Source organism: Colias eurytheme, chromosome 14, assembly GCF_061535395.1.
Source record: "Colias eurytheme isolate Ceu_HAF_F1 chromosome 14, ilColEury1 Martin Lab GWU primary, whole genome shotgun sequence".
Lineage (NCBI taxonomy): Eukaryota > Metazoa > Arthropoda > Insecta > Lepidoptera > Pieridae > Colias > Colias eurytheme.
Genome location: NC_142993.1, coordinates 11,085,601 through 11,229,779, shown reverse-complemented (window position 1 = coordinate 11,229,779; position 144,179 = coordinate 11,085,601). Strand labels below are relative to the sequence as shown.

At 33.7% G+C, this 144,179-nt stretch overlaps 7 protein-coding genes across 10 annotated transcripts; 2 read left to right on the top strand and 5 right to left on the bottom strand.

Annotated features, from left to right (window-relative positions):
- The first annotated feature begins 55,548 nt into the window (after positions 1 to 55,548).
- Positions 55,549 to 88,230, top strand: LOC149903132 (calmodulin). 2 transcript variants are annotated; one of them, XM_090109571.1, is made up of 4 exons: positions 55,549 to 55,742; positions 64,351 to 64,525; positions 84,727 to 84,969; positions 87,059 to 88,230. In XM_090109571.1, exons 1-4 carry the CDS (start codon positions 55,740 to 55,742, stop codon positions 87,085 to 87,087), a joined length of 450 nt encoding a protein of 149 aa, XP_089965697.1. In that variant the 5' UTR covers positions 55,549 to 55,739; the 3' UTR covers positions 87,088 to 88,230. The 2 variants fall into 2 exon arrangements, with proteins under 2 accessions (XP_089965697.1, XP_089965696.1); XM_090109570.1 differs by lacking the exon at positions 55,549 to 55,742 and adding an exon at positions 63,360 to 63,389.
- A 94-nt stretch (positions 88,231 to 88,324) lies between these two features.
- Positions 88,325 to 100,428, bottom strand: LOC149903131 (crystallomitin S-Lap7-like). Its single transcript, XM_090109288.1, has 13 exons — positions 99,817 to 100,428; positions 99,433 to 99,542; positions 98,653 to 98,788; positions 97,854 to 97,981; positions 97,174 to 97,348; positions 96,521 to 96,720; positions 95,858 to 95,963; positions 95,339 to 95,446; positions 94,940 to 95,045; positions 94,258 to 94,407; positions 94,021 to 94,094; positions 89,163 to 89,262; positions 88,325 to 88,455 (listed from the first exon to the last, which is right to left on the bottom strand). Exons 1-13 carry the CDS (start codon positions 99,985 to 99,987, stop codon positions 88,388 to 88,390), a joined length of 1,632 nt encoding a protein of 543 aa, XP_089965414.1. The 5' UTR covers positions 99,988 to 100,428; the 3' UTR covers positions 88,325 to 88,387.
- A 40-nt stretch (positions 100,429 to 100,468) lies between these two features.
- LOC149903130 (putative RNA/DNA demethylase ALKBH6) lies at positions 100,469 to 101,399 on the bottom strand. The gene is made up of 2 exons (XM_090109596.1): positions 101,193 to 101,399; positions 100,469 to 101,104 (listed from the first exon to the last, which is right to left on the bottom strand). Exons 1-2 carry the CDS (start codon positions 101,235 to 101,237, stop codon positions 100,469 to 100,471), a joined length of 681 nt encoding a protein of 226 aa, XP_089965722.1. The 5' UTR covers positions 101,238 to 101,399.
- A 971-nt stretch (positions 101,400 to 102,370) lies between these two features.
- On the top strand, positions 102,371 to 107,768 carry LOC149903129 (ubiquitin domain-containing protein 2). Its single transcript, XM_090109540.1, has 5 exons — positions 102,371 to 102,554; positions 102,619 to 102,899; positions 104,608 to 104,805; positions 105,860 to 106,010; positions 106,790 to 107,768. The coding sequence occupies exons 1-4, from the start codon at positions 102,473 to 102,475 to the stop codon at positions 106,001 to 106,003; spliced, it is 705 nt and encodes a 234-aa protein (XP_089965666.1). The 5' UTR covers positions 102,371 to 102,472; the 3' UTR covers positions 106,004 to 106,010; positions 106,790 to 107,768.
- Positions 107,769 to 112,673: 4,905 nt separating this feature from the next.
- LOC149903128 (heme A synthase COX15) lies at positions 112,674 to 120,169 on the bottom strand. Of its 2 annotated transcripts, none has more exons than XM_090109634.1 (8): positions 120,117 to 120,169; positions 119,740 to 119,893; positions 119,068 to 119,200; positions 117,673 to 117,805; positions 116,710 to 116,896; positions 114,870 to 115,131; positions 113,975 to 114,243; positions 112,674 to 113,330 (listed from the first exon to the last, which is right to left on the bottom strand). In XM_090109634.1, the coding sequence occupies exons 2-8, from the start codon at positions 119,887 to 119,889 to the stop codon at positions 113,190 to 113,192; spliced, it is 1,275 nt and encodes a 424-aa protein (XP_089965760.1). In that variant the 5' UTR covers positions 119,890 to 119,893; positions 120,117 to 120,169; the 3' UTR covers positions 112,674 to 113,189. The 2 variants fall into 2 exon arrangements, with proteins under 2 accessions (XP_089965760.1, XP_089965759.1); XM_090109633.1 differs by having other exon boundaries at positions 120,019 to 120,168.
- A 238-nt stretch (positions 120,170 to 120,407) lies between these two features.
- LOC149903127 (tubulin alpha chain-like) lies at positions 120,408 to 122,520 on the bottom strand. Its single transcript, XM_090109250.1, has 5 exons — positions 122,433 to 122,520; positions 122,109 to 122,319; positions 121,303 to 121,775; positions 120,860 to 121,216; positions 120,408 to 120,762 (listed from the first exon to the last, which is right to left on the bottom strand). Exons 1-5 carry the CDS (start codon positions 122,439 to 122,441, stop codon positions 120,505 to 120,507), a joined length of 1,308 nt encoding a protein of 435 aa, XP_089965376.1. The 5' UTR covers positions 122,442 to 122,520; the 3' UTR covers positions 120,408 to 120,504.
- A 4,419-nt stretch (positions 122,521 to 126,939) lies between these two features.
- LOC149903126 (circadian clock-controlled protein daywake-like) lies at positions 126,940 to 136,002 on the bottom strand. 2 transcript variants are annotated; one of them, XM_090109403.1, is made up of 5 exons: positions 135,842 to 136,002; positions 129,821 to 130,049; positions 129,321 to 129,451; positions 128,817 to 128,954; positions 126,940 to 127,246 (listed from the first exon to the last, which is right to left on the bottom strand). In XM_090109403.1, exons 1-5 carry the CDS (start codon positions 135,909 to 135,911, stop codon positions 127,095 to 127,097), a joined length of 720 nt encoding a protein of 239 aa, XP_089965529.1. In that variant the 5' UTR covers positions 135,912 to 136,002; the 3' UTR covers positions 126,940 to 127,094. The 2 variants fall into 2 exon arrangements, with proteins under 2 accessions (XP_089965529.1, XP_089965530.1); XM_090109404.1 differs by lacking the exon at positions 126,940 to 127,246 and adding an exon at positions 127,595 to 127,761.
- Between the last annotated feature and the right edge of the window lie 8,177 nt (positions 136,003 to 144,179).

Genomic DNA, 144,179 nt, shown 5'->3' with positions numbered 1-144,179 from the left:
CTCATCGGCCCCAACCCCAGTACTAGGTGATGCTGCGCACATACCATCACCTAGGAGTATTATTTAGCAGCCCTCCGGCCAGTTGTCACTCGGTTGGCACCACCCGGGGGGCACGTGTAGGGCAAGCCTATTATAATTAGGTGGTTAAAACCTACGGACGCGAGTGACGCCGCCAAACCCCAAAATAGTTTTATTATAATTAGTTACTGTTATCTATGAATTGTTTCATTTAAAGATATAGACGGCCCGTTCCCACCCCGACTTAACAATAAGATTCATAAAAATCATTCAAGCTTTGTTATATTTCTTCCAAATATATCTCTTATATTGTATAATATATATCTGTTATGTAATGTGATACTTACAATTGAACATCACGTACAGAGAGGCACATTGGAAAAAGACCGAGTATTTTTAACGTGACAGGGTTTGTTTAGGATGTGATGTAAAAAAGGTTGGATAAAAGGGTTTTGTGAATCACAAACATCTCGTCTAGATCGACGTAGGTAGTAATAATTTTTTCACCCGATTTAGACATGGCTTTACTAATGTAATATGTAAAGTTCGAGAACTTTCCTTCCTTCTATCTTATTCATCGCCGATAAACGTGATCAATAGTTAATTTTTCTTCAAATGTCTTGTTTAGTTAAATTCTTAACCCATTGTCCCTATTGTTAACTCAAACTAACTAATGAAGGCATATATAAAGTAATTATTTTATAGCAAAAAGATACATTCTGTGAACTATTAAATAGATAACGGCAGTCAAATATAAAAAGAGCAAAATAAAAAACCAAATTCTCATGCAAATAACCGATTACTTTGCTCTTTCCAAACCAGCTTTAACCGGTTTAAATAAATTGCATTAATTCCCCGAAAGCCGAAACTCCAGTTTAAAATATAGCAAAGTCCATCAAACGAATTGAGCGGCGGAATATTGAAGTGGCTCAATGAAATTAAACGGTTTCTGAGAGCTGGAAAAATGTTTATTTCTACTCGCCCGTTTCCGCCGCAGAGATAAAATTGTTACAGACCAATTTCCGCTTCGCTTTTCTAGACGTTCATGCTGCTTGACATGCATAACGTCATGCATATTGTTCAAGCGGCGAATGGGTTTAGTTTAAATCTGTCAAGGCTTAGTAACAGTTTCATCTGAAAGTTTATAAGCTGTTGGTTAGAATTTTACAAAAAATGCATGTCATTAACAAGATTTATATAATTAACAAGATTATAAAATAAAAGTAACTAGGTAGTAGTTAGGTACAGCATACTATGACCAAAGTCCAATACCAATATTAGGTGAAGAAAAGACAGTACGTGTATTATCTACCGTTAATTAATATTTAATTTATAATTTTAAACTCAAAATCTTTACCAATTATTTTTACTAGCTGCTCCGCGCGGTTTCACCCCCGTGGCTCCACCCCTGTTGGTCGTAGCGTGATTATATATAGCCTATAACCTTCCTCGATAAATGGGCTATCTAACACCGAAAGAATTTTTCAAATCGGACCAGTAGTTCCCGAGATTAGCGCGTTCAAACAAACAAACAAACAAACTCTTCAGCTTTATAATAATACTAGCGACCCGCCCCGGCTTCGCACGGGTGCAATGCTGATACTAAATACACTACCTACAGAAAAATTGTGAACGTTGTATAGGTATAAAAATATAGCGGCCCGCTCCGGCCTCCGGCATCGCACGGGTATAAAATACATAGCCGGGCGGCCGCAAACGCTACGTCCTGCAATTTTTAAATCTGTAATATCTTCGAAAATATTCACTTAAATCATACGGTGTAAAGGGCCATATAGATCTATATTAAATGAACAATGTATCCATGGTATTTAATTGGTTAAGGATTAATGCTGTATTGGTTAAAATCGCTTCGAAAATTAGCCATTATTTGTCGTAAAAAGTAAATGACAAAAAAAAGTTATTGTGGGTTATCCATAAGAGATAGACATATACCATCGCGGACTTTTCTGTAGACCTTTTCAATGTGTATAATACTTAGTACATTATTTTGATAAAACTCGTAGGGTTCAGCCTGCGTTTGCAATGTAAGCGGAATAAATGTAATTTTTTACGACATCACATTAGAAACCTCAAAAATAACAGTACTTCTCCACTACTTAATGGATCTTATTATACATATAAACCTTCCTCTTGAATCACTCTATCTATTAAAAAAAACCGCATCAAAATCCGTTGCGTAGTTTCAAAGATTTAAGCGTACAAAGGGACATAGGGACATAGGGACATAGGGACAGGGAAAGCGACTTTGTTTTATACTATGTAGTGATTAGTATATTAGTATATTAGTATTAGTATAGATTTTCTTCAAGAGAAAATGTGGACAAAAAGTACCTAATAATACAGGTGGATAAATTAAAGGTGCAGGAAATAAATAGGCATTTTATTTCCTCTACCTACTACTTGCAAATGGAGCAAAAAATGTCATTTAACAGAAAGCAGAGGCAAGGGGATTAAAAAATCATCAATCTCACTGTTAGAACGTGATTAGACAGATAATTACTAAAGCAGATTAATCCCAATAGACTTAGTGCTAACAATGTTGTACAGAGATATATGTGGTGCTTTTCTTTTATGGATTCTGTGAGCGAAAACTGTTATTATAATGGGCAAATTTAGTTTCTGCAATGGAGGTTATTATATTCTTAGGGAAGAAGGCATAACTAGTTTTGTTGCATATTCTTTTATGATAATATCTTTAACTTGTTTGAATTACCATATTTTTATTTTATACTATTTCTGGGATATAGTTTTACTCTGAACATACGTTCGTAGATATTATAGTAAGCTTGTAAAGTAGTGATATTAGATTCAGCTATTGTTACTTTTGTGAAAAAGAAAAGTTTCCGAAAAGGTTTGACCGACTTTTATGAAGTTTTTGTGAATATTCTGTAGGATTGCGACATGGTCGTAAACTATTTTTCATACCCCTAATTGAATACGACAGAATGCGTCTCTAATAATCAGCTAGTCATTCGTCAATCATATTCAACTAACGAATTAGGTAACCAATAAATTACTATCAAATTATCAATCAATAAATGCAGGTAAGCGCATACAAGAAACACGCAGCAGCCAAAGTCAATAACGTGAGCAGAGCGCATCCATAGAGCCTGCGTGGGGCGAGGCAGTGGGATGAATGACGCAGGTCAATGTCGGGCCGCGCCCCCCCTCCCCCCACCTCGTTACCTCGCACCCCCCCGCACGGGAAATTGGTTTACGAGTCGAATTGCAGTTATGTTCAAGATCAATAAGGTAAATTTTTTGTAGTATAATAAAAAGAAAATAGAAATGATTGTACCAATTTGTTCTATTGTGATAATTAATATTAAGATAGGTTTACGTTAAATGTACCTATAACAATACAATTAATTGAAGGTTCTCTTTATTAAAAACCGCTATTAATATGCTTTATCTCATATTCCAATAATCACATTTCATTCATTCATTTATTCATTCATTCAACATTGCAAAATTTTACATTTTATTGTAAAAATGTGTTACCTACTTATTTTATTATGTACTAGCTTTCCGCCTGCGGCTTCGCCCGCGTTTTCAAAGAAAAACCCGCATAGTTCCCGTTCCCGTGGGATTTCCGGGATAAAACCTAGCCTATGTTACTCGTGGATAATGTAGCTTTCGAATGGTGAAAGAATTTTTAAAATCGGTCCAGTAGTTTATGAGCCTATTCATTACAATCAAACAAACAAACAAACAAACAAAGTTTTCCTCTTTATAATATTAGTGTAGACTGGCATAAAATCAAGCCATTTTTAGAGTAATAAACTGATAATCAAATTACGGATGGCAATTACGATCAAAGAGCTAATTAGAATGTTTTGATGTCTTGATGGAAGCTCTCGTCCGGAAGTACACAAAGAGATTGGGTTCGATAAGTTCATTGAATTATCTAAGCTTTCGATGATAATATCTTTTAGATAAACTTTACTTTATGACGTTATAATAATATTGAACGCAGATATTTGTTACTATATAGACGTTACTGGTTAAATAAGTTAAATATAAATATTTAAAATTTAAATATATCAGGGCAATTTTCAGACACGGCACGATCTGATCCTATACTAAGCTTTCGCTTGTGTTATAGAAACCAGAACGACAAAATATTATTTAAGACGGTCCAGTAGTTTCTGAGATTAGCGCGTTTGAGCAAACAAACTCTTATTATTTTTTTATTCTTATCTTTATCGGTTACTAGTAGATTTGCTACATGTACCTTTCATCTTAGGTACATTATGGAATTCAACAACCCAATGTGAGTATGACTCACAGAATACCCACCAATATTGATGTTCAGAAACTTCAAAGTCGCGAAGTCGCAAAGTCATAAACATCTTCACGACGACAAACTAATTCCGATACATTAGTGAATCAATGTGAATCAAGCATGTGACGGGATCGAACCAACCCCGTTGCTATGGCAACCGTAGCCGTGCAACAGTCCTTTTAATGATTTTGTATTGAAATTAAACCGTCACGCAATTATTTTTGAAATAAAATACGCAGATTTTCAATACAGTTGAGTTGATTCGCGTGATTAAAGTTTTATTATCTGGTTTATTGATAAAAAAAAGTTATTAATTGATTCACTTATTTGAAGTACATAAGTACTTTATTAAAATATTTAGCAATTAATTCCGTAATAATATAAAATTTAAACTTATTTATCTTAACATATTTAAATAAATTACATTTGTTGACTTATTTTCTATCCTCTCCCCAACATCTCCTAAATTTACTATCACTGCGTTTTTTTTATAAATAGATTGATTCAGGAGGAAGGTTTTTTACACTAATATTATAAAGAGGAAAACTTTGATTGTTTGATAGTAATGAATAGGCTCATAAACTACTGGACCGATTTTAAAAATTCTTTCACCATTCGAAAGCTACATTATCCACGAGTAATATAGGATAGGTTTTATCCCGGAAATTCCACGGGAACGGGAACTATGCGAGTTTTTCTTTGAAACCGCGGGCGGAGCCGCCGGCGGAAAGCTAGTAGTACCTACTTATATAATTTATTAGGTTTTAAAGAACGCGGGCGGAAAGCTAGTATAAACTAAATTAATATTAAACGAATAAGTGCATCTGCTTATTTATCCAAACTCAATTAAAATATACTTACTTGTTCACTATGACTAATATCAGTAAAATACGGGTAACTGAAAGGCGTAGTCACAGCCAGGTGAGTCGAGATGAGTATCGAGCGGCGCGCTGGCCTTGGCCCGATGCAGCAACCGAATTATTAAGCTTTCGGCAACCCTGTTCCCATATTCCTTTGTTCCACGCTGCGACATTTTAATGTACAATGACCAGCTTTGTTCAGTGGTTGTGAAGCGATACAACATAGAACGATTAAGCCGCGTTGTAAGTGCAGTTTTGTTTTGCGACATTTTTTAAGAAGAGGAATAGTTCACCTTTCATAATTATTGTTGTGGTTTCAAAATATATTAATTGTAATTAGAGATAGAGATGGTTGATAAATGCTTAACCAAATTAGTTACACATTTACACATTTTTAACTCAACTCAATATTGTAATTATAATTTTGACTTTGGTGGTTTCAAAATTGAGGTTTTTACAGTTTGACTTATATCTATGTATATTTGCACGTATATTTCATCATACGCATCACTGCTTCTATTCTTGTACACGATTAGTTGCTCTATATTTCATCATTTTTATCAGCAATAAATATATGATTAAATATTTCATGAAAATGTAACTTTAATATACCTACTTTTTACGAAAATAGTTAACACATTTCTTCACATTTTGGAATTACAATACCAATGCATTTTTACTATCTATACTAATCTATACTAATCTATACTAATATTATAAAGAGGAAAAGTTTGTAAGTATGTATGTATGTATGTATGTATGTATGTATGGTTTTCACGCAAAAACTACTGGACCGATTTCAAAAATTCTTTCACCATTAGAAAGCTGCATCTTTACTGAGCAACATAGGCTATATTGCATTTTCAAAAAAATTAGAGATCCTTACCAAAAATGCAATAATGTAACCCAAGGTGTAAAAAAATCCTCAATAAAAAATCTGTCATCGCGTGCGCTGCGGAATCTTTTGAAGATAGAACAAAAAAATGTTCTACGGTATTATAGAATGGATCAATATCTACAAGAAAGTCCGCGATACCATATGTCCATCTTCAGTAGTTATGTTACTACAACAACTTTTTTACGTTTTCAAAGTAAATAGAAGTGCCGACAGTAATCAAACCATGTTATCGATACACATATATTAATCCTTATCCCATTAAATGATGTTTTATTATAGACTGTTTCAATACCAGCAAAATACTTTTTAAATGAAAAGAATTGGATATTCCATTCAAAAGATATAACGAATTTTTAAAAGTGTAAATCTACAGAAAATAGTAGGTATACTGTTCGAGCAGGCCGTAGTGCGGGGGTCACGGAGGAATTCTACCAATATGCGTCTTGACGGAACACAGTGGGGTTTTGGTCGGTAGGAATCCGACATAACCCACGGTCCCTCCCCCGGAGGCCGTGGGTATCTATGAAAGATTTCCCTACTAAAACAAAAAAAAAAAAGGCCGTAGTGCGGGACGGGGTAAAAGTGGTTATCATGTGATTAAAAATTAAACCTATAGTCCGACATATAGTAGACTTTTCACTGTAACGATATCGCTATCTATGCGGATGAAACCGCAGGGCATTGCTAGTAGTTTATAAAATTACTCCAAATGTATCATGCCACGCCCACCCAGAGTGCGATGTAGCTAAAAACCAGCATAGTATTATGTTATCTGTGCTAAAGGTTAGACCAATAACCCTCTCGTCTTATCTACAAGATCTATTCCGATCCTGTTTGATGTTAACATATTGCAACTTTATTTACTCAAATATATTATGTTAGATCATGTAGGGACTATGTAAATGGAATATATAGGTACAGTTAAGTTCTATGAACATTTAGTAGGTACATTATTTCGTATTTTACTAGTATAATAATAATTATTTTAGTCAAGTTATGTATACAAATCCAATGTTAATTTATTGATATTTTCATGAATTCCTTTATTTTCCTTTTTCCTTTTATTAAAGTGAAACAAAGGCTCCATTAACTACACGTATCTATTTCAAAAATAGAAATCACTATAATCATTCATCAATGTTCAAACTTAGTATCAAAGCTACAAATTGAATTGTTTGTTGAATGAAATACGTATTGTTTTAACCGAGTTAGCGTTCACATGATTGATTAGTATGGAAACACTAACAAATCACCACTTTGTGTGATAAATGAATATGGAAGGCTAGTTTAATGGCCTCTGTGATTTTACTTTTAAGTTTTAAGTTGGTTTAAATTTTTTTACCTACATAATATATTGTCTTCCCCACTACTTGCTTCATTTCTATGCGCTTTCCTTTCCTTACGCTTTCCTTTGTTCTAAATTATTGATATTCATTCAGTTATATATTTCATTTAACAATCAACCAATTTTGTACCTAATCACAGTTTTTTTTTTTGAGTTTCAAGATATGATTACAAAAATATCATAAACTGTTAATAATTTTACATATTAAGTATATAAAGAATCCACGCCCATTGATGTATTATTACTACGTAGTAACTCAAACGAAAATTACAACTGAATAAGTAAAAAAAGAACATCCAAAATCCAAATAAAACTTCCCTGAATATTTTACAATATGAAATATCCAATTACGAATTATCCAACGAAAGAACAAAAACAAAGGAGCAATAAAATGAAAAGGAAAAGTAATGACAAAAAGTGTAAGTAGGTGTAGGTGTTGGCGACTCACGGGCCTGTTTAATATTCACGCGAGTAATTAGTTAGTAAAGTGACCATAGATTGTAGATACGATAGATAAATTATTAAATTTTATAAATAAGATTTTAATTTGGTTATTAATTGCAATGTTAAAAAAATCTGTGCATGTACTAGTGTACACGTAAGAAGTGAAACTTCTTTATGACCTTATTTTTCAAAAAATAATTTACTATATAATGCAACTTTACAGAAATACGTCGAATCACGCGTGGTTGGGATAAGAAAAAAATGGCGCATAACGGAAAAATGTCAAGCGTAACGAAAAAATGTTTTTCCAACCCCGATAAAGAAGTTTCACTTCAATAAGAAATGTCACGTAGAATCAACAAAGTCAAGAAATAATTTAGACATTGAAATGTTCAAAGATTTTATTTTCCTAAAACTTATACATTCATATTTAAAAACGTGTTACAACATCTTAGCATTAATATATATATTTATTTATTCACATTGCCTAGTTAAATAACAATTATTATTAGAACAGAAAGTATTTATCATAATAATAAAATATACAAGTGTATTAAAATATAATATATTTTAACGTCGTTTTTTCCCGTAAATGTCTTCTTTGTCGTATCACTCTTGTCAGAGGTCTTGTCTGTCAGATAATCATGAGGTATTGAGGGCAGATATAACCCTCTTCACTATGTTCCGCCATCTCTCCCTATTTCCTATACATAATAAATCAAAATATAAAATAAGTATATTTCAAATGTACTGAAGTGTTCAAACATCTTAAACTAGCTGCGTTTTGCGGTTTCACCCGCGTGGCTCCGTTCCTGTTGGTCTTAGCGTAATGATGTATAGGCTATACATATATATACAGTTATATAGTTGTAAAAAACCCGTTAGCTACCGTTATTTAACTAAATTTTTGGTTAGCTACCCATAAAGTGCGGTAAATAACGGTTAGTTATCCGACTGCGGCCTATAAAAATGGTACTGTGTTTTGTTTTTTTGTAAGTCACTTAACGTAAACTAAACACAATTTAAGTATCTAAAATATTCATACTACAAACCTATACTTATAATAAATAACATAACATAAACGACTGATACCTACCTACTATACATATTGATTAAAATAGATTCTTTAATCATTGCAACATAATAATTATGAAATGAATAGCCTAAAAACGATAACCTTTCATCATCTCATGATGATACTGAGCGCTTACATTATTTTAAAATGATGACGTTAAGAGATCGCCGTAAATTACACGACCTGGTATTTCTTTTTAACTGTGTAAATGGTTTAACTACCTGTGAGGATATTGTTTCTGGGATCTCTTTTCGAATCCCGTATAGTTTACCCCGAAAACCGATTAGTAATCTCTTTGATCTACCAGTGAGTCGAACTAATTTAGTACGTCAAGCACCATTGCCTCGAATGTGCGCAGCATATAATCAAATTGTCACATCTATACCGGACCTTGATATATTCTTTGGATCTCTTGCACAATACAAACATAAAATTATTAATTGCTTGATTAATAATAATTGTAAAAATACTTAATTATAGATAACATTAATTAAAATAAAATTCATAAATAATTCTATATAATTTCGAGAACTATCTATTATTGTAAATGCTGTGTACACCTTTCATTGATAAGTACATAATATTAATTAATTAATAATGTTAATTTTATCATTGTCAAATGTATTTATTGTTGGTGTGCCAAATTAAAATAAATAAATAAATCTCATGCTGCCGGCGCGCAGCCTCCCCCCGCCCCCGGTTATTAACGGTTAATTAACCGTTAATAACGAAAAATGCATTTTTAACCGCACGGTTAAAATCGTTAATAACCGGCTTTACATCTATGTGTATAGCCAGTAAGACCAGTAGTTCCTGAGATTAGCGCGCTCAAACAAACAAACAAACAAACTCTTCAGCTGTATAATATTAGTATAGACTAGCTACTAGTTATTATTCTGTGGTATAGATTATATATTAATATAGATAATTTATCCCAATAAGCCAAAAATAATGGTCACTACCCCGATGTTTCTAATTAGGTGTATTCAGTTTTGGGCGAGGCCGGAATACGCGGAGCATCGGCGTAATTTAATTATCTGTGCTAATTTACCGCCATCGTAATTTATAGTCTGTGGAATGCTTGCCCATTGCTCATTGTGTATTCTATTTATATGTAGTGTGTAGTCGTGAATCTTTGTTAGTTTGATAATGTTGATTTACATAAAAAATATTTCTTTAGCTGCATATAATTTGGTTGTAAAAATCAGTAGACGAAAATATTTTAAGTACTTAATAAGTTTTACTAAAGAATAAGAATTTATAATATTCACTTGTTACAATTTCTATTTTAACTCAATTTCAATCTATCTAATCTATACTAATATTATAAAGAGGAAAGGTTTGTATGTATGTATGTATGTATGGTTTTCACGCATAAACTACTGGACCGATTTTGATGAAATTTGGCACAGATAATCTTTAGACCCTGAGAAAGAACATAGGCTACCTTTTATTGCGAAATATGTACCACGGGCGAAGCCGGGGCGGACCGCTAGTTTAATATAATTGTCTTTTATCAAATATAATGTGGAGTTTTATTTCATAATTTCCCTGGTCTTTGCTATACTGTTATTTCACCTCTTTATGTTTTAATAAAATAAAAAGTAGAGCAACCATATAACTAATTCAATAAGAATTACTTTTTTTGGTAAATGTACAAAGATACAACGTGGATACAACTCAAGCAAATCAGACAATTATGTGGGTAATAAAACACGGTCCTATTTTTATTTCAGTGCTACGCTCGACTACGGCTACGGACACTGGCTACGGTCGTGCTACGCGGGCGATACAATACCATCTACTGTTTTTTTTATGAGATTTTTTGAGTCTTCAAAATAAAACGATGTTGACTAACGTGATATAATATTATAATGTTATTATTCTATTATTTTCTTTTATTTTATCTACCTCTTAAACACTAAATTAACGAAACACACAGCATATTACAAGCTGATGTAGGAAACATTGAAATATAGGATGAACAAAATTTCCTTGAAAAACTTCACAATTTAGATATATTTAGATAACATTTGATTATTTGATATTAGACACTCACTCAGTTGACTGTAACGCAATCAACTTGTAAGCTTTGTTCAATGACATTTTACGATCGTCTGAGACCTTGTCTGAGACTCACATAACACAAACATAATATATGACACTAGCTTCCGCCCACGACTTTGTACGTGCATCCCCGTTTTTCCCCGTTACTGTAAGAATTTCGGGAAATCCTTTCTTAGCGGATGCCTACGTCCTAACATCTACCTGCATGCCAAATTCCAGCCCGATACGTCCAGACTCCAGTGGTTTGGGCTGTGCGTTGATAGATCACTATATCAGTCACCTTTGAGTTTTATATATATATATAGACTAGCGGTCCGCCCCGGCTTCGCCCGTGGTACATATGAAAAATAGATGTTGGCCGATTCTCAGACTTACCCGATATGCACAGAAAATTTCATGAGAATCGGTCCACCCGTTTCGGAGGAGTATGCAGACCATTGTGACACGAGAATTTTATATATAAGATTTGTCTTATATCTTAATACTTATACATATATAACATTATTAACCTATTTTATCTTCAGCAAAAGCAAGCAGTTATTCTTAAGACTAGGTACCATCCTCTACTGGCTGTTGGATCATATAAAAAAATTCTACACAAATAAATAATTAGAATAAATAATATACTGATTAGAAAAACTATTACTTGTAACTATTTAGTAATATTATATGCTGTTACTTCGATTAATTACATAACTAAACAGGTGTTCCAATGCGACATTTCTATACAAACAATTTTATCATTCCTCTCTCTAAATGAAAACTAAACAATTAAAGAGTTTGACAAAACGCTTTCCCGGTTGTCCAGGATGCCGGTCGCCTCTCGTTAATTATTCACTTGCTAACTCAGGCTTCGGTTGTATGAACAAGCATGAATTTGTAATTATTCTCAACGACATATTGTATGAGATAACTGTTTTCGTCAGATTATTTTCTGGTGAAGTTTTGTCGCGAGATGTGCTAAGAACAAAGAAATGTTATGGCCAATTTCGGACGATCGTTATTCTTTTAAGATGTTGAATTTATGGTCGATTAAAATAAAATAAAGTTTCACAGTTTTAGTGCTTTAATATGTTTTAAGAATATGAAGAATGTATGAAGTTCTTAAGTTACTTTATTTATTTTTCAAATATACATAATTGGTCATTTTCATTACATTAATGAACAGACGTTGAATAATATTTTAGTTATATTAAATTATAATACAGACAAAGCACTAATCATTAAAATGAAAACATAGATGGAAGTATGTCACAAATTGTTTCAAAACAGTATTAAAAATATGAAAATTGCGTACTAACCGCAGAGTGCAAAGTTACAAGATGACACCCATGGGCTCGCAAATGTACGGACCTTCACTCCACACTACATAACATGACCAGCTAATTATAACCTCTATAATATATTCAGAAGTCGCTAAAGTTTGAGCATTGTCGTCAGTATACTCATTAGCTGGGAGAAGAGCCTCCATCCTCCAACTAGTCTAATTACCCCCCACCAGGGGAGGGGGGGGGCACTCCGATATTCATGAAATATTTTTAGTTTTGTTTGACAATGTTCTTTGAGTTAATGAGTTTTTAACAAATAAGCCGGCGTGTTTGGGATTGTGATTTCAGAAAGTAGGTCACCGAGACAATGTGGATGGTTGGGCTTTCATAATGTAGGAGTAGCTCTTGAGATCAAAGAGTTGTGTGACGATATTACTTGCTTCAGTTCGAGCAAATCAGTCGCCATTGGGATCAACTTGTGATTATTATGTTAGCAACTTCGCCGTAGTTCTTATGATGTCGACTGCTGATAGTACTTTTTACTTACTTGGTGTGTTATTTGTATCTATATCCAATATGTTACATACAAGTTTATACTGATACAATAAGCATAGTTTTTATTGTGTTCTAACACTACATTCTACTTTTACAGATAAAAAGAACTTTAGTGGAATTTTACTGCACGTGAATATTCGTTAATTCAAATATAGCTCAAATTACCTATTTAACATTTGAAAACCTCAACAATATTTTATGAATTCATACGCTATTTAAAGCAGTTATAAATAACGATTATACATACATAATATGAACAAGATCCCATTTTGAAATGTAAATTTTCGTGAGCTCAAGACTGCAGGTCATGCAAGTTGACCTAATTTCGTATGCTTTGCCTCTGTGACGTCATTTGTTATTTAAAAACGCTACGAAACAGCAAGTAGAAAGCTTATGGGATATAAAAACTGCTGCGCTAAATGGTCTGTATTTAAGAGGAGCTTAACTTGTTATTTTAATACTATAAAGGTTGTAGATATTCAGCCTATTTTTAATGGCAATTCATGCATGACGATAGGTAAATATAATAGGTAATAATAATATATTATTATATATATAATAGGTCACAGATAAAAGAAAGCTAACATTTTAACTACCTACATCAAATAAAAATTATCATCTACCCATTACACCTCAATAACATAAAAAATAACTCAATATTTATGCAAACATCACATATACTATTATAATACGAATAGACGTTTTTTTCATGAAACTAAAACGACTTGTTCGCACTAAGGTGGAGCGTTTAGCGTAACAATAAGTGGAATTGAAACAATGGCTCCGAGTTTATGTAAATTGCGACACAAAGCAAGCAAAGTGGCTGTTTGTAGCTACAGTACGACCCGAGATGTGCGAACAATGAACAACTAATATCGTGTTTTGATAAATATTACAATGTATTTTAGTTCGTGTTTATGAATACTATGTGAAGACGTTTTTTCGAGCTTATTTAAAAAAATACTTAAACCTATATAATTTAAGTATTTACAAAATATTGTGTATTATTCATTTCATTTCATATTAAGTTATTTAAAAGGACTATCTATTTTCTATCTTTGACTCTATCAAGACTTCCTCAATCTATATCTGACATACTTATCTAAAGTATGTTTCTAATATTTTTTTAACTTTACCAGGCTTTGGTTATCACATTGTAAAAAGAAAAACGATATTAAGGTATAATGTCGTGCAATTTCTTTTCCAAGATTTGTGGTATAAGCTCATCGAATCACATATTTTATTATAGGATTTTCATATTGAGGATTGCATTTACAATCTTATGTATGTATAAGTATTCGCATTTTTATGGGGAAGGAAATATTGCCAAGCCATCCTGTGTAGCGAGGAAGTTATAATGTATGGGTAAAATAGACGAGTAAGTATCACTATTTTTTGCAGTGAATATTATACATTTTTGCTGAAAAATTAAGCTGCATAGCAGACGTAATCTCCACTTCATAATATGGATTTATAAGTTATGCTTTGCTATCTACTTCTTGATGGAATAATTACAATTTCATCCAAATCGATTCAGTGGTGTAGTTGTGAAGAAGGGATACATAGAGCGACAGTGAGTAATCTTCGAATTTATATATTATAGAAGGGGTTCGAAAATGTTTCTATTGTAATAAGTCGTGACTTATTTCAACATGTAATGAATTTTTATTTAACACTCCTGAAGTTACTACATATTTCAACCATTTATACATAATAATATATTATAGTACCCACATAATATTTTCATGTATCTAACCTCATGATATACCTATGAAAGCTCCATAGATGCTTATCCTGAAAATAAAATGTTGACCTTTTGCTGCGTGGGCAGTGTGACCTAGACGATCAAAACTGTATACATATTTATCAACTAAACTAAAAATAATGTAGATTATTTGGATTTCAGTGTTGTTCTAGTTTTTTCTAAATAAATGAGAAATTAAGATGTAGATAACTATGTAACGAACTTTGTGTCATGTTAAAATCAATGATAATAGGTATGTTAAAGAATATCTTTGATATGTTGTAAGTCAATCATCTAGTTTTCGTAGTACAAGATTTGTTCGATTGAGTTGTCAGGGTTATTTAAACACTTTTTGTCTATTATAACTATAGTCATGATGTAAGTTTTAATCCCTTGTCCTTTATTTAAATAAAAGCAACAAAATAAATGCATTCTCCTCACAAATACACGAGAAACAGCACTATCATCCTAGTTATCTATCTGTATACATTTGTGGAAGCGTCAGGCGACTGTGGCAGCAAGCCGCAGCCCACAGGGTATTAACCCAAACTAAGGTGTCAGCAATTTGTAGCCACAATACAGCATTATACGTTGAATAGCTGTTCCGCACGGTTTCACCCGAACTTGCGTGCAAAATCAAGTAAAGCGTAGGTATCCTTACACGTAATCATTGGACATCTTATGTTTTAATCTATGTTACCCTTTAAGTGTGCAAAATTTCATTAAAATCGATCCGAAATACATTATAAAAATTAATAAAATATCAATAATTATACATTTGATTACGATAAAACTCTAAATATTTCCTTAACTTTCTCATTTAAAAGTTAAGTGAAGCAGGCGGTATTAAAAGTTTGTTAACATTATTGTTTCTTCCTCAGGGATGGAGTTTATAATTTGGAAGCGTAGAATAAAATGTAGAACTAGTGAGCCTGATTTAGCTGTTTCTTTTTTGTTAGAAAATCAAAAAAATTAAGAAATACTTTTATTGGATGATGTTTTCTTGCCTTTCAATCTCAGTCTGAGATTATGAACTCGTTTGCTTATAGAAAGTACATGTAACATAGGTATTTTTAATAACTTAAAGGTCGGTCTATTTTATAACTTAAAGGATTATCTAGGTACTTTACTCTCACACTATTTTTTAAACCTTCAAGATTTTCTTATCCCGATAATCGTGATTTATCCTGAAGAAAATTCACGCATATCAAGCCACGTTAACCAGCCAGTTAATAACTACACAATAAATACGTAATATCTTGCTACATTATCCGTTACAGGTACGTATATCAAGGTACCTACACAGTGCAGTGTATGAAACCCCACCCACGGCCCGCATTGAAATGTATTCCTTTTTATTTCTCAGTTGCTTTGCTGCATACTTAAGCAGCTATTTACATTTTAAAAGCTATCTAAGAATATTTGTTTTAATGTAGGTTATTTAAATAATTCAGTGCAGATATGAAGTACCTTGGCATAATGCGGAGGGTTGCAAGCGAATGAAATAAAAGATTTCATTGCTGTATACACTTTGCATATAAAATGAGTCAAATAATGATGTTCTTATACGTTCAAGTATTCTACATTATATAAATAGACTCTTTTAAGTGAAATATCTAGTTATACAGGGTGTCCCACTATTGGTATACTAAGCGCGAAGGAACTTGTAGTTTTGCATACACTGATCACGTAAAAAATACATAAACAACAAAATTACGTTAAAAATTTTTTGATATTTTTTTCCTGAAAATCCATGTTTTCTTCTCTAGGTTCGCGCAGCCGGCATATACCGCTTCTCTAATGTGAACATTTTGTCTATGAAAACATTATCTTAAACGATAGCTCACGTGCTAGTGGCAAAAATGGGCGGGTTGCTTGCTATGGGTGTACACATAGAGTTTTAAGATTTCATCTATTTGAAAAAAAAATGCGTCTGGAATTTTTTAAGTATTTTTTACGTACTCAGCGTATGCAAAACTATAACCTCCTTTGAGCTTAGTATACCAACAGTGGGACACCCTGTATAAAGAGATTTTATTGCGGAAATGGCTAACAACTTATAATTATTTTGCATTATATGAAATAAAATATCACTTTGTAAAAAATATTTTATTCAAACATATTACTTACGTGTAAATAATAACATTTTCTTAAAGCTAAATTTAGATAACTAAATTTAGATTTACAATAATAACACATAAAAAAGGAACATTCTGATAATACTTAATATCTTTAACATAAGAACGATTGGCATACCGTGTTGCAAATGAAATAAAATTCTTCCAAGATACATGGGATCGATAGTAATCGGGTTGAGATTGGGCGCTCAGCTTGGATTAGCTGACTGACGTGATGAAAATATGTGGGATATTCGAAAGGTAAGATATGGGCGTTTTATCTGATTAAAGAGATTCAAAAAACCCTTTGAAGGACACTGCTTGAACTTTTGAATTGCGAGGTTTTTAAAGAATTATGTAGGATTGAAAAAAGGAAAGCTAAAGTATGTGTTTCTGATTTAATTGTACAATTACTTGCATAATATATTAATTACTATAAAGTATAAACGATAAAATCTAAATCGCACTTATGCTATATGAAGCGGCAGTGTATCTAATTTTAGATACATCGTATTTAATTATTTTAAAATGTAAAAATAGGTTTTGAAATCGTTACACTAGTTTTTGACTTAAATCGTACCTACCTAACTAATAAGTAGAAATGTGATGGCGTCGCCCCGGAAAGGCAGGAAGACGTGGGTTCGAATCCCGCCTCGTGCCATTCTTTAAAAACTTCCCAAAAATAAATCATCTTTATAATACCTACTAGCGTAAAATTACCAAACTGCTATTTTATCTACATCTTGTAAATACCATTTATATAAAAGTGTAAGTACAAGTAGAGCCAGGCTACGAACTAGTGTCAGACGTTAGAGGAGGGCTCACAAACGGCCCGTTGACCCTCTTGCCTTCATCTCAAGCACTCTCTTGATAGCTCTGCTCCAGCCGACACTTTATTGATTAATTGCATCATTATTGGTTAGATTATGGACGGTAATTTTGTGATTAAAGGGCTTTTTTGTATTGAATGAAAATGTTTCAAAATAAATATGTATGTGAACAGATTGAAATAAAATTGATTATGAGTTAACATGTTGTTTTAATCTATCCTTATTATCCTTCCTTCCTTACCTACTAATGTGAATATAAATGCTAATGTGTGTTTGTTTGTCTTTCGTTAAGTTCGCAACGGAGTGATTTTATCATATGATGTTAGTATAGGAGATAGTTTGAACAGAAAAAGACGCTTCCACCTGTTGTCATCCAGAATACAATTGATAAGGCCTTTGTTATCACGAATTTCTTTGTCTCAATTTATTATTAATCAAAAGCAACCAAACAGTAACCAGAGGACATTAAAAAACAACAATAAAGTTTTTCCAATTTTTTTTCCTATTTCACCATCAGGCTACAATTTCACCGCATCACAGATACCATAAAACGGCTGTGAAAAGGCAATGGTTTAAAGTTAAATCGAGTTTGTAGCTCCCCGGACACACGGCTTTATTGGCTGCTGACATAAACTAAACATTTCGCTCTCCCTTTCCCATGTACTGGTTAAAATTATAATAATTATATGTTGAAAAAAAAACACAATCGAACACACACACGTGTCTTATGTTTTCTTGTTAGTTTGGTTGCTCTTTGGTTGATTTTGTTCGTGATAATATAAAAATATATTCTGAATCCAGTTATCTTTTATTGTGCGATGTTGTGTGTTATTATAGATGTAGTTCCATCCAAACAATTTTTGATTAAAGATATTTGTTTCGTTGCGTTTTTTGAAGTGACACTTCTTTAGGCGCGTTGAGAGTAAAATTTCAAGGTCGCGTCATGGCAATACCATCACGTCATAGAGTAAGGCGACGATTTTGGTATCTTTGAATCTTGCCAAAAAAGTTACACTTCTGACGTCTAATAATCTTTAAACAATTTTAGTACATTGTTCGTAGCTAATGTAAATCGATTTTAAAACGTACACATAAGCAGAAAGGGCTCGAAAGAGTGCGGTCACTTTATAGTTCTGACATAAAGTGCATTAACTGAGAACCGGCCGTAAACCGCCGTCAACTCTTTAACGAGGGGCCGTAAACCACGGTTAGTTTTATGGTTGAGCCTCCATGTGGATATTACTTTTTCATTTATTACATTACGCTGAAAGGGTAGATCGTGGTTAGTGTCACGTCGTAAGTATGAGAAGTGTTATTTAGTAATGCAAGGTTATTTTAAGCAAAAAATAAGTTACTAAAGACAATAATAACTACTCAAAAGTTTTATTGAAGTGAAACTTCTTTATCGGGGTAGGAAAAAAATTTTGTGGAACATTTTTTCGTTACGCGTGACATTTTTCCGTTACACGCCATCTTTTTCTTATCCCTACCACGCGTGATTCGACGTATTTTTGTAAAGTTGCATATAGTAAATTATTTTTTTAAAAATAAGGTCATAAAGAAGTTTCACTTCTTACGTGTGTACACTAGTACACGCACACATTTTTTGTGAGTGTCTACTACACAGATAGTATAATACTATAGCTTAGAATTAATTATAGCCGTCTAAACGTAATCTAGAACACTCGTACACATAATATCCACTTATAGGTAGTAATATATACTTTATTTTAAACCCCTCCGGTTTAAAATAAAGTATATATTTTACAAAACCTCACTGGAATAAGAGCAAAGACACGTGATCAAATCCGCGAAAAGATAGCTAGCATTCAATAAAAACGCAATCCAAACAGAGAAAAGCGATGCCACCCGGTTCAAGTATGTAATGTGTCATGTAAAAGCGTTGGAAAAACAAAACAATCTTGAGGAAAATCTTTCTTTTATCCCAAATCTCGGAGGAACGTAATATTTGTCCGTCGAGCCCTCCGAAACCTTCTAATATTGTTGCTATGGGCCCTTCTGAAATAACCGAATTGCTTCAGATAGCTAATTCACAAGAAATTCGCTTGTTTATATTATTTCAAAAGAATTTGGAAGTTTTGCAATGTTTTAACTTTTAGCTGATGTTCTCAAAACGTGTTTTATTTATTTTGCTTGTTTCGTTAAATCACTGAATGACTTATAAAGTAAGAAAAAATAAATTCGTTAGAGTAATAAAATGTATTTTTTATCTTTTATGTTATAGAAATTATGTGAACATAATACTATGAAAAAAAAATGAAAAAAGTAGAGATCATAACTATGCCGGTGGATCGATTTAAATTCTAACCCTAACTCGTAATAGATATTAAAATATAAATAAGATTTTTACGTAAAATCGTAAGGGTCGCTGAATGGCATAAGTTACTTTTTATGCCGGAAAATGAACCGTTCCTTTGGGAGAAATTTGAGGATAACTTGCTGAGAAAACTGCTTTATTATTTCTTTTCTTTTTTATAAAGATAAACATAGTTAATATAAGTTATCTCTTCAACACATGAACATAGCGACTTTTTTTAATAAGTGCTTATTCTAATATGAAAAAATTATTGTTTGAACCGCTTCTATTCGTGTGCTGGGATTATTTCGTTCAAAAAATTAAAAAATAAAATACTATTCCATCCTTTTGGATCGTATATATTAGAATTTATGTTTAGATATTTATTAAGATAGAGTTCATTCATTCCTATAAGATTTTACTATTATCAACACTTAAATTAAAATATTTAGAGGCTCATTCCATCCATTCAAACATTCTAGTAAAACAAACGAATTCAACTTCATACAACTGTATTAATTTTTTTATGAAGCAAGCTTGGACCAGGCTTGCATCGGGGAAGGTACCACACCTTCACAGAAGATGCACGCATGTGAATTCTGCTATGTAAACTCTTAAAAGAGTATATGGGCCCTTCTTTTGCAATATTTCAGAGCTGGTGATCGTTTACCATCAGGCGAATCACCATCTCGATTATAATATAAATAAATAATAATAGTTAAAAAAAACTATAAAACACGCTTTTTATAGAAAACCGAACTAAAAAATAGAAAATTTTATCAAATTAGTGTATTGTCATCGGTCCTCAATAAATCTACAAAGTTTGAACGAAATCTGGCCGTTTAAAGTGGGTCAAAATCGCGCCCAAAGAAGTCGGTTACAAACAAACAAACATACAGGTGAAGCTAATATAAAGCGTGTAAAAAGACACTGTAAAGGTCCTCAAATGATTACCAATGACGTAGCAAACCGGGTCAGTAAACTAGTAAGGCATACTAATACGCTTACTATATTGGATTTAGTGCCGCAGTACGACGCGCTCCTGCGAATGCCATTTGGCTTCCTATGACAATGCGTATCATGTTAGTTTTTCCCCCGGCTTTGCGTTCAATAATTATGGGATTATCGAAATTTATACGTGACCGTTTTTTGTAAAAATTGAAGTCAAGTATCTAATCTACTTTCGTTTATCTATAGATGCTAATCAGTGGATGAAGGGAATAGATGCATGAAATAAATATTCGTTTTTTTTTGGGAATAAGGCTCAGTCGTCGTTAAGTTACGCAAACGACATAATATTTCGTGTTGGGAATATTCCTTTCTAATAAAAATTGCTCGAACGGTGAAGGAAAACATCGTGAGGAAACCGACATGTCGAAGAATCAAAAGTTCGACGACATGTGTCATCCGCCAACCCGCACTTGGCCAGCGTGGTGGATTATGGCCTGTACCCTCATAGGAGGCCCGTGTCCCAGCAGTGGGAACGTGTATGGGCTGATGATGATGATGATGATGATGATTATAAATTAATCAACTTGAATAATCAATTATAAAATTAATACACATTTTCAAAAGACATCAAAATAAGTGTCGTAACGCTTCGCCAAGTCTTGAAAACTAAAAGAAACACGTCAGGTAGAAACATAAAAAATTTAAATACAACTAATTAAGAATTATTTTTATCATTATTATCTATTCACTACAGATATAAGTATATTCAAATCCAAAGTCATCATCATTAACATTTTAGTGTATTTATACAAGTTATTTTAGATTCCATTTAATGATTATGTAACTGCTGAACTGATGTAACTTACAAGGCTACGGTGCTACGGATTCGCGTGCTACGTCAAATGCTACATTATCTACGATTGCCTCTGTGCCGTCTATTACGTATTTTAGATACAAATTGAAAATTAAATCTTATTAAAACTGAAGTTTATAGAGAAGATTATTACAGATAAAGCTATTAATGTATGCATGAAGCTTGGTATATTAAAACGAAAATAAGTATTAGCAATTAATTTATTGACATATTTGTTTATTTCCCAGTGTAATAAATTAGATTCAATAGACAGCATCACTCATATAAATTATCTGCTTCTTAGACTTTCAAATTAAAACAAACTTTAATTTAATCGCTATTAGACTAAATAAAAAACAATATCAAACAAACCGGAATTACATTTCACACTAGCTAGATTAATCTTCATAAATATTGCAACGGTCATTTCATTACTCACGTGTCCTAGACAGTTGTCTTTCTGCAACATTAAAAACACTTTTACAGTCTTTCTAAACACATAAACAATAACAAGCAATTTCTAATCATACCTTCCACATCAAGGTATTTGTAAAGCGACCACTTAGCATAATGACTACCTTTTATAGCCCTAGCCACGTAGATTGGCTATTTGTCGTACCATTACCATGACATTGCCTAACAAAGAATATAAGCTTATCGATTTGTTTGTGCTTGTCTTCATGGTGATAAATTAATAAAAGTCTTCATAATGTAGAGTCTGGGTAAATGTGTAACATAATTGATATGTTTCGTAAGAGTCTATTATATTTTATTATTTTTAAAATAATCATATCAACGAAAAACTTCAAACCGACAGATATAATTGTTTTACTAATTTCGTTCATTAAAATAATTCATTTCAAACTACATAATAATATGTACTTTCCCACACGAATCATAATGATAAAAACATTATTTTAAGTACAATGCTATTAAACGAAGCACAAAGTAATTTACATAAAGCGCTATATAATTTTAAAAGCCAGCTCGAAGTAACAAAGACGACGAATAAACACGCCCTTTGTGAGTAAAATTTTATGAAAACCTCTAAAGAATTTTCTTTTCTGTTCAAGAAAATCAAATTAAACCTTTCATAACAACTTTATCGACATCAATAAACTTCGTTTATAGAAGAGGGAAAATTAGATGCAGCATTTGAATACAACGTTACAGAGAGGACGTTCGCTTTGATGTCTCGATGCGTATTGCGTCGTAACGGACCTTGGCAGTTCATTCTCTTTTATTTTACGAGAGCTGCGAGACCAATAAAGCAATTATTGCATTCAATCGAGACGTTTCTACCAATGCCATACATTGCTGTTTTTGTTTCGCTATGAACTGGAATTGACCGAAGAAAGAGGAGATGTATTGCTTGCCGTTTGATAGGATTTTTAAGGTAGCTGCGGTGAACGGTGAGGCCGACGGGCGCCTCACGTGGCCGTCTCCCGATCGATAGTACATGCACGACAACTGTTGCGCCATACTACATCCCTGTCACACGGAATAATCGCCAACGCGACAGACAGGGACGGAAGAAAGGATTCGCGTATTGCATGGCGCAACGTTCACGCACTCGGCCGTTTCATTCCATCTTACGTGAGCAGCGTGGGTGGGACAAGGACGCGCGATGCGGCACTGAACGCTCCCAAAATGCCACAAAAGAGGTCGCTTGATGAATAACAATGCGGACTGCGGGTAAGATGTCCTTATCGAGCTCGAACTTTCATAGTAAATTTATTATTTTACTATGAACCCCATGTACGCTCGTAGCGGATCAGCTCGTAGCGGCTCATCTCGTAGCGTGCTCCGGAATCTAGACCATTGACCGGCGAAGCGAGGTTCACAGATTCGGCTCGTATTCAATTTTAAATGGATCTTTAAATCCTCATTCCCTTGCAGAGAGTTTAGCTTTGTGCTTGTGCTGTTTGTGTTAGATATTTGTATCTGATTTGCTCTACGTTGCAGTATTATTTTATGTAAATGATTAAACTGAAGTAGCTACGATAGTATACAAGAGTCTACGTCAAAGATATCATATAAATGCGTTTCACTTGGCTGCATTATTTTCTTTTGTTCATTGGATACTACAGTTAATAAATATTTTTCAAATTTGATCTTTGTTTTCAGTAAGCAATCATTTATCAACTGTAAGTAAATTTGTACATAATTTTTACATGTACACGTTTTGTGTAACAAGCGAGTAATAGACGCTGTATGTTAAGAGTTATTCATAATTCAAGCGAGTGAAATGTGAATATTAATGAATAAATTATGAGGCGACGAAGCTCGTCGAAAGATTATTATTACGATGGCAAAATGCTGAATTGAAATTACTCGTCGTGTGTAAATATTAACTTGAAACATGCTTAAATTTATACAATTACTGAGTGCCTGTTTTACATGACATCCTCTGTTTCATGATCTGATTTTAACTATATTTCCCTTTGTAATTTAAGGCTACGGTTCAAGTATTTGAAATACTTAATATAGGAATTAAGTATTTCATAATATAGTTATATATCATACTAGCGACCCGCCCCGGCTTCGCACGGGTGCAATGCTGATACTAAATACACTACAGAAAAACTGTGAACGTTGTATATAAAAACAGCGGCTCGCTCCGGCTTCGCACTGGTATAAAATAGATAGCCGGGCGGCCGGCCGGTACGCTACGTCCCGCAATTTTTTAATCTGTAATATCTTCGAAAATATTCACTTAAATCATACGGTGTAAAGGGCCATATAGATCTATATTAAATGAACAATTTATTCAAGGTATTTAATTGGTTAAGGATTAATGCTGTATTGGTTAAAATCGCATCGAAAATTAGCCATTATTTGTCGTAAAAAGTAAATGACAAAAAAAGTTATTGTGGGTTATCCATAAGAGATAGACATATACCATCGCGGACTTTTCTGAAGACCTTTTCAATGTGTCTAATACTTAGTACATTATTTTGATAAAACTCGTAGGGTTCAGCCTGCGTTTGCAATGTAAGCGGAAAACATGTAATTTTTTACGACATCACATTAGAAACCTCAAAAATAACAGTACTTCTCCACTATTTAGTGGATGTTATTATACATATAAACCTTCCTCTTGAATCGTTCTTTCTATTTAAAAAAACCGCATCAAAATCCGTTGCGTAGTTTCAAAGATTTAGGCGTACAAAGGGACATAGGGAAATAGGGACATAGGGACATAGGGACAGGGAAAGCGACTTTGTTTTATACTATGTAGTGATATAGTATATTTAAGTATTTTAATAATATAGGAAAGGTAAAGACTGTTTTAAAAACTTTAGAATTACAGTTTTCTTAGAATTTTCGCTGCTAAATTTAAAACTTAATAATTTTCTTTTTGTATTGTTTATATTTTTCATTTTAAATACGTTGTAGTTATTAGGTACACTTATGTTTTCTCGCAAACTCAACAGTAGAAATTGGTTATCGTGTCCACAATTCAGTCATGAGTCGTTATTATGATGTCAAAATCATTATTCATACTTGCCTAACTACTAACCTATAATATACAAACATTATATTTTATGCGTACAGCGTAGGCACGTTATATTATGCTCGTATAACGTAATGATCCCTTTTTCCAACATTTTTCCTTCATTTCTTAACCTTCAGGTCTTTTTATCTATCGAATAAATAACAGACGAAAAAATACACATAATATTTAACTCAAATAGAGTATTTGAATGAGAATAAAGATCGTTGTGATGTTTAACCACTTGGAAATTCTTTTACCTTTCACTTTGAATGATAAATCGATGCCTGTAAATTCCTCAGACTATTCAAAGGTATCACAATAAGACCTAACAAGAACTTAATATTAGAGAACATTATTTTTTGAAGTTTCGTAATATTGTAGTAATGAAGCTCGCTGCTACATGAAAATAACTAACTTAAGGTTTATTAGATAGCATTTTATCAGAAAATATTAGTTTTTTAATATTATGAATACAGACTAGATTTTTCCCTGCTTATACATATTGTTTATTACTCTAGTAAAATAATTCTGCCTGTATAATATTATTATATTTTATAGCAGCCTTTTAAAACCTTGAAAGTACTTACCCCACCTCACTGGGTCATGTTCTTCATTTGTAAGATTCAACAGACACAATTGAAATAATAAGATAATATAATAAAAATAAAATTTTATTCTTTTAGAATATTTCATAACGGACTTAAAGAGCAGCCTTTGAGGCTCGAGGGATCTTTTTTGTAATAATTTATGAGAAAGAATCGTCAAAGATTTTCACACGACTTATAAATTGACAGACTGCGTTAATAATAAAAACCTCTACTTAGTTAATGTAGTCTCCTGACTCCATTCAGCTTAAACCGGGACAAATAAGTACTAAATTATGTATCTTCTACGAGACAATTTAGAAAATCATTTTAAGAATTTTTTAAGTTTATTTCTTAAAAAGAAAGTAAGAAAAAATTAAATCTGCCTAATTTAGAATATTCGAATTAGAAAATACAGTGTAAGTCGCAGTGTGTTTCATATTATATATTTTTTAATAGGTATTAGATCATCACCAAAATAAAGTAGAGATTGATAATGTAAAGTCTGAAAGTGAGTTAAAACTACATAATATTTTAAGAGCTAGTATACAAACACTAGCTACGCTCCGCGGTTTCACCCGCGTGGCTCCGCTTCTGTTGGTCTTAGCGTGATGATATATTATGTTAAAAGCGCTAAATGGGCTATCTAACACCGAAATAATTTTTCAAATCGGACCAGTAGTTATTGAGATTAGCGCGTTCAAACAAACAAACAAACTCTTCAGCTTTATAATATTAGTATAGAATAAGCATTATGCATATAAAGTATTAAGTACCTATAGATAAATAAAAACCCCACGTTAATAAACCCATCAACACTAACATTAAAAGATATTGACGGTAAATGAGCCCATCGATTTGTAACATAATGCTTCTATTAGTCTCAACGGGATCAACGCTCGGTTTGGGATCAGGTGCAAACGGTTTATTTGTCGAGGTTTTGTTACCAGTCTTGGTATTAATTGGGTATTAATATGTAATGTATAACGTTATTTAATGGGTTCTATCTCTATGAGTTAAAATATATAACTGTACGTAACACCACAGATAAAACATTATTATATCATTGTACCAGGTTACAACATTGTTAAATCAATAATAATGCATTGCTTTAAATTTTAAATATCAAAATTTAAATTTTAAGCAAAATATTGATGATATATACAGGGTGTCCCAAAAAGTAGTGATGAACGGAAGCTGGGAGGTAGAGGACCTAGAGGGCTATCCGAATCACCCCCATGTATGTGATGCGATTTTTCGTATTTTCGGAGTTATGACGCTTTTTTCAATTTTTCACCTATCGCCGAGTACGATGATATTCACTCATGGTGACGTCAATTGTTGCGCTAGATGCTTGATTTTTTTTTTTGTTTGCTAAGCTGAAAGATAGGCCAATTCAGTATGGTCACATTTTCTATCGTTTGATCTTCGAATGGAATAAAAAAAAGAATTAAATGCCAAGAAAGATAAAATTACCCAGTATGTTCACCATTCAAGGGCCCGTAAAAAAATAAAATCACATAAAAAAAAACGTGCCCGGGTGACGTATCTATACTAAAAAAAAATCATTGATATTTCATAGCGTTACATCTGTGCTTATGGCCTTTCACGATACTTCTGAATGAATTCATATAGACTACAAGCCCGCATATGAAAAAATATGGGTCAAATGAACCACCACGGGACATATCTAGTACGAAAGAAGAGCAAAAAATAATAAGATTCATCACTATGCCGTCACTTGTAAGCTGTCCAACTGAGTGCAGATGAGAATTGAAAAGTACAGGTAGACTCGGTAAATTTTGGTCATATATTTTTGTACGGCATTCTTAACCATCGATAGATCCATTAAAAATAATAAGAAACCGCTCAGTGCCGTACAAAAGTGTTGGTCCACCAAGTCGGAATTTTTATTTAATTTCCGAGAGTTACCGGGGGATTCACAGAGATTTTAACACAGAGATTTTCACACAGACATTTTCACACAGAGAATTTCACACGAATATTTTCACACGGAGATTTAAACAGAGATTTTCACACCGAGATTTAAACAGAGATTTTCACACCGAGATTTAAACAGAGATTTTCACACCGAGATTTAAACAGAGATTTTCACACAGACATTTTCACAAAGAGATTTTCACACAGATTTTACTATTACTACTATTTTAATACGTCATAACTCCGAAAATACGAAAAATCGCATAACATACATGGGGGTGATTCGGATAGCCCTCTAGGTCCTCTACCTCCCAGCTTCCGTTCATCACTACTTTTTGGGACACCCTGTAATATATTGGCGCTACAATAATAATGAGTAAAAATTACTTTTTGAGGTGTTTTGTTTTTCGACTTGCATAATTTATTATTTTCTTTTATGTTGGATATTGCGTTTCTTTAACACGGAGAGGCAGATGTATTGACTCCGGTTGTCAAATAAACTTTATATTTACATCCAGTCACAGATGTGGTTCGCAAAATATGTTGCTGCTAAAGTATAACCATTCCCTTAACCCAGAAGCGACTTAATTTAATCAAGAACTTGGAAAGAGTTTAAAAAATACATAAAAGATGAGCGAAGAATGCTTAATCCTGTGCGGAGTTGCGCGAAATATTTAACTTATATTAAAATATGCGCGATTATAGATTTTTTTTAAGGTTTATAATTACAGTCAATTAGTGTTATTGCTATTTATATTTTAGTAGTGTTTGAAACTGAATAAATGCGCCTACAAGGGTTTTTATTGGTAATTTTATATGGATGAAGTCGCAAATATCAACATGTAACGTTCTCATATTATGATTTATACCTTTGTATCCCTTTTTACGACAATTGCACGGACGGAGTAGGTAGTATGAAAAGTAATTTATGTAGAGAAGGTAGAGATGGCAAATGCATTAGCGAATAAAGCAGTAAGAATACATTCTATAAAAATACACACACAACACATATATACAAAATTTTTTTGCCATAATGTTCATTTAATAGTCGAATGGTCGCAACCAAGGGGCGACCAATCGTCTATTCTATAGGCCTTCATATAGTTTGTAGTGTTAGTGACATTTTACAGAAACTATGTTGGTAGCCTCAATCGGTACAATAACTTCAACTTCCGCCTCTCAGACGTTTTTTTCCTATTCTTCCACACACAAATGTCATAAAAAAGTTACCATAATCCACAATCGTTTCACGCGTACAAATCCCCGCGACAAGGCATATAAATATTATCCATTACAACCGAGTGTAAGATTTGTAGCGGTTTTTGGCCGTTCTATCACTTCGCTTGTTTTATTTACATTATATATTTGTTGGAGCCTGAAGCGAAGAAAATTTTTTGTTGAAATTGCTCGTCGGCGGAGCGTGTGTGCTGTTTCTCTTGTATTTTATCTGCGAAGAATGTACGGTAAATATGTATGTTATATTGTGTGTACGTTTGTGTATATGCATATAACTTTATGATGTATAGCTTATAAGTATCACATTTTAACCACATAGGTCGAATTTATCTACTTAACAAATAAACAAGCAGATACACCCGCAAACTTTTCCTTTTATAGTATTAGTAGGCCGTACCTTAACGTATTCATTTTCAATACGGCTGCAAGAGTAGAAACAAATAAAATTAATAACTTAGTACAAGTACTAGTACAGTTATATATTATCTGTGGTACAAAATAAACCGTAACCATGCCCTTCAGCATTATTATAAGTATTCTCCTAAAAAGTTATTGTAAATTAAATTGTGTTTTGCGTAAGGCGTTCAGTATTCCTTATCATATTTCCTACAGCCTCCAGCGACCACGTAACTTGCTGTCCTCCAGGGACGTCCCTTCGGAAATAGATGAATATTTTCTTCTATATTTCGTACCTAAAGTATAGAATTTTATTTTTATAGCGTAAGAGTCAAATATTATGATCAATAGTTCTGAATTGATTAATTGAAGACTGTGAAAAGAATTAAAGTCATCAATGCGTTATTTATTACTACCAATTATAAAAGTACCATTATGTACGTAAAAAGAAACAAATAACAATTATTTTTATTTCTTTTATCAAATAATCTTCTAAACTTCTCGACGTTTGAAATTGTTTTTACTAGTATGTAGCTCCAATATTCCTTAGTAACATCGACTCTACATTTTATTATTTTTACCCTGTGTCGAGTCATGCAGAATCAAACTAACAGGTAGTTTAGTATACAACTATTATTGTGGCGTTATAAACAGTTTCATAACTTATTTTATGGAATAGATAATCAAAATTCCCCTAATAAAGAGTGTTACGTGCCTAAAGAGATCGATGATTCAGAATTAATACATTTACGTTGATAACCTCGATACATCCGCTTTCACAACGCCCTCTCGAAGGCTCTGTAATTTCATATTCATCAATTATTCACGACCCTCGATGTGAGTCGATGATATAGTGCGATGAAAGCTCGCTTCAGTCACAAAGTTATAAATTCCTTCAATATTAGAACAGAGAATTTTTGCTATAAAATTATAGAGAAATTTTAGAAAGAATTCGTCCTGTTTCTGAAATAGATGTAGCTTGTGTTACTCCTTATAATGTTGCCGATCTATGTGTCAGTAGAAATTTTATAACATCACAGTCCAGCAGATTAGAAGATGAACTGAAACAAACCGTTAGATAGATAAACATTCTAGGATTTATTTTTATGTAACTAAGTTCCTTACTAAGTTCTGTGGTTCTATGTACTAAGTTCTTGTGAATTTAATAAAGAGTGATCGTATTTATCTAAGTTTGTTTTATACTCAGATTGTAATGTCAAGAACATTCAGACCAGATTTTTTCATTTGCTCATACACACTCCGACACAAAAGTTTTCTTTCTAACAAAAATGACTCCAAGTTAATACGTGTAGAGTATATTGTTCCATATTCTTTCTAAACAGTATGTTTCTGAAACACATTAGAATCTGAGCCGCCACGAAGGCTGTGTTTAAGGTTGTCGCTTGCCAAATAGATGTAATTGCAACCCTTTGTCTAGATATTTACTTGGCAGAAACTGTGCGGCATAGCAATTTTATTACCAGTGTCTCCGCTAGGCCCGGCCTTATATTTTATTTGTGAAAATATAGCGAATGCGCCAAATTTCTGGCGAAGATTACGTCATCGTGGGATTAGTTTGATACATGTTTTAGGCTTATGGTTCTCTAATGAAGGTTTGGGAGCTTGTTAAAATTCAAATCAAATCAAATCAAATCATTTATTTATTTCTCCTCACAATTCCCAATCACATAAATTAATCTACATGCATACAAAATTATCAAACAATAAGTTGGAGTTGGAGGAGCTGGTGTCTGAAATGGGTTTTAACCGGTATCACAGATCACCAGGTCCCCGCCCTCGGAACCAAAAAACAATTACAAAAATATGTTACACATAATTCATAAGTTTGTGGTTAGGTAGTGAGAACGACATAAGTTTATTGTTATTTAAAATTTACAAAAATAAAAATTAAAAAATATACCTACATATGTGTTTGTGTGTGTGTGTTGTGTGTGTGTGTTGTGTGTGTATGTTTGTGTGTTGTGAGTGTGTGTGTGTGTGCGCGCGTTTATGTTTGTGTGTCATACATATTTTAAAATTCATCCATTTGTTTATTTATATTTTAAATAAAAATAAAAATAATTTACACTGAAAGCAATTTTATCATTTTACCTACTGTAATAAATAATTTATTATTAGATATACTATTAATATTAATTTCATATTTACTAACATCACAAATTTCACAATTTAAAGCAAGTTTTCTGTAGCAGCATAATCCAATTTTTGAATCCATTCCTTTACCACACGTTTACACTTGTCAGTTGTTAGTGAAAAAATTGAGAGAATTTCGTTTAATTTATTGTAGATATTAGGGCCCTGGTAACAAAAACAGCGATGTGAAAATTTTGTACTAAACTTATTTGTTTCACAAATTTTGCCCCTTCTGCGTGACGCGTTAGCCCGCTCAAGGCTGAAGGTAGTAAGAGAATGTTGGCGTACAGCTGTGTGAAGAATAAATAATTGTCGTACAGTTAGTACCCTGGTCATCACATAAACGTCCTTTGTAGGGTGAAAGAAAGGCAGAAATTTTATAACTTTTAAGACAGCTCGTTGTGCTCTTTCTATCTTAATAAAATAAGTTTTAGGAGCACCACCCCAAGATGTTATGCAATAGGTCAACAGTGACTGGCATAGGGCTTTATATACTGTTATAATGAGTTGTTCATCAGCAACATGTCTTAAGTTTTTGAAAATTGAGATAAGCTTACGGGTGCGAGTGGCTATTAAGTTAATGTGTGATTGAAAATTCAATTTATCGTCTATAATAACGCCCAGGTATTTTATTGATTCAGTACTATTTATTCTAGGACATGTGCAGTTTGGATCATTTTTGTTACAAGAGTGTGTAATTAAACTATGCATATCAGTTTTATCAGTATTTTTCATAGAGAAAGTTATATACTTTGTCTTATCGATGTTTAATGTTAGGGAATTTTCATGTAACCACTCATACAAAATTGATGTAATGGAGTGATGTTCTGAGATATTTTTCTCCTGTCTTTTATGTTATTTTATTTTAAGTGTTTGTGTATCTCTCCCGTTTTTGAATTTTATTAAAAGCTAGTTTAGAGGTCATTTGTGTAATGTGGATCAGATAAAGAAATTTAATGAAAGCGGCAAATAACGCTGTGGTTTTGCAAATAGGTAAAAGTTTTAGATTAGATGGTATACAAGTCCGTGGTCAATTATTTTCTAATGTGCTCCTGAATATTATACCACTGTGCAGAATGAAATATGTATTTTAAAAGAAGAATCTTTTATGTTTAATAATTTATATAAAATTAAGTGTCTAGGTTTATATCTAGCAGTGGCCGTCCTACGGCTGACATGACGACGACGATAAAGTTACACAAACACAGAAACACATATAAAGTTATATCAATTTAATATTTCTCATATAACCTTACCAAATCTTCAATTATGTACTCGATCCAGTACAACACTAGGTACATAATATATCCTTCGACCCAGTACATCACTAGTAACATGTTATATCGAAAACTTTTCTTAATGCAATGCCCTTAATAATCCCACACTAAAAGGTCTCTAGTTAACATCAAAGTCGTTATGTATGCTGTATATTTTAATGAGTAACATGGCCTTGCCCTAAAGGGAATAAATAGCGAGATACCGCATATAATGTTACATATTATGTGGTTTATTTGAGCTCCTTATAAAATGTATCAAACGAGATCGTGTGGTTTTCATATTGGGTCCGAGTATATTTTGTTCTTTTACCATTTTAGCGTATGTGGATTAAATTCTTATTTCAATTAATTTGGGGTACACAATTAAAAACAATAATATTGTGTACTCCACTAAAACGTAAAAATATATCACAACATACCTAGTATAAAACAATGTCGCTTTCTCTGGCTCTATGTCCTTTTGTTTGCTTAAATCTTTAAAACTACGTAACGGATTTTGATGCAATTTTTTTAAATAGATAAAGTTATTCAAGAGGCAGGTTGCACTTTATAATTTATTACGTTTTAGACAAAGCGGGCGAAGCCGCGGGCGGTAATCTAGTAATATATAAAGTAGAAAACAAAATTTGGATATACCTACTGCGTTGAGAAATAAACAGAATCGCAAATTAGCAAGTAATTAAACGCAATAAAAGAAACAAGAATAAAACATCTTTCATAAATTGCATTTGTTTTATTTTTTATCGCATTCATATTTTATACGCAGTAAATTTTGAATAAAATTGTAAACGCAAAAACACTTGGGATTAATATTCAGTAAAAAGATAATTTAATTACTGAAATGTACAGTCGGGAGTTATAATTCTGTAGAACGAAGGAGTACAGACAGAAGAATTTTTATTACTATTGAATTTGGACAAATAATATAAAGTTTATTTAATACGAGCTTAACATAGAATAAATGTTTTTAATTTATAAACCTGAAACAATTTTGATGAAACTTCCATTACACAAAAAGATTATGAAATTCACTGTAGGTACACAATTTGCAGTACTCAGAGTAATTAGAACATTCCTACTTACTTAGCTTGTACCTGTAAATATCTACATAATTACGTATTGTGTAAGTATATAACCTACTTACTCACTTTCATAACATAATATCAGCTTGATTTTCCGAGCAAAATAACTAGCGGTTACTACAGCAAGTCATGGGCGTAAATCTAATAACAAAACTCTTTTCTGAATTGAAACAAATTTGTGAGTGGGAGGGAACTTTCCGGACGAAATAAATAAAGCAATTTCTGCTGCTGACCGTACTTAATAGAATAAAAGTGACATAACTAAATTAAACGTTAATTACTCGGAATGAAAAATGCGATGAGTGTTTATGAATCGGCTGGACGACGCGCATGCGCTGATAGGACATACCAAAAAATAATGTTATTTTGTTTTATACGAACTTCAGCCCCCGTCTTCACTCGCGTGATAACTGAAAAGATACAAAGCCACGTGTTGATCCAGACTATAGTATAATATGTGTTTTAGCCAGTTGAGAAAAGCCGATTTTTCTAAAAAAGAAAAAGTAACATACCTATATCGAATAGGAGCATTCAGTATTTAAAACTTTTAATAATAAGGTACTTTAACGTTTCATAGTCTCGATAAAAAATCATATAAAGTAAAATATAGTATATTATAGAAGAAAATACATGATTCTGCTAAGCTACGATTTTTCGTCTGCAACAGTTTGAAGTCTAGAGCTGTCAAAACATATCCTGTGCGAGTTTTACTTGCGTTCGGAATAACCGAAAGTTAGATGACAGCAAATTGAATACAACCCGCGCCCCGGGAGTATTGTGCGTTCTGTCCATTCACTGGGGCAGAAGGCAGGCACTGTAGCGGTTACACTTAACCTTATTTAAACATAGAGTTCAAATTTTTAACACATTTTTAACTGACTTACGTTAATACGCATTAAATATTTTGTTAGATTTTAGCGTTGCTAGATTAATAATTGAGACTGAGCAAATTAAATATTAAAAAATAGCGGATTTTTGTCACTACATGATGAATATGTTTTTTTTACGTATAACTAGATTGTTAATAATATAACATAACTGTTTCAAAAACATCCGCTTTTTAATGCGCTATGAATAGATTTGTTGAAAAGAAACATATACTAAAAATGATAAGTTTGTAATGCATACACAGTTCATACAGTTCACTTGCTTAAAAAGTACTTCATAATTTTAAAAGATATTATTTTCTAATCATTTTCTTTGCAATTATTTACATTCTATCAAGATAGTTTCATCAACATTCGACTGTGCCTTGTCCCAAACATTGCTCTACTATCCAAAGCCTTCGGTCCATCCAAATACACTCGGTTTCGTAGCTGGGTTCTCCAAACTTTACACATTTAACTTACAATATGGAAATAAGACGTACCCAGCATTATTAAATACCAAAGTTCTGGATGACAAAGGTTCTGTTAAGAGCTAACGTTATAGATAATTAATAATTATGGGTGTTGTACCTCAACGAAACTTTTATAGAAAAAATAACGTTGTGTGGTTTTATGAAACCACGGTAAAAGTGAAACTGTTCGAACGGTTCCGAACACTGCTTTGTGTAGCGCATGTCGCGTGTCGGTCGGCTGCCGAGAAGGTATACCTACTCGGCAGCCGCGATACACGCGACATGCGCTACACAGACCAAAAAGTTTGAGACGATGTAATAAAAGTTTCACTTTAATATTTAAAATTAAACCTATTACGGGTTTTGCTCCGCGGTTTTACCCGCAGTGCTCCGCTCCTGTTGGTCTTATAATAGCAAGATAGCCTATAGCCTTCTTCGTTGAATGGGCTATCTTATACCGAAATAATTTTTCAAATCGGACCCGTAGTACCGAGATTAGCGCGTCCAAACAAACAAACTCTTCAACTTTATAATATTAGTATAGATATTATATTAATCACTGATACGTATCATCTAGTACTTTACTATACCTGATAGTATAACAAAACAATTAATTTGGTAGTTTGTAATTATGTTGATTGAAGAAATATTTCTTATCTTGAATTATCAATTCACATTACTTAACGTTAATTACTAGTACCATAATCATATTTTCACGTTCAAAAACATAAAGTTTATTCACTATCCACAAATATTATTGTTGTCCAAATAAAAAAGAGTTAACTTGGTGAGTAATTTACGTATTTATCTTATTGAAGTGAAACTTCTTTATCGGGGTTGGAAAAAAATTTAGTGTAACATTTTTTCGTTACGCGTGACATTTTTCCGTTACGCGCCATCTTTTTCTTATCCCTACCACGCGTGATTCGACGTATTTCTGTCGTGTTGCATATAGTAAATTATTTTTTTTAAATAAGGTCATTAAGAAGTTTCACTTCTTACGTGTGTATCTACACTAGTACACGCACACATTTTTTTTAACTCTTTTACATAATTGACACTGACAGTACTTTATTCAAATAGCTCTGAGAGCAATCTTAATCTTTTTGATGATAAAAAGAAAAAGAAAGATACGTTAGTATGGCCGATCTTATCGACCCTTGTATCTCGGCAGAGATCTAGGGAGCATACTTAGACGTAACTTTAGAGTTAAGACAAAGTAGGTATTTATGATGCAGCTTCGAAACCTGAGTACGTGCTTAAAACTTAAGACTATATCTTTAAGTTATGAAGCGTTAAGCTTTGAATGCTTTTGACTGCCTGTTTGAGGACAGAGGAAAAGAGTTTTACGTTCAAATTGAGATTAAATGTATACTTGTATGTATATTTAAATAGTTTAATGGGCTTGACTTATATGTATAGTACCTAGCTGTTATAAAAAGGAGAGATCCTTTGCTCTATTTCTTACGTGTAGAATCTATACATATAATAAAATCGTAGGAAAGTCAAAACTGTACATTGAATATTTTTTTAAAAGAATACTTGATCCATGATCTATAATCGATATAGAAGCCTCTATACATATAATAAAATCGTAGGAAAGTCAAAACTGTACATTGAATATTTTTTTAAAAGAATACTTGATCCATGATCTATAATCGATATAGAAGCCAAAAATATAGTTTTTAGAATTTTTGTCTGTTTGTCGGTTTGTCTGTTTGTCTGTTTGTCTGTATGTATTTCCAGGCTAATCTCAGAAAGTACTGCATAGATTTACTTCAAATTTTGCATGAATATTCCTAAGAGGTCGGGTGAGGATAGTTTAAACATATTATCAGGATATCACCTTCGGGGGAGGAGCTGTGAACCTTTATTTTTCTTACATATTCCGTGTACTACGACAGCGTACAATCTAAAGACTCATGTTTAAATGTTGGTTTCGAGTAAGCCATGCTATTATCTAGCTTTACAAAATAAAAACTATGTCATTTACGTAATTTGGGCAGAGAAACAGTTTAATGAATTTAGTAGTATAAAGACAAATTTGAAACAGCGCCATCTATGAGATTTCGTAAAAATCAAATCAATTTACATGTTATCACTACTGAACAACTGTTGAAAATTAATAATTTAAATATAATCATGTTATTTATTTAACTCTTTAACCCATATCTTCCCTTCCCTATAAGGTGCGCTTATATTTCGTGTGAATATACTACATTTTTAAAAGTGAGGGTAGATGTTTATTATTTTAAGTCAAACTAGACACCATTACAATCAATCTAATATTGATTGTGTTCATTGGTTACATTTTTAATCTTCGTGTTTTATAAATTTATAAAGAATAGAAAAAATTCGATCACGAGGCGGGACTCGAACCCACATAATTTCGTGATCGAATGTTTCTATTCTTTATAAATTTATTATTTATAAATTTATATTTATAAAGCATTTGATTAAATAAATAAATAAATAAATAAAATTAAAATAAATGTCATAAAACCAAAAATATCAAATTCAATCTTCGTGTTTTGTGAATTTTCACCATGCGTTCCCACAAAAGGTAAGTTGTTACTTTTATAGGTATTTATTTTTATAATGATAGCAATTCATGTTTTTTATTGGTTTTATAATGGTTTTATATTACACTTTTAGAATGAAATAATAAAATGATGAATTCTTTTTGACTTTTACAAGATTTTGAGGTGCGTTGGGAACAGTAGTTTGTTGATAAAATTTTATTTGTAAGTAGCTTTTTTTATTGATTTACAATTATTAACGTTTGATTTTTTATTTACAGATTCAATGTTCATAAAATTATATCGCCTTTGGAAGACTATTTCTGCTGACAATTTTACAACACCACTTGAAAATTGATGATTTGATGATGAAGATAGTGGCAGCAAGGATTAAGTGGAAATTAGTAATCATCCGCTTCGTCAATTTTTGACTGAAGTTAATGTCCAACGTATGGTTCAATCATTGGAAGTATCTCGGGTAATTTTGGAGGATATTTTTCAGGAAGGAGAGGAGGGGCAGCCAACCACATATCAAACTACTACGTTTTAGTACCGAAAAAAATGTTATTGCCAAATGAAACATAAATTTTGCACTCACAACTGTACAAGTTATGATTTTTATTCTGACTTTGCTGTTATCTGATTATAATATTTATTATTTATCGTTATGGCTATCGAGGTACCGACCGTACTGGGATGAGAGTACATGATATTATACCTACTCATCATCCAGGATTGCTTAGAGCATTTTCACACTGAAAAAGATGTTTTCTTTGAATCGTAGTTGCTTCATTTATTTATTTTTAATCATTTTACATAATATGTTTTATATTTGCCCATTTTCATTATATTTTATAAATAAAATGGAACCAACATAACTTTGTTGTGTAGGTATCATTTCTCTATTAATAATCCGTAGGCATATTTTCCGAGCACCCCATTTAAGGTGCGGTCCTGAAATTATAAAAAGTTAATGTATACTTTTGCCTACTATAAGCTCAAGATCATTTTTAGATAAAAATAACAAAAAGAACTTATTTATTAAAATTTAGTAGATAAAAGAAATTATGTTACGATTTTATAAGAAAACACAGTATATTTATTAGGCGGCGGTGATCTCTTCCAGGCAAAAGATATTCATCAGCTCAATAAAATTGAATAGTTGTTGTTAGTTATTCTTTAAATTCACTGATTGTAATGAGCATTTCCGCATGCAAGTTGTATCGTAGTTTAGATATATCATAGTTTTGACACATTACAGTTCCAACAAAACCCTCAAATTTTTGAGCAGAGTTGAGCAAGATAATTTAAAAAATGTGCTGTGTTAAGTATTATAGAAAAGGTTAGTTCGTTGATAATTATCATTTCTTCATCATTTACATGGGTGTTGTTAAATGTTAGTAAAAATAAACTTTGACTGTTAATACTTTTGTTCAGTATTTACCTGTATGATTATTGCTTGGTAATTAATATGTATATTTTCATGTCGTATAGCTAATTATAAACATAAGTGTGATGTGAAACTAGCTGGATTTATTTTTACACACTCACAGACATATATTTTATATTAAAATAGTGTAAATCATAATATTTTTTCACAATTAAAAATATTTCCTTTTTTCTGATGGTGTTGGCATCGAATTAAACCGCGCTGTCGTTTCGTTCACTAAAAGTGATGTTATGAGGACCGAATATGTAGCCGCCTCAACTTACGGAAACGAGAGTAACCTGCGTTGTCTGTTAGTTATTGTATAGTCGAATATAACGTTACATGGAAATTGGAATCTAAATATATTATGTATACTTATATTAAATCTGTACATGAAATATATTTCCTAAATAACTATCACGGGGTGATTAGGGATCGACACTGATGCCAAAGAAGCAAACAGTAAAATTTTTGTCCGTATAACCGGTATAGAAACAAAAACTACTCGACGGATTTAAACGAAACTTGGTACAATTATTTTTCATATTCCTGAGCAGAGCAGTAACTCCATTTTTAAGCTTTCGTCGCGTGTGCAACCTTAATGGTTAAAGCTACACAGAAATCATGTATGAAAGAAATGTTCTCCTTATTATATAAAAAATATCTCCCGACATCATAAATGTCTATCTTTTATGGTTGACTCACAATAACACGTGTAACTTCCGATAGCTTAGGAGTTCGAAGCTTTCTGATTATATTTGTCTATAACACTCTCAGTCCGTTTTAACTCAATTTTTATTTTCATGCATCAGTGCCACTTAATGAAAGATTAAGAATTGAAACTATTCGGTCTCTGGAAACGGACGAATAGCGAGAGGCCCCTCTTACTGCAGACAGATTTCGCATAGTCTTAATGACTTAGAGGTAAACATAGAAGATCAATCTACGAATTCGGTGGTGGGGTCCGACAAATATAAAAGTGGGTTTTCTTATAACCTCACAATTGATTACAGATCATCTTCTGTATAGGCGATATTAACGTAGTATGTTATTTTTGTAATGCTTTAAAGTGGAGTAAGGAGTCGGCTTTCGTTTGAAGATACACCGGAACCTTTGAAATCACTACTTTTAGAGGAACATGACGTGCAATCTAAACAGTTCTTAGACAATATTCGCTCTTATAGTAGTGCGTTTCAAATGATCCTTTGGTGCTCAACAATTATCAGAAGGTCCTTTCATGCTTACTTTTAAGATACCAGGTCAAGTTTACCATTTGATAGGATCCCTTTTGCCTGAAGGCCAACCTAAGTTTCTTGAAATATATTTTGTATTCGACTACAACGAATAGTCGAATACAAGAATTATCAATATTTCTCGAATTTAAAACTGAACTCATTTCACAATTTTAGAACATGTTTCATCAGGTTAATTCGTATGTATGCAGTTTTAAATCGACATTAGAAGCTTTTCCTCAAGATGGTGATATTTGTTATAAATGCCGATAGACGGACGTCTATCGGCACTCAGGAACTCCCTGGGCGTGTATAACGCCCAGGCCACAGTATTACAATTTTTCCTACAGCAGGGCGACGAATGTATTTTCGCATAGCAAAGGAGGGGAACTCGCGGGGGGTCAAGTGACGCGGGCCACGTACCATTAACATGCTTAGTTTGTGGTACCGAGCGCGAAAGAAAGTCATCGTGTTTTTGTTTTGTTACTATGTAAACTAACGTAATTTAATACTTAGGTACATATTCTATAACGGTGCGCTCAAACTGTTAATCTACATTTAATTTAGATTATTGTTTGAAATACTAAGTAATGTAGAATTTAAATCACATTCCTTCATGTTTTCCTCAGATTTTCAATTTTCTCCGATTTTAAGATTTTCAGAGTGTTCAATTTTAATGTAGTTAAATTTTATAAGAGACAATTAAGAACATTCAAAAATAAAGTGTCACGTATTTTTTTTAAACGACGAATGACCTAAAACGACGTAATCGCGGACGAAGTCGCGGGCAACAGCTAGTAGTTAATATTATTCCAAAAAACTAAGCGAAGATACGTAGGTACTAACTTATTAACTGCCCACTACTTCTATCAACACGACAGTTTGTAAGGATGGATGAATGTTTATTTCTACGTAGACATTGGAAAAACACAAATATTGCATCATCACCATTACTCTAAGTGTATTATCACTGTTATTCTTAAAAATACTCGAATTTCTTACAGCCCTCGACCAATTTTGTAATTTATAAAATTGTAAAACCCACAAATTAAAAGTAGCATGTATGCAAGTTGCAAACGACTGGAAGTAATTGGTAGTGGTGGTAGAATTAATTACTATGAGTAATTAGTTGGGCAAAGGTAGTTGTTCGTGGGTCACGCGACGTTTTGGTACACGTAATGTACTTGCGGTATGGAATTAACGAATTACTGTATTTGGTTAAGTAATTAAGGAGGTTTGGTGATATTGAAGGACTGTTTGTGAAGTGATGTTCATTTGTGTAGAAATTATGAAGTAGGTAATATAAAAATTTGTGAGTCTGTGTTTATGTACTTAAAGTAAATTATAAGTTATATTGTTTTATTGTTTAAAATTGCATTGATTTTTTTATTAATTTACAATCGACAATGCGTTATAATTTGTCGAGTTTCTATGTGTTCTACGTAGAGCTGTTTTCCAAATAACGAAACAAATGCGCTATCTGTATCTTTATACTATCACGACTTATTACTGTAGTAGCAGATTTAATTTTGTTGCTTTATTATTTGGTAATCCTTGAGACAAGATAAATGAATAGCTGATACCATTAATTAATACTTTTATATTTTTAATAAAGAAGAAATGCAATTCAAAGTAAAAACCGAAATATTATTTAAATCAACCCGAAGAACACGTTACAATTTAAACGTATAAAATATAAAATTTCACCTTATAATCTGATCCATAAATAACGAAAGTTTCAACTTATAACAATGTTCGTTTGAAATATGAAGAGTGCACTCCGCTTGCGATGTATCGATCGGAGCCAGGTGGGAGGGAATTGCTTGCGTGGAAGGAGCTAATGTTATTATTTCTACGTATTTTTCATGTTTTTAAGCAAAACCAATCTTTACTTAATATACTAGCTGCAAAACTAAACTATACTAATATACTAGTTGTCTCGGCAAATGTAGCAAGTAGGCAAAGCGATATTTATTTTTCATACCCCTAATTGATAAGAAGTTCTACCTTTATCATATCAATTAGGGGTATGAAAAATAAATTTTGCCTGATTCGTAGACCTGATATGCATACAAAATTTCATGAGAATCGGTCAAGCGCAGGAGTATGGGAACGAACATTATGACACGAGAATTTTATACTTATACTAGTGGTCCGCCCCGGCTTCGCCCGTGGTACGTACATGTTTAAACTATCCTATCTCTCAAGTTGGATTGAACTGCACATGGTGTGCGAATTTTATTATAATCGGTTAAGTGGTTTAGGAGTCCATTGAGGACAAACATTGTAACACGAGATTTATATATATACTTATTATATAAGTAGATATAGCTGAAGAGTTCGTTTCAACGCGCTAATTTCGAGAAATACTGGACATTCTACTATTTTTTAAACATTCTTGCACCGCTAAGCTATATGTACGTGATGAAAATGAATAATGTGTGTGTGGAATGTCAGGGAATATTATTATTTATTTGGCAGCATTTTCGCGTAGAAAATCGACATACCAGCGACCCAGCATCATATTTATACTTCGAATAAAATAGGATAAGATAGCTATAAGTACCTATTAATCATAATAATTAAGACAGTATTATGGGCCTCAAAGAATATGCAATCCATACTAATATTATAAATGCGAAAGTAACTCTGTCTGTCTGTCTGTTACTCAATCACGCCTTAACTACTGAACCAATTTGCATGAAATTTGGTATAGAGATATTTTACATATACATATGTACAATAATAATATTATGTAGTAGTTAATAATATCAAATCTTTTTTATTTCTTACTTTTCCGTTTTTGAAGTCGGTTGTTTTTAACGCAGTTATTTTTATTTAATACTTTTTAGTGTATTTTTCAACACGAATCAAACGAGCCCAAACTTGATGAAGTTGAATCAAAATATTACTGAGTTCCTATGGCCACCTTCCGATTCCATCATCAAATCAGCTTCATGTCATGATAATGTTTCATCGCTATCAAATTTACATACGTATACAAAATTTCAGCTCAATCGGTTACCGGGAAGTGAATCAAAGTTACTTGCTACATATCAACTTAGTCATCGAGTACAGACAAAAATGGTCATAAAATAAAAACTACCGGGCCTATCCGAAAAAAAAAATTATGGGACCAATTCGACACCATCCCGCATCGAACAAAAAAAGAATCACGTAAATCGGTTCAGAAACCTCGGAGTAATCGGTGTACATACATAAAAAAAAATTATACAGGCCGAATTGATAACCACATAAAATCGCATGGAGAGCTTAATTTTCATTAAAGGTTCTAGTCGCACGGAAAGCTAAATTTTCACAAAAAAGCTCTTATCGCACGGAGAGCTTAATTTTCACAAAAAGCTTTAATCGCACGGAAAACTTAATTTTCACAAAAAGGTCTAATCGCACGGAGAGCTTAATTTTCGCAAAAAGCTCTAATCGCACGGAGAGCTTAATTTTCACAAAAAAGCTCTAATCGCATGGAGAGCTTAATTTTCATAAAAAGCTCTAATCGCACTGAAAGCTTAATTTTCGCAAAAAGCTCTAATCGCACGGAAAGCTTAATTTTCACAAAAAGCTCTAATCGCACGGAGAGCTTAATTTTCACAAAAAAGCTCTAATCGCATGGAGAGCTTTATTTTCATAAAAAGCTCCAATCGCACTGAAAGCTTTATATTCACAAAAAGCTCTATTCGCACGGAAAGCTTAATTTTCACAAAAAAGCTCTAATCGCACGGAGAGCTTAATTTTCACAAAAAGCTCTAATCACATGGAAAGCTTAATTTTCACAAGAAGCTCTAATCACACAGAGAGCTTAATTTTCACAAGAAGCTCTAATCACACGGAGAGCTTAATTTTCACAAAAAGCTCTAATCGCACGGAGAGTTTTATTTTCACAAAAGCTCTAATCGCACGGAGAGCTTAATTTTCACAAAAAGCTCTAATTGCACGGAGGCTTAATTTTCACAAAAAGCTCTAATCGCACGGAGGCTTAATTTTCAAAAAAGCTATAATCGCACGGAGAGCTTAATTTTCATTAAAAGCTCTAATCGAACGGAAAGCTTAATTTTCACAAAAAGCTCTAATCGCACGGAGAGCTTAATTTTCATTAAAGGCTCTTATCGCACGGAGAGCTTAATTTTCACAAGAAGCTCTAATCACACGGAGAGCTTAATTTTCATAAAAAGCTGTAATCGCACGGAAAGCTTAATAATCTTTTATATATAAAAATGAATCGCAAAATGTGTTGGTAAGCGCATAACTCGAGAACGGCTGAACCGATTTCGATAATTCTTTTTTTATTATATTCCTTGAAGTACGAGGATGGTTCTTATGTAGAGAAAACGTAAACATGTACCACGGGCGAAGCCGGGGCGGACCGCTAGTCACTAATAAAAATAACTGCGTTAAAAACAACCGACTTCAAAAACGGAAAAGTAAGAAATAAAAAAGATTTGACATTATTATTTACTACATATTATTTATATGTGCTATTTATTAAAAAGGTTTGATGTCGGTGCACGGGCTTAATACTAAGTGCTTAATGTTCGGCACCAACTTCAAACCTATTTAATAAATAGCACATCCATACTAATATTATAAATGCGAAAGTAACTCTGTCTTCTGTCTGTTACTCAATCACGCCTTAACTATTGAACCAATTTGCATGAAATTTGGTATAGAGATATTTTGATACCCGAGAAAGGACATAGGCCACTTTTTATTGCGAAATATGTACCACGGGCGAAGCCGGGGCGGACCGCTAGTGTTATAATATGTGCAATTATTATGTAGCAGAAAACCAATATTAAAATAATTTCATGAACTTTATTTTAAACCAAAAATCGTCAATCGTCATTATATTATAGTTCAAAAGAAAACAAAATAGGTTTTAATTGGTTTATCAACCTTTGGTAAAATAATTGTTTTGTCGAACAACAAAAGTAGGTTAGCACATGTTATAAAACTTCAATCAATTATGTTTATTTTTGGATTAAAAATTGTAAGTGTTCTAGTTTTTATTGAGAATTGCCAAGTTGTTAAGTATCTTGTAGAACGGAAACGAGAACCGAGATTTTACTAAATGTCAAGTGTAAGTACTATTATTAAAATATAAATTAACATTTATCTTGCGCCATAACCTACTTCTATTTTCTGGGTTATTTGACATCAACTCCAAAGAAATATGACCTAATTTTCCCTTAATTTCATTTCGCACATAAACAAAACTTGAGATTGAAAAAACACAAGTAAAACTTATAATTTTGTGTATGTTAGTTATTATATTCAGTTCTTTCAGAATTTTAAATTCATTTGCTATTATTTTTCATAAATATTAATACAGTTTATTCTAATTTAAATGTTGAAATGGTTTATTTTCAAAGCTAATAGAATATTCATGCCCAGAGTTGCATTTGCGTGGAACTTTTTCATTTATGCGGCTGTAAGATGTTTGCTAACGACGTCAGGACTCATTAATGGGATATTTTGACATTAAGGACTTTGGAACGGTTTTTAAAACCATCCAATGTATAATGCATGAAAATTGTATTAAGTTGCTTGAAAAGTTGTCACCTCATTATACTTACACCTTTCACGATACGTTTTCGTATGGAGATAGTTACAAAACCAAGATACAAAAAAATTCATAAGAAAACGTCTCTCTGATAATATGAAAAGCAAAGCCGAGTCTGAAAAGTTACAAACAAATTTGAAATTTAAACACTCCTCCTTTCATTGCAACACAAAGACACATAGGCCAGTGGAAATTAACATTAAATTCGCAAAGCACGATGTAGATTTGAATTTTTGGTATGTTGTTTGGATCAGTTAGGGTGATGTAAATCCCAATTTGCAACTTCGAAAAAGTTGTGCTCGCTGCGCACCACGTGATAAACTGCGAAAATTTTGGACTTTTTTCACTTTTTGCTCTAAAAGTCATAAACTATGCGTTTCCGACAAGTATGATTCAGTACATAAATTAAGGTTATTAAATTTGCAACAATTTAAGCCTAACCGCAGCTCTCTAAACTTTATAACGACTAAACTGTGGCCATTCGAAGATGGTTCATTTTTCCCGAAATATTGAAATTTTTAGTTTTGCTCCCGTTTGAAGCAAAATATTGGCAAAAACCGCTCGTTCTATGAGAAGTTCGTATAATAAAGTTGTAGTGCATTTAATTTTCTTTCATAAGAGCATAGAACAAAGTCTGTGAGACAAATATTTCACACACAATATCTGAAAAACAAAAAAAAGGTAGAAATAGATTTTTAAAGAATTGAAACTGAGAGCATATAAAATCATAAAAAGAATAATACTTTTTCATTTGCAGTATAGGTAATTAACAAAATTACAAAATTTGGGAAAGTAGGAAAAAAGATTATACGCAAATAATAAACTGCGAAAATTTTGGACTTTTTTCACTTTTTGCTCTAAAAGTCATAAACTATGCGTTTCCGACAAGTATCATTCAGTACATAAATTAAGGTTATTAAATTTGCAACAATTTAAGCCTAATTAAAGCTCTCTAAATCTTATAGCGACTAAACTGTGGCCATTCGAAGATGGTTCATTTTTCCCGAAATATTGAAATTTTTAGTTTTGCTCCCGTTTGAAGCAAAATATTGGCAAAAACCGCTCGTTCTATGAGAAGGTCGTATAATAAAGTTGTAGTGCATTTAATTTTCTTTCATTAGAGCATAGAACAAAGTCTGTGAGACAAATAGTTCACTCACAATATCTGAAAAACAAAAATAAGGTAGAAATAGATTTTTAAAGAATTGAAACTGAGGGCATATAAAATCATAAAAAGGATAATACTTTTTCATTTGCAGGATAGGTAATTAACAAAATTAAATTTTCTACAACTTTATTTTATGACCTTCTCATAGAACGAGCGGTTTTGCCAATATTTTGGTTCAAACGGGAGCAAAACTAAAAATTTGAAAATTTCGGGAAAAACTGACTATCTTTGAAAGGCCACAGCTTAGTTGTTATAAGGTTTAGAGAGCTGTGGTTAGGCTTAAATTGTTGCAAATTTAATAACCTTAATTTATGTACTGAATCATACTTGTCGGAAACGCATAGTTTATGACTTTTAGAGCAAAAAGTGAAAAAAGTCCAAAATTTTCACAGTTTATCACGTGGTGCGCAGCGAGCACAACTTTTTCGAAGTTGCAAATTGGGATTTACATCACCCTAACTGATCCAAACAACATACCAAAAATTCAAATCTACATCGTGCTTTGCGAATTTAGGGTTTTTTAGTGTCGATTTCTACTGGCCTAACAAGCAACACCAATAAAAGGTAATTCAAGCTCATATAAATGTTACCCTTCAGTAATTCGCAAACAGCTTGTTAAGGTAATTCACCATACTGAGTCACTGTAGAACGGTAATACCCGATATGATACCCGGTAATGCACGCTAGCACAGTCACGATACATCGTATTATTATTGTTACAATTGTTACCAAATGGTTTTATAACAATGTGCATGGTTCTGTGAACTTAGCACGTATTTTACACTTTTCAATTCGGTTGGTGTATTTCGATGATAGATTGGTGTTTCTTTATTCCATTATAGTCGATGTGATAGTATTGTGATGATATACGAAATGCTAAGAAATTAATTTGTTCATTTTTGTAGAATAAATAAATTTGTTTTAACTCAAACGCATACGAAATATAGTTATGATAAAAGATAAGATCGCAAAACATGGCTAAAAGCCAGTAATAATATTTATTTGTATGTTATAAAAAATGTCATATCATCTTTCATCGAGATCCACCCGAAGTTCCTATTTATTTTCTTTCTATCCCACTATTGCAATTTTCTTGTAAAATCGCCATTGTGCCTTAAAAAAGCCCCTTAAAGTTTAATTTAATATCCGTAACAGTTAGATTTCACAGTTTAAAAAAGCAATTCCTACAACGAAGAACGTAGAATTTCAATCATGGTCCTTAGTCATTATATACTAAATCAATACCTATCCATAAATATTTAAACATTTTGTGATTGTATTACAGCAGCGACTTCCAAGAATGTACTGACTCGTTCCCAAGAGAACCAATGCACGTGGACAAACGTTTACAGTGAACCATGTAATCTTCATGTACCTAATATAGTCACTTTGTTGAATTAAATCAATTTGGAATTAAAAATTACCTTCATACCAGTAGTAATTTTATTCGTAACTAAAACGCGCTTAGCTGTATAATTTATGGCCGACTAAGATTTGTTGACGATCTCAATGAGTAGGTAAATAATTAATAAGAGAATATGGCAATAGACCAAAATCAGAATCTAATAAAACGATTTTGTTCGGTTCCAAAAGCGTTTTTTTTTTCTCTTTTAGTCGGTAAAAACCTTTCAACCAACTTGACATGTGAGTTACGGGCTTTCAGCCTGCAGTGGGAAGTGCCAAGTGACTTTTGGCACATTCTAGACGCCTCTAGTGCCACTAACGGTGCATTGACATCAAACTAGCGAATGCTCATTCTTACCCTATGGCAAATTCTTTTAGTGTAAACAGGCGTAGAGCATTCTTTCGTTGTTCTTGCGTTCGAAAAGATTCTATGCAATGTTCTAGTACTGAACAACATGGAATACGAGTTTTCGTTTACACTTAAAGATCACGAAAGAATTCTCTTGCTCTAGTTCTCTGTTCGTTTGATGTAAATGCACTGTAACTAAAATAATATTTCTTTAAATTCTCTATTTATTAGCGATTGCAAACCACTCATCGTTTATCAATATTTATTAGACGGAATTGGCTCGGCCTGGAATATTTTAATGGCTAACATAATATTTTTCTCTTTAAGATACATATTTAAGAAAATGTTTTAAGTACCTACTAAAAATAGCTTTTTCTTAATTAAAGATTCTACGTTTAAGTCTGTAATCATTTTGTCAAAGAAGACGAAAACGATGTTAATTGATCAAACAACATCTATCTATAGATTAAATTGCTTGATCTAAAAAAATTATAAGATTCTCTGATTGTTATTATCTGTATTTCATTTTAAATGCAATTATCCGCGACTTTATATTATGTATTTTACATTAATTTTGCCACGTATAGAAATATCTCATATCATATCTTTAAATTTATATACAAATGTATAATCGTACCACGATGTAACAAAGTTATGAATATAAAGTTAAAATATTCTGTCCCTGAATACAAGCAGCGATAAGATGATGTAGCTCGTAGCTAGTTACAAACTAACGGGACCGCTACGCCGTAGCGCTGAATCAGCCGTAGCGAGTAACAAATTGCATACATTTTAATATTTGCTACGAGATTATGAGGTTCACAGAAATAGGGTGGTATAATATTTTTGTTAGATAACGAAATTAGGACTTAAATCTAAAATAGTTTGGATAAATGGATGGATGTTTGTTACACACCTGAATCACGTCTTATCTACTGATAATAGATTCATCATAATCATAAAATCGTAAAATAAGAATGAAATAAATATATTGTCCCCCATATCATAGTTTACCATTTAAACTACTTATCTAATGTATAAAATACTATGGGGGAGCTATCTTCATATCAAAATCCATACTTATATTATAAATGCGAAAGTAACTCTGTCTGTCTGTCTGTTACTCAATCACGCCTAAACTACTGAACCAATTTGCATGAAATTTGGCATGGAGATATTTTGATACCCGAGAAAGGACATAGGCTACCTTTTATTGCGAAATATGTACCACGGGCGAAGCCGGGGCGGACCACTAGTAAAAAAATAAATATCAAAAGTTCTAGTGTAGAAAGTAATGGCACACCCCGGACACTCCATACAAAATTATCGTTTTGACAGTCACATTGTAGAGACTGCAAATGTGTGTGTTAACGCTTTAGGGTGCACTCACACACATCAGTCACCGTCACGGCACGTCACCGGACAGGATTAAAAAAAAATATGTATCAATAGTTCTAGTATGACTCTGTTCCCACACGACAGTCACCGGCACGAAATCTATCAGTGACGTCACCGGTCAGGCACGTCAAATAATCTTTCCATACATGTATCATACTTTTATCCCCACTCACCCGGTGCCGTCACGTCTCAGTTCAGTCAGCGTCGTGCTACCGTCAATTGCTACATGTTCTCTAGCGTGACACACGTCTAATCACTGACTAACCTGATGTATGTGTTCAATGATTCAGTCAAACCGGCGACGTGACTGACGGACAACATGACGGTGACTGGTGTTTGTGGATACGTACACGAACCGTCACCGATCAGTCATCGGTGACTTGACGGTGACTGATGTGTGTGAGTGCACCCTTATGGTTGGCACATTTTTGACTAGCGTAAAAAAAAATCGCGTTTTTCTGATGAAATACATCCTTAAACAGCACAATATCTAACCATTTTCTACGAAAAACGATAATCACAAATCCAAAATAATAAAATTACTTTAAGTTAAGTATCGTCCCTGTAGAAAAATTTGGACCATTTTTAGACTGATCGTGCGGGGTGAGGTAAGTGTTTAATTTTGGCGGGAGGCGGAGAGTGTCCGTTCTGTAGCGTTTAGCTACTACATATTATGTATTCTGTGGTAATGGCGCGAGACGATCTCTGTCATTTTTCTGGATGGAAATAATACCGCTATAAGACATCATTGTAACCTGTGATTGTAACCCTCTTTGAAGAAGATAAGATAAAGATGCAGTTTATGGTTTAATATTTGCAACCTCACTTCTTAGCTTTCCACAGCTTTACGTCCCGCAAATTGTCAGGTTTTAGGGAAAAGAGCAAATTTTAATGGGCTACATGAGCTGCTATCCCCGAAATATTGACTGCCGCAAATACCTACATATGAGAGAATGACCATGGACTGTACATCACATGCTTATATACCTATACAATCCATTTTCTAAATATTATTCATATAATATTTAAAAAAAGCAAAGTTATTTAATGACTGAAAGACATCAACAACATGATTGTATATTTTGACTATTTATTGAATGATTGTATTAAAATAATGGTCCGGGAGCCAGCAGCAGATTTTATGACCAAGTTCCTCTCAAGCGGTAATTAGTAAAATGCATCAAAGTATAGTATTATGAAGCCTCGTAAACGTCAGCTGGAGCTCGGTTGGGGGGAAGAGCGGTTGTAGCCTCCCGTATCAGCTGACGGTTTTTCCACCAAGATACAGCCAGCTGACATATATATTTATCCACAGTTACATATAAGCTATCATCAGGTAAATTTTTGTTTGAGAGGAAATAACGGAAAATAAATTTTTCTTTAAATTTAACTTTCATGTTCGAGACACCAGCTGACGTATAATACACCATGTTGTAACCAGCTGACTATTTTTTTTCGTTGAGATATTGGGTTAGCTACAATTTGACAAATTTTTAGCTGAGAGGAAATGAATGAATGAATGTATTTTTTTTCCTATGTGCGTGGGAGGCTACAACCGCTCACCCCCCCAACCGAGCGCCAGCTGACGTTCACGAGGCTTTATAATACTATACTCTCATGCGTCTGACGAATTATCTCTTGAGAGGAAATAGTTAACCAAATTTGCACCTGGCTCCCTAACCATAAGTCAGGTTTAGGAAAACTATGTCAATCCAGAACCAGTCTCTCCTATTTGTTTGGGTCTCGCACACAGGGCACAAGGTCTTGCAATTTCTTTCAAAAAAGTAAAATATTTAAAAAAATATTAAGAACACGCAGACACGTTTTACACACAGGATATAAATGAGCATAATATTATTTATCGTCACATTCATTATCACTTTGTATCAACTTGGTATCAACGCTGGCATACGTCAAGTATTCGATATCAATCTTTCACCAGCCGTAGATTACGTAAAATCAACAAGGTGTTTATAATAGTTTTCAACACTAGAGTGACTATGATCGCGTGCAAGCCACACCCTTAAATTAAGCTATTAGGTCATGGTATTATTAAACCCGACGAGTGTTTACCGAAAAGAGGGCTAATCTTTTATACCCTCCCGGTCCTTTGGGAAAATTTTGGCTATATGGACTTAGGATAGGCAATTGTTTATGTGAATTGTATTAATGTTAATTTGAAAGTAGGTAGGTTCTGTGTTTGTATGTCTGTTACGTTTTCATTACAGAGCCGCTCGACAGATTTAGTTGAATTTAAATATAGATATTTCGTTCGGAGAATCGGAGGACATATTATAATTAAATCAACATAGGTAAACTCTAAGAGGTAAACTAAATAGATCGATTAGAACATACCGAATTATCAACCATGTTCATTGTCAGATACACAATATAAAAAAGGAATGTAGGTAAGTATTCGCTTCTCAATCCGTTACAAACTAAACTGTTATTTAATACATTCAGACATTTTATCATTAGTATAAGAAAATATCATTTTTACATCACAAAAGACGCGCCAGTCTGTCAAATTAAAGTAAATTGAGAGATTGGTCGGAATTGTATGAGAAATAAAAAGGGATAGGGATGCAATTCACGTCTGTTTCACCACGTTTCACTGACTTATTTCCTTTACGGGTGGATGTGCCTTTGTATCACGTAACCCCAAGCTTTTTTATGAGACATCCCTGAGATCTTATTCAGGTTATATTATTATGGTGAGAAACTAATATGTTGTTCAAATAAAAAATTATGTATACGATTTTACTTATCGCAACTAGGTACATAAAATTAAAACACAATTAACAAAATTAAAAGATTGAAATTGTTGATGTTGTATGTTTTCCTATTAGGTACTTACATAAATTATTATCGAAATAGAATATTTAGGTACATTCATTTCTTAGGATGGTGTGGTTCATATTATAATTGAATCTAAGCATATATTTATTGGAAAGTAACATACCTGTATATTGTATAACAAAGAATATGTGTTTGTTAAGTTCATTTTTTCCAAAATATAATATCCGAATATACTTAGTTACTGGGCCGGTTTTCAAATAAAATTTTCGAAATTTAAAAGAAATAATTAAATAAGACGTAGTGATGTGGTAGTGACTGGCTGGGCTTGTTTTTTTTTTTTTTTTTAGGGGGTTACCTGTTACCGGTTTTAATATGATTTACATATTATTATTCAAAAATGAAATTATGTTAAGAATAAAACTAGAAAAATAATAGGTGCTGAAGTCTTATCATGGTGGTTGGTCAAATCAATAAAAATTTAAAACAAAGAAATTAAATGATAAACTATAAACTAGTATATTATCTACATAAGTACATTTAAAATGATAGACTACATAATATTAACGATGTTTGGAAATAAACTCCAACATGGCCTTTATCGGTCATTCAACAAGTGGCAACCAAGGAAAAATATTGTCCGCATGAGGGTACAGAAAAATGTTAAAAGTTTAGATATATTTAGGCTATACTTGTGCAGTGTCTTCAGCTATTTAAATAACGTCTACCCATTTGATAAGATGAAAGTAATTAACGAAATTAATTAAAAAATTAAAAAAGTCTCAACGGCTAGACAGGGCTAGACCATTTTCGTAAGTACGATTCGCTTCCACAATGCTATTAAAAGCTTCTAGAAACTAGTTTACAGCATCAAGCTTATCTGTATATTTAAAAGTAAATTCCAACGCTTTTATAAGAATTTTCTTTGGCACATGAAACGCTCGATAATATCTCAGAACCCAAAGGCGGCAAGAATTCCAATATACACAAGAATGTCTTGTGTGCACTACTCGAGACATTCTTCCAACTACACAATATAGGTATTAAATGTAATTATAATAATCTATTATTATTATTACAGAATTTATTTCATATTATGATCATTTTACACAACATTTTATTTCATTTTTTTTTTAACATTTATCTACAGCTGTTTTTAAAACTTTAAATAATATGTCAAACAGTCAATGACATTTTTAGTGTGGCAATAAATATGTCATTTATGACAGAATGACATAGAATGACACTAATTACTAATTCTTGTTGTCAAATTGTAACGACCACAGAAGCAAAAATCGATATCGATTAATCGATTTTAACAAACTAATGTTTGTTGTGACTTGTGAGTCTAATAAAGATTTCATCAGATGAATTATGAATATTTTAGGTATGCATTATGTGGGAGGGAAGAGCAGGCAAACTACCTTTCCTGTTCTTGGCTTGCGCCTGGCCTGGAGATGGGCTGCCGCCGAGGGGGTCGCGGAAGAATTCCAACAAATACCCGCGGCCCCATCATTAAAGCGGCTCGACGGAACACAGTGGGGTTTTAGTCGGTAAGAATCCGACATAACCCACGGCTCCTTCCCCGGGGGCCGTGGGTATCTTTGGAAGATTTCCCCACTATAAAAAAAAAAAAAAAAAAAAAAAGGTATGCATTATGTTTTTACTGTTCTGTGGTTTTAGCTTTAAGTGTTTTATAATCCAAATTAAATTCACTTTAATTGAATTCAGGTAATAATTATTTTGTATAATGTTATTTATTTATGTTAAAATAAATGGTACCTATGTAAATAAAATTAAGTGTAAATACACTGTAAATATTCTTAATACCAACTCGTCTTTTGAAAAGTTTTATAACGTGCAAATTGAAGAATTATTATTAGATAAGTACTTTTATTAGGAATGTTGTTTTGTTGTGATGTCGGTTCCTAAAGGTAACAACTAACAACTACATGTCATAATGATAAGTTTTGGTATTAGTTTAAGCTTTGTTTTTAAAAGAATAATTGCATTTCCATCATGAAATATTTTTAAATTCGGCGTAAGATAAGATTGAAAAGCCAGCAACAACAGGAATGAGTAATTGTTATTGAACAATAATTGCATTGTGATGTCTAGAGAGGCGCGTATTACGCATTGACAAGGTAAGGGCACCGGCGACGGCGGGAAGCCTGCGCACTCCCGCCAGCTGATATCTCGTTAGTCGGGCGGCACTGCGGCGGGTGAGGCGGGCCTGAACTGGGGCAGCGCGCCCGTTCGCGGTGCGGCGTGGCGCAGCGGCCGCGGCCGGCAGGCGGTAGCCGGTTCGCGCGCGCGCCGCAGTGACGCATTGCAGGTATGGGACGCCCAATCGGCGCGCGCCGCTAGCCGCTTCGTGCCACCGTGTCCGCCCAATATAAAACCGACTATCCTTCGCGGATCCGCTCTAATCTCTTACCGTGCGTCCCGAGACATGGACTTGCATGTACAAAACGCAACGATACGAAAAGTTGTCGTGAACGAATAAGAATCGGTACCGGTCATGACAGTGCGGCGATTCGATTGAACGATTACGAACGATTCGCGCGGCGCACGGTCGCGAGTTTCCCGGCGCGGCCGCTCGCGCGACTGAGGGCGGCAGTATTCGTTCAACCGTCGGTCTGTGTGGTCGCTTTGCGGCGTAGTCTGTGATTTTTTTAGTGTAGCTCCTGATAATCCAAGTTAATCGACTATGGTGAGTGTCCTTTCTTCAAAAAAAAGCCGGAAGTGTTTTCTAGGAAGCGTCCCGTACCTATTCCAGGGTATATTTCGGAGCTTCGGTTTATCGGTGTTTATAGTGATGACGGCCTCCATTATTATTGTGATGGCCGTTTTTTACCGCATTGCGGAATGAGTACATAGGCGAAGCTATGAAGAGGATATATTTGGGAACATTCGGATGCTGGTAAAGGGGACGAAGTGCAATTTGAGAACGAAATCCCATCGGCGACCGTTACGATAGCTCGAGAAACGTCCGTCGCCATAGTTTGTTAGGTGTTGCCGACAGCTAGATGACGTTTCATTGGATTTCGAGCTTATTTAACGGACTCTGTTTGAGGGCTCGATTGGTAACAGCTTCGGAAGGAACAATTTGAATCGTTTGTTGGTATTTGAGACGGTGTCGCGCCCCAGTGTCGCGGATCGATCGGCCGGGCGCACCTGTCAAACGCCCGTTGACTCATCATTCTCGCTTAGTTTTCATACGTAATTCAGCAAACTAGTTCCGTTAGCTTTCCTCGTTTAATGCTTAACTGTGTGACACATTCTAGTTAATATTGTAAGCAAACCACGTCCAACCCGACGGCACTTGAACCAGTCGCCGGTCTTATACCCACATAGCCTTAAGCAACTTGATTTCTCTAGTTCTATTGGGTCAATCCAAGTTTACTTTCAACTAAGGCAATGGTGAGTAGTTTATAAGTGAAAAATGTAAGAAAACAAACAATATTTGTTAGTTATGCTAATATTACAACTGATAATACAACAAAGTATTATTCAAAATGTTAAGTGACATAGAAACAACAATAATTGCATTTAGAACTCTAAATATTACCTCAAGTGTGTTGAACTACTAAAAAATGTCTCCATAATCAAGTAATGATGAATGAAGCCTTATTAGGCACATAATTCAATTAGTGTTGGTGTCTTCATTTACCTGATATAAGCCCTAGTTTACCTTTTCTATGTATTACATTGCTATGTAATACTTAAGAGGGCGTATAAAGCCAGATAATTCTACGATTAAGCCTCGCCCATTACGCGCCATGCCGCGCGCCCTCACAATACCCTCATACACCCGGCTCATCCAACGTACGTAAAGTTCATCGCACGCTAAATTATACACAATATTCTTCGCTCGTTCAACGCGTATTTTCGGTAGTTAGTAGGTATGTTGTCTAAAATAATTGTATAGAACAGTGAAGTTGAAATCATCACAAATTATGTAATATGTCTTTTTATTATTATTTGTTTATAATTATTAATGATAATCTATACATATTATAAAACAGTAAAAAAACTGTCTGTATGTAATATATAAAAAAAAACAATATTAGGGAAACAGTATAGAGCACGAATCCGTAAAAAAAGTCTGTCGAAATAGCGAGTATAGATACTATTTTTAAATAAACATACGCAGTCGACGACACACATTCCTCCAGAACTTTATTTTGATTAATTTGGTTATAGTCCATTGAATGAGTCCCTCCAAGGGGGGTCTAGAGTGCGTGAGTTAGTAACGTAAGATGTTTCTTCGGAAACATGTCAAGAGTCCCTAGGTAATAAACATACTAAAACCCCGGGCCACTAGGAGGAGCCCCGGAGTGGGGGGAGGGGGGAAATGGGTCCATTTTTTCATTTTTCGCTTAAATCTCAAAAACGGTACATGTTAGAGAAAAACTTTCAAGGAAAAATTGAAAGGCCATAAAATTATCTACAAGTTGTACCTGAATCATTTTTTCCTATATCCTACCGTTTCTGAGTTATACGCAGTAAAACATGATTTTGGCTCAAACAATTTCAACATCAATCGATCAAAAAATATTTCTTTCTTCCAAAAAACTCAAATGTGCAACTTGTGACTAGTACTGATAGATTGCTCTTAATTAGTTCTATAATTGGTAAAATAAACACATTCCTCCATGGAAGCCTTTAGGAGGAATCGATTGTCAAAATATTATATTAGGGCAGTTTGAGTTACTGAACTTGATCTTTTTATTTTTTTCTTCCAAAAAACTCAAAAGTACAACTTGTGACCGGTACAGATAGATTGCTCATAATTAGGTCTATCATTGCTAAAAATACCAGATTCCACCACGGAGGCGTTTACGGGGAATTGAATTTTATCAGGGTAGTTACGATACATGAACTTTTTATTTTTTTCTTCCAAAAAGCTCAAAAGTGCAACTTGTGACCGGTACAGATAGATTGCTCATAATTAGGTCCATCATTGATAAAAATACCAGATTCCACCATGGAGGCGTTTACGGGGAATTGAATTTTATTAGGGTAGTTAGTTAAAAAGTTCATGTATCGTAACTACCCTAATAAAATTCAATACCTCCTAAAGGCCTCCATGGTGGAATCTGGTTTTTTTTATCAATGATAGACCTAATTATGAGCAATCTATCGGTACCGGTCACAAGTTGCACTTTTGAGTTTTTTTGGAAGAAAAAAAATAAAAAGTTCAAGTATCGTATCTACCCTAATAAAATTCAATTCCCCGTAAACGCCTCCATGGTGGAATCTAGTATTTTTATCAATGATAGACCTAATTATGAGCAATCTATCTGTACCGGTCACAAGTTGCACTTTTGAGTTTTTTGGAAGAAAAAAATAAAAAGATCAAGTTCAGTAACTCAAACTACCCTAATATAGTATTTTGACAATCGATTCCTCCTAAAGGCTTCCATGGAGGAATGTGTTTATTTTACCAATTATAGACCTAATTAAGAGCAATCTAACAGTACCAGTCACAAGTTGCACTTTTGAGTTTTAAGGAAGAAAAAAATAAAAAGATCAAGTTCAGTAACTCAAACTACCATAATATAATATTTTGACAATCGATTCCTCCTAAAGGCTTCAATGGAGGAATGTGTTTATTTTACCAATTATAGACCTAATTAAGAGCAATCTATCAGTACCGGTCACAAGTTGCACTTTTGAGTTTTTTGGAAGAAAGAAATATTTTTTGATCGATTGATGTGGAAATTGTTTGAGCCAAAATCATGTTTTACTGCGTATAACTCAGAAACGGTAGGATATAGGAAAAAATGATTCAGGTACAACTTGTAGATAATTTTATGGCCTTTTAACTTTTCCTTGAAAGTTTTTCTCTAACATGTACCGTTTTTGAGATTTAAGCGAAAAATGAAAAAATGGACCCATTTTCCCCCTCCCCCCACTCCGGGGCTCCTCCTAGTGGCCCGGGGTTTTAGTATGTTTATTACCTAGGGACTCTTGACATGTTTCCGAAGAAACATCTTACGTTACTAACTCACGCACTCTAGAACTTTTTATTCAATGGACTATTAGATTGTACGAAATTTTTCGACTCAGCAATTATTCTAAAAATAAAATCATTCTTATAAATGTGTAGCTGGGCTCTTATGGGTCTATATCAGATGTTCCAGATCTTTGATTTTTTTTAATCAACAGAAAATTTCCATCAGACGCAACAATTTTTGTTGACGTCACTCCTATAAATGTTAGAGTGTGATCTCAGGGTCCCTCATCATACATTCTAGATCTTCGAATTTGTATATTTATATTGCCCAGATAATACCTACACAACAAAATAACTTTCATTCAAAGCCGTCCAATAGTTCCGGAGATTGGCGTGTACAAACAAACAGACACATAGAGTTTTTTTAGGATTTACGGGAACAAACCTATCCAATGTCCTTTCTCAGGTCTCAAGCTATCTCTGTATCAAAGTTAGAGCTTAGAGAGCCAGACATACATACAGACAAACAGACAAAAATTCTATAAACTATGTACCTATATTTTTGGCTCCTATATCGATTGAAAATCACGCCCCAAGTAGGTATCCGTAAAAATATTCAATGTACAGTTTTGACTTTCGTACAATTTTTTTTGATACCTATGTGATTGTAATATTATTATCTAATACAGATTGTAAATATATATAATATGTAGTTACTATTCACAACTTGTATTGGTTATTTACTGGAGCAAACATAGGAATCTACCTATAGTAATACTATAATATATATAAGTATATATATATAATAATATTATAAAACATTCCCGATTTGATTGATTGCATTTGCAAGGCGACCGTAGGAATTAGGTACCTACATAACTAAGTATAAAAAGTGTCTTTGTAAATTGTAGGTACCCACTATGAATGTAGGTATCTATAAATATCGTCGCATGAATACTCAACTCGCGGAAACGAATTTACAGAATTTACACAAATAATAATATCCTAACTCGCCTGGATAAACTTTCTCAAATGAATCTATAGTTTAGGTGGTCTGTTGCGGTTCTGCATCAGGTGTTTCAGTTTTCAAAATAAATTATTATTTTATATTTCCCGGATAATATAATAGTACCTACACAACAAAATAACTTTCATTCAAATCCGTCCAGTAGTTCCGGAGATTAGCGTGTACAAACAAACAGACAAACACAGACAGTTTTTTTTATTTACGGGATAAAACTCATCCTATGACCTTTCTCAGGTCTCAAGCTATATCTGCACCAAAATTAGAGCCCAGACATACATACAGACAGACATACAAAAATTCTAAAAACTATATTTATGTATAGATATGTACTACATATTACTATGTAATACAGATTATGAATATATTATATATATACATATACATATGTGTATTATAAAAAATACCTATTCAATGTAAGTACAGTTTTGACTTTCGTACGAATTTGTTATACCTATGTATAGATTTTATGTATGATTATCTAATACAGATTGTAAATATAATATATATATGTACTATTCACAACCGGTTTACATATTATTGATATTATTATTTACTGGAGCGAACATAGGATCTGCCTATAGTAATAATAATAATATAAATCTTTCTTGACTTGATTGATTGCACCGCGACTGTAAGAATTAGGTACCACTATGAATTTTATTTACCTATCTATAGTTGCTGCTGCTATCGCGTCAATACTCAGCCCGCGGAAATTATTTTACAGAAACTAAACTTTCTCAAATAGGTAAATCAAGACTTATCTTTTTATATTATAACTAGCGGTCAGCCCCGGCTTCGCCCGTGGTACACATTTACGTTTTCTCTACATAAAACCATCCTCGTACTTCAAGGAATATAATAAAAAAAGAATTATCGAAATCGGTTCAGCCGTTCTCGAGTCATGCGCTTACCAACACATTTTGCGATTCATTTTTATATATAAGATTATTAGTTATTTATTAATATTATAACAATACTATTATAACTTATTTTCGACATTTAGTTATCTTTTCAATTTGAATCTTCTTTAGTTCTCGTTTCTTAAGTCTTTTCATTTTGTTGTTTACCATTTTCAACAAATAAATATTCGGCGTAATTATAAAACACGGCCGCGGCGCAGCAATTTTAGCGTGGTCTACTCGTCTCAACGGAGCGATAGCGTCTGATGTATGAAATAGAATTATGTTTTTAGCTCCCGGAACGTGCGATGGAAGATGATTTCTTGCGTAATTAAAAATATAGTAAGCGCCAAAAGTGTTTTATCGTGATTAAACCAAAACTAAAAGTAATTACACAAAATGCTCTGACAAATATCTTGCAAATGTTTTAATATAATTGTTTATGAAAAAAAAATCATGATAAGTATTACCATGTCCAGTAAAAAACGTAAAAGTGTGAAATTTAGAGGTAACTTCGTGAATTTTTTCTATCGAGTCAATTTCAATATTTTATGTTTTTGATCTGACAATATAATCGAAAATATCATCAAGTTTTACATATATTTTATTTTTTATATTTGGTCTTGAATATTACACGTATCAACTAAAAGTTGATTGGTGATTTGACTTTATACGCGCCCTTAATCTTTATATCAGTTTTAAAGTAATACTTTAGTTTTTTGCTTATTTTTATTTTATGTACCTACACACTACAGTTTTTGCCTAGTTTTCAGTAATCGATGTAAGGTTTCTACAGGTATATCAATATGCTTTACAATTTTAATCTCATTCAGTTTTTTGTTCCTTTCCTTTATTATGTAGGTAATTTCAATTTTGAGTTTTAACAAATCTATATTGTATTCAAAAATTTCAAAATTAATTTATACTTTAATCTCAAGTACCAGTAAGTTGAGCATAACTGGTTTTTAGTTGAACCTTGAAATTTATAAATAATTTTGACTGTTTTTTCATACTTAAGAAACTTTAAATTTCATACTTGTGAATGGCTAGCTTTAGTGCGATGTTAATTTGTTTTATATTATATTATCTGTGCACTTAATGGGGTAACTATTAGATATCTATGCATTATTTATTGTGCCGAGTGTCTGTTGTACTAACATAAATAATATATCTTATGTGTCACACATTTATGTATTATTCATGCCATTTCGAACTTTCAATGTTTGATTTACTGATAACATGAAATGGATTTAATTTGATTATTTCAGTTTTAATTGTATGTTTTAGTAATCAGCTTGAATTTCTGTATTTGGTATGCCTGTGTAATAATAATGCATATCTCATTGCCTATATTCTAATAAAAATTAGTTATTGTGCATTCAATTTTATAAATGTCTATTATCATTGATCTCAACAAAAATAAATTGTTTAGAAATTAAACTAAAAGTAGAGAGAAGTTTTTGAGATCTTAACTTTATACATCCAAATCTAATTACAAAAATATCAGAAATGTACTTCATAACTACTTGTATTGACAATGGTTCAGCAATCATGTTAAAACAATTTAAAGGTACCATTGAACGAGTATAAATTGACATAGAAGTGAAATATTAGCTAAAGATACAGTTTATTGATACAGGGTGTGGTGTGTGCTGTCCGCACATAGCTGTAATGTTTGTAATCTTAAGTGCTTAATAGCCTGTTTCCAATTGATAATATTGATTTATATAAAGTCACTAATCGGATAAGTATATCAATATCATGTGTATTGTCTTCCCTATTTTTAGTTACCATGGTGAGAAATTCACACTTCATACAGACTTATAAAAAATGGATTGTTTTCTGAAATCGGGATTTTCAAGAGCGGAAACATAAAGCCGATTATATTATAATTGAGTCTTTATCAAATGAAATTTTAATATTGATAAATTTTGATAAGACGCATAAAATTGTAATCTTACTGATACTACTATCAAAATTACAGTTAAAAGCCATTATCAGTAAATTACTTGGTGATTAAAATTATATTGAAGTTAGTGTAGTCATGTTTAATAATAAAATTGACAAGTACATTTGCAAGTTTATCATATTATTATAATTTTCCTCCAATAGCATCTTTTTCACTTGATTTTGTTACAAATACAAATATGAGATAACATGTATGTTGTCTTTATAAAAATAAATATCACATCTTATCATTCTAACAACGTATATTTTAAATAATAAAATAATTTCATGTGTAAAGCGCTATCTAATACGGTGATATATTTAATCATATCAAATATATATATGTTAAAATGATAATATTTATTATAATGCAGTAAATGATATCTACACATGTAGCCCGCAGTGTGACGTGTTTAATCAAACAGTAAAATTATCTTGTAATAATCTTATCTGTGTTGTGTTCAAGCTCATTATTCGTTCAGTCTTTGGCCATTTCTTACACAATTCACAATGGTTGTCACAGTGGTATGTAAATTGATTTTCATAAATAACAGAAAAGAATTAACAATTTACAAGATAAATTTGTTATTTATTCTTTTGTTTTCTTCTACAAATTGTTAATACATTGTATAGTTGATATGAAACCTTGTATGTAATTTTAAGAGCTAGCGCGCACGAGCAACTTTGTCTCCTCAACTATTTTGTCGCTCCCATCAATTGTATGGGGAGTTGCATCGCTACGTGCGCGCACTTTCATACTAGCCCATGGGTGGAGAGACAAAATAGTTGCGGAGACAAAGTTGCTCGTGCGCGCTAGCTCTAAGAGCTATTACGCACTGTCGACCAGTCGCCGGCGACTCAGTCGCCGGCGATTTACTCCTGGACGACTGACGACTAAGTGCGCAAGCCCCTATTTAAACTATAGTAAGTCACAGTCGCCGGCGACTGAGTCGCCAGCGACTGGTCGACAGTGCGTAATAGCTCTAAGTCGCTCATATGGTGTTTAAAGATGGTTATCAGTGTAGATAACTTTGCAAATATATTTTGAATATAGATGATTTATATCGAGTTAAGATTAGAGATCATATCAATGTTATCAATATTACATGATTTTTCAAGGAAACATGAGTAAGGAATGACACAAGTTTTAATTAGTAACCTTCTGAAGGTTTTAGTGTGAGTAATCTGATTTCTTGGAAAATCATTCTTGTATAATGAGAACGATAATGCTTCTAACTTAATTGTATATGTAACTGGTCAAACTAAGTGCATATTTTGGGTTAAGTTTGCCCTAATTCCTAAGTCATTATAGACAAAATTAGTGCATAAATAAATAAACAATTTTCGGCTCTATTTACAGAAATTAGTAACACTTAACTTTAGTTATGCTGATCACCTATGTGGGTATAGTATTTACGACACCATGCATTGAAAAATGTTAACAATAACCCATGTACCATCTATCAATTTCTATGTCCACTTGCAGGCGGATCAACTAACAGAAGAACAAATCGCGGAATTCAAGGAGGCGTTCTCACTGTTCGACAAGGATGGCGATGGCACCATCACAACCAAAGAGCTGGGCACGGTGATGCGGTCGTTAGGACAGAACCCCACGGAGGCGGAACTACAGGACATGATCAATGAGGTCGACGCGGACGGTAAGTGAATGCGTTTTCGTATCCATACTAGGCTAGCCGGGAAATTCAAATAAAAGGATAGCTAATAATATTGTTCTTAATTACTCCATAGTAGCCTGGTGATCAAAATTCAAATAAACGGGTAACATAAAGGGTAGTCTGGTGTTGATACTAGGCTAGAAATTGAAATGAACTGATAACTAATATAGGAATGCTTCTGCGTGTATCGTGATTTGATTTACATTGGATAATAATTGAGAAAACAGATACATAACTGAAACGGTTGGAGACACTTTCTTTATATGCAAGAAAAAGGATGTTGTACTAATATTGGATTAACTGCCTAATCAGACCACGATATTGATAAAAATGGTAGTTATTACTTTTTAGTAAAGGATAGGTTTGTTTGGATAGGCAAAAGTTATGGTTATCAAAATCAAGTTGGTAAATGTCGCAAAATAACTTGAAGTCATACTATTGAATTTTTTATCTCTGGTTCTTGTAATTGCGCCTGTTATTATGTCGTAGGCATACAAAATATAAGGAGGCATAGTAAGGACTAAATTTGAAGCTATCCAAACGAACTTAGATTAGTGTGAACAATAACTGAGTTTATACAGGGTTTGTTGCCTCGTTTAATAAACCATTCCTTGCACAATTAATACCTCTTTAGACGCCTCTGGGCTTAGACATATCACAAAAGATAGATTAGCGTCTTGCCTCTATCAAATCCCTCTAAAATTCGTTTGTATTCATTATTAAGTGGTATCTTCATTTATATTCAAGCTGTTTTGTTTAATGTTAATTTGGATATAATGTAAATTGACGCGTCTTCAGAAGTTAGTACTTAGTACTTACAAGTTGACTTACAAACAATTAATAAAGAAAAATATTTATGATACAATTGAGTTTACTCAGTCTTTAGCAGTAATAAATGCGACTATGTATTAACACGTACCTAATCTTGCAAAAACCGCCTGAAAAATTTAAATCTTACCGATTACAAAGTGCATTTTACGAATACAAATTTAGCAAAAAAATATGTATTTTCCTCATAAAAATCGTTAAACTGTATTTAATACAACCAGTAGTTACCAGTTTACTTTCAAATTATTATGCTACAGTGTGACGGTCACTCCAACCTTGTTCTCGGGTTCAATATTGAAGTCCGTCAAGCCGTTATCGTTAATCGAAATGTTATCGCACATACCACGATAAGACTCGCCGGTATGATCGAATGGCTAGGTGGTCCGTGGTAGGTATGGCATTTGATGTGCTTCTTTGTGGCCGTTTAAGACAGCAAGGAAATTTAGAAGCTGAAGCCTAGCATTGTGTAGCTGGATTAGGAAATATACTAATGTACACACAAACAAACAAAAATACTTTTTTGTGCACTAAAATGCAACATAATAAGTAATGTAAGTGGAAAATCGCGAAGAAATAAGGCAATTCTTCAAAGAAGATCTTCGAGTGTCACATTATTTTGAATAATTAGTATGAAGGGAATAGGAATTTTTTGTTCATTCATTAGTAGATAATGGATGAATTTTATATGGATAATATATTATATAACTATGGTATGATAAACAGGTAATGTCAATAAGTACTATTTTCAATTGGCCTAAAAATTGTAGTCCTATTCTCGTAGTCAAATAAATTTCATCGTACGTCTTTGAGATCTTACACTGCGGGCACGAAACATGTAGAATGTTAATCTTGTCGCATCTGCATAATAGAGACCCTCGGATATCTGCAAATGGGGGGACTGGGATAAGTTATGCGAAGTTGCGGGTAGATTTACAACACAATTTGTGCGGCTCGAAGCCATACATCACTGCGTCTTAGCGGTAAAGTGAGGGGAGATGGGGTCAAGTGATATAGAGCCGTATTGTATGTCGTGTCGACTTCGGTCGCCCCTAGGGGCGAGCAATGGTCGATGGAAATGCTGATTGTTGAATATTTGGATCGTAAGGATTTTCATCTTTCGATATGCGATCTTGTGATAACTGGTACGCGAACATTTGTTTTAAGAAAGAGAGATTGTAGATGATAAGGAAATCATTTCAATAATCGTTTAAATTGTATTTGCTATTTGATTATCGTCCGTATTACGCGTGCAAACTGCGAAACAATTGATATTTTTCTATTTTTGGTACTGCGCTGGCAGTGTGTAACAGTCGGGACGAATTTATCGCCCGTCTATTTGTCTGCATTAACGTTAAACAAAAGAAATCACATGTTCTGCGAATACGTGTTGAGCGTTTGGGATGCGTGATGAATGGCGGAAAGGTATGCTAGGATCGCGCCGCTGGCAGCGTTCCCTTCACCTACCCTTAGTTACGTAATGTCTATTTACTACACGCCTTAACGTGAAGTTGTAAACACTGGGTGAAACGCATCGTCACCCCGGCTCACGGGTGATAGCTGAACCACAAATTCACGCCAACTATAATTTATAAACAAAAACGTTAGAACAAATTAAATATACGTAATATCACATGATATTTCGTGTACCCAGAACTCGGGCTTAACGCATACGCCTAAACAAATTGTGCAAAACAAACCGAATCGCGATACAGTTATCGCTATGCAAATATTGTAATGAGTTTTATTTTTTAGCGTTGTTATTAAATACTACCTACCTTGTTTGCAATAAAAACGACGTCCGCGTTTTATGCGCTGAACATGTTATTTGTGAAATCGTCAACCTTTTGCTGTGGTATATTTTCATTAGAGTGTTTATTATTTCGGTTTTTGTTTACAATGTAGGAGCGGCGCGTCTCGAGACGACCCTAATACGATGCCTTATCTCGTCAACTCGATACAATATTAATAGACGATTAGTACGTATTTATAGCCGATACACACTCACCTGTCTGAAATCTTGGCGCATATTGTAATAAATTCATATTGGCTAATGTACACTTCCACGACGCCAAAAGATGGATAAATCTCAAAGTTCGGACGCTGCGATATACATCGCTTATTGGTTTGCAAATATTTTAAACGAACGCTCTTTTGTGTTTATCCGCCGCGAACATTTATCATATTGCCGGCTACTGTGGGAGGATCGTGCGATTAATCAAAAATTAATCCGCACACTTTGTAATGTTTAATTTTTAGATTCTCAAGTGTTTATATTTCCTAATGATTGTGTGTTAATTTAATGCGGGAAGTATCAGAATAGCACACATAGATTAGAATGGAGAAGAAACAAGGCAAACTACGCCAGGGCGTGTTATTTATATTTGTTCGTACAAATTGGTACATTACGATAGGTTCACGATTAATGGGGAGCTTCTTGCCACAATATGAACAACAAAGTATTTAGAACGTTAGAATGTTCTTGCTTTACTCTCTTTAAAGCAAAGCACAATTTAAAACCTCGTTTCACTGAAATCTTAATATCTAGCCTAAAAAATATAATCTGAATAACACGACAGCTGCTGATTGTGTATCTATCAATAATATCAATATTTTGGCTACACTACAGCCTTGAGCGAGTTAATGAGAAATACTTGTGATCAGTCATCAGTGTGAGAACGCGCACATGGCGGGATCAGTTCAGATCCTTGTTTATTATTGTATTATTGCCCTACAGTGGGGCGTGAGAGCCAATTAACATAACAATTGCTATTTTATTCACCACGTAATTTGTCGTAACGCGGAACTGCGCGAGCGACGCTTGTCACTCATAATTGTGTGTGTTTGTACAACTGGGATGGTTTACATACGGGATGTAGGATTTTGCGTGATAATTATTTGTTGGTGGTCTGCTTGCGCTTTGGGTCTGTTGAAACGACTAAAACCATACGAAAATTGTTACGCATCATACGCTTAAAAATTTAATCATCTACCTTTTTTCTTTGAAAAGAAGCACTTCTATCTTACACTTAATCACACTATAGGTACAAATGAAAAGATCAGAACGAAAATAATACACGATATTTCTGTAGGTACTCGAATCTGAAATTCTACATGGCTAGTGGATTCTGCTTCATAAGAAATGTAAGAAATTTCATCACAACGGAGTAGTCAATTTTGTACGGCAGATGAAAAAAGATTTCGCGGAAGCTATAGAAAAATGCTCATAATAAAACGTAATTGATGGCGTAGGTACACTATTCAAACACGATGTTTTTAAGGAATTTTAATTATCACAATGGAAATATGATGACGGCATTGCCTTGGTTGTGAGGTAATGTTTGTCCATGTACATCGTGTGGAATAACAATAGCTGCACATCCGTCGGCTCCGGCCTCAGATTAATTCGCCGGCCACAGGAAAGCGTTTCAGATAACTGGCAACCATGTTTTCCTGTTCGTATTATCCTGTTCAGATACGGAACTTAAATCCAGAAATTTCCAAGCGCTACATGTTTTGTTCTGCCTAATGTCTAAAAGCCAGACTACTGTTATCCAGACTTTTATTATCCCGTATCGTATTCCCAAAAGTTGTTAATATAATCTGTTATACTACTCTTGTATTATTTTCATGACGATCTCGTGATGTCTATTGCCCATTACTTGTTGCAAGTTAGTCAAAAATTATAAATATTGGCAGTTTGCCAGAGTTGATGGCCTGAAACAGTATAGGATTTGTTTTATACGAGTACAAGTGAAAACTAGTACGCAGATTCTAGTAGAATTTAAAATATTTTACAGAAAATTGGGATTCTCATACTGTTAGTCTACTTTAATTTTCCTCTCTTAGTGTACATAAGAATTCACATAAAATAATGTATATTGTTTCAGTCCACGGCCATTATTAATTTTCGATCGTAAATGTTTATTTAGCCATAAGCAATTATCATACACTGGGCAAGTTTCCATTAAAATCGAATGTTTGAACGTCTGTGTACTGTAATTGTTTTAATGTATCATGCATATGTTTGTATTGATTATTTTATATGCCTCGGGTTGGTGTTTTATAAACAATAAATTAAAAAATATGATATATATGCAGTTTAAAATAGTGTTTAGCTTGGCTATCAATCTTACCGTTAGAGATATTTCAAAAAGCACACGAATCGCTTCGATTTATGGGCGAGGTAGCCTTGAGAGATTTACGGGAATCCATCAAAAGAATATGTAACGTAACAATGAATATACTTGTGTCGCTTTGCGAAACAGAAGATCGGTAAGAAATTTTATAAGAAATCTTGGTCAGAAAATTTGGTCGGTGGTGCTTGCCGTATTTAGTTCTACAACTTCGATAAGTTGTAGAACATCAGATTGTAGATTTTTGAAGTTATTTCGACGCAACAATTCTTAAATAAATAGATTTGAATCTGATTTATTCCAAATCTGAGGCATATTCTTAAATTTCGCTACTTTTTTGTGCACGATCTCCGAATCTTAGAATCTATTTTCCAAACAAAAAATAAGGTCATTTTAAGCATAAAGGCTGGAATAGACCTTAAGATCTTTGAACTTTGGTTTCTTTGTTGGAAATAAGTTTCATTGACCCGCTCTTCAAACATACGGTTTTATGGCATTCCGATTGCAATTTGCTGGTGCAATTCGGGAATATCACTCGCAACCAAGTTGCGAAATGATGAGGCCAATGCTTGATACGAGGAAGTGCAGTGGCCCAGTTAACTGCGCATAAATTCCTCTCCTTAGTGCCTTTTTATCAGCCATAAAGCATCATCGCTAAAACGGTTCGATGCAACCGAATAAATTCCACTATAATAGAACATCGAAATATAAATTTGCCGTTTCAGTTTACATTTTTCACCCACTAATGTTTAATATCGGTTTCCTCCACTCACCGTCTATAACAAATGGCCAGTTTAACCTCGTTCGTGAAAAATAGCCGAATTGTTTACTGTTGAATCGTAATTTTAATGGTGATGTCACAAGCGGCGATAAGAAGTCGTTCACTTGTCCGAGAGAGACGGCGCTCGGCCGCTGCGCCGCTCTCCTCTAATTCTATTTGCGGAACAATGCTGCTTCCAAACGGAAAATCAGTTCTGGACCTATCGTCATTCGGAAAAAAAAGCTTTCGTAAATGTGCACCATCATATGCGTTACAACGTACAATATCAGACGCTATAAAAAGTTAACTATCGAAGAATTGTTCGCCACATTTCAAACGGATGACCGCACACTTAGATCATCAACTATAATTAATTTATTCAGCTATAAATTTAAACTACGTGAAACTAAAAAAATCCCGAGAGACTATTGTATTAGGTATATTAAATTAAAAGCATACGATTGTTAAATTGAAGGTGAGGGGAGGGTGAAGCCTAACGATCAATACGCAGACAGACACGTGTCGCGTTCGATAGCAACGTCAACTGAATTCCCGCGGCATAACATACATGCTTGACATAGTTTTATTAAAAATCAATATGCTGAACATATGCCAGAAAAATCATAAATCTAAGAAAAAGATCAGAAAAGAGACTATACAGAGAATATTCGTACCGTCGAGAACCGGACGAGCCGTCAATTATTAATTACGTTAAGATCGATTTGCGTCTCGCGCTCCGCTCGACCCTATTCGACCCCACAATAGCTCCATTTATTGATTTATCCACAGCCCGCTCGTACCACACTGTGGCACTGTATCGAAATATCGATTCCCTCTAGCGCGCTTACGGTACGAGGTCAAGAGTACAAACTACAACATAATGACGATTGGCGTAATTGCAGTTGTCGGCAATTCTATTACTCTAATTGACAATATGGCCTCATCGTATCGTTGTGATTTATTGGTGCAGCTCTAGGGCGAGATGCACCAGTTGTGTGCGGATTACAATAAAAATAGGTTAGAGGCGGGTCAAATAACCCGCTCCGCTATCGATCCACTCGGAACCGATCGAGGTCGTTTTTAGAGCGTAATATTATACCGTCTGCTCCATTATTTTCCATGAATTGTTATGTCGTTATGTCCCCTACTTATCAAACATCGCCAAAATCTCGAACAGCTAAATGATACAATGTAGACGAAAGTAGACTATTTATTAATAGAGACAGGCAATACATCAACGCTGACCTTTCTCAGCTCATTATTATGTAGTTCGCGCCATCACGCTGTCGTCGTTAGTCCTTTGCAGGCAATTTGTGTGGGACCATTTATTTTCCTCTCGTTTGTGGTTTTATTTGACCTGTGTCACCAGAGGCGGCTTATTTCCTTACTAATAACCGTTTATCAAGCGCTAAGCGCTAACAATAGCTGGTTTATGTAATTTAGACGTACATTCGTCGCGCGAGGAATTTGTGATGGCTCTGGTTTGTGTCTCGTAATTACATGCGCTATAAATGAGATAAAGTGCCGCTTTACTGATGACCACAAAATTGGCGGCGACTTGACGCCTTTACCCAATTAGTATCGGTAAAATCTCTAGAGATTTTTTTCATGATATAGATGAATGTTTTATCTCTCATTGTTATTTATATACAATTGTCTTTTCGAATAGTGGCGACAAATCAAACTTGTTTAAGGAAAATCGATTGAAGAAGTTATAGGTGAAAAATTGGGACGGCGCCAATCGTATCGACCCAGTGATGTCTCCCGAGGAGCGAGTCGCGAGCGTTCAAATAGCTGACCCATTGTTGTCCTAATTGCTCGCTCATCGTGTGCCCTTTCTGATTCTGAATCACGGACACATTTAGATCCTTTCTATTTCTGGTTTATCACATCTGATCATAGCGATGTACGTCCACAGGAATCATTACCGTATCACACATACAATCTGTGTTTTCAGAAATATTATGGCCACATATTATTGAAGACTTCATGGTATCTGATTTATGTTGCGCTGCTAAATAATGAAAACCTTTTTTGATCCCAGTCTACGATAATTTAGAGCAGAAACTCGTTGTTTGGATAATAATCTAGATATTCTTGTGCACGGCGAATACCGGTTCCGATAGTTTGACATAAACGTGTGCTGGCGCTCCATTTGGTCAGAAATGCGAGTGCCAAGCGCGGTGTTGACAACGCACTTATCTAATCGAGTGTTGTCTGCATTGGGCGCGGATTGCAAATGAATTTGCATATTGGGTTGGCGTGTGGCCAGCGGGCCTGTCGCGATTGCCGCGCGTGTGCCCACCGCACCAACCGGCTACATTTTCTTAGGGTTTGCGTCTAGCTGATTCGCTTTTTATCATGCCGTTTTAATAATATGTCCCCAATTTTGAATTGGAGAATTGTTATTTATTTTTTAACTTTTAGAGGAGTAAAATACATTTCTGGTAATTGAAGTAATGGTGAAAAAGCAGCATCTTGGATAATTAGGTTTTAAGCAATCATCTTCAAAGAAGATATTTCTTTATCGAAATTATTGTTAAATGATAAGTGTTTTTAGCCGAGATTTGTATACACGTGTTCTGGCAGCCCTACAGTGACTGCAAACAACGTATTTACTCTTACTCGACGCGCTGGCGTTGTGACAAAAGCAAGATCGGCGGCGCTCTAATTTATTTACATTTTTTCGGATTGTTTACTGATCGCTGTGTTGCTTTCAGGAACATTAAAGCTTTATTGCTTCTCTAAATATAGCGCTGGCTATCTTGAGTTCACTTAGCTCTGCCCTACTGCCGGTTCTCTCGTATCGTTTCAAACTCAAATATTTAATAATAGGTAGAACTGTTCAAACGCGATAAGTAACATAGCTTAGTGATTACAAACAAGTGCGAGCTGATAAATTACGCACTTTGCTAAGTATGCGGCCGTTGGAAGCGTCGCAAAAACCTCCGGCAGTGACGTCATTTTAAGTCACGCGTCCTCGCTTGCTAAGGCTTCGTCTTCGATCGCCGCATTGTTATCGTATACTATCGCTGTACCAAGGCCAATAGATATGTAATTATTTAATGCAGATATCTATTAAGTACCTACTACGTGTTGCACGAAACGTACTTGGTACTTGTCATTATTAATTTCACATATTAAAATTGCGATAAAGCGCCTTAAATTACTAGCGAATGGAGTTTACCCGCCGCACAATCTGAACGTATCTTATCACCCTCTTATCGCGTTTATCGAAGTTTAATTATTCGTATTTTCAGACAGACAAACAGCATTCGGTTTAATTTTGCCATATCGCGCATTGTTGCTATTTGAAACCTGATTTATGTTCAACCATTGCCTTAAAAATATGTGTTCCAATTTGGGCATTCTAGATGATCTCATCTGAATTCGCAGCGTTAGGCACAATCTGTCACGCCACTGATATAATACACCATGTTGTGTGTGTTTACGGCTAAAGCAGACTGACGCAAAATGTTTAACAGGGACATCTCATCTATCACATAGTTAGTCATACACCTTGTTTTTGCATTAATTATAGCACATTGTTTACTTGATACACGCTCGAATATTGCCTCAATTATAAGGTAGCATGGAATCGCTCGGTGTAAATGGTAATGGAGATTAAGACTATGAAAAACATTATTGTTACATCTGTATCAGATTTAGACTAAGCCGAAATGTAATGTTTACTCAATTGGCTGTAGATTGTCGGTTTGATTACTCGATTCGCCATAATCGACTCCATTGTACCGATTTTGTTTATAAATGAGTCAGTTCTTTTGTTTGCGTACTGCACAGTTGGGTTTGTTAGTTTTTCTTAACCGTGAGTAGTTTAACAAGCATTGTATGTACTGCTGGGTATTATGTTTCTGAAGTAACGATATGTGGTCGACTGCGGTTTTACTATGTTGGATCGTATGATCGTCGACGCTGAGATTACTTACGTGTTTGGTTTCATGAGGTTTTGTCTAGACTCTAGAGTTACAAGCTGGAGATCATAAATAGTAAACTGCTGGTTGACCTCGAACCGTTCTAATTACAATATTTCTGGTTGCGAATATTCCAATAATGAATGTCACGAATCATATCAATAAATAACCTTCAACTTAACCTCGAAATCATAAATGTGTTGGACGCGGAATTGAAGATTTCAGGTTCTATCAAATATGGAGAGAAATGTCGAGATGTAGGTGTGGTCGAGTTCAAGGCGAGCGGAGGCTTTTGTTCGTGAACAATACACAGTCGCTACACACACGGCATACGAAACGACTGTTAAATCTTTACTCGTATTTATAAAGAGGCTAGGGATGTCGTGTTTGCTAAACATTCGTCTTTGTCGCACGTAATTGGCGCCTGTTTGGGTTTTGAGACATAAACCGACAAATTTCTGTCTCTTTGTATATCGTGAAACGTTTCCTGCTGTTATTTATAAACTTGCGCGTTTTCCTATTACGACTTGTTTTTAAACAACACTGTATCACCATAGCTTTTAGCCCATATATTGGATAGCTTAAAAGGTTTTATGAATCACATGTTTCCATGAAATTATTCGGCTATGGCAGCTCAACCGCGATGTAGCACTTCTCGGTAGAACATAAGGAAGACGTTTAACGGGGGCAGTGTCGCTAATCGGCCAGATGCGTCCCAGCAGCGGCAGGAACCGGTGTGCATTCTCGAAACTTCTGCTCACGTGCCGGCTAATTATAGCAAGCAACGCCTCCGAAAGGTTAGCCACAGAATTAGCGTCGCCAAACTTAACTTGCACTTATTTTTACGACGTTTGATGTGCGATTACCGATGCGTTTAGGAACTATTCATAGTCTGGTTGAACTAATTCGATTGTAGAGTGCGGTGCGGAAAAATGCTATTACCAGAATTGATGGAGCACTCATCGGCGTAAACTTTGATGTAGGAAGTAGTTGGACGTAATTGTCCGAATGATGTTAAGCCTCTGAACAACATTGAAGCAGATTGTATATGCAATGCCAATAGGCAATACACCTAAAACCGTGTCGCCGTCAAGCGGAAAATTTTATTCTTTACAGTTTTCCGTGAATAATGCATTTACAGTGAACGCGTTGTTTACAGCGGCTCTTTATTAGGATCAAGGTTTCGGCGCCATGGCGTAGCGTAATGATACGAATATTCAGATGCACGGATTGATTGGTAATGATGCTCATAAACTATATACGAGTTCATTCATTTTGTGTTTATATTTGCGATCCCGATCGTTGGTTCACTGACTCTGGATTGACAGCGTTTGTTTGGCTAGATATTTCGGCCAAATGAGTCGAATTGACAGTTTGACTTGAGATACGAGCTGTGGGTGGAATAATTGCGGAGTGCGATACGAAGATATTGTTCTATCGTTTGCTCAAGTATATTTGGATGTATTAGTCATGCTTTAAAAACTGGTTGCCTAGCACAATTTGGGTTGGTAATTAAAACGTACAAGATACAAAAAGCTATTGCATTTTATTTAACTGCGTAGGTACTGTCGAATTTATTGAAACAAAATGGAATTTCTTAATTTCAAAGTTGATTATAAGTATCCTATTTTCTTTTCATTACTTTTTGCAATTCACTGCCGTTCACCCAATTATATGCTATACTATACCTATTACATAGGTTTAGACAAGCGCATATAATAACATGTTTGTTAAATCAATCAATGTCTTCCAGATTCACGGCCTCTGTGTGCATTGGATGCGCGTGATAGTAAACATCTAGACGTGATTTGCATCCAAATACATGTCTTGTTTAATGTCTTAATATTGGCCATTGTTTTTTGTCCTTGCCGACTGTAATATAGGATCATTTTGGGATGTAGATACTCGCATAGAAATGAGATGGTTTGTTTTAGTAGGCATTTTTTGCGTAATGACACCTTTATCTCACTTTAAATAATCACTTTTGTTATTACTTCGCATTGTTTGTGTCTGCAAGTTATTATTAAAAAAAATGGCATTTTCATAAACATTTTAATCGCATACGCTAAGGCATAATTACATTTGATTCTCTCATACACTTTAAATAGCTATGAGCAAAGAGATAATACGTAAACACTGGCAGCTCTTTTGATCGGATTCATTAATTTTAAAAGTACTAGATTGTACCAGAGAAAGCGTCATTTCTCGTACTAATAATACCTATACTGTAGACCTTTTAAATACCTTAAAATAGCATTTATCGCACTGTACAATTTTACCAATTAAATAGGTTTCGTGGCGATATTATGGTATCTACGTCCGTTGCTGATGTTTGCAACTAATACGTTAAAAAGCGATTAAATAAATGTTAACCCGCGAAAATGTTTCCATTTCAAAGCAATAATTATACTATGTTAAGTGCTAAAGTATGTTAATTAATGTAACAATGAACGATAGCAATTCGATAAAAGCACTCGTTTAAATTTGCATGTAAATTCATTAATATTATCATAGACTAATATAATCAAGAAGACGTACAATCGCCATAGTAAAAAACGTAACTCGTTTCTCAGTTCTCAATTTTGTCGATAGATGTCACTCACAGTAGCATTTGGCATTTTTATAAGCTTTTTTATACGTTTAAGAACTAGATGTCGCCTTAGAGCATTAAGTCGGTTTAATGAAGCTAAGAGATGTCGCTACTAAAAAAATCAATGTGCCAAATAGTATCTTGACGTAAAATATAATACGCAAAAAACGTAAACTATAACGTAAAATATAATACGTAAAATATAATACGCAAAAAAATATTTTTATTTAAATGTTATTTTTTGCTCTGAATCGCGCAAGCGAAATGTTTTCGCTACAGAGCATATATACAACTTTCCGCCATCAATAATCGGGGCCTTTACGGCCGGCCGGTCGACTAGACTAGTCTCTCCCTTTTTCGATTGAGGAAATCCACCTCCACATCATTTTGTTTTAGTTTTAAAGATTTAAGAAGCGTAAAATAATACTTTCTTCATTTTTGTATTTTGAGTAAACGTAACACTAATATCGGTTAGTTTGACCAGAGGCGACTCGTGACAAAATTGTATGGGTGTTTAATTAAGTATTGAACTAAAGTCTAAAACAAAGAAAATACAGTAGCGTAGTAAATTCATTACAAAAAAAAAGCATCACAATAAGGGTGCTATTACAGATTTTTAACAAAAAACGCTATTTTACGGTACAATTTTAACTCAAAGCATGAGAACAAAGTAATATCTTAAATTAAAGATAATAATACCTATATTCAGTTCTACGATCATCTTATAAAAATTGTACGACGTCATACAAAATTGTCGCTGAAATACGATTTTCCCAGCACAATGATCGCATAAAATGCAAAAAAATGGGGTCTAAAACGGTACAATTTTAAGAAAATTAAAAGCCTAATCTATCTTCCTATAAATTATTGAGGGATAGGACTATATATCCCTCAATAATTTATAGGAAGATTATTATTATAGATTCTGATAATTTTTTTGTATCTAAATCAAAATTTTATTTCAATTACTAGCGGTCCGCCCCGGCTTCGCCCGTGGTACATATTTACGTTTTCTCTACGTAAAAACCATCCTCGTACTTCAAGGAATATAATAAAAAAAAAAAAGGAATTATCGAAATCGGTTCAGTCGTTCTCGAGTTATGCGCTTACCAACACATTTTGCTATTCATTTTTATATATAAGAGATTATATATGTATGTTTATCAGCCATCTGGTTTCCATAACACAAGCTAAATTAAAAATACTTGTCGATTTCTTCATACATTTTGCTATCGCGAGTCGCGACTCGCGGGTCGTCAGACCGCGCTCAGAAGCGCTCTTGGAAGGACGGGTGTATCGCTCCTCGTCCCAAAAACAAAACGAATTAAAAAAAGATTATTGTGCGTGCACTGTCGTTTTCGTGATTTGAAATATTTGATACTTTATAAGAGTAAACTGTATAAGTTTCATATTCCAATTATTTGTAATATAAAATTATGTTTTAAAAATTACCTTGCCTGAGATGCTCTTTTTTATGGGTTGTTGAATAGATTGGTGGGGTAAAACAATTCAAGATGGCGTCGACGAAAATTTGACTTTTTTCGTGATGGGTGTCATTTTCATAGTTTTTGGGGTAGCTATTAACGAATATGAGGTCAAAACTGAAATCCAAGATGGCGCCGACGAAAATTGTACATCTTTTCGTCATGGGTGTCATTTTCATGGTTTTTGGGGTAGCTATTAACCAATATGAGGTCAAAACTATAATCCAAGATGGCGCTGACGAAAATTTGACTTTTTTCGTGATGGGTGTCATTTTCATGGTTTTTGGGGTAGCTATTAACGAATATGAGGTCAAAATTATAATCCAAGATGGCGCCGACGAAAATTTTACATCTTTTCGTCATGGGTGTCATTTTCATGGTTTTTGGGGTAGCTATTAACCAATATGAGGTCAAAACTAAAATCCAAGATGGCGCCGACGAAAAATTTGAGATATTTTCGTCATGGGTGTCATTTTCATGGTTTTTGGGGTAGCTATTAACGAATATGAGGTCAAAACTATAATCCAAGATGGCGCTGACGAAAATTTGACTTTTCTTCGTGATGGGTGTCATTTTCATGGTTTTTGGGGTAGCTATTAACGAATATGAGGTCAAAATTATAATCCAAGATGGCGCCGACGAAAATTTTACATCTTTTCGTCATGGGTGACATTTTCATGGTTTTTGGGGTAGCTATTAACGAATATGAGGTCAAAACTAAAATCCAAGATGGCGCTGACGAAAATTTGACTTTTTTCGTGATGGGTGTCATTTTCATGGTTTTTGGGGTAGCTATTAACGAATATGAGGTCAAAATTATAATCCAAGATGGCGCCGACGAAAATTTTACATCTTTTCGTCATGGGTGTCATTTTCATGGTTTTTCGGGTAGCTATTAACGAATATGAGGTCAAAATTATAATCCAAGATGGCGCCGACGAAAATTTTACATCTTTTCGTCATGGGTGTCATTTTCATGGTTTTTGGGGTAGCTATTAACGAATATGAGGTCAAAACTATAATCCAAGATGGCGCTGACGAAAATTTTACTTTTTTCGTTATGGGTGTCATTTTCATGGTTTTTGGGGTAGCTATTAACGAATATGAGGTCAAAACTAAAATCCAAGATGGTCGTCGAATTTCAAGATCGCGTCATGGTAATACTGTCGCGTTACGGAGCAAGGCGGCGATTTTGGTATCTATGAATCTCGCCAAAGAAGTTTCACTCCTGACACGTTTTCTCGGCACACACGTTCTTTTTTATTTTATTCTCTTCGTTTAAATGTTTTAGATAAACTTTATTTTAAATAAAGTTTAGCGAATATAATATTTAAAGTTAATAATATCTGTCAGAATATTATCACAGATGATGATTGCCACAGAGTTGCGTTTTATATTACATTTCTAAAATAATATGCATTTCAAATTTCAATGTTCTTTAAAATTGTTTTTTAAGACTTTCTACAAAACTGTAGTTGTTAAAGTTTTTGTTATTTTATTTAAGTTAACTTTAAAGGAGTAAGAAAAATATACCTAATTATCGACGGTTATATTGGGGATTTGGTAATACTGTCTCAAAAACCTTGGAAATGACACCCATGCCGAAACGATGTAAAAGTTTTGTCAACACCATCTTGGATTTTAGCTTAGACCACATATTGGTTAATAGATACCCCAATAACCATGAAAATGACACCCATAACGAAAATATGTAAAATTTTCGTCCGCGCCATCTTGGATTTTAGTTTTGACCTCGTATTGGTTAATAGCTACCCCAAAAACCATGAAAAGGACACCCATGACGAAATGATGTCAAATTTTCGTCGGCGCCATTTTGGATTTTAGATTTGACCTCATATTGATTAATAGCTACTCCAACTCCTTGAAAATGACACCCATGACGAAAAGATTTCAAATTTTCGTCGGCGCCATCTTGGATTTTAGTTTTGACCTCATATTGGTTAATACTTAATAGCTACCCCAAAAGCCACCCACATTTGCAAATGTGTTTGCTACTTAGGAAAAGTTCAGTTTTGACGAATTTAATTTATTTCTTTCCGACTGTTTCTCGGAATAACATACATTTACTAAGAATTGCATAAAATGCCGGGTTTAATAATATATTGCCGGTATCATAATATTATGTATGATAATAATTCTTAAAAAAGTATTTTATACATTTCTTAAAAAGCTTCGATATTGTATACAATTCATATTCAAATTGTTGTAAAATAGTCACACTTTTTTAAGTTGGTTGAATACACTAAAATACTTATAAGGATCGTACCTACTAATAAAAGTAACAAAATGAATTTTTAAAGTTCCCAGTAATCTTCTGGAATCAATTTCAATAAAAATATAAAAAAATAATACTATCAAGTATGAAGACTATGAAGATGATCTATAAAATGGATTGCGCTCATATTGCGCTATGTTTACGTGATCTTTTGTTTCGCGAAGGACTGAAAATTATTGGATTCCGTATTTAGGCATTTGATATTCGTATTGGAGTTTAGGTATACGATAAATTTAATTTAAAATTAAAGATATATTAATTGTTAAATGAATGAGCACAACTTTATTATAATTATTTATGGGAGTTCACTGCACCAGCGCTCCTTAGGATGGACCGCCTATTTTTGTCACTTCGTTCATCGCTGTTCGAGAGTGACTTTGTGACCACCATGGACTTAGATCATTAAGTAATCGATAACACTCGCAGGTGTTTCCCCTTTTGTCGAGGTATAAGATTATTCGAATCGAAAAATCTTATGCTTTCATAAAAACTACTTGCGTAATCGATTACAAACACTCTGCGTTTTCCTAGGCTAAAACATCGAAAGGACGTCTTCGAGTGCTCCGCTAAAAATGCCGTTTTGCACTGTCAAGCCTTGCAGAAGCAATTCAAACATGTCGAATATTAAAAAAGATGGAATAACCTTTCATTTGTGTATATTTTTTTAACGTACATTTCTAATTAAATGCAATTTCTAATAATCGGCGATGTATCGTTTAGCGATATGATCAAGACAAATAATCGAGTCGTTTACTCGATCATTGATGCGGCCCCACGAGACTATCATGGAAAGAAAAAATATACAAATTTAATCTTTATGATCTAAGTTATAAAGTTGAATTTAGAACGCGATATTGAACCGCACTCCCCACGAGACAACTTGGAATGAAATACAAATTTAATCTTTATGAACTTAGGGATAGAGTTGAATTTAAAAACTCGTCGCTTAAAAGGTCATAAATTTTTACGATTTTCGTGACACAAATTATTTTTGTGAATGTGTGATTGTGTTTCAATAGTGTGAGTTACCTTCCCCGCACCAAAATCAGCAGAAAGTTTAGTTAGAACATTTACCAGCGTACTCCATCCATTACATAATGATCTAAGACCATGGACCACGTTGCTATGAACTGTTTTTGTCAAAGAATTACTCGAACAATTAGAGCATAAATTTCAACGTAAGATGTATAGGTGCCCGTAGCTGTATTGATGAGTCTCGTACTTAAAAACCGATAGATGCTGGTTCAAATCATTGCCGTACATCCACATTTTTTTTTCTTTTCCCGTATTTTATTGTCATATAAATAATACTGTTTACAAGGGAATAATTAAGAAGAAAAAAGATATAGACATTTTTTTTAACAGAAAATAAAGAATATATATAAATATAATATATATTATATACACTACTCTGATCACTATGTCGAATGTTTGTAGTGGGTGTCGAAATCTTATTAAAGGTACTCTCTTCCTTAAGATGCTCCACAATCCTATATAAGTTACTCTATGATGCTCCACCACCGCGTTGCTATGAACTGTATTTATCAAAGAAATACTCGAACAATTAGAGCATAAAGGAGAATGACCACGGGTGGTATCGGTAAAATTTTAGTTGTGCCACGTATTCGTGATATTGTTAATTCCTATTTGTATTTATAATGATCATATGTATCAATATTAAGTCTTAATTATACCGGATAAATTGAAATAATAGTAAAAGTTATTCTTTTGAAACATGTATGACCACGTATGGAATCGGTAAAATACTAGTTGTGTCACGTGTTCGTGATATTGTTAATTCCTATTTGTATTTATAATGATCATATTTATCACTATTAAGTCGTAATTATAACGAATAAATAGAAATAAAAGTAAAAGTTTCTGTTTTGACACATATATATCTATCTCTCTTGCAAGCGTCCTGCGTCATATGTCATAGTTGAATGAATGTGTTCGACGCATTGTTCGACGTTATTTATTTTGAAATAATGTTTATTACGATTTACTTTTCACATTTGTCTTGTAAATTAAAATATTACCTATGTAATAAATGTAAAACTTAACGTTCATCGTTAGTATAAACTCGATAAAGTATTTTTTTGAAGCGTTGAATAAAACTATTGTTTTATTTTTATTGTCGTGAACTGCGGCTTATTTACATAAAAACTTTAATCGTTTCTAAAAGTACTAACATCAAGCTTTAAATTGAACTATATTTCATCTTGACACAATAAGTTTGATTGCGATACCAAGTGCCATAGTCACTTGGGCAATCTCCTTTCAATGTAAGACGTATAAGTGCCTGTAGCTGTGTTGACTGAGTCTCGTACTTTAAAATCGATAGATGCTGGTTCAAATCATCGCTGTACATCCACATTTTTTTTTCTTTTCCCCTATTTTATGGTCATATAAATAATACTGTTTACAAATTAGAAGGGAATACTTAAGAAGAAAAGAGATATAGAAATTTTTTTTAACAGAAAATAAAGAATATATATAATATAATTATATTATATACAGTACTCTGATCACTATGTCGAATGTTTGTAGCGGGTGTCGAAATCGTATTAAAGGTACTCACTTCCTTAGATGCCCTAAAAACTAAAATAATAATTCAAAAACACCGGAGTTTTTAAAACAACGCCCTCTAGATGTAATAATTGAAAATCGATAGTTTGCTGTTTCCTTAGTTCTAAAATTGGTCACTAGGTGGCGCTTTTATAACTGCAAATTAAATAATAAGCTCAAATGAGAGCGCCATCTAGCAATAAGCTGAAATTACGGGGTACGATCTTTAGTATGACGTTCATCAGTCCTATATATTTATTAGTCCATGATATTATTAACTGGTTTTTCCGATTTATTCATGTGTTGAATGATCTCTGTTATGGTAGTTAAAGTGGACCTACTTAGTTGGGAGTATGTGTGTTTGACCTTATTATCATATTTAATTATAAATAAACCGGATTATTTACTACTTATAGTGCAGGTCCACACTGCGAGCCTAGCGCGGTTGCGACGGCGGGCGCGAAATATCAAACGTATGAAACGCGCCTTTGCGTCCACATTGAAATGACTATGGCGGAAGCCTAGTGCGACGGTAATGAGCGAGCCAGCGCGCGTAGTTTTCAAACTCTCCTATCCGCGCGTTCTGGCCACACTACGGGCCTAGTCAGCAAGCGACCCAATGCGCGGACGGCGGGGGTATCAAACCAGTTCGGTCTTGTCGCTCGACTTCTTATATTATATCCTTTATTGTTTTTCGTAAAATAGCGGTAAATACTTAATTGTTGAAGTGAAACTTCTTTATTTATAAGTGCGATTCAATCTTAAACACTTATATACACCACAGTAATTTTGTAGGGTATAATCTCAATTCTTCATATAAGATTCACCCGTTATTCCTCTGTTTTATTTATTTCGTGTACAACTTCTATAATGATCTCATCTCAAAATCGGACTGTCCAGTAAAAATAGCCAATCGTCCAAAGTTTGCAACACCCGAAAAACGTCGAACCGCTACTTGAGCTCGCGCGTCGGTGTGGCCACCGCGAGCGCCCGCTCGTCGCGCCCGCCTAGGCCGCCGCCACCGCGCATTCAGTGTGGACGCACACATATGCGTAGATCAAAAAGACGGCTTCGTATAGACTTGTCGGCAGCGTGAATAATAATAAAGCTATCGTACGTTTATTTGAATTTTGTACGGCATTACAATATAATAATTATGTAAATTTTTACTTTCTCTACCATTTTGAAGGTTATCAAGTATTTACTCAAGGTTTTAAATATTTCAGAATGAATAAAAGATCCAACTTACATATCCTATTAAAAAGAGAAACTGCAATTTTCAATGATTTGATTTTCTTTTGTGCTATGAATAAACTTATAAACCGCTGAACCTTATTTAAAATTCTTTCACCGAGAAAAACTACTTTAGATGTTTTGTAGTCTTCAACTGTATTCCATGGCATCAAATTAGCCAGAAATATAAACGTTATATCTGCATTACAATCTTACTGTGTACAAAACTTTCTTAGAAGATAGTATTTTCTAGCGTTTGATTTTACGCGAGTATTATACATTTAGAAATTAAAAACTTTTCAGAAGATATCATCACACATACATACGAAGCTAATTCTTGTATTTATCGCATATTCCAGGCAACGGCACGATAGACTTCCCCGAGTTCTTGACCATGATGGCCAGGAAGATGAAGGACACGGACAGCGAGGAGGAGATCCGCGAGGCGTTCCGCGTGTTCGACAAGGACGGTAACGGGTTCATATCGGCGGCCGAGTTGCGCCACGTGATGACGAACCTCGGGGAGAAACTCACGGACGAGGAAGTTGATGAGATGATCCGTGAAGCGGACATTGATGGCGACGGTCAGGTCAATTATGAAGGTGAGATATGGGGTACATGGGTGGGTCAAACTCAAACTCAAACATTTATTTATTCAATTAGACTTCTTATAAATGCACTTTTGAATCGTCATTTCATATCTTTAACATTTACCACCGATTCGGGAAGCAGTATCTATGGAGATGAACCGGCAACACTCCATAGTTGCTCTTTTAACATAATGTCAATATTACAATTTAAAGTCGTAGGGGTTTAGGTTTAGATAATGATTATGTAGGGATACTGGATGAGGGATGTTTAGGAGCAGATGGGCAAGGGTTAACTGTGGTATATCATAAAGCGCGTTTACTAGGTGGGGAATTTATGGCAGGGATGACAGAAGCGTGGCTTCTGATATTGCGTGCGAAATAGGAAAAGAGAGATTGCGAAAGAGTCGAATGTAGGGAAGATTATTTATTGTTGTTGTATGTAGTTCTTGGTAGTGTAAAGTATTAAGTATAATGCCAGTACTAGATATTAAAATGATGTTTGAATAAAAATTATATACATAATATACCTATAACATTGATTTTTTTTGTATTGACAATTGACATACTTATACAAATATGTACCTAAAGTAGGCTTGAATATCAATTTTGGTATGCTCTGTTCTAAATATGAAGACAGAATAGCTCTATTTAAAGATTTATTTTAAATTATTTCTGTCAAGTTTTTAATGGATCATAGTTTATTATTTTATTCAATATTGTGTATCAACAAATATGAGCGCCGCCCACGCATCTCTTGTTAGCGAATGGCACGTGATTCTAAATATAATGGTTTTATTTATCGTTACAAGTATTCTTATTGCTTCTTAGGACATTTCTATTATTAATAATTGATAGGACCATAATCATCTATTAGTATATGAGCATAATATCAACTTGAAATTTAGCAAGACTAGGATTTATTCTTCAAATAAATAGTATTTTAATTTGTGATTATAACAAATCTTAATTTAAGAATTCATGGTTTTAAGTTTAAAAAAATATATGAGTTGTAACATATGCATGCTTTATACACTGTTCTTTTAAATTATTGCAATTCACACCTCTATCAACTTAAGCCCCTAATACTGGCGGAAGTAATTGCATATGTTATTAGTCTCAAATCTCTCAACTTCCAAAAACGTATTTAAAATTCCAAACTGTGATTGTTTTTAGCCATACTTATTTGTGTTTTATAAATGTATTGTTTTAAATCGAGCACACTGGTAGCGGCGACCGACAGAGATTTGTCTGTTTGCAGACTTCCATGCGCTCGCGCAAATGATATTCGCGCGCGGCGACGGGGGCCGCTAGCTAGCTTAGTAACTAACATAAGGACACGCTGTGATCTCGATATATTTAGTGCGCAAGGCCTACGTCCGTCGCCTCTAGGTACACAGTGCATTCAATGGTTTGCTGCTCGTTATTAACTGTTCCTACATTCTGCAGTGTTGCCACCTACATACATGTTTCTATCTATCGTAGCACTCACTGTCTGTCACCTATGTCACGGTCCGCCCCCCGCGGTGGACTCGGTAGTTTTTTCGCCTTCGATTTTGACGGATCCTTTATAATATTTTCGATATTTTTTTTTTACTTTTTTTCTCTCTGGCATCCCCCTCGATGTACCTCCCCGTAACGCCCCGGCCAGTTGGCAACACTGGTAGCTGTCCCGTGTCGTGTGGGTCGGTGTTGTGTCCCGGGGGCCGCCCGCAACCCCGTTCCGCGCGGCCCCCCGCTGCATGTCTAACCTTTCTGTCTCGAAGAAATACCACCTCGACCCCTTCACCGAACGAGCAGCAAACATGTCGCGTGACGTCACGGGACGCGAGCGACAGGCGTAGGCGTAGTGCATGGACGAGTAGCGTTACTGTAGTGGGGGGAGGGGGGGAGCGCTCGGGTGGTATTTCGCGTCCCCTGGTAGTGCGGCGAGCTCGAAGCTTGCGTTTCCGCTACTTAGCGTTCTAACAGGTTGTTCTAGTGCATCTCTCTCTGTCGGTTACTATATCTGTGTTGTTTCCGTATCTCTTAGAGGGGTCGTGTGATGTGTGGTGTTCGGGCGACGTTAAACCCCCACTAATGCGCTCTTTTTGTTTGTTTGCAGAATTCGTCACCATGATGACGTCGAAGTGAGCCGCCGGCTAGTGTGTGTGTAAAAGAATTTAAATATACATTTTGTTTCATGACACACAATATTACCATCGTATTGGACCTGCATTTCTCTAGTGTTTGCGATAAATTAAATATTGTCATCGTTTCAGTTTAATGGTATAATTGTATAGCGGCGAGGGCCCCGCCACTCGTCCTTAGACTTAAAGTATTCCGTTAATGTAACTATTGTAAGGGTCGCTCGAGCGGCGTGTGTGTGTGCGTGCTCTGTGTTGCGTCGCGCCTAGTGTATGCGGTGCTAGCGTCCGCACCTTTCCGATACATTTTAATGTAATTTTTTTTCAAGTATGAGATATTTATAAAGTACGTGAGATAAAAAATTTGAAAAAATCCCAAAAAAATGTACCGTGCGGGCGCGGGGCGGCGGATTCTCGGAATTGTCAACCAATACCTGCTCGCCTTCGGCTATAACGTTTTTCATTTTTCTATTTATCCATTGTGTTGAGTCGAACCGTTTCTTATATCGTGTAACTTGTTATAAATTATTATTAGCGGTTAAAGATGTAATGTATCTAATACATGTGTCACATCACTTCCCGTGATGGTGTAATCTACTATAACACTAGTTTCACTATTCATTTCACACATTCAACTTAATGTAACGTAAACATTGTACTTTACTCTTGCATAATTTAATACTATTATTCTTAGAATATGACATAATTGTGATTATTTAATTTAATTATCTATGTGTAACTTATCTGATGTAATTTTTAAATTAGCGATGAATAAATAGTGGAACTAGAATTAGTGTTTTAATCCCATGTACTTTAATGAAATTATAATATAATCTATTGTTTTTTATGTTGGTTTGATTTATTTGGAGTTTGGTGTTTGTTGCGATGTGTGACTCGGGCCGAGCCGCCCCCGCGCTTCGCCTCAACGTTTCAATCTAACTCTGTACGAATAAATTAGATTTATCGATACTACATTTAATTGTATCTGTAAATGACTTGATAAATATTATATTTCTATTGTTGGTGAAGTAATTCTATCGACTGTGAACAACTCAGCTGTTATTGAATTACCACATTTGATTCATTCTGTTATTAAATTTTACAAAAGACATACTGAAAATAAATGTTTCTTCATTTTTAGGTCAATAAGCATCGGTGTTTCATTTTCACATCCTTAGAATTAAAGATCATTTTAATATTTATAATTGTTAGGTAAATTTCATATATGCAAATAAAAGAACGAATTAAATATATTAATTTATTACAAAATACATAATCACAATAATAAAACGATATAAAAAGTAGGTCTATTTGCATTGTTCTTTGGATTGAGCTGTGTTCATCAAAAATGTAGCCAGCGTGCGGGTTGGCCGACCTGAAATTATAGAAAAAATATTTAAAATAATCACTAAGCACTTCAGGTTCTTTATTTTAAGGTCTTGAAGTAGTTAAACTTCCCATAGTAATAGCTATACAAGTGTTATAAAGCTGACGAGTTTGTTTGCTTGCGCGCTAATCTCGGAAACCACGGGTCCGATTTGAAAAAATATTTCACTGTTAGAAAGTCCATATATCGAGGAAGGCTGTAAGGCATTTATATCATAACGCTAATACCAATAAGAACGGAGCAATGCGGGGAACCGCAGGGGCATAGCTAGTTAATTAAATCTTAAATAAATACAGATTCAACAAAATTTTTCTGTCTGTTTTTCTGAACTTATCTAATGAACAGCTGAACTGATTTAAGTTGACAATATTTTTTTTATTATTATTATTGACATCTGCGATCAGTCAACGGACTATGAGCAGATATTTGGACAGAATGATTTGGCGATTTGAGAACCAGAACCAGTGCCCTAATTCCCCTTTCTAACGTAGCTCAACATCAACATTAGCTCTTTTCAGACGTTTCCTGGGCTTTAGTTTAAGCAATTGCTGGGAGAGGGGATTAGGATGCATTACAAGTATTTGCTTATGCTTAAGTTGACAATATAGTTATCTAGTTTTATATAATTAGTATATACATAGCTGGTATATTGAAGTTTTCATGTAGAAAATTATGTAGCTGTACAAATATATTACCTGTCATACGATAAGGGTGTAAGTAAGATGGCGCCGGTGCGTGCGACAACTTGCCAACTCCCGTTATGTCCATGTGCAGCCAGTCGCAGCATATAAAGTTCTGGAATTAGCTTATTAGTCTTAACTGGTTTTAAAGATTCTGATTTCTGAAGTAGTTTTTAAAAATTAAATGACAGATCTTTACCCAATTACCTATAGCAATCTGAAAGCGCCATCTAGTGATAAATGATCACTGGAACACTGTTGTATACTTAGTTGTATATGTGTGCGTGGCTGCGTCCGCGCCTGTGTTCAAGTAAAGAATTAAAGCAGTGCGAATCGAGCCGTTAAGTGTTTCACTTGTTCCCTACTACGTATCTAACAGTGGCGACGATATACCCACGCGACGTTACGAATTAATAAGAATAGCAGCGTAAAATGTCGAGTACGAACGTGCAATACGGAATTCTAAATAGTTTTGACCACAACACACAAACGTGGAAAACTTATAAAGGTCGTATTAAGCAATATTTCATTGCAAATGAGATCTCCGACCGTTCTGATACGGGGGGCAAGAAGAGGAAGGCGATATTGCTCAGCGCACTCACTGAAGAAACCTACAAATTAGCAACAGAAGTGGTCTTACCGAAGGACATCGACGATGTGCCATACGATGAGTTATTGGCTTTGTTGGACACGCATTTCACGCCCAAAAGTGTTGGGTTCGGTGACCGTCATAACTTTTATTCGGCCGTGCAAATGACGGGTGAATCTTATTCGCAATGGGCCGCTAGATTACGTGGCTTGACAGCAAGGTGTGGCTTTCTCAACGTGGAAGAGGCGCTGCGTGATAAGTTTATAATGGGCATGCAACCGGGACGCGAAAAGGAGGAGTTGTACACGAAGGATCCGTCTGACCTTACTCTGGCCAAGGTCGTGGAGCTGGCGGAGAACCTGAGCCGCGCGCGCTCCGCAGTGGCGGCGGCGCGCGAGGCACCCTCGGCGGCTACCGTAGTCGATGAGTTTTACAAAATTTCGAGTGAAAAAAAGAAAGTGAAGTGCAGTGTGTGTGGGTTTACAAATCATAAATCGTCGGACTGTAGGTTTGCTAATTATATATGTAGGAAATGCCATGTGAAGGGTCATTTACGTAAAATGTGCACCAAAGTCAATTATGTAATGTCGGATGGTGGTGATAAGGGTGAGGATAACGTGGATGATGACGGTAAGCTTTTTTATATACGCTCGTTCAGGGGGCGACCTATGGTAGAAACTGTATTAATTAGGAATGTTCCATTTAAATTTCAAATAGACAGCGGGTCTACTGTATCTGTGATATCGGAACACTTTTATAAAATCAATTTTAAAGACGTGCCCTTATCTAGTACGAACAAGCAGCTAATAACCTATAATGGTATGAAAATTATTTGTTTAGGTACGTTTAGTTTACCATTATGCTATGCAAATCAAAAGCACGTTATAACTTTATATGTCGTGCGCGATGGGGGACCTCCGCTGTTGGGTAGGGATTTTATTTCAAATTTTAAATTGCAATTAGTCCCTGTAAATTATTGCGAAGATTCCGAATTACTAGTAAAAAAATTACAACAACAGTATGCTGAACTATTTTCAGATAAACTTGGTACATTTAATAAATATAAGGTTAAGTTAGTATTAAAAGATAATGTAAAACCAATTTTTTGTAAGGCGCGCCCGGTGGCGTTTGCATTGCGTGAAAAAGTAAACAGAGAAATTGATAGATTGTTGGAATTAGGTATTTTAGAGTCTGTTGAATATTCCGACTACGCTTCACCTATCGTACCGGTGCTTAAACGTGATGGTTCTGTGCGTTTGTGTGCCGATTACTCTGGAACTATTAACAAACAATTAGTGGTCGAGAAATATCCGCTTCCAACCACTAGTGAATTATTTTCACGCATTCATGGGGGTCAACAGTTTAGTAAGCTAGATCTTTCGATGGCCTACAATCAATTTTTATTAGAAGATGATTCAAAAAACGTCACTACCATCAATACTAACCGCGGATTATTTCGTTTTACACGCCTAGTATTTGGATTAGCTAGCGCGCCGTCTATTTTTCAGCGCGCAATGGAAGTGGTGCTGTCGGGAATCGATGGAGTATTGTGTCTATTGGATGACATACTTATAACGGGAAAGGACAAGGAGGAACATATGGTAAGGTTGAACGCCGTCCTAAAACGTCTACAGGACGCCGGCCTATCCTTGCAGAAAGAAAAATGTAATTTTTTTCAAAACGAAGTGCGCTATTTAGGTTACATAATTTCTAAGGACGGATTAAGGAAAGAGCCAGAGAAAGTCAGGGCAATGTTAGAAGCTCCGATTCCAAAAAATGTAAATGAATTGCAGTCGTTTTTAGGGTTAATAAATTATTATAGGAATTTTGTTCCGAATGCATCAACCGTGTTAACTCCGCTGTACGATTTGTTAAAAAAAAATTGTAAATGGGAATGGGGAGAAGTCCAGGACGAAGCCTTTAACAAGATTAAAAGTTTAATGACATCTGAGCAAGTTTTAGCACATTTCGACCCGACCGCACAATTAATTTTGACTGTAGACGCGTCGCCCACTGGGCTCGGCGCGATTCTTTCTCAGCTAGAATCGTCGGGAATCGAAAGGCCTATATCTTTCGTGTCACGTACTTTAAATTCCGCGGAGAAGCACTACGCTCAGATACAAAAGGAAGCAACCGCTATTGTTTACGGAGTTCGTCGTTTCCATCAATATCTATACGGTAGAACAGTACCATTTATTTTACGTACAGACCATAAACCCTTAATTACAATTTTTGGCCCGCATAAAGGTATACCTGAATTATCGGCGAATAGACTGCAACGGTACGCATTATTCCTAAGTAGTTATAATTATAAAATAGAATACATTCGGAGTGCTGATAACAGCGCGGATTATCTCTCACGGGCGAGCGTGCAACGCGAAGCGCACGAGTGCGCGTGTACCGAACAGTGTAGGTGTTGTGATTGCGAGGTGGCGTACGATCGGGCAACATATGTTTGTTTTGTTGTCGAGGGAAGTATGCCGGTTACCTTAAACAAGTTGCGATCGGAAACTAAAAGTGATGAGGTTTTAGCTCGAGTGATTTTTTATATTTTAAATGGATGGCCTCCGAAAGTAGCCGATGTACAGTTAAAACCATTTTATTTATGTAGGAATCAGCTGTCATACGAAAACGGTTGCGTTATGAGGGGTCATAAAGTTGTTTTACCAGTAAGCTTGCATTCGACAATTTTAAATGAATTACATATTTCTCATTTGGGAATAGTTAAAACCAAAGCTGAGGCCCGTTCTAGATTTTGGTTTCCCGGTATTGACCGAGCTATTGAGTCAATGATAGGTTCATGCGAAGTGTGTATACAATTACGTCCCTCACCCCCCCGCGCTCCGGTCGTCGCTTGGGAGTACCCGTCGCATCCGTTTGAAAGAATACACATAGATTTTTTAGGTCCTATTAAAGGATGTGTTTATTTGGTAGTCGTTGACGCACACACAAAGTGGCTTGAAGTTTATAACATGAAAACTGCTACATCTTCAGCCGCCGTTATAAAAAATATTTGTGAGTTTTCATCTAGGTTCGGAGTTCCATGTTCGATAGTTAGCGATAACGGCACAGCTTTTTGTTCTAAAGAATTCCAATCGTTTTGCAAGTTAAACGGAATTTCTCATGTGACGTCACCTGTGTATCATCCGCCGAGTAATGGCCAGGCGGAAAGTTTTGTTAAAATAGTTAAAAAGGGATTAAAATCTTGTTTATTGTCGGGAAATAACATTAGAGATACGTCGTTAAATTTGCTTAAGTATCTCATGGATTACCGCAACTCTGTTCATACTTCTACAGGGTTATCCCCAGCTCAGAAAGTATTTGGACGTAAGTTAAGATCTCGTTTAGATTTAATTCATCCAAAGTCATCGTTACCCTTGTCACCATCTCTGTCTAACCTTAATAATGATAATCGTCAGTGTATGCAGTCTAAGGAACGAAACGATAAACATATAATTGATTTTAAAAAGAACGATATTGTGTTATACAAAAAATTTGAAAATAAATCCAAATATTCATGGAAGAAAGGTATTGTTCAAAGACGGTTAGGAAGGGTTACGTATATTATAAGAGATATCGACAGTTTAGAAACAATAAAGAGACATGTTAATCAGTTGTTACGGTATAAGGGTCTAAGTAACAATCAATGGGATATCAGGGACAGTCCAAGCGCTGACCTGCTTGAACCTCCACCCACACTTCCGTCACCGTCGTCATCGTCGCGATCGTGTGTGTCGCCTACCAGCCAGGCGCCGCATCACGTGAGAGGACGCAGGGCAGAATTCTACGTGCCATGCGATCCTCCACCAGATACGTTGGACGGTGGTGATGAGAGGGCTCAGGAGGGGCAAATGGAAGTGAGGGATGTTGGTGATATGGAAGATGAGTTCCATGAAGCAGAAACATAAGGGTGGAGGGTTTTTCTGTTAATTTTGTATCTTGTTACTAATGTATTATTATAATAGGGGGAGGAATGTTGTATACTTAGTTGTATATGTGTGCGTGGCTGCGTCCGCGCCTGTGTTCAAGTAAAGAATTAAAGCAGTGCGAATCGAGCCGTTAAGTGTTTCACTTGTTCCCTACTACGTATCTAACAAACACAAAAACATTTCCTATGCAAGAAGGGCAACCTTTAGTTCATCAAACAGATTGCTTTTATAATGCTTTTATGATTAGAATTAAACCAAACTAACTACTAAAACACACTAAAAATATACAAAATGTAGCTAGCGCATCTAAAATAAAACAAAATTACCAGCTTATATTAAGGAAATAAGCAGATACCTTTAAAAATGCAGCGCCGATACACGGAGTGGCAGTTCCCGAGCCTCTGTTCCGTAAGTCTACTGCTGGATCGTCTGTAGTGAAGTTTTTAATAGTTATAGCTGCTACTTACAAAGAGCATTTTAATGCAAACAAAATTAAACATAAACTTTATATTTCTATCAACGCAGTGGATTGAGGACACTCAAAAAATATGTTAGGATTAAACATTACTTAATTTAATAATTATATACTTACTCTGTATCTGCCTTTGATAATAATCCCACAGCGGTAACCGCCACGGTCTATCGCCGGTATTCGAACCCGCGTCCTTTAGCGCGTTCCACGCGAGTTCGTTGTTGGAGAAACAACCGAACGCACCGCCTCCCATCGCGAGGAGGACGCCATCTTGGAAATAGTTTAGTATTAATTTTTTTAGTCCTTTTATCTACTTAAAAAGTGGAAAAGATGTATTTAAAATTTTTATTACTACCTTAGATAATTGTCTCTTCTTCACGCCTTAACCGCTGCACCGATTTGGATGAATTTGGTACAAATATAGTTACAGACTCGAGAAACAGAGAGTCGGGACCACGGGACGGGATAATACGGGTTTTCCTTTGATATCGCGGGTGAAGCGGCGGACAGAAAGGTAGTGAAATATAAATCTTTCCCGTGTAATAATAATTTATTATTACAACAGTAGCATATAAAATCTTAACGCCAATAAATTAGTAGGGTCTCTAAAAAATCAGATAGGGTATCGCAATTTTCTATCTCTTTCTATAAAATGGTAATTTATGGGCAAGTGGGATCACAATACCTCGGATTTTTATTAAAATCTGTTATTCATTATTTTGTTTTAAGTATCAAAGCGACAAACACTACTTATTCTCTATTTATAAATAACATTAAATACTATAAATAAGTAATAACTAACGGGTAAGTGTAGCCACATCGATAACAAGTGAGGGTTTGTGCATCACTTGTCCCAACACTAACGCGTCTGCGAGCATCAGACGACCTTCCATGTCCGTGTCTTCTATCTGAAGTTAAATATATTATAATTGAAAATATTTTATAGTGACAAATTAAAAAAAAACGTATGCCGAGCACACGTGTCAGATCTGAAACTTCTTTGGCAGATTCGAAGATATCAAAATCGTCGCCTTATTCCATGACGTAACGGTATTGCTATGAATGCTATGATGCTATCTTGAAATGTTACTCTCAACGCGCCTAAAGAAGTTTCACTTCAAAACTTCAGTTTTTTTTATTAGTAAAATATTGTATGCAAATAATACAGTTTAAAAATAATTAATATTGTTCAATTTGTAACCTGCAAGGACAATCCATTGAGAGCAGTGACCACATCGCCCACTTTCATGCACTGCCCGCTGACCATGTTCTCACAGAGAGGTATCACTGCACTCACGTTTATGGGCACCTGTATATGTATTAAATTCAAAAACTTGTTTGTCTGTAAAGTCGGTTTACTGACGATAGTTGGACGTGACAACGTCCGATTGTGCTTCTTTGTCGCTCGTTCCGCGCTCTCGCTTGCACTTCAAGCCTTACATGGAACGCCTCAGAGCGAGGTAACGCCGCACGAGTCATGTTTTTTCGTGCGTGCAGCCGGCTCTATCGAATTATAAGACGTTGTCACGTCAAAAGAAAGTCGTGTTTAAATTACACAACTTTTAACTCAACATCGACTGAAAGGATTATAATATTTTTTGGATGTTGGACTTGGATTCGTCTCAACTGGGATTAAAATAATAATTGAAATATTGAAAAAAAAAATTGAGCAGCTAATATTTAAATAAATGATTTATTTATTAATAGAATAATCAAGCACCTTAGCGAGTGCTATAGCCCGTATCGCCGCCAGTACTACAGCAGCGCCGGCCATACTGCCGCGGTTTTCTTTCATCTCGTGAGCTTTCTTGAGACATAATCCACCACTGATAATATAGAAAATTAATTTGGCGTAGATAAAATTAATATTTTGAAAAATATGTTTCATACTAGCTGCGCTCCGCGGATTCACCCGCGTTTCTGTTGGTCTTAGCGTGATATAATATAGCCTATAGACATTTATCGAGGAAGCCTCCCTGGATAAATAGGCTATCTAACACCGAAAGAATTTTTCTAATCGCACCAGTAGTTCCCGAAATTAGCGCGTTCAAACAAACAAACTCTTCAGCTTTATAATATTAGTATAGATAAGTAAAGAGGAATTGATTAATTATAATTCATTCCTAAAAAGTAGTTAAATGTAGTTAAAAGTAACTAGTTAAGTTATTCTAATAAACTCAAAAATTACTTTTGAAAATTTTTCATTCTGTCAAGAAGGATAAGTTCAATCGATATAGAATTTTTCCAGTTTTTGATACACAAACCAACTTAAAATAATGTTTACACATAATAATATTAAAATTACTTAAGTACCTACACCACAACAAACTAAAACGAAAATACAAAAAAAAAATTTTTTTTTTCAAAAAATTATTAAAAAAACCTGTCAAAAGTGACTCCCTTAGCTGCCAACAGCACGGGCGGAGTATCCCCCCCCGCCCTATAGTCACACTGCAATAGTACAGCTTGTTCACACGACCCCTTGGCCACGGCCAGAAATGCCTCCATCTTCTGTGCTTCTATCCAATCCCGTTCCCGAACTGTCACTTGCACTCCGAGAGGACAGAGGACGTCTAACGCTTCCTAAATATTATAATACATTAAAAATTTTAAACATAAAATAGTTACAAATGGAGAAAATTGGCAATCTAAAGTTACCTAACCTAACCTAAACCAGCCTAGAAAATGCATTTAAAACGTAAAAAACACGATATTTATAGTAATTTGCAAGATTCCATGACGAATGGAAAAGCTTGTGGAAACCAGCATGGTTAAATAATCTTCGATAGCACACAGTCATGTCATATTATGTACCTACAGCATTTCCGTATCTCCAATATTTTTTGAAATGTGACTATTATCAAAATATGCCTTTGATAATATTCATTCAAATTACATTTGACGCTATTATATAAATGAATAACAAACATCAGCAGCATCGTCTTTCGAATTTATTACAGTAAAGAAAAGCCTTGAGGGTGGATTTTTTAGACAAACTATTGTATTTGAGTTTGAGTATAAAATATAGTACATTACTTGCGCAAGTCCAATAGGAGTCATGCTATTAGCGGGCATGTCAGACAGGAATCTGGCCCAGTTCTGGGACCGTCCCAGGATTGACCCCAGCGTCCATTCGTCACTGCTTTCTGTGCCGTATTGAGATAGTTTAGCTTCTGGTTTGCGGGTCTCGAGCGATTTGAACTCTTGGAAACTGGAAATATAGGGGAAATATCTTTTATCGTAATATTATAAGTGCGGAAGTTTGTAGGTATGTTTATTTTTCACGCAATAACTGCAGAACCGATTTTCATTAAATTTGGCACACACATAGAGACTAACTTGGATTAACTCATAGGATCGTTTTTATGCCGGAAATCCCAAAAGAACGGAACTATGCGAGTTATCTTTTGACTAAAAGAGCGAAGCTGCGGGCGAAGAGCTAGTATATTATAATCGTAAGATGATATGACAATAATATTATTTTAAATTCTTCGTGTTCGTCTATTTCAAGCTGTTTCTTGTTTTAAATTTTTATTTAGTTAATTTAATAAAGTCCATAACTACATGCTTTTTAGTTTCTGAAATATTTAAAATAAAATCGATAAATATTAAAAAAATACATAATATGTATCAACTTGTTTTCTGTTAAAAAAAAAAACAAATTACCCGAACAATTTTTTATCAAAAGTGTAAGTACTTAGTAATTAAGTACTTACCTCCAAGCAGCTAAATGGGCAGCTTCAGCAGCAGCGCGCGGTTGTTCCGCTGTATCTACGGACACGTCGTTGATACCACGTGACCGTAATGCGTGTACCCCCGCACCAACACCCAGACGAACATTCTCCTATTTGTATATGTTACAGAGAGATTTGTGATGATATGTCAATATTAGTAAATTAATTACATTAATTATAAGTTACTAGCTGTGCCCAGCGGTTTCACCCGCATTGCTCCGCTCCTGTTGGATTTAGCGTATCATAATGGGCTATCTAACACAGAAATAATTTTTCAAATAGGACCAGTAGTTCCTGAGAGCAGCGTGATCCAACAAACTTTATAATATTGAGTAAGTATAGATAAGTAACATTACAAATTAAACTTATAATGCAAATGTTTAGTCTACAGAACTGCCATCCATAATAAGTGCACGCCCGAACCACGCCAAAAATAAGAATAACAAAAATAGAAAGTTTAAGCAATTCATTATTTATTTATTCCTATCTAGTATTATCTTCTGTACTGTAAACTAGTTACTATATATAAACATAATCGCCCATTATGAAGTCCAAAGACAAATGTCCGAGCGGCGATGTATAAAACATTCATTGAAATTAGCACCTTATTTGGTAGCAGTAAGGTTCAAAGTCTAATGTATCGCTCAAAAGAAAACTGCCTACACACATAGGCATAGCTTTGCTTTGGATAATTTTTGTGCGTGATTGTGAGTATAGTTATTCTCAATGGATTTTTGTACACATTTTTTAATTATAACAATCTCAAAATAAAATATTTTACTTTAGTTTCATCAATTTCCTCCAATAGATTGTACCCAGGAGCTTTCTTGCCGAGACATGCGAGCGCTACACAGCTCACTTCTGGTATAATATCCGTCACTACAAACGCTTTGCCGAGCTTCATCTCGCATGATAACCTGGAAACAACATTTAAAGATTTAAAAAAGAGGCTTCTCAATTCAACTGCATATATTACGTCTCGTATTTTGAGCGCAAACCAATTCTGTAGATTTGTCGTTCACTTTGTCGCATATCAATTTCATTCCAATCAAACCATATTTTTTGCGTTATACCTATCATTATGTGCATATACATATACGTATATAATGTGTAGGTACTAGGTATACAAGTTACAAACTTTAAAAATATTTTTTTTTTCAATAGGTATCACAGCTAATATCTGAAACGGCTGAATCGATTTTGATGAACATTTGGCTGTAGATGGAGCATACAAAAATAAGTATCAGATAATCAAAGTCCCCTATAAATATTTATGTAATTTATCCAAACTTTTGTAACTTCTTTAAGAAACATATTTATTATTTTATCTACACTAATACATACATATTATAAAGAGGAAAATCTACACTAATATTATAAAGAGGAAAACTTTGTTTGTTTGATTGTAATGAATAGGCTCATAAACTACTGGACCGATTTTGATGAAATTTGGCACAGATATGATATGATATCTTTAGACCCTGAGAAAGAACATAGGCTTCCTTTTATTGCGAAATATGTACCACGGGCGAAGCCGGGGCGGACCGCTAGTTTTACTCACTCATTAAGATATTTGCATAGCTTGCCGCCACTCTTCTGGTTGACCTCTTCCGCCGCGGGAGTCAACTTAAACTGGTTGTCATCTTCATACACACCCAGCACTAAACCATTCTGAAATTGTAGGATTATGGGTTATTTTTGTTTTAGATTAAAATTAATTCAACTATAATATGAAGTAAAAAAAAAGCACAAAACAAAGATTAATAAATAATGTACCTAAGTAGTCATTTTGAATGAATTATGATCATCCATATATAATTATATTTTACTATTAGATTAGATAGCTAACTATATTTTTCAGACATATTCTTTTCTCCTGGATTTTTCATAATAACATAATTTTTTAAGGTAACCTACATTCCACTATTCATTTTGTTTTATTTACCTTCTTCCCGATTCCTGAAGAATCTCCTGATGCTGAATTTTCTTTACCTTCCTCATTTTTATCACAGGCTTCTGCTTTTGCCTTCGCACTGCAACTCCTTGATAATATCTTGCTAAAATTTCTCTCCAAATAAAAATATCTACCACTCGAAAATAATTTTGTAAATGCCATTTTAAAAATGTTATAAAATTTTACTCAATATAAAAATGTGAGCCAACTAGATTGTGTTGATGTTTTTGAATGTAGAATGTATGTGGGTATTTTAGGTAAATACTTTTGCTTTAAATTTTCTATTATGCAGTTCTAAGTTAAGTTAGTCTAATTCATTATTATTTATTATCATTTTCAATTACAAAATGTTATTACTTACTCTAAGAACAAAAATAGTCTAATTCATTGTTATCATTTTCAATTACAAATTATTAATTACTCTAAGAACAAAAAACTGGTATTTTCATGAATAGGAAATAGGAAACTGTTAAACATTGTACCTAATAGTTAGCAACATATTAAACCCACAACAACATTAAACCAGTAGGAAAATTAAAACACCTTTTTGTAAAAATATATAAATTTTAATCAAAATTTGTACACAGCCAATAAACAGCAACTAGTTAATAACAATAATATTTAAATTAATTTTAATTAAGTTCTATTTCTTCCCAATATTCAATTTAAACTTTGTTGTTTTAGGGACATGTCTAATAGTTAAAGATATTCTAGTCTGCCGATCAACTACAAAACCCTTACTATATCTATTTGAACACATATTTAAATTTAAAATAGAATCATCAATTATATCCTGCTTAACTTCATCTATACCATGCAAGTAGTGTTTAAATAATTCATCTTGTAACACTAGCAAACTCCTTGGTTCTAATAAAAAAGAAAACACTGGCTGCATAGATTTGTTATCTGTTAACGGTTCATAGAAATTTAAAACTATATGAGAGGCTATGGAAATGGTTGTTATTGTTGGGTAAAATAATGAACCATCTAGATGAGGTAGGATGCCTTGTCCTGGAGTATATTCATTGACTAAAACATGGTTTGGTTTGTTTCCCCCCATTAAATTTAAACTATGTATCCTTTCTAAATACTGATCCAGCCAAGGGGGTATTGTTTCAGCTATCATGCCCTTATTGTGAGGTATTCCGCCCCAGTTCTGTAGCCTACGGTTAGACAATTGAGTCCATTTTGGTTTAGGTGTTGCGTATATGTTGTTAATTATATTCTTTTCTTCCTCTTCAGATATAAATTCGGAGATGTAATACGCAGTAGGATCAATCTGAAAGTATTTTATTTTTGTTTTTAAAAGTTTAGTTAGTTACAATCTAATAATTTGCGAAATTATTTTTTAAAAGTTTCTCACTTACCGAAGTAACTCTATGCTTGTCTAAGCAGATATTTCCATTGGTCATTGTTTAGTTTTGGTAAATCACTGTAATATGTCTGTATACCACTTAAGTTTTCAAATCTCGTTTGAAGTAGTCTATGTAGAATCAACTTCTTCAAAAGTTTTTAATATTATTATAATTTATAAAGTACAAACCTAACTACAATGATATAAAGTTTAAAAATATGTAACTTAAAACTAAACAGGTATTATAAATTACCTCTTATTGTCAATGTCTTTGATTGACATTTTAGACATCTGACAAATGTGACAACGGAGGAGAGCTTATTGGTAGGTCAAACTAAAAGCGATCAAAGGTTTAAAAAAGTGTTTTTTATTTCTTTTTATAATTAAAATTATAATTAACGCAATCTTAATATCTTAATACTATTATAAAGGCGAAAGTTTGTAAGGATGTATGGATGTATGGATGTATGGATGTATGGATGTATGGATGTTTGTTACTCTTTCACGTAAAAACTACTGAACCGATTACAATGAAATTTAGCACACATATAGAGGGTAACTTGGATTAACACATAGGATAGGTTTTATCCCGGAAATCCCACGGGAACGGGAACTATGCGGGTTTTCCTTTGAAAACGCGGGCGAAGCCGCGGGCGGAAATCTAGTTCTAAATATAGGAGAGTACTGTATATGTGATCAGGTGCTGCAGATCTTCCGCGCAAGTTCGGGCCAGCGCTAAAGAAATTTGCCGCTAGATAGTTATTATATCTTAGCAATCATTGTTTACCACTTCAATAAACCAAAGGACGTTATCACCTACGGTTATCACAGAATGTAATTAAGAGAAAGATCTCCTCCGGATCAGAAAAGGGAGCAACCTCAGAGGAATAATAGGTTTATTGCTCTGAGGGAGCAACTACCTACTCAATTCAATAAAATATTATCTGTAGTCAAACCTGATTCGTCAAAAAACATTAACGTTTCGTTTTCCATAAAACCTTGAATATTAAAATAATTTAATATATAATTTTGTATTATATAAATTATCTACCCATAAATAGATTTTGAAATTTTAGTTGTTCATCATTCTCCTGAAAAAAATATATGTGAATGTCTCATTTTGATATTTTAATAATAAATGAACTGACATATTTTGCATTGACCGATTCGATGTAAAAACGAAACGTAAACAGCTAGCTTTTGACAGAAAAGGACTCGAACAGGCGATAAAATGTTATTTGTTATAATGTTTTTGTAAATGTTACAAATTGGTAATAAAAGAATGTAATTACAATGGGTGGTTGTATAGGAATAACTAGGAGCAGGAGCGGGCCGATAGAAGAATCCTCGGGCACAGTGTCTCGACCGAATTCAGGTACGTGATCGAATCTGTCGCCGTGGAGTCGTGCGTGAAGTGACTAAATTGAGTTTTATTTTAGGTGGCCTGCGAAAGAATCAGTCCCTGTGCCATGAGACAATACGATGGAAGTCAGACGTGCCACTGACGGAGGGGCAATTGAGGAGCAAACGCGATGAGTTCTGGGACACGGCGCCGGCGTTTGACGGCCGTAAAGAGATCTGGGACGCGCTGAGGGCCGCTGCGGTGGCTGCTGAGGCGATGGACTTCCAGCTCGCTCAAGCAATACTGGATGGAGCCAGTGTTTCCGTACCTAATGGATACCTCACAGAATGCTATGATGAATGGGGAACTAGGTATCAGGTAAGTTAATAAATAGCAAATAATACAGCAAATTCTTAATTAAAGCCAATAAAAACCGAATAAGTACATCTAAGAAGATTATAAGCTACAAAAGGGCAGTTGCTTAATTATTGTGTTAAGATATTGTGGACGGCTTTATTGGCATATAAACCGCACACCATATATGGGTAACAAAGGTCAATGAATATTCTGTAGGCACACATGAATGTAAATTTATAGTAACTGATATCATGCCTTGATAAAGATTTGAAGTAACTGTTTCAATCAAATTTTATATTATAAAATAATCTAATACACAATCCTTGTGTTTGTTGTCATTAATTATGAAAAAATTGTATAGCTGTTCACATTACATTGTTGGTACAACTCGAGGCATTGCAAAGTTATTCTCTCCTAGAATAATGGTGTATTTATAGAGCAAATTTAAGATTAAAATAAAAGTTTCATGTTGAGTTACAGAATACAGTTACTTAATATGACAATTATACTAATTTAATACAATAAATTGTGTATATTATTATGAACTTAACACAAAATGTCTGTCCATATATAATATGAGGTAACATCCTTTCACCGGACTGTGTTGTAAGTAAGTTACGCAATGACATGATTCATTAAGAATTAAGTTTTTTTTCGCCACATTGCTTTTACGGTCAAGGTTAGTGTGGTTGTTTCAATATTTGTCATGTTAATGGTGTATATGACCTTGGATTAAAAGGATTTATTGATAATGGTTTTGATAATATTGTTGAAGGACTTGTTTTTTTAAAAATAGATATTGACAATGGAAATAAAATAATAAGTATACTAGCCTCCACCCGCGGCATCGACCGCGCAGTCAAAGAAAACCCCGCATAGTTCCCATTCCCGTGGGATTTCCGGGATAAAACCTATCCTATGTCCTTTCTCGGGTATCAAAATATCTCTGTACCAAATTTCATGCAAGTTAAGGCGTGATTGAGTAACAGACAGACCGACAGAGCTACTTTCGCATTTATAAATAGTATGGATTTCTTTGAACAACAAAAAAATGGATTAAAAATAAAAACTTTTAGACTGTAATTCGCCAATATGAAGTTTTCTTTTGGCTTTTTAATGGAAATCAAATTTTTTAATTTTATTAATTTAAACTTGAGCAAATAATACAGAAGACAATAATTACTGTAAAGATTAAGTCCTTTAAGGATTTTAGTTCTTACTGATTATGAGACTCATTAACAAGTTGATTCACAAATTCCTTACAGATAAGAGGAGTTCTTTTAGTCAGTGAATAATGATAATATTTATTACTCAATGAGAACTAAAATTCACTTCGAATTAAAAAAAATATCTTTGTTTGATTTATGTTAATAGGGTTATTACAGCTGCTTGTTCTGGCTCCGTGAAAGTGAAAGAATTCTTGAAAGTAGTTTTGGCCTATTCATTTATATCTATACTAATATTATAAAGCTGAAGAGTTTGTTTGTTTGAATGCGCTAATCTCAGGAACTATTGGTCCGATTTGAAAAATTCGTTCAATGTTAGATAGCCCATTTATCGAGGAAGGTTGTATAACATTACGTTAAGACCAACAAGAGCGGAGCAATGCGGGTGAAACCGCGGGGCACAGCTAGTTAATACTAGCTGCATGGCGCTGCGCATACACAAAACAAATAATAATAGTATTTTTGCCTACAACTTTATACATCAACTTTTCTCATATCTCCAGGTGCCAATCTACTGCCTATCAGCACCAATAAACATGGTCAAGGAAGCGAGTGGACGAGATTCCCCCGCAGACTGTTCGGAGCCAGTGGAGGCTGGCTCCGAGATGGCGTTGCGACTGCGACTGTCCACCACTTGCAAGGATCTCATGCTGCCTGTTGGATCGAGACACACTATAGCACATTGCAAGGCTAAGTTACAGGTGAGGTTTTTGTTTTTGTTACGATACTTAGAAATCACTTTAGGGATCAAATTAATGGTAACCGTATTTTTTGCTTTTTCAAAATATTGAGGTTGTCATTCATATTTTTGCGTTTAAAATCATCTTCATTGACGTCTTCACATCATTTTTCGTAAATATGAGATAAAAAAATATAATAAGATATTTTTTGGGGTCACAATAGGAAAATGAAAAAACAGTATTTTTCGTTCATGGTCTTATAAAAAATGATGAAATCTTGTCAATTATAAAGTAATATTATGTGACTTAAGAATTATTAATAAGAATGATTTTCTATCGTGCACAATGTGATTTTATTAAAATATTAAGTCATGTTTGTTATTGTGCATTGCATTATTTGAATGTATTATTTGGTTTTTGCATAAAAGAGTATCCACATTATTTTAAATAGAAGATAGTGTGTGTGTGTGTGATCCAACTCTTTAAATGATGGGTTTAGAATAAAGTCATGGACAACCCGGTATGTAAATAGAGATTTCACAGTATAAAATATATCAAACAGTATGCTAACTAAGCCTAGTCAATAAAACAAATATCTTAGCAACATTGAGCTCATAGTGATCACTGAATACAATAGAATTATATGTATTATTTCAAATAAAAGTTATTTTTTTAAAAAGATGCCGGACAGAGCTTCGATGTGCATATTGTGTGAAAGCTATTTGAACGTTTTGTAAGGAGTTTCCATACTGTTCGATATTTATACTGCGTTGCTGCATCATTTAAACGCGGAGGCGATATATAGCGAATGCGCTATGAATATTTTAATAATTTTTGAAGATTATGAAGGAAATAAAATAAAATTCTATTTTAAACCGATCGCCCGACTGAAGAAAAGGAGGAGCAGGGCTGTTCTTGCTATCAGAACTTTCGACCGATTTTGATGATTATTTTTAATTTGAAGGCTTGCCGTGCGGTCCTATTTATACTCTGACTAGATCTAGCAATTTGAAGGCAAAAATTCTTATACTGTTTTATAAGATTCGTGGATAGTGACTCATATACTCGTGTGCAGGCACAAGAGGGCATAGAGGTGTGGCGGCAGCGCTGGTTCTACGGCGGCAAGCTGCTCGGCGACCGCCTGCCGCTGGAGGACGCGCGCATCACGCCCGGCTACGTGGTGCAGGTCGTCGTCAGCGACCCGCCGCCGCCCAGCTAGTGGCCCGGTGAGCTGTGTGTAGTATGTAGCGGTAACCCGGCTACGTGGTGCAGGTCGTCGTCAGCGACCCGCCGCCGCCCAGCTAGTGGCCCGGTGTGTATGTAACGATAACTCGATAGGAATCGTGAAAAAAGCGAAAAAATTTTGAAAAGCTATTTTTTTTTTCTTTTTTATCATTAGAAGTGTGACGCGACTACAATTTTAGCAAAAAGTTTGGTTTATTTCATTTTATAATGATAGAGTAGATTTACAGAAAATAGTAAAATTACGCAAAAGATTCTTAGAACTGTTTATTATTACACTTATTTTTTTGAAGTGAATTGACGCGTTGAGAGTAAAATTTGAAATTCGCGTCATGATAAAACCATCACGTCATGGAGTAAGTCGACGATTTGGGTATCTTTGGATCTTGGCATAGAATTTTCACATCTGACACGCTCTTTGTTGTAAACAATTAACTTGTCATTTGATGAACAAATGTACTGCACATTGTTATGTTGTTTTTAAAAAGAATTTATACACGATCACTCGTGAGATAACACCGCACCGCTGCAAAGTGCGAACGCTTGTGTACGCGAGCCGTTTCGAACGTTTTGTGTGTAGTTTCCGTACTGTTCGTTTTGCCTACTGTGGTTGAAGCATGCTCGACTCCCACTTTAAAAATGGTTCTTTATTTGTTGATTTTTTTTTATCTGCAAGGTTTTTATCATCATTCAACCCTGAGTTTTTTTATATACCTATTTTTAATTAATTTAGTGTTAAAATTGAAACTTAAAAATTTTTCAGGCTCCGAACAGAGATGCTAAAACAATGTTGAATCACGCTTCACGAGTCCACACCACGGAACATCTGAGCTACATGTTATTGTATCATAATCAGTATAATATCGATTTATTTTTAAATCGGAGATTTAAATCGTTAGATGTCGCTGTTATCAAAATTTTATTTAACGTGCACGTCCTAAAGAAACTTTGTACATGGGTTTTATACGTATTATCATTAAAAAAAACCCATACGCTTTTGCGTTTTTTTTTTAATTTGTAGGGTAGTTACACATAATGGTGTTAAAAGAGTTTCCAATTTTGCAGTCTGTGTGTGTATACTCCTTACAGCCTTGTACAATAGTTTCGCGGCTATTTAAAGTTTTTTTTTTTAATTTATACTCGAAGGTTCGTCTAGAGATTTAAATCTTGTGTAAATATGAATAGATGTGTATTTGAGGCGGGATATCGAGAATTTATGTAAAAATCTCTCTGCACATAGTTTGTACTTTTCTACGCTAACAGTGCAGGTGTTTCGAAATAATTTTGCGGGTAGTTTTACAAATTATCTTGATATTAGAGTTATTTTATAGATCTTGATTTTTTTTATTTATTTATAATAACTCATTTCTTACTAAGTATTCCACGCGAGATCTATTATTTTGAAATACCTGCACGTCATACTGTATATAGATCTTGTCTGTTAGGAATTGCTATTTTGAATAAGTTCATTAAGTATTATTTTAACAAATGTATTGGAATGGAAAACATGAAATTACATTTACCGATATTTTTTATTACTAACTAAATAATTAAATGTATAAGTGATATTATTATTTATTACGACGGAAAATGTTGCCCCAAATAGATACTAAATTATTTATAAACAATTTTTTTTTTATTATTATATAATTGATTCCTATTTACTTCACTGCCGTATCAATACAGATTTTTCTTATTTTTATACTCTTACCCTACATTCTGACAAAAATCGAAAATAATTTAATCATACAAAATAAACAATGTTTTGATAGTTAATACCAAAATAATTTATTATTTCAATTTTAAACGGTCCGAATTTTGTGTTTTACCGTAATTAATATGACAAACGCTATAATTATGTACTTCAAAAAAATATTTTAATTGTTTCTCAACGACCAAAAGATTTTTTTTAGGAAAATGTCCAGTATAAAAAGGAATTTTTCTTCATTAGGAAACCTTCAATTATTACTAAAAGTTCTTTATAAAAATATCCGCGAAATTCAAATGCCAAGTTTCCCTCGCTCTCGTCTAAAAACTTCGTTTTTGTCAGAATATAGGAATTATATTGGTTGAATACAAGACAAACTTTATTATTACTCTTCATATTATATGAATGCGTTCATAAATCATACAGTTATTGATAAATGCAAGTATTTGAGGTGCCATCAATGCGTAGATGCCATGTTTAAATAAAATAAAAAATAAACATCCTCAATTTCATTTAAAATTCGTATTTAATTTTATTTATTTTTTTACGTCATTTTGGCGCCAAACTCTAGAGTCTAGATTGTCTTTGGTCAAATACATTTTTGATTGCTGTTAATTCGATAAACAGGCCTAAAACAAAATACCCATATGGAATTATTCCAATTTTTCAATAAAATAGATTCATAATACAGAAATGTATTCAAACAAATTAAATTGTTATTGTTTTCGTATCTGATATTATGTATCATAATGAATAAGGGTTATGGAAGGCCTTAATCTAAATCATGTAGTCTATGAAAAAAAGTTTTTGTAAAATTGTAATCATTTGAAAGTATTTTACGTTATTTTTTGTTAATATTTGCTGGTATCATGCTCGATATATATTAATCTTTATTTTTGAAGTATTTATCTATGGTTATAAGGATTTTATGAGGTGTCTATGGTTGTTAAAACAATATTCTAATTTTTAATATGACGTAAGATTTTAAACTGCGCAAAAACCATGCAAGGAGGCTTAATTCTAAACGTAATTAAAATAAATGCCATTTTAGGTTACCAATTTTTATCATAGATACGTCTAGAATGCTCAGTGTTGCTACATCTTTTGAAATAACGACTGACAATATAATTCCGACCAATTCTTATACTGTTTTTATTGCAAATCTTGTTTTAAATAATACGGGCATTTATTATTGTCTTATATTTATAGATCTCGATACTGCATGAAAATCTCAGTTTACGTGTTTTTTTATTTATTTTCATATTAATTCGAACTGAAGGAATTATTGTATGGTGCTAAATGTTTTTTTTTTTCGCTCAATTTCTGCCTTTGTTTTAATGTTGCCTGATTGAAAAACTGTATATTTGTGGCAAATATTCGGAATAGAATTAATAACCACTAGAAAAAATATACGAAAGCAAATATTGAAATTTGTGTGTATGAATCATTTTGAGTACGAACATTTCTTTTTTTATTATAAAAAAAAGTCAAATCTTATTGCATGTGTACAATATTCGTAGAGAAATAGATAAAATACTGTCTTAATATATAAATGCATACACTTATGTGGTACTGATATAAGAAAGCGTCTAAAATATTTGCCACTAGTGGTCCGCCCCGGCTTCGCCCGTGGTACATATTTCGCAATAAAAGGTAACCTATGTCCTTTCTCGGGTATCAAAATATCTCCATACCAAATTTCATGCAAATTGGTTCAGTAGTTTAGGCGTGATTGAGTAACAGACAGACAGACAGAGTTACTTTCCCATTTATAATATTAGTATGGATTGTGACGTTTCAGACCCTCATTATTTACACCCTAAACTATTGCTATAAAATTTTAACATATTCGAAGCTACAAACATTTGTCTTTGTATTAACTGTGTTCTATAATTCGCTAACAGTCAGTAGTTTTTCAATAAACGTAAGTTGCTCACTTTAATTTGATTAAGTAGATATTAAAATTATATTGAGACCAATATATAGATGAGTTATATATAATATCTTTTAATATATACATATAAATGTTTCATAATATAAATTAATATCGGGTAAGCGTCTGAATTATGTGTTTTAATATAGGATTATTTATCGAGTGTCGAAAATTCCTTTTCATTTATAGTAGACGATATATATTTAAAATGGTATTTGTAACTTACTTATTACGGGTACTGTCCAAAATTATATTTTTTGAAATCATGTTTTCATTGGGTTTGAAATGTATATACTTTATGTTATATGATATATCTTTGTGGTGATGAGCCGTGATTTTGGGAAATTTGCCCGTTGTTTTTATTGCATCATTCATATATCACAATTAATTAAAATGTTTGTGCCATACATTACATTCTTCTATTGTCTTTTTAACTTTATTTTTGAGTTACTAGTGCAAAGAATTCATATATTTGACATTTGTAAGCGTGCTATCTCACTTGCACTCACGGGTTTTGCGAATGGCCGCCATATTGTTTTCAATGGCGGCAAATAAAATGAAATTTCCCAAAATCGAGTGTCTATGGCATTTAGTTGGTTGTGTTGAATGCTTGCGATCATAACTTCAATGCGCACATTTATATTCTATTGTATAAATTTTTAATATCAGCTTCTGGGATAAATCAGTAAATAAAAATCCCACCAAAAACATTTTCATGTAAAATGTTGCCAAGACGAGTCCATATGACTCGCACTGTCAAAAAGTTATCAGATCTCATGTAGAGCCAAGCTTCTAACACTACACGCCCTAACTCTACAAGGCCTAACTTCACAAACTCTACACCTTAGTCAAAATATGTGGCCTGGCCATTTCGCTACATTCACATCGGCGTAAGGTGAAAAATTAATTCACTGTTCATTACTTTTGTGTTATACAATAGTTCTTGTAGTAACGAACGGCCAAGCCACATATTTTGACTAAGGTGTAGAGTTTGTGAAGTTAGGCCTTGTAGAGTTAGGGCGTGTAGTGTTAGAAGCTTGGCTCTACATGAGATCTGATAACTTTTTGACAGTGCGAGTCATATGGACTCGTCTTGGCAACATTTTACATGAAAATGTTTTTGGTGGGATTTCATTTCTTTTTGTAAGTTGTTTGTAACAATTTTATTTTTTATTTTTAGCTACTGTGTGGACGTAAGAGGCAGGAGACGTTCGCAACACTTCTATTCATTCATATTTATATGATCTGATCTGAAGTATATGTCTCAATATATGTCGATTAAATTTTTAAAGTTTTTTTTAACAAGGAGTACCTATGCATATATATATCTAGGGGAACCAAGTTTTAGATTATTAGATTAGACCTCTAGCGTCATCAAAATTTAATTTAAAATTACAGGTCTCATACAAACTCCCATCCCCTAGTTTAAGGGGTTGGGGGATGAAAGTTACAAGTTTTATAATTTTTTTGTTGTTTGTGTGCTAATACTAGCTTACATACAAAATTTCAGCTTTCTAGGGCATTAGGAAATACCTTAAGAATTTTGATGATCATCAGTGAGTCAGTGACGAAATTAGCGTTTTTTAGATATAAATAAAATCTGAAGTATAAAAGCTAATGTAATTAAAACTTAATATGTTCAATAAGTCCGCTATTGACAATATATCCCGAAAATTTTGTTAATCTAGCATAATCCAAACCCAAGTTATGAGGGTTCAAAAAAACGTCGAAGCGCTTCGAGAAAAGGTAGGTAGTGCCCGTGCGCGTAGTCGCTTGGCTCGTCTTGGCGGGGGCACTACCGTGCCCCCAGATGAGATTCTTCGTAATTATAATGTTTGAAACTGTTAACACTTGATTCTAAAACTTTTACTGATTTAACCCAAGGCATATCGTAGTTAAATAGATAATTATTAAATAAATTATTGTATATCAATATATAAAGAGATATCTTTACACTGGTGTTTTTATTTCTTTACCCCTAATTCCTATGATTCAAAAACATGCTATAAATTATTTTATATTGATATAAGCTTGTCAAAAATGGGAAGAATATTCCACTACATAATACATTCTACTAAATTCTAATTCAGAAGCATACTGGTATATCTGTACTACACGTAACTACAGAATGTAGATAGTATTATACAGGGTGTAATCGTTAAGTTTGCACAGGCGATTATTCCGTAACTATTACAGATATAAAAAAAACTTTAAACTGATATCGAAAGTACTTAACCTAATGAGTAAAATGGCCATAATATATTTTTAAAAATAATTTGGAAAATCCAAAAGTGCACGCCTCATAATTTTTTTTAATAAATATTTATTAATTATTATTTTTGTTTATTTAATAACAATTAAACCACATCGAATCAGACCCTGAAAAATGAAAGGGTCCTATTCCTGAGCATACTCAAGCGTAAGAGAAAAAAAAAGACTCGATTAGTAAAGTATTTCGGTCGCTATCGTGTTAACAAGAAAAAGGATCCGCACATACAGACACACGGACGTCCAAGACAGAACTTTTTTAAACTGTTTTTTAACTAGTTTAAATAACAAAAATGACATCAAAAATATCATGAACGTTAAAAATAGTGTTTTTTCTTAATATGTGTGTGTATGTATTATCTTACAAGTGCAATGTATGATACATAAAGACATTTTAAGTTTGAAAAATCAGATGTTTTGCGCGAAGTGACAGTAGTACCCACCTCAACGCTTCGCTTATGAGGCGTGCAATAAAACGAGAAATAAATGCTTAAAATAAGCGACCTAATATTTTGAACTTTGTAGCAAAGCTTAGTAGCATGAGTGGCTATTTCTTTTAGTCGTTTCCTTAAACTATTACGCTTATTGTTATCATGTAACCTGAATTTAACTTTATTGCTTAGACATTAGAATTGCTATTTCAATGCATTATTTGAATGTGTTCTTGTGTACCATTTCTATTCTATGTCTAGTGTCTAAAGTGTTGCATGGGAAAAAAGCACAATAAAAATCAATAAATTTGTAACAAAATTTATTTAAACCTTAATCGTACATACAATACTGTTTTAAAATGCTATTGTGTGGTATTAAAGTTTAGAGTCATAAGTGATAGGTTTAAAATTAACAATATTGGACGAAAATGCACTTTAATTTATTTTATTTGTATGCGTTTGGTAAGTTAATATCGAAATTAAACAGAAAAAACTCAACATATACAGTTCATTGTCATATTGTCTCACAAAACAACCCGCCATAAAGTTTCTTCACAACTTTCATTTTATTTGTAGTATGGCAATACTACATAATACATAGAATGTACATTTGACATTAACCGCCGTTACATGACATTTATATTTATCTAGAAAGTATTATATAGGTTGAGTAAAACTAGGTTTTAATCACGTTTTAATGTTTCGTGATTATGTTTGACAAATAATGTTTCCAAATTGACTAAAATTGAGCTAAATATAAAGGCAGTTACACACTATACAACAGTTTCAATCACAAAATCAAAGACTATAAAATTAAAATATTTTATTTGGGTATGTATTTAAGCAATTTGATCTCATGTGTGAGCCACACAGCTAGTGTGAGTAGGGTCAATGAACCCGACTGGTGAGTCGCTGCCAAGGGAGTAGGTACGTAGTATAGCAGTGTTAGGAAACCTAGTGTTACCTGCAATGAAAAATACACTTTTTAGTTTTTATCGAAGAATTTAAGTATTAATAATTAATATTGAATGTATTATTGACAAGATATATAATGGTGTAATGTAATAACAATTCCGTTGTATAAAGTTTTATTAATAAAAAGACATGCATTTTTGAGCTTTTGTAAAGGAATACTCATAATTTAACAAACATACTCTACATAATATTAGTTGAAAAGTAAATAAAACAATGTAATTTTACTAAATGTCAATAGAAGGCAGAGAGGTGTGCTATATTTTTTACATAAGTACCTTTATTAAGAAAATATATATATTACTAGATTTCCGCCCGCGGCTTCGCCCGCGTTTGCAAAGGAAAACCCGCATAGTTCCCGTTCCCGTGGGATTTCCGGGATAAAAACTATCCTATGTGTTAATCCAAGTTACCCTCTATATGTGTGCTAAATTTCATTGTAATCGGTTCAGTAGTTTTTACGTGAAAGAGTAACAAACATCCATACATCCATACATCCTTATAAACTTTCGCCTTTATAATATATATTAGATATTAGATTCTATACATTTAATATTAAAAAATATAGAATAGTGATATAAGATTACTTATCAAAAGCATGATATTAAAAAATACATATTTAATCGATTTTCTCACCTGTAACCAAGCCATAGCACCCACCGCATTAGCGACTCTCCTAGCGACTGGCGACAGTGGCTTGCCCCTCGACATTACCCACAATAATGTAGCCGCTAACAACGTGCTTGTACCTAGAATCCTATGATCGAACTGCACTGTGGTGGGATTTTCAGTAAAATTGCGCAATTTGGGACTAAAAGCCAGTATATCGTCTGGTATCCAATGGTCGCCCATTTTCGGGAACGAATTGTAGACTAGACCCGCGTCTAGACCGGCTACGAACGCGCCTGAAAGATAAAAAATAAAATTTTAATGAATTATAATTTGTATTAATTAAATGATCGATTATTTATCGAGATGTAGTACCATTCGACTCAAAAACTAATCGATTTTTTTACGATTAGAAAACTACATATCTAAACCAAGTAATTTAGGTTATTTATATATTAGCATCCGAAAGAAGTGGCTTATATGTTTAAATTCTAAATCATAGTTCTGTAGTTATTATGATTATTTTACATAGAAACTATCATATTAGTTAGTACTAGCTGCTTGCCCGGGCCGTCTTATTGTTTATATTTTTATTTAAATTAAGTTACATATAAACTATCCTATTCTCCTTTAAGGTGAATATTAGTGCAAAAGTTAATTAAAATCGGTTCAGCAGTTCAGTTTAGACAACACGTAATTTATATGCATATAATATTTAGATTGTAGTAAATTTCCTGTCATGCAAAAATTCACAATACAAGAACCACTCACCCGACAGTGGTCAGTACCGTAACGAACGCAACGCCTTAACAGTATTCGCAACCGCTGTTATGGGGCTTAACTCTTTAACTTTCCTAAACAGGGCCCCACACAAAATACCACTAGAAAGTGCCATAATCACAAATTTTTAACAAAAACTTACCCGAAAGAGCAGTAATAAACGCCATCCCCTTAACAGTATTCGCAACCGCTGTTAAGGCGCTTAACTCCTTAACTTTCCTATACAGGGCCCCAACGGGTGCGGGCCTTAACATCCTCAGGGCCCCAGATAGGAGCCCCGCATATAAAAGAAATGCTAAACCAAGGTGAGATGCTAAACGGTATTGGGACACCCGGGGTACATCGCTGGGGCCCTGGAAACGGTCCTCGAGGCCCGATTTGACCATGTACCAGCCCATTAGACCCTGGAATGATTAAATAATTGTTTGTTAATTACATAAGTACAGAAATAATCCCTTTTGTGTACTAAAACAGGGATAAATTTAGACAACATTACATATATATCAAAGTCGCTATCACTATCTATTCTCCCCATTGTATGCTTCGATCTTAAAAACGATTTTAATAGCTTTTGAAATTAAACTTTTTTAAGCGTGTTGTAAGTAAAATTTCAAGGTCGCCTCTTGGCAATACCGTCACGCCATGGAGTAAGGCGACGAATTTTGTTTCCTTGAATCTTAGTGTCGAATTTTGTTTGCAAAGAAGTTTCACTTCTGACACGTGTGTTCTACACACACGCTCTTTTTTTATTAGATACATTGGTTCTTAGAGAGTTTTTATTATATTACTAGCTTTCCGCCCGCGGCTTCGCCCGCATTTTCAAAGATAAACCCGCATAGTTCCCGTTCCCGTGGGATTTCTGGGATAAAACCTATCTTATGTGTTAATCCAAGTTACCCTCTATATGTGTGCTAAAATTCATTGTAATCGGTTCAGTAGTTTTTGCGTGAAAGAGTAACAAACATCCATACAAACTTTCACATTTATAATATTATAATACAGAGTGTCTCAGTGCCGATTTTAAACTTTGAAAATTTGTATAAAAAAAACAAATTGTATTCATAATATTTTTACTGTAGTAAATTAAAGTGTATTAGTGCGGATTTTATGTACAGAATATTACACCGTCAAGATGTCTTCCATCATGGTGAATGCACTCTTCAAATCGGACACGCAAATTTGCCGAGACGCGCCGAAGGATGTTCGCTGAAATGGCTCTCACTTCTGTCGTTATTTTAGTCTTCAACTGCTCCAAATTTGTAAGAGGGGTATCAAAAACTCTTGCTTTGAGACAACCCCATAAAAAAAGTCAGCGGGGGTTAAATCGGGAGATCTGGGTGGCCACAATATGTCTCCAGAGCGGCTTATGAATTTTCCCGGAAATGACGCATTTAGTGCGTCCCTAGCAGTGTTGGCTGTGGCCCCATCTTGCTGAAACCATACATCAGACTTGTCAATATCCTCTTCTTGCAGCTGAGGTACAAAAAAGTTACCGATGGTGGCTTAAAGAGGCAGCATGATGTCTAATGTGAGCGTCTTGGATGTTCCGTGACCGCAGCGGCGACGCGGTCGATGTGTTCAATCGATGGCACAGGTCTATTTCGTGGTCCAATTGAATGATTTAGTAAACATCCTGTCGCTCTAAACTTCTCTCCTCACGACTTAATTAATTGAGTACTCGGGGCATCACTCAAACGGTGGATTTCATAGCGACTACAAATTTACACCGTTTTTCACTCAACGAAAACGTATTGCATAAGTACGCTTCTACTGCGTACGCGCGGTGCGTACCAGACCACTGCGCCATGGCCACAAAAAAATCCGCACTCGTCACCTATCGAACGGTACCACTCCCCTCCAGCTAACCCCGCAGGTTGCCGAGAAATTCGTGTTTAAAGTTTAAAATTGCGCTGAGACACCCTTTATAATACGATTTGTGAAGTTTTCAACAAATACGCGGAAAATTTGTTAAAATTACTCACCTGAGCCCCAACCAGCACACAATACCCGGCTACCCTCATTTTCATCGCTTTATCCAAGTACCCTCTTAACCAAAAGAACGTGGCCGGTAAGAACATGGCCGCTCCTATAGCTCGCCCCCAGCTGCGGTGAGCGAACTCCATCCACCAGATCCACTTAAACTCCGATAGTGTTATGTTCATGTTTTTGCTAAAAGACAATTATGGAACTAATTTAAGAGATGGGGAGATCGGCCAATACATTACATATATCAATTTTTTTTATCTAAATGAGTCGTAGTAGGTTATAAAATGAAATTAAATGAAAGATACATAATTTCCCCCACAGATTTCCCCACATTTAACCCGGCCAAAATTATTACGCGCGCATACAGCGCTGCACCTGCGGGACTTCTTTCTTGAAATTGACTTTAATAGAAATGAAAATAAATCAAGTTTTAAACGTGTTAGTTTCAGCTCTTCAGGTTATTTGTACAGAACTGTCGTGAGTCCATCTCGCACTTGACCATATTTTCTAGATGTAATGCTGCCTTACAATTATTTAATATATAATTTAAACAATCATCATTCATCACATTATAAATTTATAAAGAATAGAAAAAATTATATTTATAAAACATTTGAATGCCTAAAAACCAAAAATATCAAATTCAATAATCACATTACTATGACTAAATCTAAATTTCTTATAATATATTATGTATTTCTTTGAATTTATGTCAAAACAAGTATTTTTCAATATTTATAGCAGTCAATTTAGAGCTGAAGCGGCAGATAACAGAGGGATAAATTTGTAATATTACTCTTTGCTGAGGGACTCACACATTTTACTATTATTAAAACTGCAGTCAAGATTATCTGCTGAATAAACATACAAATATTTTTTCAAAATATTATTATCTATTTTTAATCATTTTATACCGAATTTTTCACAACTAGATTCAAATATTCACTGAAACTACTCACTATTTATACTCCGGAAACTGTTTATATATTTCAAACTCGGCCAGCCATTCTTCCTCAGTCCTCGGCAGCTTCTCACCAAGGAGTTTCCATGTGACCATAGACAGACCTGATTCTGTTAGCCTTGTCACTCCACCTATAGAATATATTTTATTATAGTTAAATAAATTATTGTGAAATGGTAAGAAATAACTTTTAGAAACAATAATGATTGAATAAGGAAAAGATGAATATTAAAAACTAGCGGTCCACCCCGGCTTCGTCCGTTGTACATATTTACGTTTTCTCTACATAAGAACCATCCTCGTACTTCAAGGAATATAATAAAAAAAGAATTATCGAAATCGGTTCAGTCGTTCACACGTGATGCCATGACAACGCGAAACGGGTTTCATTTTTATATATATATATATAGATTAAAGTTTGATACTTGTACTGATATGATATTATTTGTCTCTTATAGTAATGGAAATATTAAATTTCTATGTAATTTACTTGTTTAAAATACAGTATCTTTTTATTTTAAATCTTTAATGTGAGACAAATTGGAATTATTTAACTGCCTTTTAAAAGATTTCATCAGAGCATTTAAACTTTAACTCTGATTGTTATCTGTGAATCAAGTCATGGACATTTTAAAAAATACTGTTTTTTTTTATATAAATTACAAAGGAATGCTTTTTATATGCAATTTCTTTTTTATTGCATTCAAAGCATATTGTACACTGTGTTATAAAACAAATAGATGATTTTTATTTTTTTGTTATATTTTGCAACCAGGACCTCCAATGGTACATAGAGATAGCATACACATACCATATAGCTCACAGGCATCACATACACATTCAACAATGAAATTGGTGCAGTAGTTCCTAAGATTAGTGCTTTCAAACAAACAAACTTTTTTTTAGCTTTTGTATTAGTATCTCATTAATATAACATTATTCTTTATTATTCAGCAAATTTTCAAATTAAAGGATGTTTTTTTACTACCCATATTTCAAGGAATAAGTCAAATAGAAGGGTATATTGGGCTTGAAAAATAAAAGAACTGTGTAATTTTAAGTTCCTTTATTAACAAATTAAAAATATTAAAACATATTCTTGTAACTATTTCAATATCCAACTTTCAAATAATACACTATGATGGACATAATCTTATGAATCTTTCCAACATATTATGATTAAATCTTATCGAATAAACTTGAACTAAAGCCTAAAAAAGATCTTTCACAAAATACTTAAACCACAAATGCCAAAGAATATCACATTCTAATGAATAATAACATAAAATCCCCACCAAAACTTCCGTTCATTTCGTACCATTAGTGATTTTAACAATAACATTAACAACATAATAAATACTGTATAAAATAATTAAGTAGCCTATAGCCATACCTAGCACCACCGCTGTGAAAACCATACCACTGCAGCCTAGCAACCAGTAGCCGACTATTTTGGTTGATTTTGGTTTTGGTGATGAAGCGCAGAACCTTGCGACAATGCCATTTCTTTTGATTATTTCACTTATCTGTAAGGATAATGTACTATTTTTATTACTAGGTTTACAATAATAAAGAATATGAACTGAATTCAGAGATATTTAGCAACACAATGTCCTTGCTTTATATAAATACTAGCTTACCGCCCGCGGCTTCGCCCGCTTTGTCCAACCTTCCTCTTGAAACACTCTATCTAAGTATTAAAAAAAAACCGCATCAAAATCTGTTGCATAGTTTTAAAGATTTAAGCATACAAAGGGACATAGGGACAGAGAAAGCGACTTTGTTTTATACTATGTAGTGATACTTAGCAAAGAAAATAATGGACTATATTCTATCAAAGGCTTCTAGAAGATCCACTGCATACACTATTCTGTTCAAGTCTATTTTGATTGATTTTGCTTTACAGCCATCAGATGATCCGATTCCTATATGCTGTTTGCCATACTACATTCATCTCCACTGGAATACAAACTCCAGACCTCACTAGTTAGTTTTTTTGTAATAATCAATCACTATAACAGAATACAGTCAAACAAATTTGTATGCAATGTTGTGGATTACTTACTCTAAGACCCTTAGTCGTGTGGTTCCATTGCGCTGGTGTTAGCAATTGTCTTGAAGGTAAGGTACCATGGCTTTTTGTACTAGATAACAGGACTCGACTGGGAGCTCTCAAATAATGAGAACATCGACACACCTGCGCTAAACTCAGCATTTTACTGAAAAACACATTGATAATTAATCTGGATTAGCTGTTACTTAACTATTATAAGTATTTTTCTCAATATCTTGGATAATGTAGATTTGTAATTGTATTGATTGCGACTATTTATGCAATACTAACCTAAAGCATATAACAGATTTAAATTAAATAATTTAGATTGTTGTTCGTTTACTTCGTCACTTTCTCTTAGGATAATAGATAATACTCTTACTATTTACCAGAAAATTATTAAAATTCTTAAAAATATTGTAATTTGTACGTGATGTCTATTTGAGAATTGAGAATTGAGATACGGTGTTAATGACATTGACAAAACGACAAGTGACAATTCGTAAATGGCAGTAGGAAAAATTGACATTTCTGGACCACAGATTAGCGTTATTTAGTTATTATAATAATACTTATATTTGTTTATCCAACCCGGGTTCAGGCACCCATTGATATATTATTTTATACCGGCTTACCGGACTTTGGCGCATTCCCTCGATTCACCTGATGATTTATACTTTTTTTATAATAAAACGTTGAAATGAAATAAGAGAAAACGCATACTTTTTTATTTTTTACGACAGTTCGACAAAAACTACAAAATTATGTTTACTTCTTTCACGTATCCATTTCTTTGTAGTCATTTGATAAGGCTTTAATATTATGATACGCATTTTTGAATTCCCCTTCTTCTAAACCTTCTCCAACGTAGTGATGAACAAACGCCCTTTTAGCGTACATTAGAGAAAATTTCTTGCATAAATGCTCCCATGCAACTCTTATTGCTGATGAATTTGATACCATGGTTACTGCTCTTTGTAATGCAGCCAAGTCACCACCAGGCACAGTAATCGGTGGTTGATTATTTACACCTATCTGTCAAAGAAAAACATTACACCTTCTAACACACGTATTAACATTAATGGATCACGTATGTTGTTGTATTTGTTAAACTTAAAAGTAAGGTTGTTACCTTGAAACCAGTAGGTGACCAAGACACAAACTTAATCGAGCGCATGCTTTTTATTTGATTGATAGCTAGGTTTATATCATTGGGATTAACATCGCCCCTGAATAGTACACAGCAAGACATGTAACTTCCTTTTCGGGGATCGCACTTGACCATTTGGTTAGCTGGTTCAAAACATGACATCATCAACTGCTGTGTTGTATTAGTTTCGTGTTGGGCTCTTGTTGGAGGTACAAATGGGGCAAAAGTGACGAGCGGGAAATGAATTCTGGGATATGGAATCAAATTCGTCCGAAATTCTACAAGTTCAACATTCAGGGAACCTTCGAATCTTAATGAGGCTGTCATACAAGATATTACCTTAAATAATAAAAATAATTATTGAAATATTGTTAGTAGTCTGTTGCCTACTCCTTATAATATATTTTAGTCAAAAACTATTTCACCTGTGCAATCAGTCTATTTAAATTTGTATATGTCGGCCGTGGAACATCTAAATGCCTTGCTAATATTTCATACAAAGCTTCGTTATCGAAGATAAAACAGACGTCTTCTGTATCCATACATGCGTGTGCAGTCAGAACTGCGTTATACGGTTCTACAATTACTGGTGATATTTTCGGTGCTGGGTATATCGCAAATTCAATTTTCGACAGCTTTCGATAATCCCTAGCAATGCTTTCTAGTAATAGTGCTGTGAAGCCTGAGCCAGTGCCTCCACCAAAGGACCGAAACACGATAAAGCCTTGTAAATGATGACAATCTTCAGCGGCAAGTCGGATCCGATTTAAGGCAACGTCTATCATTTCACGCCCAACACCGAAATAGCCTCGAGCGAAGTTACTTGCAGCGTCTTCTTTTCCAGTAAGCAGCGATTTTGAGTTAAATAGCTGTCGATATGTGCCATGTCGTATTTCATCTGCATAAATGAAAATTTATAATAATTTTATTAGTTTAGATAATATCAAAAGAATAACATCACTATTAACGCTATTTTGGCCGAGGTTCGCTTTTGCTTTGCGTATTTTTTTTCATAAAAAAGAGTGTAGGTACAAGACGTTGTTTTATTAATGAACCAATTTTTACCCTCTATTTTAGCTTTTTCTAGTTTCTCGAGCCTAAAAGGACCCTTCAAATTCAATGTAACCTAATTATTTAAATCAGTTTATCCGCTATGAAATTGTAACGGACAAACATCCACTTCTGTTTATAAGCTATATGAAAGAAGCGTAGCATATATTCTATTTCATACCTATAGGAGTAGGTTCTAAGTCAATCATAACAACTCTGGGTACAACTTTTCCTCCCGCAGTACTACTGAAGAATGATGCACAGCTTTGTTCGTCGCCACTAAATAACATAATTCCATCCGGTCGTATGCCATGTTCCAAACAATAGAGCTCCCAACAAGCATTTGCAACTTGTACTCCTGACTGTCCTATATGTATGTGAATAACTTCTTTCTAGGAGATATTAATATTTCTTTAGGAAATGATAAACCTATATATAATTTATGAAATGATAAACCTATACATATATAATTTATGAATAGAAAGTGACCGTTGAATCAACTTACTATCGTCATTTTTAGATAACATCACGAAAATTTTAGATTTTAAAGAAAATAAACAGAAAATTTAAGCTACATGTTGTATAGATTTATAAATATTATGACATAATTTTGAAATGTATTATGTAACGTAGGCGCTAGAGATTGAATTAAAACTATTGATCTGTGCTTGTCTGTGCTATTGATCAATCAAATAAGGTTTTAATGACATGAATGTGAATTATAATACAAATTATAAACAAAAGCTATGACTACTTAGTAAGCGGTTGCTTTAGGTTTATGAGATAAATTTTACTGATCTTTATATGAAAAAAAAAGTTAAGTGATATTTTTTACATAAATTTTGCCTATTCAAAAATATCCTTAACATTGTAAAGCAACCAAAATCCAAATAGAATAGCAACATTATTTCTTTATTTTATGTCGATTAGAATTTTCCAGAATTTTCATTGGCTAGTTTGTGAATGGCGTGCTTTCGACCAATGACAATGTTTGTCAATGACAGCTGACATTGATATTTGATATTTGAAAAGAAAACACACTTCAAATGAAAATGAAGTGGTAAACATGTTTTGATTTACATAATATTAGCGTTATCTATTTATATACGTGATAAGAATATCTCACATTGTAACCGGGTGCAGTAGGAATCATTCTAGAAACGCTTGAAAAATGAATTTCGCTGGAAAAGTAGTAATTGTTACCGGCGCCAGTTCAGGAATTGGAGCCGCTACTGCCGTGTTTTTATCAAAACTTGGTGCACAATTATCTTTAACTGGCAGAAATGTGGACAATTTGCAAAAGGTTAACAAAGACTGCGAGAAATCAACATCTACTTTTATGGTTCCGGCAGATTTGACGAAGGAAGCTGATATTGAAAAAATCGTTAAGAGTACCGTGGATCATTATGGAAAAATCGACGTTCTGATAAACAACGCGGGGATTATCGAAACGGGGACCATTGAGAATACATCTTTAGCGCAGTATGATCGCCTCATGAATACCAACGTCCGATCAATTTACTATTTGACAATGTTGGCTGTACCACACTTGTTAAAAACTAAAGGTAACATTGTAAATGTTTCTAGCGTGAATGGTATACGGTCGTTCCCCGGCGTGCTAGCTTACAACGTGTCTAAAGCATCTGTGGATCAGTTTACAAGATGTGTTGCTTTGGAGTTAGCGGCCAAGGGTGTTAGGGTAAATTGTGTGAACCCTGGTGTTATTCTGACCGAATTACAACGTCGTGGAGGCTTATCTGAAGAACAGTATGCAGCTTTCTTGGAAAGAACCAAGGAGACGCATGCTTTAGGCCGTCCTGGCAAGCCTGATGAAGTTGCAGCTACAATAGCATTTTTGGCCAGCGACTTAGCTAGCAATATCACTGGAGCCAGTGTGCCTGTGGACGGAGGACGCCATGCTATGTGCCCACGCTAGATTTTAATTTTTATACAGTAGAACTCCAATTATCCGAACTCCGACTATCCGAATCGCCGATTATCCGAATCACAAAAAATTGTCCAAAAAAGTCTAAGTGCGCTATTATTCATCCCCCCGCGCCGCGAAGCCAGTGTTTGCGAAAATGAAGAACGTGTGAAAATTTCATGTTTCTTTCATTTCATTCAATAAAAAAATAGTGCAATATCAAAACGTAGCGTACGTAACGTAGCTTTTATTCTCTCCAATGGCAATTTTTGAAGTGAAAACTTCTTTAGCGGCGTTGAGCACTTTTTCTGTAATGGGTATAAAATCTTAAACTCGCGCCAGGACACGTGAATCGAAAAGCGTAAGACGGATGGATATCAAACATGCTCAACGTTAATAATCAAGTTTTCACTTCTGCCGGCACTCCCGGAGTGCAACCCGTCTTTTTTTTTAAATCCGATTATCCGAATATTTGATTATCCGAATGGGTCCCGGTCCCCATTAATTCGGATAATTGGAGTTCTACTGTACCTGTTTATATGCATTTTTATGAATTTATCTGAGCATTTTTATAAAATAGATCTAAGTATAAATATGTATTTGATAAGTTGCATTTACAGCTGTTATTTTTGGAAAAATTTAAAGGAATAAAATTGTTGAAGTTGAAAATGTTTTTTATTTTTATGGTGCATCATAATATTCATAATGTTGTTTATACAAAAATCTGTATGAGTGAGATAAGCGTCACAATGGGCCTCTACAATTTGGAAGAAAAACAATGTTTGTTTGTGTTAGGTTCAAGGTGGCATTTAAAGACAAATTAATTATAAAATTTTATTAATCCTTAATGTAACATATTTATCACAAAACTTTTTATCAAAGTGTAAATTGACAAAGAGCCAAAATTATTAACACTAAATATGAATCTAGATCCTAGATCATAGATTAAAAAAATAAACACGGTAAAAGTGAAACTGTTCGAACGGTTCCGAACACTGCTTTGTGTAGCGCATGTCGCGTGACGGTCGGCTGCCGAGTAGGTATATAGTTGGGTCGGCTAAGATCGGACGTATTTGCCGAAAATTTTATACGTACTGTATTTTTTATTTTATTTCTCATGATTCGATGTCGTTTTTCTGTTGCGGTCAACTGTAAATTGATGACAAAAAAATATTGTTTAACCCCTAATTTTTTGGTTTGCGTAGATGCTATCTATCTAAGCAAATTAAGAGCCTAAAAAGTAGACTTTTTTCGACTTACTATAGTGAAGAAAATAACAGTTCGGCCGAAGATCGGACTATGTAGTATCTTCACTTCTATGCGTTTAATAATAAAGTTCACATTAGGAAACCATCTGGACTTACGTTCATACATTGAGCATCAATGATTGGGTCAGGAAATTCCTCAAAAAATTGGACAAAGAAGTTTGCCTGGCCGGCCGCAAAGTGAAGAGAGGGGCAGAACAAAATGGCGGATCTAGTGGTGTTGGCAGCAGTAGAGAATATTGCCTAGTTTGCAAGTTATTCCATGCATCCGATCTTATGTCACATCCGATCTTAGGCGACCCAACTTATACCTACTCGGCAGCCGCGATACACGCGACATGCGCTACACAGACCAAAAAGTTTGAGACGATGTAATAAAAGTTTCACTTCCTCTTTGCTACACTTTCCTCTTTGGCTACATATTATTCTTTTAGTCAATATTTCAAAAATAAATGATAAAAGTAATTTAGTATTTTTTTCATATTGAGAAAATTGTAAGCAAAGTGTAAGGTTATTAAAAATTGGTGGTATTAAATTGATTTTATAGCCTGAATTTGGACATTTTTTACTAAAAACCATACCAAAGGCCAAAGATATAAAATAGTTCTAAAACCCAGTCATTTTTAAGTAAAATAATATTCATCCATTGAGTTACTATGTACTACGTACTAGAGAGGACATCGCTACTACACTATTTGTAACACGAGTTAGAGCCAATCGTTTAAATTTTTTTTGTTACATTGTTGGTTTTAATTTATAAGTAATAAGAGGCAGAATATCTACAAAGTGTATGAATCACTAGCCGCCCCGCGCCGCCGCGCCGGCCGCCGCGCCGCGCGCGACGCACAGATTTTGTACGTGGTGTCCTCTCTATACGTAGTAATAATACCTCAATGCATTCATCAGATAGCGTTATATTAAGCCGCAGAGTAATTTAAAATTATCTTATTACTTCTTGTAATCTAAGGCTTGTATAAATAATATGGAAGTGATAGTTAAATGAAATGAAACTTAACTCTTAATTACGTAAAATTACTTTCCTTCTTACGGAAGTCATAACAACTGATTTATGATAGTAATGGTCAATGGAATTGATACAAGATTTTCAAATATTTCTATGATTACTTAGTTTACTTAAATTAAAAACAACGAAATCTTATCAATAGTAGATATAAAATGCAATTTTATGATGTGATTCTCGGACATTTTTTTCGTTTCTGATGTTTTAATTCCGAATCGGCCGTAGGTAGTTAACTAGTTTAATTTTTTTATAAATAAATATTTTGTAACAGTAAAAAATTGTATTTGAATTACCTATTTCAATAAAAAGTAAATATGCATCAGATTTGCTCCTTATTATTATTTATGTATTTCTGTAGTCATATTTGCATAATTAATAGTTTAAGTTGCGTTAAATATTGCGATACAAGTAATATTTACCCAAAAAGGAAGGATGTCTAAAGTTACACATTATTTCATGTACTTTCAACCTACAACACATAGGAAGTTACAATATCGATCAGGAAATACGCAACTGACCTTTGAGTTTTGGGCAATAACCCTCTAGTTACTTGGTAATTGTACAATTTGCTTCATAAAAACGTTAATTGTTTTTTAATGTGAACAATTAACAGCGTTTATTTTAAGACCTTAAATAGTAATTTCTTTAATTATTATAATAAATAAGTAGGCTCTACACCTTAAATTAAAAATTAACGTAAGATTTAAGTAACTATTTTGCGTTTTAAATAGCAACTTCCAGTTCAGTCAAAAGTAACTAAGTATGTAAAAAATTAAGAAATATTTAAATAAACTTTCTTAAAAAAAAGAAACCCTCGCCCTTTTAAATATTAAAAATTAAAATCATTTTATGAAAAAGGCGGCAATTATTTAAGAGTTAAAAGCGCAGATTATAAATCGAACGAATTTAAATTTGCGCGGAAAAGTCATAATTTTTTTTTAATTTGTGTTTTTACGATCAAGGCAAAAGAAGTTCATTGGCGGGAACAGCAGCGAATAGTTTTTTGGCTTCATTTACACAGGCAGCGATGATCGTCTCAAATGCTACTGGGGCTATGTCTCTTATCACTGGTTCCCAGTTCTCGTTTATAACTCTCTGGATTGTAGATGCTGGAAATAAATATGGGGTTATTTTATGACAACATTATTGATTATCTTCAGCACAAAATAACAGATGCAAAGAGAAACAAAAAAATATGTAGGCAAATGTTTTCCTTTACATTTTCCATGCCTTATTTTAGTTTATGATGATTGAGTTACAAATCATCATGCATATTATGATAACGCTTTTTTCTGAACGATGAGCATTTCAAAATTTCATTCCTCAATGTAAGAAAAAGTTGAGTATGAAACATGCAAATAAGTTACCACCATACAATTAATTAATTTCCATAATTTATTCATGAAATTAATTATTGAAGAAAAGTATGGATCAGGCAAACGATTTCATGCCGATTAAAAAGTTCCAAACCATCAGGCAGACAATAATTTCGTTGCTGGAACCGCTCTGAACAGTTTCTTCACTTCATCAACGCATTTGCGTATAATCTGTTCGATGGCTGGTGGAGCTATCTCTTGCATGATGAGACTCCAGTTCTGGTTTGCGAAACCTATTGTTGTGTCGGCTGTAAGGTGGTTTGTGTGTTAGATGAATATTTTGTACCATTGTTATTTTTGTTTAGAGACTGCGTGTTACATAATTATGTATATTATAGTATACTTTTTGTTATTTAGAGACTGTGTTATATTATATAAATTATATGTACCTACTATACAAATTTCCATACTTGATATTGTTTGTAAGGATGTAGTATTTCTTTTCTATATTTATGCGCCTTTCGCGATTTAGATATAATCATGAAAAAAGAATACACTAACTAAAAATAGAAAACCTTTGAATCGCTAAAGCAAGGTTTCAAATCTCGAAAATTCAAAAATTTTGTTTATTACTATCAAGATTAAGATTTAGATTAAAGCTAGTATTCAGTTAAAAATACAAACATTTCTATGAAACCTTGACCGAAGAAGATAAATCTTAGAACACATTACGATAATGCAAGTTTTCTCAAAGATTTGGTGAGCGTCCTTCAACTGTGTAGACTGACCTTTATAGAGCTAAGGAAAATATTTGTCTCTATGGTCTATGGTTATTTTCCGTGAAGCCTACCTTCGAGGTGTTAGATCCGTATGATGCATGAAAATATTGAATTAACTGTGTTTGGATTTATGAGTAATGACTTATATCATCATTAGTATCAAAACAAACTTATTGTATTTTGATCAGCTATATTTATATTTCATTGTGTTATTTATCACCAAAACAATCATATTTGAATACCTATCACCTACGTGGTAGTCCAGGTAGGTAATCGAATATGTATTTAAATATGTACAGACAATGTTTTTGGTTAATTTTGATATTAAGGATGCTTATAAAATGGCTTATAACTTTTTTTCTTGTTTAAAAAAATTGTTGAACCTATTGTATTTTTTGTTTCGGGTTTTGAGATAGACTGTTAATGTGTAGCTACACAGAGCAAGTAATATACCTAGTAAGAGACGGCACTCAGTACTTCGATTTCGAGCTCACGCACACTGTAGCTAAACTTCATGGACCTAATGTTCCTGCATGGTACCTGAAAATATCTTAAATCATATTTCATACTTCAATGAATCTTACCTAACTCCTTATTCCCACCGAAAAGGTTGGTGAATTTAAACTGTGCTCGGTCCATCTTGTAGCTGTCCTTGTAGCCGGTGACCGTCCAGTAGCCATCTATGGTCTTGTAGTCGTATTTGATCACGATGTTCAGGTTTGCTGGTAGAATAATGGAGAAGTTAAAATTTTTGATATTTATTTATTTATATAATAAACAAGCTAGAATGTATTGATTAAGTAGGAACTCTTAATATCTCTACATAAATTCTACATTGTATATTTTTCCCTCTGATTTTATTCTAAATAATTATAAAGTTACATAACTACCTATATTTCATTTTTATTAATTTTATTTGAATCATTATATTCTTTGAAAAACTTCAGCAAAAAATAAAGTAATTACTAATTACCAATAAGGTAGGCAAGGTGCGATATTCAATTCTGGATTCAGTAACTTTACGAAAATATTTATGTATTCAGCATTACATTTATTTATTCTGATTGTAACGTAAATAAACTACTCACTTATTTTAATTTTCGCCTGCCCATTACCCCTTATGGGCAGAATAAGCACCTGCCCATCCATGTCGTAGTTAGCCTTCAGAGTCACGTTGGCCGTGAAGTCTAGGATAGCTTTTCCCTTTTCAGTGTCAATTCTAGGAATAAAAAGGTAGTTAGGTTTAGTGTAATGCTACGAAATATAGCTAAGTATTCTTCTGTAATATAAATAATGGAATTATTTACATTAGAAAGGTTATGTATTTAAACTATGAATAACATAGATAGGGGAAAATTATAAAGTGCGATATTTATTTTGTATTCTATAACTTAGTTTTATTGTGGTTTTATCAAGAGGTAAATTTGCACTTCCATTTGGGGCAGTGGATAACTACGCTTTACGCTAGCGGATATGGGTTCAATTCCGTTCACTAGAAAATATTTACATGTAGGTATTGATTAAAAAAAAATGATGTTGGATAAAAGTATCTAATCTAAGTAACAAATAACTAAATATTTTCCCTTACTTATAAGAATTAACCCTAAAATCGCCCAGACCGGTTACAACTGTGTCATCAAAGGTGAGCCTCAAAGCCGGGTTGTCAACCACCACCTTGCCCAGGTGCACAGGGTCCAGGGACGCTATGCCGAGCTCCGGGATGCCCTTCGCGAACTTTCCACCTCCAGCTGATATCACCTTCTCTATGCATTGGTTCAGATTGGGATCTGATGCTGAACAAGCCTTGAGGAACGGCGCTGTAACAATGCAAATCAAAATTATCTTAACATCTATACTACCTATCTATACTTCTATACTAATATTATAAAGAGGAAAGGTTTATAATTATGTAATTATGTATGTATGTATGGTTTTCACGCATAAACTACTGGACCGATTTTGATGAAATTTGGCACAGACAATCTTTAGACCCTGAGAAAGAACATAGGCTACCTTTTATTGCGAAATATGTACCACGGGCGAAGCCGGGGCGGACCGCTAGTACCTTATAAAGTTACCATAGGCCATCCTTTGACGGACTTTTATGAAAATGCCAAGCGGAAATTGTTAACAAACTCAAACTCAAACAACTCAAACTGGTGTTCCGCCCTATTGTTCCTTTTTCGTGTTTTCTTTCCATAAGGACCTTAGCCAAATTAGTCAAGCCGATCTCGAGTTGTATGCTTAGCAAAACATTTGGCGCTTCATTTTTATTTATAGATATTATACAGGTATATTTATTTCCCTTTAGTAATAAATAATTGGCAATAATTAATAAACATTTTACGTTTTCATTTAGCATTCCATTACATATTATTGTAACGTACGGAAAGAAATGTTCTCGATTCGGATGCAAGATATGTTATTTAATATTTATCAGTTACCTGTTACGACTATATCCTTTATTACTTTATATAACGGATTCATGCTAAAATAGACTTCAATCGGAAACAATACATATCAATTTAATGTGTTTAACATTCCAGAAATTATTTCAATAAAATCGTAGTAGAGTAGAGCCCTGTGGTAGAGCCTGATCTGATTTTAATTTATCTTATGTAGAGCTAAGAATTATGTTCGTTATTGTGCTAGTAGATAATGTAAATTATTTTTCTTCGTTCAATGAAAAAAAAAAAACACGCACTTTATGTTCGGGATTCCATTTGTCTTACAGGAATCATTTGTAATTGTTTTGTTAATGTTAACTACATGTGATAAAATTTTGTATTAAATTAATAAAATGATTGCAATACATGCTGGGATTAAAGTGTCGATAAGTTTAAGTTGCCAATAAAGTGTTACCAAGATAAGGCTTAGCGTATAGGTACGACGATTTGACACGCCATTGATTTTTAAATATTTTTATACATAGTAGGTAAAATATGATAGGTGAAAAAACACTTTTAATTAAAAACTGTATCTATGAATCCTTTAATTTATAAAATAAACAATTTATCCGAAAGAGTTGAAGGCATATGGATTAAATGCACGCTGCTGTTTCAAAATAAATAATTTTGACGAGATTCACTGGCATATTATGATGATGTAGCTGATGTTCTTTACTTAAATAATGTCCAAATTTTGCTAAAAAATACTACAATATAGAGATTATTATACTCTAAAAAATCGACGCGTTCCATCCGCCCATGCATCACCCAAGTGTGTCAAACGTACAGGTCAATGTCGGTCAGCCTGTAGCATGTAACGTGTGGACACACACAAGAAACACGTGACTCGAACGAGTGACATTTGAGTACGGTCTGCAGCGGCCTTGTGTTTTGGATAAATATTTTGTTTGCGTGTGGTGCAAGTTGTTTGACTATATGTTTACTAGTATCTATCTATTTTTATAATATCATTGTGTTTTTGACAGCTGGAACTAATTCTTTAAGAAAAGAATAACAAACAAAAATAAACTCTTTTAGTTTTTTTCGGCTAATTACCGTAATGATTGTGTTATATATCCATTTGGATGAAACAATTACTCGAAGACAGATGATATTATAAGATGTAAAACAGGCCCTATTTTCATGAAAATAATATTTGTTGCATAAAAAATACTCTACTTATACACCACTCTAGAGCGGCATCAGTTTTCGAAATGAATAGAAAGAATATAAATTGAAAAACGCATCCTCTACAGATACTTAATGAAAAAAAAGTTAAAAAATTAAATGACAATACATCGGAAGATATCCGATTAAATATTTACAAAATGGTTGTTGTTTCGAAATTAAAATGCGAAGAAAGTCGACCGGTTTCAAGTGCAACCACTTCTGCCAAATATTGCTTAAAACCGAGTTATGAAATTACTTCATTATACTTGATAATTTTAATTCGAGAAATTAATTTTTCTGTATGACATACATATATAGCAATGTACTTGTCTATATGTAACTAGCTGCCCATGCACACATTGCTCTCAATAGAGCACAATTGCCCCTTTTTCTTATTTTTTCTCCTTAGGAACCTTCCTTGTGCCTAAATAAAAACGTTAAAAAAATAGCCTAATTGGTGGATATGATGAAATGTATGTAAATATAATCTACTAAAGAATAAGATTAAAACAGTTGCTCAATTTTTGAAATAGTAAATAATTGTTTTCATACCTAATTTATTGTTAAGTTCGTAATATATCTCAAGAGCAAAAGTTAAAATAAATGATATTCTCAACTATGTTATTTTAAACCATTTGTCGAAACCAAGACTAATAACATGACATTATTTCAATTCATTTCCAACTTCTAATTCACCATAAGAGATGTCGACATAAATTTTAATTCACACAGGAAATAACGCAAACCAAGTCTATATTTAATCGACGCAAAAAGTAATGGTTTCTTAACAGATAAACAATGACAATAAGCCAATACTTTTTTTAATCTATGTAATTTTTAAGTTTGATAAGTTCCCACGTAACTTTTTTAAAGTTTTGTGTTGAAAATTTGTGCGAAACTCAATGGTAAAATAGTTTTTAGACTTCACTACATAATAGGTATAGAGCAAAGTTATACGCAACAGATTTTGATGGGGTTTTATTTAATAGATCTATCTACATAATATTTTCTCTATAGTTTTACTAAATTATTTATTAGGTTTAAGACAAAGCGGCGAAGCCCGGGAAGATAGCTAACTAAGGCTAGTTTAAAATACAATAGTAATTATATTAAGTACATATTTGGGAATGATGCTTAAATAATTTACGAAAATAAATTATACAGTTTTAATTCGATGAAATAGTTGAAATAACTTCTTTCGAAGAACGTAGAAGTATTTCTTTAGATTCCTTCTAAGCTTTGAATTATTTTAATTGGATATTTAAGATAAAATAAATTAATTGTGGTTTAATTCTAGCTCTAGGTCATTGATCTTTTTAACCAGTTTTAGTCTAATGAATTCAAAAAGGCAACCTAATGTTCAGATAAAAATTTTAGAAATGATATTTTATGAGTAGGGTAAGACAAATATTGTTTTAAAAAATGACGTGTTTTTTTATAGATGACAGATACAAACTAATTAAATTGTCAAAATAAATAAAACGATGATACAATGTAACCTCGTAGTCGTATTATCTCATACATCTCTTAGTACCTACGTTGTCATTTGTTTTTTTATCGTACACGTTTTTAAGTCACGTTTGTCTCCATACTGTACATCTTAATAAGCTTAAAAAATAACTTACTTCTTTGTAAAATACAGAGTGACTTGATATATGTGTAAAAGTTTTAAAGGGGGGAAAATGTAGCTCATTTGGAGTAAAAACGGAAATATTACCTAGCCGAAAATTATTAGTTTCAGAAATATTTTACATTTTTATTTTTATTGAAATTTTACCAAATTCTTAGGGAAAACGATAAAAAGTAATAAAAATGTTTTAAATGGCATTTTTTATTAGGTTAGGTATGACAAATTCTTATTATTATTATATTCTATATTCAATATAATCAAAATACAAATAATAATCAATGGTCATTGTCCAAATAGAATTGCAAGATTTAGCATACACTAATCCATAAATCACATTTCAAAAGATATGACTTATAATTATTAAGTATAGATTATTAATACTTAAATAAATGATAATTGTTTTTTGAAGTGGAACTTCTTTAGGTGCGTTAAGAGTAAAATTTCAAGATCACTTCATAACAATACCATCACGCCATAGAGTAAGGCGACGATTTTGGTATCTTTGAATATCGCCAAAGAAGTTTCACTTCTTACTTGTGTACTCGGCAGACATGCTCTTTTTTATTAATATAAGTTTATCCGCGTACTTATGTTTATACCTAGTTTATCTACAAGTAATAAAGAGAACTACAGTGTATATTTTAAAATTGTTTATACTTTATAATAAAACTAGCTTTCCGCCCGCGGCTTCGCCCACTCTGTCTAAAAAGACTAAAAACTAATGAATTACGCGTATAAACCTTCCTGTTCAATCACTATATCTATTAAAAAAAAACCGCATCATAATTCGTTGCGTTGTTTTAAAATTTTAGAGCATTCATAGTCATATAGGGACAGAGAAAGGGACTTTGTTTTATACTATGTAGTGTTAATCTGTTTTGAACTTATATACACGTAAAGTAATTTAAAATAAAGATAAAATAACTTTGTTCCGGTGGTTCTTATCTAATAATCCAAATAACAAACAGACTATAACATCGTCTCCAATCTTCACGTTACGTAAATAACTGGACATTAAATAACAATCCAGTTAAAGTATTGTTTTGTTCAAGTCTTTGCCGTCAATAAATCAAAAAACCTTATGAATATGCGGGTAGCAATGGTGTTCAGTTTAAGCCAGTTAGCTTCGATTCAAATGATATGGATAAGAAGAATTTGATATTTATTTATTTTTAAAGCTGTACTCTTTATTTTTAAGTTAAAGGCATAAAAATACCTATTTGTCAAATATTTTTAAATTAATAAGAACATAATCACTTCTGGCTTCCTACACATCACCTCTACAGACATAATATTATATTTTATATAATAATTATCTATAGTTCTAATATTTATAAATCACAAACTCTATTCTTCACAATTCTATCTCTTTTTCTTCCTGTCCTCCTAGTTTGTTTGTTTATAAAAAGATCTCTATCGCCACAGGAACTTAGGAAGAGCGGCAGATGACATTGAAATGTCAAACGAGTTAAAATGATAGTTTCTTCATCGAATCGGAATTTATCTCGATTACAAAATAACTTGTATGAAAGTAACGACCTTTCGATTATTTGAGATTCGAGTCAAATGTATTAATTTCTGATATGTAGCAGAATTTGGAGAGATTTTGTAATATAATAATATTTAAAGTAAAGGTCGTATAGTTTTATCGATGTTGCGATTGAATATTACAGAATAAAGTAAATATGTACATATATCTTACTTTTCAAACATCTTTTTATCTGGATAGATTATTTATGAATTCTTATTGTAACTTTGTGTAATTTAATTAGCTGTTTGTATTAAAAATATTTTACAGATTCAAGCGCGTTGAAGTCTTTTATTCAATTTATAAAATAACAACAAGTGTTACCTGACGAAATCGTATACAATTCGACGTTAGAATGTATTCTAGATTATTTTATTTATTAACAAGTTAATTAAATAATCACATGTATTAATATAAGGAAATAATAAGCTTTTGCAGGGACTGTAGGTACCTACTTTTAAATATCAAATGCATATTTTGACTTTTATCACAGAAATCTAAATAACTTACTTTTACTTCACTTTTTGCTATGTAATAATAATAGAAATTTATAAGGTATGCTTATTTTTATTATTTTAATTTTGTAAGTGATTTAACCAACATAATATATATATATATATATATAGATCATAATATTTGTTATAAATAATTTATAAACTTAATCATTCATTTATCCTTTCGCATTTAAATTTAAACAATATTTAAATAAAAGTTTTGATACAATTTGTTTTGCTAAAACTACACACATTAGCTTTTTTATACTTCAATACAAATATTTGTTTTTAAACTTCACTTTGTCAATTATTTACTTAATAATTTCATAAATTCACTCACGTAGTGCTCCAGCAAAAACGCTGGCCCCACAGGAGACTACCGCCAGCAGACAGACGGACACACGAAACATTATCAATAAATTATATATAAAAAACCGCTATAGTTAACCGCGCTCACTATACTGCGAGTTACCGCCTCGCATGTTACGTTATATAGCTTACGCAAGTATCAACAACGTTCGGTCCGACTGTTTACAGTGCGTTCACCTACTTCGATGTATATGAGAAATATTCATACTTTTATACTTATTTTGGTATTTTATTAATGGATAGAAATAGTGAAATGTGTGTTTTTTTTTAGAATTAAAGATGTCGAAATTCTATCCCATGTCAAATATTTGTTTAAGTATTTTATATATGACTAGCTGCTCCGCGCGGTTTCACCCCCGTGGCTCTACTCATGTTGGTCGTAGCGTGATGATATATAGCCAGTGAAGATATATAGATATATAGCCTTCCTCGATAAATGAGCTATCTAACACCGAAAGAATTTTTTTAAATCGGACCAGTAATTCCTGAGATTAGCACGTTCAAACAAACAAACAAACTCTTCAGCTTTATAATATTAGTATAGATAGAAAAGTGAGTGAAAAAGTTTATAAGATTTTATATAAAAAGTGGATTCGAATCTGCATCAATCTCTTTAGATGAATAACTTAAGTGACAATTGATAAATAATTCCTAATATGTACTGTCTTATTAATAATTCTACTGTATAATAAATGTAGAGTCTTATCAATATATGTTTAGTTATTACAACTAATATAATAAATTAGAAAGTCTATTTTTATATTATGTCAAAATGTTTGAGACTGATGTGCCAATTTTGATAAAAAACTCATAGATTAGACCTTAAATAAACAGGTAATTTTAATCATACTAACAGCACATCTAAATAAGCTATAAGATGCCTTTACGATCTTGGCCGGGTTTTATTGGGATAATTATTTGGTAGGTAATCTAGATAATAGGATAGATTATTTGATATTTATCAACATAGATTATTCGTACTATATTATAATTATTGTTTAACAAAAACTAAACCGCTTTTGAACGGTCAAAACTGGACATAGTTTGAATGGAACCTACCGAAAGGCTTTCAAATAAAAAAAAATCATCAAATCGGTTCACTCAGTGGAAAGTTCTGAGGTAAAAAGCCAAAAAAAAAACAGTCGAATTAAGAACCTAGTTTGAGGTCGGTGGAAAAATAATAAAAATTGTTTATTTGGAACGAAAATAACATCTAAACACACAAAATAACATGGATAATGTAAGTATCATAAGTACAAATTCCCTTATTCTACATAGCAAGTTATTCTTATATTGTGTACTAGCTTTCCGCCCGCGGCTTCGCCCGCTTTGTCTAAAACATAATAAATTATATACTAAAACTTTCCTCTTGAATCACTCTATCTATTAAAAAAACCGCATCAAAATCCGTTGCGTAGTTTTAAAGATTTAAGCATACATAGGGACATAGGGACAGAGAAAGCGACTTCGTTTTATACTATGTAGTGATTTTCATAATAAGAACTTTTTTAAGCAATCCCAAAAATGCATTATGCATGAAGTTTGATGAAGTTCAATGAGCTATTCATTGCAAAAATATGGACGACAAAGAAACTTGAAGCCTTAATAAATATTATTTTATTTGTATTGTACTACGTGATATTTAAGCTTACGAAACATTACCTATAGGTATGTTATTGTGAATATTAAGTTTTAAAACGTACGTCAATTTAATTATATAGTAAAGGCGAAAAATAGCACACACTTTACTACTATATCATGTACTGTAAGTTTATTATTATGTCGTTTATTTGACACTTAGGAGCTGAAACTAATAGGTAAGTAAAGATATGCGAAGTGTTTGATGGAAATGATCGATAATTTGTATAATTATTTTACAACTAGCGGTCCGCCCCGGCTTCGCCCGTGGTACCTACATGTTTACGTTTTTTTTCATAAGAACCATCCTCGTACTTCAAGGAATAGATTCCGCAGCGCACGCGATGACAGAATTGGGTTACATTATTGCATTTTTGGTAAGGATCTCTAATTTTTTTTGAAAATGCAATATAGCCTATGTTGCTCAGTGAAGATGCAGCTTTCTAATGGTGAAAGAATTTTTGAAATCGGTCCAGTAGTTTATGCGTGAAAACAATACATATACATAATTACAAACCTTTCTTCTTTATAATATTAGTACCTATAGATAGTATAGATAAAAATTTAAATAAACTAATAAGTGATAGGGTCCTACGTGATCAAAGTCAGCTATATTTAGCTACAGTTAAATTAATAACAAGTTTCCTAATGTTTGTTTATTAAATGAGATATTTCGAGGGTCAAATACCTAAAGGTTGTTTATTCGTCAAACCTACTCGCTGACCCTTTAAAACTTTTCTTAGCTTATTTAAATATTATTGTTAAGGTCATGGTTTCGTGTAAGACTGTCTTCAATCGCATAATATTCCGAATTAAAATGAAAGTAGAAAAAATATACCTTTATTAAATAAGTCTCTATCTCTTCTCTCTATATACAATTCTTGTGTCATTGTGACAAGAGAATTTTTTAGTAACCATAGGTACTCCTCCGAAATGGTTGGACCAATTCTCATGAAATTTTGTAAAATTGCCTATTGCGTACCTATATTTGAGAATCGTCCAACATCTATTATTATTCGTACCCCAAAGTGATAAGTGTAAGGCAGAATAACGTTTGCCGTGACAGCTAGTAAATAATTATGTAATCACTACATAGTATAAAACAAAGTCGCTTTCTCTGTCCCTATGTCCCTTTGTATGCTTAAATCTTTAAAAATACGCAACGGATTTTGATGCGGTTTTTTTTAATAGATAGAGTGATTCAAGAGGAAGGTTTTAGTATGTAATTTATTAGGTTTTAGACAAAGCGGGCGAAGCCGCGGGCGGTAAGCTAGTTTGATAATAAATAAAAATATAGATTGGCTATGAATTTAGAAAATTATGATTATGGAAAGATTATTGATATCCACGTCAGAGAAGTAAAAAAAATATCATTAACTTTATAATAGCAAAGTTTCATTTAGTAAGTTATTTGTCTATATATTGTATAGACTATAGGTTTCGAGAAGGAAGGGTTTATTAAAAAATGACGCCTGATGATAAATACAAAGCAATTTGGTTTTGATGATCGTGATAAGCATAAATAGGCTATTTGACAGTATAAAAAATAAATTACTTTTTTGTGTAATCCATATATATATAAGGTTTTTGAAGCGATTTAAATTAATAAATGATATAAATAATAACTTATTTATTTATAAATCGTCGAGAAAAAACATCATATTTTTTAAAATGACCACGTGACCGAAAACATCCATGATTGGCTGCATCTGCCATGACGTCACAACGGCGTAAATAACAAGTGATCCCAACGTTTACTCACGTCGTTGCTGAATTTCGCTTTTGGTTTTGTTTCTTGTATAACTTATTTCTTGTGATTCAAGGTGTCTGTAATCAGTTTTGTTCTTTATGTGTTATTTTTCTTTGTCATGGAACCTAATTTCGAAAAAGCAGACAGTAGAAATCTACCTAAAGTGGACGCTATAATTAGGAAATAATATTGTAATACTGTGCTATAATGGTTGGCATGTTCTTTAAAAACAACCAAGATTTTTACGCTCCTCAATTGAGAAATGTGAAAACAGCTACGTAAGTTAATATTTCAATCGTCATTCATTACCTTTTTAGTTAATTGTACCTACAAACATGAATCACAATAGCACTATAATTATGAAGTATACATTTTTTAGATTAAGTCCTTTATTTTTCATTTCAGCCATCCAGTTTATAGGATTGACGTGTTTGTATTGATTATTTTCAATATCAATACAAACACGTCATCATCAATTTATATATATCATTATCTTACCTCAAGCAGGTAAGTAATGAGACGATTTATACTATGTATTGCAAATAAAATAAACTGCCTACTAGGTATTCAACACCATACTTACATCGAAGTGGTCTTCACAAAAAAATATAGGTAACTGTTTTAATTGATATATCTAATATCACTTGGATTTCTGCGAGCTAACTGCAACCACTTTCTACGCATTTTTATATCTTTTGGAGCACATATAAATAGTTTGTCAGGGGTTTATTTCTGCATCCAGGAACTACACACCACCTATAAGAACTCATTTTCTGGTTTTTAAACAGATTAACTTAATTATACTATAATTAAAACAAAAACGAACAATAAGTACTAGGAGCAAGTTGATGTTTACGCCGCTGTGACGTCACCATGGTCGCGAGACGCCATATTCTTCAAAATTGTGTTTTGGCGGCGTATTTGAATATCATGTTTTTATTTTCCATTTTCTCAATGAATAACTACAAAAAATTAAGAAACATGTGTTTTGTGTGCTCTATAAACGTATCTTAATAATTTGAGACAGTTTTCAAAACCTTGTCAAATAGCCTATTGAAAGATAAAACAGAATTATCTACTATATAAAAATAAGTTGGGTTTTCCTTCCTGACGCTATAGCTCCAGAATGCATGAACCGATTTCCACGGTTTTGCATTCATTGGAAAGGTCACGGGCTCCGTGAGGTTTATAGCAAAGAAAAGGTGTCTCTGGTGGCGAAACGGAGTTCGCCCGGTTTATTTATACCTAAATATTACAATTAATATCATGGACGTGGATCATGGTCTTTGAAATATATAGAGGTATGAAGGTGATAAAGTATGTAATAATTAGAATCATAAATATGAAACAGCGATATTATGTATCAGGTAAGTTAGAAGATTAATTAAATGTTTTCATGTCTTTGTATATGGCATTCATTTGCTCACGCCTGAGATTAAATGATAGACGATCTTTTTTACCTTTTATATATTTGAGATAACGAATGCGTTTTATGTGAAAAGCTATTCGATCCACTACTTCACAAAATATAACACGAAAGGCAGATAATAATATTATGTCAAGATATATTATGATTGAGGTTGCTAGGAATTTTAAGTGAACGTTCTTAATCCCAACATCACAGTAACCACAGTAACGTTAAGATATCACTGCGGCATTTATATATTGTCTTCTATGTAATTTTATAATTATGAAGGACAGTATCCTGCATTATGTTTTCGCTCTCACGTCTGTCTATTATAATCTGAAACGTCGTGATGTTGTATTGTAAATAATAAATATCAGTTGTCGTATTTAAATTGTCATCCATAAAAAAATAATAAGCTGGTTTTCGACGATTATTTTTATGGTGTTTTACTTAATTGTGATCCAACTTCCTGGCATCTCGTTGTTTTACTTTAAAACTGCTGTATTCCAATAATTATTGATAAATGAATGACATAAATGAAGGAAAAATCTTAATATTTTTTTATTTTTATTATAATTGCCTGATAGGGAAGCGCTTGACCACGATCTCGCCTGATGGTAAGCAGACATGTGGCCTAAGATGGAGCGCTTCACTAGAAGGTACCTGTTCACTCTTTTCTTGCATAATAGCACAAAAAAACTACGTAGCTTCATTTTGTTAATAATAAATTAATTACTTTAAATCAAAACGACAACAAGCCACCAACACATAAAAATATTTACTACATGGCTATATTTTGAAGATTCTACTCAAAACATATTCAAATTCGTCACCGGATAAACAGGTAAAAAACAACATGATAGGAATGTGTGACATGTATCACATCCTTTCGTTTCACACATGTCATGACTCTATATGATGTTAAATGATACCGGCTCTGACGTAGAGTGATGACGTCTTTGGTAATAAAACTAAATTATAGTTGATACAGGACTTGTTCATAATGGGATACGTATAGTATAGGAGATTGTTGGTAGCCGTGAATACTCTTGGTTTTATTTTCGTTTATACCAGTATTATTTTGTATAAATAGATATACAATACCTATGTGGATGAAACTTTAAATCCAAATAATTTATAATGAATGCATTTAATCTGAGAATTTTTAGGAATATTAAATAAGAATAATAGCTATTCCATTTTTCAATAATAATTAGATGGTATCCTAATTTTCATTAATAATAATTAATTATTATTCTAATATTTATTTACGACTAGTGGTCCGCCCCGGCTTCGCCCGTGGTACATATTTCGCAATAAAAGGTAGCCTATGTCCTTTCTCGGGTATCAAAATATCTCCATACCAAATTTCATGCAAATTGGTTCAGTAGTTTAGACGTGATTGAGTAACAGACAGACAGACAGAGTTACTTTCGCATTTATAATATTAGTATGGATGTCAAAGGTTTTTTATATATTTCGATTTATCTGTGATAATATATTATATTTGTTTACAATACAAATAAAAGTATGTAGGTGCTTGTTTACAAAATTTCGACTATTTCACACAACGAATAAAACCATGAATAATTGTATTAAATTGTTGATGAAGAAATTTTTTACGGATTTAAATCCATTTTGTAACTATTTTAATTTCTAACTTGGTTTAAAATAATTATAATAATGCAGTGAATACAAAAATAGATGCAAATCCTTTTAAAGTATTTACCATAAAATTATACTACTTCCTATACTAACGTTAGTTGATAGTTTCAATGGAAACAGTAGGTAGGTAGAAGGTAGTAGTAGTCTGCTGACGTATGTATGGTCACGTATACCCTCGGCCATGGTCATTGCCACCAGTCAACCCTCACGTACCTACTTTAATTAATACAATGTTGTTTATATGCAACTTTAACAGGAAAATATATCAATAAAAGCCTGGTAATACTAGTTTAGTATTGTACTAGCTGTGTCCCGCGGTTTCACCCGCATTGCTCCGCTCCTGTTTGTCTTACGGTGATGATATATAGCCTATAACTTTCCTCGATACGGCTATCTAACACCGAAAGAATTTTTCAAATCGGACCAGTAGTTCCTGAGATTAGCGCGTTCAAACAAAGAAACCAACTCTTCATCTTTATAATATTAGTAAGTATAGATTGTCTGTGGTTATAGTTAGAGGCATTTTGTTTCTTCATGGTAATTATAACACTTTTTCCCACAGTTTGTTGTCTAAAAATAACCTAATTGGTTCAATTTTAATCGAGGATGATGAATGCAGAATTATTTTGAAATTATGTCACGGATATTGATACAGTCCACGTGTACACTGATGATAATTTTTTTTTTCAATGTAAACTTTAACTTATAATAATAGTTAAAGTACCTTGACTACATATTTATAACAAAAATTCAAAACCTTAAAATACTACAATTTTATATTAGCCCTAGCAGAAATAATATAACTTATATTATGAAGCCGTATACGCAAGTGAAGTAAATAAAAGAACAAAAAATTCGTATCAATAATATTAGTAAGGATTGGAAAGTTTCCTATCTGTTTCCAATAAAAGTAATTTATCGTTACATCCGTATTATTAAAGGATAATTAAGAGATTCTTCGAAAAAACGCATCCATAAAACACCTTCGCTTACTCACATGTGTTTTTAAATCATTTCCCAGTTGTACGGAAGATTAAAGGCCAATGTCAACGACCTTTGAGGCTTTTGTTTAACTATTCATGATTCATTCATTTACCATAATATAATATAAATAATAATATAATATATTTAATTATATTAAACGTGTAATCTTAAATATTGAGAGTTTATAGTTCAGACACAATCATTGAAGTTACTTTATTCAGGGAAAGAAGTTAATTTTTATCAATAACTAGCTTACCGCCCGCGACTTCGCCCGCTTTGTCTAAAACCCAATAAATTATATACTAAAACCTTCCTCTTGAATCACTCTATCTGTTAAAAAAACCGCATCCAAATCCATTGCGTAGTTTAAAAGATTTAAGCATAAAAAGGGACATAGGAACAGAGAAAGCGACTTTGTTTTATACTATGTAGTGATCACAGACATGTACTAAAATATACATGTCTGTGGTAGTGATGATGTTGAATGTGGATGGGGGATGAGTTTTCTAATTTTAATCCAAATCTTTTAATCCCGGCCAAACCGGGCTAAGCCGGGCCAAGAGAGTGTATTTTATGATACTGCGTCTATATTATTTGAAGTGTACTATGTATCTAAACAGAGACTCTCTATTCATAGAGTTTTCAGTTTTGCTATGATAAATGTAATTTGTGCTCTACTTATACCTTAGTGAACGCCTCCTTGGTACAGTGGTTGACGCGTGAGCGTAGCACCGAGGGGTCCTGGGTTCGATTCCCTGTGGAGACTATCTACTACTACTACTAAAAAATGTCTCGGTCTGGCAGGACACAGAAGGCTGAACACCTACTTGTCCCTAAAGAAAATCGATCAGTGAAACAGATGTA

Bases quoted from the DNA above. Each gene is read 5' to 3' on its own strand.
- LOC149903129 (XM_090109540.1), top strand. From the start codon at position 102,473: ATGGGTGGTTGTATAGGAATAACTAGGAGCAGGAGCGGGCCGATAGAA. The intron at 102,555-102,618 runs GTACGTGATCGA...GTTTTATTTTAG, and splicing joins AGTGTCTCGACCGAATTCAG to GTGGCCTGCGAAAGAATCAG. The intron at 104,806-105,859 runs GTGAGGTTTTTG...ACTCGTGTGCAG, and splicing joins ATTGCAAGGCTAAGTTACAG to GCACAAGAGGGCATAGAGGT.
- LOC149903128 (XM_090109634.1), bottom strand. From the start codon at position 119,889: ATGCTGAGTTTAGCGCAGGTGTGTCGATGTTCTCATTATTTGAGAGCT. The intron at 119,201-119,739 runs GTAAGTAATCCA...TTATCCTTACAG, and splicing joins ACACGACTAAGGGTCTTAGA to ATAAGTGAAATAATCAAAAG. The intron at 114,244-114,869 runs GTAAGTTTTTGT...TTTATCTTTCAG, and splicing joins GTTTATTACTGCTCTTTCGG to GCGCGTTCGTAGCCGGTCTA.
- LOC149903132 (XM_090109570.1), top strand. The intron at 64,526-84,726 runs GTAAGTGAATGC...CGCATATTCCAG, and splicing joins CAATGAGGTCGACGCGGACG to GCAACGGCACGATAGACTTC. The intron at 84,970-87,058 runs GTGAGATATGGG...GTTTGTTTGCAG, and splicing joins CGGTCAGGTCAATTATGAAG to AATTCGTCACCATGATGACG.
- LOC149903130 (XM_090109596.1), bottom strand. From the start codon at position 101,237: ATGACCAATGGAAATATCTGCTTAGACAAGCATAGAGTTACTTCG. The intron at 101,105-101,192 runs GTAAGTGAGAAA...AAATACTTTCAG, and splicing joins ACAAGCATAGAGTTACTTCG to ATTGATCCTACTGCGTATTA.
- LOC149903126 (XM_090109403.1), bottom strand. From the start codon at position 135,911: ATGTTTCGTGTGTCCGTCTGTCTGCTGGCGGTAGTCTCCTGTGGGGCC. The intron at 129,452-129,820 runs GTAAGGGAAAAT...TTTTATTCCTAG, and splicing joins TTTAGGGTTAATTCTTATAA to AATTGACACTGAAAAGGGAA. The intron at 127,247-128,816 runs GTAAGATTCATT...ATTTATTTCCAG, and splicing joins CGGTGGGAATAAGGAGTTAG to CATCTACAATCCAGAGAGTT.
- LOC149903127 (XM_090109250.1), bottom strand. The intron at 121,217-121,302 runs GTGAAATAGTTT...TTATTATTTAAG, and splicing joins TAAATAGACTGATTGCACAG to GTAATATCTTGTATGACAGC. The intron at 120,763-120,859 runs GTAACAACCTTA...TTTCTTTGACAG, and splicing joins GGTCACCTACTGGTTTCAAG to ATAGGTGTAAATAATCAACC.
- LOC149903131 (XM_090109288.1), bottom strand. From the start codon at position 99,987: ATGGCATTTACAAAATTATTTTCGAGTGGTAGATATTTTTATTTGGAG. The intron at 95,964-96,520 runs GTTTTTTTAATA...CTATATTATCAG, and splicing joins AAGGGAGTCACTTTTGACAG to TGGTGGATTATGTCTCAAGA. The intron at 95,046-95,338 runs GTTACAAATTGA...ATTTAACTTCAG, and splicing joins TCAATGGATTGTCCTTGCAG to ATAGAAGACACGGACATGGA.